Raw genomic sequence first — 144,179 nt, 5'->3', positions numbered from 1 at the left:
AGGGTTCCCTCTTAGCTACTTCCACCATTGAAAAAGATACAGTAATCCATCCATCACCAATGCTATACATTTATATATAGAGGTGCAGGTACCCTTTGACACAGAGTACATGTCTGCTTCTGAAAAGTGCTGGTATTCTCCATTAAATGTATTGAGGGAGTGTTAAGAAATGCAGGTCATTCTCCATTTCAAATTGAAGAAATAAAGGTACTCAGTACTGGACAGTACCTGGGTGTGAAACTCAGTAAGGATTAACAGACTTTGGGAGGTGGGTGGGGAACAGGGGAATGTCCATCTGTGAGGCGGGGGTGAGTAGGAAGAGGCAAAGGTGGTGTGGGTACAGCGTAAGAGGTCCATGGGTCCAACACCAGCCATTGGCGGGTCCTCAATATGAGGTTGTCAGAGAAGCACACAATTCCAGGCACTGCCTTGGAAGGGGTACCAAGGTATACTGACACAATGGTATCCGAGCCAGTGCTTAATTTGTAAAATAATAAGTGCCAGGGCTCTCATCAGGAAGCCACTGCAATTTCTACCACACATTGCCACTTCTATGCTGCCAATTACAGTCACAGAACACTTCTTACCATCACACTCTTACAAGTTTTGCAGTTCGAAGTATTTCAGGCCCCCAAAGCTATAAGAATGGTAGGTAATAGTCATTTTTACTGTTTATTAAATGAATAATTAACTGTTGTTGTGGCCATCTCCAAATTAACCAGACAGCGCCACCTTGTGCAGGGGCAGCTCCATAGGGTGCCCATATTCAGGTGAATGCCTCCAGACTGTCATTTACTTTACACACTACCCTTTCATAATGTGCAATGGGCAAGAATTTGTTTCCCATTCAACTTCAGAGGGGCCCGAAATCTGACACTGAGACTGTATTATGCAAATTCCAGGTCGAAGTTGAGAATGTGAACGTACTCTTTCTCCCAAAGCCAATCTTGCATCAATTCGTCATTGAAATTTACAGGGGTCAGGTACGTCAAAGAAAGTGAAAAAAAAAATGATGAAGTCCAAGCATTGGTTTCCTTCCTCCCGCCCCTCCTCCCATTTGGAGTCGTGCGGTCACCCGGGTACCGCCCTATTGTGGAATCGTTCCTTTGCTACAGAACGGATTACGTGTTTGCTCCTGATCAGTGTCGACCCCTTAAAATCGGCAACACCACATCTCAGTGAGCTCAGAGAGACATGGTTAAAATCTTTGGTGCACCTCCGGATCCCTCTGGAGCGTCTTCATGCCCAAAGGATCTGAGGTGACCGCCATTTGGGTTACCATCGCTGGATCTGAAGCAGACTGCACCACTCGACCTCGCCCTAAGGCTGGCACTTCTTTCGAACCAGATCCTGCCGACACCAGCCTCGGTGCAACGTCTGAAGCCACCCTTGGCGCCGTGACTGATACCATTGGAAAGGCGGGATTTTAACTCTAGAGTCTGCTGATCATTCTCCAGAATCCCGTCACAGGTCGACTAGACCTTTTTACCTGCCATAGAGTGAATTTGGCAATCTGTCATAACAAATGAACAATTTAGAAATCCCAATTGCTTCCCCCAAGAACCACTGACCAAACTAAGTTTGAAAAGTTTATTACATAACCAAAAATAACTGCAGGTACAAACACCTCAGCAAGAGGTTCAGAAGGTAAACAGGCACTAATACAAACATAATCCTACGGAAAAGTCTCAGACGACTGATGAACAACACCAAGATCAATTCCAGGACCATCAGACTAAACAAAATAGCTATAACCTGTGTTCTGGTACTCATCGGAATAAAAGACATAAATCCAGGTTAATCTGTCCCTACACTACTCTGAGTGACATCCCTACTCAACAATAGCCCAACCTAACCAAAGGTGTCAGCAGTGGTGACTTCAAAGAAGTTCACTCACTTCTCTCCAAGACTAGAGAATCTGTCATAGCTAAGCTATTTACCAAGACCAACCACTCTCTCTGACTCCTCAGCTCATCTGCTCTGCCTCCACCCTCGGGGTGCTGTCCCTAATACGAAACCACAAAATGCAAATGACACGCCTTTAGGTACGCCCTCTCCAAGGTGTCGATTACATGGAGTCTTCCACGTTGGCCTTCTTCCATCCTTGTCCGTTAAACGTCCTTGGGTCTCAGACTCTCTGTCGCTTCCAGTTGTATATTCAAATTCCTGGTCTACTCCTCCATGTCTGAGTCTAGCATTTCTAACTCTCATACACAATGGGCCCTTCTACTCTAAAATCTACTGGATGATGCACCTGCAAAAGAATATACGCACATAGGCTCACATTCTAATAATGTTGCAACATTTTCTAAAGCCTCTTTCATAAGCATTTCTACCATTTATATGTTTATGCAACATTTTCATACAGGCCTGCGCCATTTCCATAACTAGGCCTCAGTTAGACTTTAGACCTTACGTTCAAATGAGCAATTCTCTGTGTTCACTTAGGCCTTCAACCTTAACGACAAATGCATTTACTCTATATTTGACTAATTATTGAGTACATAAAGCATGATCACATTTCAATTAATCAATCTGAAGACATATTAGCAAATCAATTAAACACTCTTCTCAATAGTAAAAGATTTCATTTCAAAGCAGCTCTATATTGCAGCAAATATGAATTTTCACCTTGTCACGTTGGTTCTGCACATCTCTGATACCAATTTACTTAAGTACTTGTCATACATTGCGTCTAAACATGATTAAAAGTCCTTTATATATGCGGGTGCTAACTACTTGTACATATGCTGCACCCCTACAAATTTCACTGTAAATGGCGCTCTCTCAGTTCCCCCCTTTGATGACCCGTGTCATCACCACCCACACATCTTCCTTAGGGTAAGATCCGACTAAACTGAGCTTGTGGCCATTTTCCCTCGCTTGAACGATTCCAACGGTCTCAGGCTGCGTTATTGACTATCCTGCAGCCTTTCCATTCGCATCTCTTGCGCTCTCATTGATCTCGCCAACCTATTGGACCTGTACCACTTGTACAATCTTACCAAACCCCACAATCCAATCACACATGCCACTGCTATGATAAGGGGCTTCAGTACAAATCCAAGGAAACTGGCAAACCAGTTTCCAACCTTCCCAAATCCTTTGCCAACCGTCTCCCATGCATTCTCTTGCGTCAAGTCCTCAATTTCATAATGGATTGCAGTAATGTTGCTTATATATTTCTCCAGAACCTTAGAGTTGTCTGGTATATAAGTGCAACATTCTTGGACCTTCAAACGTTTACAGACCCCGCCCTCTTTTGCTAGGATGACGTCAAGGGCAAGACGGTTCTGTAAAACCATTGTCCTGATCGACAACATCTCACCCTCAACCAACACCAATGACTTGGCAGTATTCATTGACAATTCATCCACAACAGTTGCCAGCCGCCGTATCTTTGTCATTCAAAATGACACCCAACATAGGTATCGCTGCTCCAAACACATCTCCCACAATTGCTCCAGCACTTTCCCCTCGCTTTACCCTCCTTTGAGACCCTCCCTCTAAGAGTTCGAAATCTTCATGTATGGTAAATTTTGGGAAAGATAATTGCTAGATAACACGTTCCATACCACTTCTCTGACAATCTCACATACGCATTCTTTCCGCAGACAAAATACACAGTAGGAATCACTTGAACCACGCTCTTCAAGAAGTCCTTTGTGTAGTATTCTAATGTGAAGGTGTGGTCACACGTAGTCTGACCCACATACACATTTTCATAATACGTTTGTGGTCTGTGCAGACACAACTTCCCTTTCTGTACTTCATCCAGAGCTATTGGGCCATAACTCCCTCTTGACTTATGCTGCTTCTCTTCTTCGGTCCAATCTACCTTTCCTTGCCCTGAATCTCGCAACTTTTTCTGTTTCGTGTACCTATCTTCTACCTGTTCAATGAACTTCTTTTCTACGTCCGACAACGAACATGTCAGATTGTGTCGGTGTGCATACGGAGTGTCTAGCTCTCGAGTGGGAATGAAAAAATATCCGAGTCTGTCCTCTGACTTATAATAGTCCCACTTGTTCAAATGCTTATAGTTCGGAACTTCTGGCAACACAGCATCATAATTCGAAAAGAAATATTCAAAGTGATTTCGCCCATAAAGGATACTAATCAGCAAACTACAGGATATCCCATATGTCAATGGAAGGTGATGGTGTCTAATACCCTCATCTACTGAAGCTGGTAATTGCATGCACACATAACAGTCTTTTGCATCCATCGCCTCAATGTATTCATACAACAGCTTTGCATAAGCATTCTGCCCAAAATTTCCTTTAGACAGATCAGTATGTAGCCTACGGCTTTCTGCAGCTAGTATGGCCTTTTCTCTTTGCTCTCTCTCTTCTTTCTGGCTAGGGGTGGCAGGTGTCGGTGTCCCCACAGCCTTCTCTACTTGTTCGTGTGGTGCAAAATAAGAAACTAAAACTACTATAGCTATAAGGAGTATTACTCCTCCTAAAAGCGTGCCTACTATGCACTTGGCTCTAGGATTCGGGTTTCCAGACGCCATGGTCTCAGTACAAAGTAGTTCGTTCTCGGAAAGCACCCAAAGTCTCTTTCTATGCTATTTGAGTCTCTCGAACCACCTTGAAAAGCGGAAAGTCCCGTTTCAGTTCTTCTTTTGTTTCAACGACAGACAACCTTAACCCTTCTCCGTCCTCTGTGGAAAGGTCCTTAAATTTGTTCTTCTTCCACTCGGCTCTAGGTTAAGTTCAACAGTTATTTACAAAATCTTTTCAAAAGTCTTTCAAAGCAATTCAAAGTTCTCAATAGTCTATGATTATACTTGATCCGATTGCTTGCAACACATAATCTAAAAGTTCCATGCGGAGCACGACTTCATCATATACTGGCATGTCGGGTACAAATGTTGGAAAATTCAGTCTTTCCAGGAGTAAATCACGTATCTTGCTTAGGAGAGGGGGATTGGGAATGGTGAGTGTCAGTTTACCTTCGATTTCAAGTCCAGGAACCAACAGTATCACTTCCAGCTTAACATTTGGGATCGTACTGGTCACTGCTACTGACCTCACCCTCCCGGACCTCAGTACTCCCGGCATTGGTACTCCTAGCATAGGTAAAAGGGTAGGTCCACTCTTGGGCGGCGTATCTTTGGCAAGGTACTCTCACCCTCCTTGACCTTCTCGGACCCCCTTGTTCAGCTCCTTGTTCTCCCGCTTCAGGATCTGATTTTTCGGACACAGGAGCAAGATCTGTTTCGGAAGCCAATCTCACATTCATTCGCCTCCGTCTCTTGGGCCAATGATCCCCTGCACTTCTTGCCCTTCTTGTTCTCGTTCGCACCCCCTGTTCGTCTCCACTGTCGACCTCTTCTGCACTTAGATCGCCTTCTTCGCCACTTCCTCCCTCTGAGGCAGATTCTGTGTCACTTTCGTCTTGGCCGTTTCCTGCTTGAGCAGGGGAGTCCCCAAGTTCAACAGGCACCCCCACACCTTGACTTGCTCCCTCTAATGGATCTTCTTCTTCGTTATTATTTTCATCTACGAGAGGAGCTGCTCTCTCCTTGGGTGCTGGGACTCGTCGGGTGTGAGAAGCATGGACCCAATTTGGCAATCCACCGCACTTCACAGCAGTAGTAGTGACTAGGATCACTTGGAAAGGTCCCCTCCAATGTACGTCCAGGCAGCTCTTCCTGACATGCTTCCGCACCAAGACCCAGTCACCAGGGCACAGGTTGTGACAAAGGTCGCTAGAAGCCGGAATTTCAGCAGCCTGCACCTGAAGAGACACAGAACGCATGACATCAGAAAGTCCTCTGCAATAGTCAAGAATCACATCATCTGTGATATTCATCAAGGCAGTTGTAGGAATAGATGGCAGTCTCATAGCCCTCCCCATCAGTACTTCATGAGGCGAGAGCCCTGTCCTTCTGTCTGGGGTACTACGCATGCTCATTAGTACCAATGGCAAGGCATCGGGCCACTTCAGGGACGTGGATGAGCACACCTTTGCCATTCGGGCTTTCAAGGTCCCATTGATTTGCTCCACTGTGCCAGAAGCCTCTGGTCGATAGCTACAATGCAGTCTCTGATCAATGTTCAGGGCAGAGCAGAGCATCTTCACAACTTCGCTATTAAAATGTTTTCCTCTGTCCGATTCCAAAGAGGTCGGAACCCCGAATCGTGGCACTAGCTCCCTCAACAACAGTTTTGCTACTGTGAGTGTATCGCACCTACGAGTGGGATATGCCTCAACCCATCTAGAAAACACACACACAATCACCAAGACGTACCTGAGGCGATTGCACCTCGGCATCTCGATGAAAATTAACTGCATCCTATAGAAAGGTCCACCAGACCTCCCAATGTGACTCAATGTAACAGGTGTTCTTTTCCCAACATTCAGCTGTTGACAGGTTACACATCTCTGACATACTGCTTCTGCGGCCTGTCTAAATTTTGGGTTGTACCACGTTTGTCTGAACACCCGCACCATCGCATCCCTTCCCAGATGCACAGAACCATGTATCTGTCGTGCCATTGCACTCACCAACTCATTCGGTAACACAGCTCTTCCATCAGCCGAAACCCACATGTCCAAATCTCCCTTGACACAACCAGCCAATTCCCACACCCTTTTTTCATAATCAGATGTCTGTCCTTGCATGTCTCTCAGCTCTTCCCAAGTGTCTGCCACCTCAAGCATCATGCTTAGTTCGGTTCTTTACCTTGGTCCCTCAATGGTTTGTTCCGTAAAGGAATATCCCTGCTCTGCACAATAGCGTGCAACTTCATCAGCATAACGGTTCCCTTGTGTCACAAAATCCGTTCCCTTTGTGTGTGCTGTGCATTTTACCACAGCTATTTCTGCAGGTCTTTGCAAGGCCTCCAGCAATAACCTGATAAATTCACCATTTCTGATTGGGGAGCCCGATGATGTCATGTAACCCCTCTGAGACCACAACTGGCCAAAGTCATGAACCACCCCAAATCCGTACTGGCTGTCCGTGAATATGGTGATCTTAATGCCGTTGGCTGCTAAACAGGCGCGTGTCAATGCAATTATCTCAGCCACCTGAGCAGAGTGTACTCCTTCCAGGCAGGCTGCTTCAATTATTCCAGAAATAGTGCAGACAGCAAAGGCTGCTCTCAACTGACCAGTATTGTCTCTTACACATGAGCCATCCACAAAATAAATTTCATCAGGGTCCGTTAATGGCACATCAACAATATCCGGTCTAGGTTTGGTGCATAGTTCAGTTACATCAAGACAATCATGGTCTTCCCAATCATCTTCTATATCATTTGGTAATGGTAACAAAGTAGCAGGATTCAAGACAGAGCACCACCTGAGAGTCACATTCTCTGCAGCAAGTATAACCTGCTCGTAGCGTGTGAGCCTGTTGTTGGTCAAGTGCTGCGTCTTGGTCCTGGTCATCAACAATTCCACAGAATGAGGTACATGCACTGTCAGTGGATATCCCATCACAATACTCTCACACCTTTCAATGCTGACACCTGTTGCAGCAACGGATTTGAGACATCCGGGCAACGCTGCGGCTACTGGATCTAAGGTAGCCGAAAAGTATGCAACTGGTCTACGGACTCCTCCATGATCTTGCACTAAGACTGCCAATGCACACCCCTCCCTCTCGCAGCAGAACAATGCAAATGATTTGGTGTAATCGGGCATTCCCAGAGCTGGAGCGCGACACAGGTCCTCTCGCAGCTCGAGAAAGGCCATCATACAATCTGTGTCCCATGGTACCGGATCACTCACGTCCTTGTGCGTCAGTTTCTGCAGTGGTTTCGCCTTCAGAGAAAAGTTAGCAATCCACTGTCGGCAGTAGCCAACCATGCCTAAGAACATCCTGACCTCTCTTTGAGTCGAGGGCACACTCACTCTCATGATAGTTTCAATTCTGTCAGGTGACACCTTTCTCTTCCCCATCTCTATTCTGTGACCCAGATACTGCACTTCTTGCAGGCAGTTCTGTAATTTACTGGGAGATACCTTGTGTCCATTTTTCCCCAGATGGTTCAACAAGGCAATGGTATCAATCCTACAAGCATCTTCGGTGTCTGACGCAACAAGGAGGTCGTCTATGTACTGCACAAGAACGGAGTTCTGCGGCAGTACTAGACTCTCAAGATTCCTTTTCAGCAATTGATTAAAGATCGATGGACTCTCTGTATACCCTTGTGGGATACGACACCATGTTAAAACGCGACTCTCTATTTTAAATGCGAAAAGAAATTGGCTTTCTTCGTGCAATGGGATAGAAAAGAAAGCCTGACATAAATCAATCACAGAAAACCATTCAGCTTGGAACGGTATCTGAAAAAGTATCACTGATGGATTCGGTACCACTGGACAGCATGGAACAAAGATGTTGTTAATTTTTCGTAAATCCTGCACAATCCTGAACTTCCCACTTGGTTTCTGCAACCCCATTATCGGAGAGTTACAGGGACTTCCCATAACCTCCTTCAGAATTCCCTGTCTAACCATGGACTCAATCACAGGTTTTATACCTTCAAGTGTTTCTGGGGTCAGCTTGTACTGGGGAGTTCGAGGAAATTCAACATTCTGTCTTACCTGACTTCTGACTGGCTCTACCCCCTTAATCAATCCAATCTCCTCTCCTGTGAAGTCCCAGACTTCTGGGGAGACCGAGTCTCTCAAGTCCCAAGGGAGTTCCTCCACAGTTATAGCAGGGTACAACTCAATGCACGTATGCGTATTTGCAACCTTAAAGTCAGCATCATCATCGTTAGTCTGTAATTCCACTCCCTTTGGGGTACAATAGATGGTGCAATTAAGTTTGCACAAAAGATCTCTTCCTAACAGGCACACAGGACTTGAATCACACACCACGAACTGGTGCCGGTCACTAAAACTTCCAATCTTAACAGGGACTGGCTCAGTCAGGGGGTTAGTCATTCTTCTGTTTGCAACTCCTACAACTTGGATGGTCTGTCCTGAAAGGGGTAAATTGGGGACTACCGCAGACCTCACAGTGGACCGAGAGGCACCAGTGTCAACCAAAAATGTGGTGGGATGGCCATCTACATCTGCCTCTACAAAAGGTCCTCTCTGGTCTACCTCCAGTACAGCTCCTAGAGTACAGCCCTCCTCCCCATCCACATACCATCCTGTCACTGGATCAAATTGGTAACACTCGTCCCCTTCCACTATGAAAGGCATCTGCTTATATACCTTGCTACCTGTTGAAATCCTCGGTGCCTGGGGAACTGGAGCCCTAGGGGCTGACGTCCCCCCTTTTGTCGTCTGGGATTTGGTCACTGTCACCTTCCGTACCGGAGGGGCTTGTACTTCCTCCTCCTCCTCCTCCTCCTGTACCTGATTGTCAGGGTTATGGGGACACTCGCGTCTCCAATGCCCCACCTCGTGACATTGATGGCACTTGGTCATCTTTTTCAGGACCTCTATATCTATCCTAGGTCTCGGACCTTCCTCTCCGTCCCTCTTCTGCCCCCCTGTCCTCCTTCCCATGGTGCCATTGCCTGACTGACCCTGTCCTCCCGCTTGCATCTGTACTAACATCAGTTTGTCCTTAAGCTTCTTTGTCTTTGAGTCTATCTCGTCACTGCAGTACCTCGCATACCTCAAAATCTCATCTAGGGGTTTATTTTGCCAACAGATCAGATGTTGCTGTATCATAAGGCAAATATCAGGCCTTAGTCCTAGGACAAATTTGGATACGAACTGTCCCATATCCTTTGGGTCCATCACATCTAACCCACTGTACTGCTTAAAGATCAGCAATAACCTCTGGTAGTATTCATGCACTGTCTCTTTTGGTTCCTGTCTAGTCCGATCTATTTTCACCCAATCTATGTCCTGTGGTGGTACCTTAGTCTTCAGCCACGTGATCGCCTGCTCATACTTTGCCATCACCCTAGGTGACGGCCCATTTGTGGTGCTATCTCTCTCTGGCTCCGCCTTGGGCCATTCGACACTGACTTTGCATGCTATCCACAAATCACTTGGGACCACAATATCAAACAGAGTGTTCAAATCAATCCACAGTACCTTTGAGATTTTGACGAACCTCTCTACCTGCTTGTACCATTCCACTGGACTCTCTCTCAACTTTGGAAATGTGTTCGTAAAGGCAGCCAGATCTCCTCTACTCCAGGGTACGTGTACATAGCCTCCATGAGCCACCTCCCGCAAGGGGTATGCCTCTGCATACATCAACCCTCCTCCCGGAGATGTCTCAAGAACGCTCCTTCTAACACTCTTTCTCTTTGACCACCTTTCTTCCCATTTCTCCAGAGGGGACCACGTTCGTATTCCCACAATCAGCTCCCTGATGTGAGTTTTTAATCCGATCACCCTCTTTTCTTCTAGATCTTGATCTGAATACTGTAACCGGTGGCCACTCTGCAACGCTTTTGTTTTTGTCAAATCTACGCTGTATTTATTTGCCAATTCCGCGAGTTTCTCATGAGCAGCCCTAGCCCTCCGTGTAACATCCTTCGCTACAAACAGTAGCTCATCTGGTTCGTATAGTTCAATTCTCTCTAGTGGCAATGTACCTTCCACTATTTCCTCCACTTCTGTTTTCAGCCTCAGCACATCTATTCTTCTTGCCTTTATGGCAGCCCTCAATGTACCTTGACTAGTAGTTCCATTAGTGCCTCTCCCGCCACTGTCCTGAATTTCTCGTCTGTTTTCCTCAGGTGTGTTAGGGGGAACCCTTCGGTTCTCCCAGCCTTTCCGAACCCACTCCTGCCTACCATCGCTAGAGGTGTGATGGGACGCCCCCCTATTCCCCACCCCTTCTCGTTCCCACTCTTGCCTGCTTTCACTAGGCGCACAGTGGGATACCATCCTTTCTTCCTGGTTGTCAGACCCAAAGACATTCCTGGATCTATCACTCTGAGTGTCCACAACCGTTTCCGACGTTCTCAAGTCTGGCCTTAATTCTCTCATCGACCTCGGCCTCGGTCCCCTTAGATCCGTTGGTCCCCTCCAACCCGTCTGTCTTTCCGAGGAGTCTGCCGATGCCACCAAAGGTGTACTTCTGTCTACTGGCGTTGGCAACTGCCTCCACCCTTCTTATGTCCCATTGCTCCTGTCCTCACTGGTGCATCTCTCACTCCCCCTTTGCAACGGATTCTCGACTTGTTTCTGCTCAAGGTTGTATACTGATACTATGGGACCTATGGTAACAGGTACCGTAAGCGCATCTGGCAGTTTCTGTGAGTGGACGCCCTCTTCCACCCGAACCTTCTGCACTGTAAATCGCCCCACTACTCTCGTCACTGGGGAAGGTGGAGGTGCCTTTTCTCCCTTCACTGGATAAAATATATCCTCTGAGGCGCTCTTATCACTCACCATTTTGACCCCACCATCCCCATCTGAATGGTCCCCGCATTTGGCTGACATTGGCGTTCCCCCTAACTCGGGATTGTATGGAGGTGGTCTCTCTGCCAACATCCTCTCTATCAGGCCATCGTCTGTCGCTGTCCTCTTCCTCGTCTTCTGTATTTTGCCTCTGTGCATCTAGCAACGGGTACAATCTATCTCCTTCTATAGTCTGTACCCTCCATCTCTTTTCCATGGCATCCCATCTCGCATCTTGGACTGCCTTAACTGATCGTTTCACTCTTTCTTGTCGCCTATCTCTGCCCCTGTCATGGGCTGCCCTAATCCATGCATTTAACGCTTCAAATTGTGTTGGTCTGGGCGAAGGTCGCAACGCAGCCATAATCGCTTTCAGCTGATACAACACTTCTAGTCTAAACGTCCCGTATTTCGGGAAAGTTAATTCTTAATTTCCATCTGTCATCTTACACCAGGTATCAAGCCACAATATGGTATGCAACCCAACATTCGTAGCCATGTAATGAGCTGGAGTATCCTCGGGTGGAGCCTCCTCCCCACCCAGAGGTTCTATCTTGTTTTCGCCTTTGAAACATTTCCGCAACACCTTAAAACATTTCATGATGAAAACCCAAAACGTTTCCTTGTTCCACAGCGCTTGTTTACTTCCTGATGACAATCCACCAATCTCAGCGCGGCTTCTCACTAACCGCCCTATCTCAGCGCGGCTCCACACCAACCGACCAATCTCAGCGCGGCTCTGTCTGACGTCACTCGCCTCCGTTTCGCAGCAGTTCCCCTCCTTTCTCCGTACTTCTCGCGGTCTCACATGCGTCCCAATCATACACTGAAAATGATTACTTCCGACCAAGCAACCACTTCCCTGACTGTACAGCGACAGTCGAACTGTAATTGTCACCCGAACTGGCAATGGTCTGTCCGCGAACGACCGGACAATCGCCTCACTGATAGGTTACAAACTCACGGCAACTTCCGACCAGCGTCCGTTACCCACACACTCACACATTCGTCCCCCCTATCTCGGTCCTGCGGGCGATTAATGGTACCTCATAACCCCCTTAACAATGGTCGACAATTACTATGGGTGTTCGATACACCCGGACCACTTGGACTCTTCCCGAACCCAAGATTTTCACTGGTTGCGCGCGCTCACAACCTGTTCCTCTTTCACACTACAGGCATTCAACTCCGCAAGACAATACAACACACAATACAACATAACACCGCAATCTAGCAACGCATGACCCTTTTCATACTCACTCTCCTTCGACCTGCTGCTTTCTGCTGCACTGTCACTCTCCGTCGGTTTTCGTGGAACGCCGTCCTCCATCCGCGATTCTCTGGACACTCATCCTTGGTTCTATGGGCCTCGGGGAAATCTCAACCTACTTCTGGATTACCCTCACTCTAGAAGGTAAACCATCCTACTCTGCTACCAACTGGAAAGGCGGGATTTTAACTCTAGAGTCTGCTGATCATTCTCCAGAATCCCGTCACAAGTCGACTAGACCTTTTTACCTGCCATAGAGTGAATTGGGCAATCCTTCATAACAAATGAACAATTTAGAAATCCCAATTGCTTCCCCCAAGAACCACTGACCAAACTAAGTTTGAAAAGTTTATTACATAACCAAAAATAACTGCAGGTACAAACACCTCAGCAAGAGGTTCAGAAGGTAAACAGGCACTAATACAAACATAATCCTACGGAAAAGTCTCAGACGACTGATTAACAACACCAAGAACAATTCCAGGACCATCAGACTAAACAAAATAGCTATAACCTGTGTTCTGGTACTCATCGGAATAAAAGACATAAATCCAGGTTAATCTGTCCCTACACTACTCTGAGTGACATCCCTACTCAACAATAGCCCAACCTAACCAAAGGTGTCAGCAGTGGTGACTTCAAAGAAGTTCACTCACTTCTCTCCAAGACTAGAGAATCTGTCATAGCTAAGCTATTTACCAAGACCAACCACTCTCTCTGACTCCTCAGCTCATCTGCTCTGCCTCCACCCTCGGGGTGCTGTCCCTAATACGAAACCCCAAAATGCAAATGACACGCCTTTAGGTACGCCCTCTCCAAGGTGTCGATTACATGGAGTTTTCCACGTTGGCCTTCTTCCATCCTTGTCCGTTAAACGTCCTTGGGTCTCAGACTCTCTGTCGCTTCCAGTTGTATCTTCAAATTCCTGGTCTACTCCTCCATGTCTGAGTCTAGCATTTCTAACTCTCATACACAATGGGCCCTTCTACTCTACAATCTACTGGATGATGCACCTGCAAAAGAATATACGCACATAGGCTCACATTCTAATAATGTTGCAACATTTTCTAAAGCCTCTTTCATAAGCATTTCTACCATTTATATGTTTATGCAACATTTTCATACAGGCCTGCGCCATTTCCATAACTAGGCCTCAGCTAGACTTTAGGCCTTACGTTCAAATGAGCAATTCTCTGTGTTCACTTAGGCCTTCAACCTTAACGACAAATGCATTTACTCTATATTCGACTAATTATTGAGTACATAAAGCATGATCACATTTCAGTTAATCAATCTGAAGACATATTAGCAAATCAATTAAACACTCTTCTCAATAGTAAAAGATTTCATTTCAAAGCAGCTCTATATTGCAGCAAATATGAATTTGCACGTTGGTTCTGCACTTCTCTGATACCAATTTACTTAAGTACTCGTCATACATTGCGTCTAAACATGATTAAAAGTCCTTTATATATGCGGGTGCTAACTACTTGTACATATGCTGCACCCCTACAAATTTCACTGTAAATGGCGCTCTCTCACCACCAGCACTAGTCTCGACAAAGGAAATGGAGCCAAAACTGTTATCAGATTCTAAGACCCATCCTCCACTAATACCAAGGTCCCAAACATCACACCATTGCACCTTTAGGACCCGGAGACATATTCTCCATATGATGACGATGACACTGAAGATAACAGTGCCAATTAAGATGAAGGCAACATTTTAGATGACTTACAGGATGACAGTGGCCTGGACACCACTCAAGACATTGGCCTATCAGCAAACCCAGCTATGGCAACAGACAAATCTGTCTCCTTTGCCACGGTGATGAGGAGGGCGGCAGAGGTTTTGGACCGGACTTCCCACAGCAGAAGTTAATACCAATATCCTAACTGAAGTCCTCAACCCTTGACAAACCAACCAAGAACCACCTACTCTCATTCAACAAGGTCTTGACTGATTTACTGCTAGGCACCTGGGTGCAGCCAGGATCTTGCCTTCCAGTTAGTAGGCAAGTGGCAAGGTGGGATAGGCCTGCTCCCGAAGATTAACCCTAATGCCTTTCCTATAAACCCTCCAGCGGATAATTTGTAAAAAAAAGAAAAAGTGCTGGGGCTCTTGTCAGGAGGCAGCTTGCACCAGCCCATTTCTCCTGTTAGCGCCACTCAAATCAGAACCAACTACTAACCATGAAAGAGGGGAGAAGGTATGGCGTAATGGCCCGAGCATCCAACTTCGGAGCTGGGGAACCAGGTTAGAGTCTCGGAATCGGCTCAACATTCTGTGATTCTGAGAAAATCACTTAATCTCCTCTTAAATGAATTTGTCCTTAACTAGTGCTCATGGAAAGCACCGGTGTTAATGAGCACCGGAAACCACTGGCTCAAATTAAGCACTGGATCCCTCCCACAGAGTCAAAAGGAATGGAGACATTCATCAAACGTAAGTTTTCTTCTGCCAGCCTTGCCCTAAGATGTGTTAACATGGGCAGGTGCTTGTATGCATTGTGGGACATGGTGGCAGAAATCTTGTCAACTGTCCCAAATGACATGCGAACGACCCTGCAGCACCTTATCACGGATAGTCGCAGCAAAGTACTCAATTCGCCCTGGCTCGGGCACAACCCACTGTCTGGGTAGGTCAGTCAGGACCAGTGTGGTACTTCAGCGCCACATGTGGATTCACTCCATGGGCTTTTCTTCAGACCCTCAATAATCCTTGATGGATAACCCTTCTGACAGCTCTAGGCTGTTCAGATACAAGGCAGACTCGGCCCTGGACCAGTTTAAAGAGAGAGCGGCCGCTGCTTTTTCTCTAGAACTTGCTCTGCTGGGTTCAGAAATTCTACCCTCCCCACCCCCCAACGAGTTTCCCATTTCGAGTCTTGGGGAGGGTATACCAGTAGAGGCAGTGCAAATATGGGCGTCAGCAGCAACAGACCTCCAAGGCCTTACTGGGTAGAGGCCGGGGATCCAGCCAACAGCTTCTAAGCCCCCAAAGACAATGATGCTTCTACAGCAGCTGCTGCAAAAGCGCTTTAATTCACCTTCAGTATCTTATGATTGCCCAGTGGTCAGATGTTTCACCTTCTAACTTCCCAGGTGGAATAGCATCACAAACAACTAATGGTTGCTCCACATCGTGAATCATGGTAGCTTCCTACTCCTACTGTCATATTCCCTGGACATGCAATCCACACCACAACACCTCTCTGAGAACCACTTGTTCATACGAGGCAGTAGAGTTCAGTCTCTCTTGGCCATGGAAGCAATCAAGAGGGTGTCAGAATTCGAGTTTGGGACTGGCTGTTACTCTCATTATTTCTTGGTGCCAAAAAAGGAAAGAGTCCTTTATCCCATTCTAGATCCGCACCCTCTAACTTCTTCCTCCAAAAGGATAAGATGAAGTTATTGAAAGACTTTCATGATGGCCGTGATCCGGGGAGTAGTAATTGGCCTCAAAGAGTTTCGAGACCTGCCGTATTAGCCAAACTCCTAGATATTTAATTGAGGAACTGGCTCATCTAAATTGAAAGTGAGACAACTGTCCTGTGCAGCAAGAGTCAGGTTGAGGATTTCAGATTTGCAGTAGTTGAGTTTATAACCGAATGCTGTCTCAAAGACATCCAGGATATCTACAACTGCTGGGATTGAAGTGCATGGGGCTCCCAGCATCAAGAGTGCATCATCGGCATAAAGGGAGATTTTAATCCCCTTCACCACAATGGTGTGTCGAATTGGACACACTAGGGTGTTCTATGAATAACACTAAAATGAGTTGCAATAATTGGCAACCCCACCTCATCCCTCTATGATGGTAGTTCTGGTGCTAGGGCTAGTGTTATTTGAGTAGATTATCTGTAGAAACCTCTGTCCCAGGCCCATTTTCTGGAGTGTGATATGGAGGAAGTTCCATTCCACACTATCAAAGGCTTTCTCTGCACCCTTGGAGAGCAGGGCCACTCCAAGAATGGAGAGCCGGCGAAGGCCGGACCAGGCCCTGCGTAATGTCTCAACAGTGTCGACTTCCGACCGCTGGCGAACCGCCGGCACAAACAAGGTCGTAGAAAGAGGCCAAAGGGATGCTATATCCGTCTCAACAGCAACGTGAGGTTGATAAGGGGTAGGATCGATCCAAAAGTGCAGAAAGCTGGCCTGGCACACAGGGTATAAATCCTGAAATCAGGTGCACCCATACCTCCGACAGACATGGGGAAAATGAGGATGTCGTATGCGACTCTTGGCGGTTTACCCGCCCAGACGAGCGAAATAATTAGGGAACGTAATTTGCAAAAGAAATGAGAAGCGAGAGGGATAGGGACATTCAGATACAGGCAGAGAAATTTAGACAAAACCACCATCTTAGCGATTGCGATCCGGCCAGTCAGGAAGCTGGCACCAAGATGGGATCCTAGATTCCAGCCACTCAACTGCACAGCCGAAGTTAGATCTCCACAATTCGTCCATATCCCTACTCAACCAGATGCCCAAGTAGCACGTGGGGTCAGAGGCCCACACAAATGGGAAATCCGGCGTGAATGGCGTGGAGGCATCAGTCATGGGAAACAACACTGACTTGCTCCAGTTCACTTGAATGCCAGAGAGGCCACCAAAACGTATGATTTCCCTGACCAGGGGGCTGAGTTTTCCTGAGGGTGATGGACGTATAGGGTTACATCATCTGCATACATCTAGACGAGAAGGGAGTGGGCCGAAAAACCTATTCCCCGGTGGGTGTGATGCTGCTGGAGCCTGGCAGTCAAGGGCTCCATTGCAATGGCGAAGAGCATGGGCGATAAAGGGCACCCCTACCCCTGCCGGGTACCACGATCAATACTAATGGGGCAGAGACCTGGTCATTGATACGGAGACGTGCCGAGGGATTGGTATAGAGGAGCTTGATCTTACGCATGAACATCTCGCTGAAGCCCATGCGTGGCAAGAGGTAGAATAAAAAGGGCCACTCAAGCGTACCGAACGCCTTTGTAGCGTACAGCAGAGGAGCCACCGCCGGAAGGTTTGGATTAATTTGATGTAACACCGAGAAAATTGTGCAAAGGTTGTGCGAGGTAGCCCTACCAGGAATTAAACCAGATTGGTCCGGAAGGGCAATGAGGGGCATGAGTAACAAGAGATGGGAGGCGATCAGTTTGGTGAAAATGTTGTAATCAATGTTAATTAGGGACAGGGGACAGTAGGAATCGTGACGGTCAGCAGGTTTGTCGGGTTTGAGTAGCAAAGTTATCATTGTCTCACGGAGCGACAACGGGACAAGGGCAGTATCGAAGGATTCATTATACATGGCCACCAAATGCGGTTCTAGTAGATCAGCATATGTTTTGTAAAATGAGGCCGGTAAGCCATCCAGGCCCGGGCCTTATCCCCGGGTAAGCTACAAATGGCAGCGAGTATTTCCTTCCTAGAGAACGGTTCATCTAGAAATTTCCGGTGATAGTCCTCTAGCCAGACCAGCGCAATAGGCTCAAAATATTGATCAAAGGCCTCCCGTGATGGAGGGGCCCGGCAGAATATAACTGAGAATAAAAGTCCAAGAAGCAGGACTTGAATTCCTTCGGGGAGGTGGTCCTACACGAACCACCGTCACTAAGGGCCGTTATATAGGAAGCAGCCCGTGGTAGGAGATTGGGGAGAGTACGACCCGGACGGGTGCCCTCACCGAAACGACAAGCCCGACTCTCCCTACCCAAGAAGGATAGTTCGCGGTCGGCTTCTTCAGGGAATTCAGTGTGTTTTTGACATATTAATGCCAGCTTCTCAGGACCAGGTTGTGCAGCCTGAGCAGCATCCAGATCTTTGATTTCCGCTTTGAGTTTAGCCAGAGTAGTGCGGATGGAAAGGAGGACACGGCCTGTTTAGAAATACATTCACCCTGGATGATGGCCTTAAATCCCTCCCACAGTACCAAAGCAGATTCCACGGATCCCATGTTTAAGTCAAAATAATTAGTTATAGCTGTTTGAATGTCTGCACAAATGACAGTGTCCCGGAGGACGTTTGAGGGGAGACGCCAGGTAAATGCACGTTGCGGGGAGTTGGGAGGACGGAGGCGGATCTGAACCGGTGCATGATTAGAAAAGGTACGTGCCATGTGTGCTGCGTCAGTGAGCCAGGTCAAGGCATCTGGGGAGGTCAGCCAAAAATCTATGCTCAACCAACAGCCTCTCGCACTGGTAATACAGGTGCCCTCACAGGCATCAGGCCGAAGGTGGCGCCAAGCATCGTAAAGAGAGTTATCAGTTAAAATGGACGTGAGGGCTGCGGTGGCACGTGGGTGTGACGTATAGGAGCCAGACCGGTCAAGGGCCGTCGATAGGGTGACATTAAAATCCCCTCCCCAGATAAGAGCCGCAGGGCCACAAGTAGAAATGAGGTGCCAAATATGATTGAAGAAGGCTGGATCGTCCGAGTTGGGACCATAAACATCGGCAATCGTCACGGGCAGGGCCAATAGTGAACCGTGAAGGATAACATACCTGCCCTCAGGATCAGTAAGTGCCTGGGCGGTGTGCCAAGGGAGACCCCTGCGTATCATAATAAAAACCCCTCTAGCATATGAAGAGTAGATAGAGGATTGGGATTCCCCCCAGTAGCGCGCCTGGAGTCTGGAGAGGGAGCCGGACATCAGATGTGTCTCCTGTAAGATACATATATCTACCCTGTGTCGCTGTAAGTGTGAGTCGATCAGTCTGGCCTTACGGTGGTCATTCAGAACACGGACATTCCAGGTCTAGCAAACAATGTCAGTCATGAGAAGATGGTCCAGAGTGTAACGCCATGCAGCGAAGGTGGGGAGCGCCACATGCAGGCTCGGCAGTCATGAAAAGGTGATCCTAAATGCAGCGATGAGCAGCACAGGTGGGGGGCTTCGCAGGCAGGTGTTAGCAGCCCATCGGGGACGTCTGCTAACAGGGCATCATGGGGAGGGAACGCAGGCATCGAACTGGCAGATGTGGCACTGGGGTGCAGAACGCGCCGGCAAGTAGGTGTAGTGCCCCGTGCATCCAAACCCAGCGAGTACAACAGTGAGGGGAAAGAGAGACCTGAGGAGGAATGGGATCACCGACAGTGGATAACCATTGACTTGAGGCAAGGTGAAGCAGGAAGCACAGTACAGTGGCACAGACAAGACTTGAGAAAACAGTACTTAACAAAACAAACGGCGGCGAACTGAAACCATCTCCCCTTGTGTGTGTACACAGAAGTTAAACAACATTTGACTCGCAACAAGGAGAAGCAGTAAGCATAGTGCAGTGTCAAAATCGAGGCTAGGGAAAGCTATGCATAAGAGACAAACAGTGGACAAATAAAGACACATCCCCGATTAAGGAACAAAACAAACCCACCCCAACCCAACCCCCCAAGCGACCTCTAACAGACCCCGAAAAAACCTGTCGCCCCCACACCCACTCCAACCCCCCAATCAGCCTGAGAAACCACCCAATCCCACCCCAGGAACCCACAACTTGGAGGAGGGAAGATCATAGGAAAATGGAGAATCATCCCGGTAGGGCATGGCAGGGCTCGGCGGACACCCCTGCAGTTAAGCAGGGTGGCCAAGCAACAGTAGCATGCAGATACTAGGATTAACCTTTTAAAAAAGAACAGATGAAAAAACATGAACCACCCATGGAGACCTTCATAAATGGCAAATGTAAAGTCAGTCATTGTCACTGAGGTTCTCAGCAGTGGCCGCCTGGGAGTTTGTGGGCGAAGAGCGGTGGGATTTGTCAAGTTTCCTGGTGAACGCTAGTGCCTCTTTGGGATCCGGGAAAGTGAGAGTTTAAGCGCCCTGTTTAACTCATAGTTTGCCCAGATACGCCAGTGAGTAGGGGATCTTGTGCTTCTGCAGGATCCGTTTGGCCGGTAAAAACTCACGACGTGCTGCCTGAACTGTAACGGTCGGGTAGAATGAGAGGTTGTTTCCCTGATGGCGAATGTCCCCTTTTTCTCCAACTGCCCGGAGAATGGCGTCGCGGTCCCTGAAGCTTAAGATCTTGCCAATGATAGGACGTGCCGGCAACCAGGGGGCCGCCCTCGGGCTGAGGGAACAGTGGGCCCGCTCCACAGTAAAGACGGGTGAGAGCACGTCAGCGAAGAGCTCCCGGAGTAGCTGCTCAACAAAGTCCTCCATGCGGGAGATGTTGGCGGATTTGGGTACCCCCGTAATGCGGAGGTTACTGCGGCGGGAACGCGCCTCCAGGTCCTCATTCTTATCGCAAATAATGGCGAGTAACTTGTCCATTTTCAAAAGTTTTTGGCGGTCCTGGATGGCGGCATCCTCCACATCCGACACCCTGGTCTCGACATGTAGCAGTCGGGTGTCTTGTGAGTCAACCCGGGCCTTTACCGTGGCCAGGGGGGCTGACAGCTGGTCCAGCTGCGTCGCTATAGAGGGGAACATGGACTTGACCTCCAGCATAATGGCCTTCAGATCATCCTCTCGAGACTGCGCCATGTCCGTTGTAGCCGGGGGTCAACGCAGTCCATCCTGGCACCCTCCTGGCGCGTCTGGCGGCGTTGGTCAAACGCGATCTTATGCTGCTTGGGGTCGGTTCTGCCCATGACCAGTGATAGGGGGAGCCGGAGCGACCCACAGTAGGAGCTAGGGCTGAAAAGAGAGGGGCTTTCAGGTGTGAATAGTAGACAGCCAGCAAGTGGAGGCCCTGGTGGCCCGCCAGAAGAGAGAGAGATGACCGGTGGCCAGATGTATCAGAAGTGGGCGATTTCACATGCGGGCATCCCACCTCACGCCCGTGGAGTGTAGTAGACTCGTTGGGCCCCGGGTACACCAGCTAGCAGAGAGCCCCAGACAACAGGTGCTGCGATGGGAGGGGGCGCCAGGACCAGCGTGGAAACCAAGACCGCAGGGCCAGCAGAGACTGTGGCAGCACAGTGAAGCCCAAGACCAGGTACAAGCCGGGAATCCCACCCGGCGCAAACAGCAGGGGCAAATCTTAGGTCCGAAGGACGAAGCCCCCTGCTTACTACAAAGAGACTGCGCCTCAGACAGGCACCAGATGATGCACCCACCGGCCCCCGTGGGGCCAGGTGGCAGGCGAAGTAGGCCAGCAGAAGGGCTAGGCAGGAGGCGGGAGGCGCCGCAGGGCAGCACCAGAGCAGGTGTCAGTATCCTCCAGGGTAAAGCAGGAGCTGTCCGTCATCTCAACCAACAGGCCGACCAGACCCAGCAGTTAGCCCCAGAAAGTATGGTCCTCAACAGTGGGATGCACAGGAGCACGATCCACAGGCAAGCAGGGGAACGTTATTTATGTAGGCCGCAGAGGCGGGACACAGGCTTCAAGCAGGAATCGTCCTACCTGGCAAGGGGCGGCCGCGCCGCAGCCGGGCACTTAAGGAAACTTCTGTCGGCCCCCACAGGGCGAAGCGGGAGGCCGTCCAAGCTGGCAGGAGAGCATGGCAGGAGGAGGGAGACGTTGCACTGCCTACGCGGCAAGGACAGCAGTGACCAACTCGGGCCGAGTCAGGAGCCAACAGCCGCCGCCACAGTGAGGCCACAGGGCGCAGCAAGCTGGGGGTAGCGCGGCGGGGTGATCAAAGGAGGCGTGCCACCCACTTCACCAGGCCCAATAGCAGAGGCCCAGACACCGGAGCCGGCGGTTTGGCGCACGTGCCCATAGCCCCACCGCAAACAGCCCCCACAGCAGCGAGCCTACCGATGCAGTCCTCCAAGGGTGGCAGGTGTCACGTACTCTCCGGTCCCGACCTCAGGAATCAGATTTCTCCGCACGCACCTCAGGACACAGGCCTGGCCTAGCACAGTAGCGGATCTCAGCCCAGCAGTGGCCCCCTGAGGCGGCGAAGGCCTCAAATTGTGCCGCAGGAGCAGGTAAGTGGCGGCAATGCAGAATCTGGAGTCGATTGTTCAGGTATCTGCAGGATCGTGCAGGATATTGTGCTTGGCTGTCAGAGCCCACTTAGAGTGCGGCCATCCTGCAGCCGGCCAAGCCTGCCACCGCACAGTTGGGGTGCAATGTAACTAACACTTTTTTTTCTAGAGTTTTATATAGCACAAACTTAACCCAAAGGTATTGGGTATGAGATCGCTTTACATGAGCACCAGTTGCTTACAGAAGGACACATTTATTTTTGGTAGGCACAGGGAGACTAAGTGATTTGCCCAGAATCACAGGACGTTAAGCGCCATACCCAAGACTCTAACACGGTTCCCCAGATTTGAGCTCGGCCATCCTAGACGTTAGGCTATATCTTGGAATTTACTGTCCTGTACTTAGGGCACAAGTCGGGGAACACACGGGTGGACGGGGTCGACCCACTATTTTCACAGGGTGGACGCCGTCCACCCTGCCAAGAATTTGGGCCCCACTGAAAAATATGCTGAATTTGTCCCGGTGTAATTTGCAAACACTAGGGCACATTCAGCCACGCCTGCATTTTGTTGTCTGCTTTCGATCCGCAATGGGAGGGGGCTTTCTTAGTACAGACTCCTGCTGGGCACATATCAAAGGACGAATCGGTGGAGTCATCAGGCCTCCTTTTATGGGAGACTCCTGGTTGGGAGCTGTCAGGAGCCTCACACCTAGATGCAAATGCAGCAGAGGGGAAACAAAGGCTCAGACCTATTAACACTTCACGCATACTTAAGAGAGGCAGCTTTTCACTTTGTTCAGTCCCTGTTTACAAGATATGCATTCACTGTAAGAATGTCAGATGTGTTGGTCTTTCCCTGTACTTACACAAAATAAATGTAATTTATATAGTGCCTACTACCCCTGAGGAGGCGTTGAAATAATTTAAGTACCACTATTTTATTTTTTATAGCACTATGGGTGGAGGAAGTTTACGCTGACAAAAGGCAACACTGTTTTATATGTAGCTTACAAAAGTGTGAATCTTCGGTCTAAATCAGGAGGGTTTCCCTGTATACTCGAAATATGCTCCAATGTAATGATGATAGACATGTTTAACATATATGTGAGGGCTCAAGATCTGATTTCACTTCTTATGATGCCACTTCCTGTAATGTCACGTCCGTGATGTCATGCACCGTGATGTCACGCGCCCTGAAGTCAAGTGCCACGATGTCACACACCGTGATGTCACGCGCTGTGATCCCACTTGCATTCTCTCCCCCCACTTTTTTTTTTTAGGACTTGTGCCCTGCCTGTACTGCACCGGAGAGTGATCAGTTATCCCTCCTCTTTGTGATAGGCTGACACTTCTGAAAACAGACTGCCCTGTAGAAAGAAGTAACCAGTATGTGATGACCTACCATGGGGCAGGACAGGAGAGTGCATTTCTGCTCTGTCGGGTGACTTAGTCGCCAGACATCCAGCCGGTTGTGGTCTTCCAACAGGTCATGCAGTCTCAACCTCTCATTGATATTATGTACGTCTGGGTGGTCCGATTTTTCAAGGAAGAGGTCAGGGCCAGATTGCAATCCCCGCCCACCACCGCTAGTCTCAAGCCAAATTTAGTGAACAGTCTAGAAAAAAAAATACCTGACGTTTTTGACTGATTGGTGCCTACAGTGAAATTCTTGTCTGGTTTCTATAGCTTCACGAAGACTTATCACCCTTCCTAGTATATCCACGTATTGGGGTAGCGTGGGAGCAAGGGCTTTCATATGAGAATGACAACACCATATTTATTTGAGTAGCTGCTGGTGCAGTAGGCACACCTTGAAAGGAAGGCTACTGGATCCCAGACAGTTACTTTTCAGTTTCAGTTTCAGGGACTCAGTGATCAATCGTTGTGTCTCTTATAGGATATGTTTGTATGCTTCATGTTCAGAAAGTGCAAGACTGCCTGTGACTTAATGCAATGCATTTTTCTGTTAACGTTCAACAAAATTATATTTCATGTTTTGGGTATGGGTGCAGATAGCGTCGTAAAGTGAGCCATAGGTAGAGAAGGCTGAAAGGTGATGATACAATATATTGCAGTTGGAGTGGGTGCCCAAAGAGGTAAGGCAATTCAGAGAGAAGAGGGATATTGGCCAAACACATATGATCCCAACAAAGAGAGATGTTTAGGGTCATAAATGAGGAGGGGCAATACTCTGAAAGCAGCACGGAGGAGCAGGGAGCACTAGGTTTGTGATTGTGACAGGACCACCGGGAAATTGGGAAAACAATAGCTACAACAGGAGAGGCCAAACATGCCAAGGGAGAGGGGGTAAACCTTAGGAACCTTGAACTGTGGGACCTGAAGCCTAACATTACACAGGTCATCTTCCCTGAATGCCTCGATCATGTACAGATGGACAATCAAATGGTTGGGGAGTGCTACAACAATATTGTCAAATAATCAGGCATGGGGGAGTGAGACATACCATAAGACATACCGTGAGAGGCAGCAGGTCAGTATGTGGAAGCGAAGCAGCCAATATGCAGTGGGTCACAGCAGCAGCGCTGGCGGGCCATCTGCGACTCAAACTTACAGTCAATGGGATGTGCTGGGGGAAGAGAGGGGTGTCAACTGATTCCACCATCTGTCCTGAAGGAGTGTGCCCATCACAGCCCGCAGTGAGTGACTCACTTCAAGAGGGGGGAAGGACTAAATCTGCCCCATGTTATAGCATGTTAGGAACTTCCTCATCCAATACCCTGCTGTGGTCGCTAAGAGCTGAGATCAGGGGACAAAGCAGGAGAAAATGTTATAATCACTGGACACCTGTAGAGAGGGTACAGGAAAGCTGATTTCCACACTATACATTAGCCCTCTTAGCCACTTTTCAAGGGAGATATGGACTTGTCTCTGTCCCTAGTCAGTGATTCTATCTGATGTAAGCCAGCACTATAGGAAGCGCTGCATGAGGTGCTAGCATCGGCATCCTGGGTTAGTGGATGCTGGTGAGGTCTCAGGCATGCACCACTTGACCTCTCAAGGCATGACGTCTCATAAGCTGAGGTGGTTGTCTATGTAATTGTCATCTAACAAATCCAGGAAGTCCTCCAGAGCATCTGATTTAGGACATTTAGTTGTCTTCCCATCAATGGTAACCTCCATAGTTGCGGGTACCAACAGGCCATATTTGGTATCAAACACTTCAACCTAGGAGTCTGTGAAAGAAATCAGCAGAAATCTGAATTCAGTGCCCTTTTAGTGTTAATGGGCCACCCTTCTGCATGGCAGCTTGGAGAATGAGTCTGGTGTGCTGGTACCTAAAGAAAAAAAAATGATTGGACGAGGCTCGTCATTGCCTCTTGGTTTTCTCCGACATATTGAATGATCCTCTCATATTCCATTGGTTTGACAAAGCTGAGACTAAGCGAGTGTGAGTACATATATTTCAGGATGTGTACCATGTCATCATTTTCAAATTGCTGTGGGACACATAGATGTAATTACGTCCTGAGCGATCTTACATGTCTGTGACCTTGCACTAGAGGACCATATGTCGCTATTTGTACAGCGGTACTATCATGCCTCCAGATCATTCAGTCTGTTGTTGAGTCGAGGTGCTATTGAAAGGGTGTAAGGTCATTGTGCATGAACTTCACTTCAATACACATATTGGATATCTTGGAGTTCATCTTGGTCATCGTGGAAATATTCTTTGTGATCTCTCCCCCAATTGTGTGTAACACCACTTACAATATCGTATTAATTTCCTTGTCCTCCGGAAAGTGCCTCAGAGCAACTGGCGTGAGTTTCATTTTAATCAGTTGGGCTTTAGGAAGAACTTAAGTACGGAGACGGCCTTGCTAGAGGTGCCAAGGAAATCAAAGGCATGCTGTATGTCAAGGGCAAGGTGGTGCTGATCTTGGTAGATCTGTATGCCGCCTTTGACACAGTCCCCCATTCTTTTCTGCTAGACTGTTTCTCCAGGATCGGAGTGAAGAGTCTAGGCCTTAGTTGGATGACCTCCTTTTTAGACCAAACAGAACAGGAGTTCTGACTGTCTCCATTTGCCTCTAGTAACAGGGCAATGTAAGTCGGGCCTACGTTATTTAATGTCTGTCTCAACCTGCTTGCTTCAATCGCTGAGTCATTTGGTGCTCAGATCGTATCATATGCAGATGGTACACAGATCTCTTCTCCTTCCTTCAAAGACAGAGAGGATCTGGCTTTTGACTGCATAAAATCATGCCTTACTGCAGGGTTTGCCTGGTTACATCAGAAACAATTGATGTGTAACACCGACAAAACCAAACTTCTCTTTTTTGGACTACTGCACACACCAGTGGGTCAGCATGCTGGCCAGATGGTTCTGTTCCACCTGAATCTTGCATGGACACAGCTAGGAACTTGGGAGTTAATTTTGACCGGTGCCTGTCCTTCCAACGCCAGATCAGTGTGATGAGTGGCATGTGCTTTGGTATTTTAAGGGCTTGAAAATGTTTCTGTTTTTTCTGTTTATCTAGGCCAGGAAAACAATAATCCAGGCTTTGATGACATCTTGCCTGGATTATGCTAATGCCTTGTTGTTGCAAAGTCATCCTGTGCTCTAGGTACCCCCCAAGATTTTGCTGACTGATACTGGGCCATACTGACTCTGACTGACCCTGGGCTCTGCCTTACTAGGCCCAGGGCCAGTGCAATGCTGAAAGAGACACATTAGAATACAGTTAAAACACCTACATATACTAGGGTACACAATGGTATGGTGGGGTACCCCTTTGGTTGGCATGACCTACCCTATAAACCCCTAGTATATAATAGGACGGGGGATTGAAACTACCTAGCAGTCCCTAGTACCCTAGGGCATGGCGGTTTAGAGGCCACCAGCTCTTTTTGCACTTGCATATGTGCATTGCTGAAGCCTTAGGTCAGTTTAAAAGCAGCCCTGGGTGCCAGGACTGCTTTTAAAAAGTAAATTGTGCCCTAACTCGTCTTTGAGGCACTTAAAAATGGATAAACTAAAATGTTTGGGCATATTAGGAACCCCCAGGGTCTTCCCTAGGTTTCCTAGGGATGGGGGGTCAGTTATTTATAAGGTACACCCTTATAAAATGAGTTTTATATGCCCTGGGTTAAGTGAAATTTCACATTTCACTCCCCACATTGTGATAAAGTGCTGCCCAAATTCAACTTTGATGCCAGGAGCAGTGTGGAGGGAGGATCTGCAATATTTCTACAGATCAGAACCCCTAAAGTCTCCCCTAGTTGTCCCATTGGGTGCGGGTCCAGTAGATATAAGCAACGTAATTACAAAATATGTTTTTGTAAGTCCTGGTGCTGGAAAAATGGCCCAAGTCATTTTTCCCATTGCAAATCCCCTGCTACACAGGGTAACATGGTAGGAAGTTATTGATTAATAACTCTTGATAGGATAGGTTTAGAAGTACCATTCAAAGACTTCCCAGAATGGTATTAATACATTCAACAATATGATGTTGTCGAATTTCTCCTAAAGTATACATACAAGAAGTTATTAGACTTTCTTGCTTGTAAGTCCAGATTCAGCCTTCCAGTGGTCTGCCCTGATCGGCCAGAGTTAAGTGGTTAAGGCTACCTTGAAGAGGCGATAAAGAGCCCCTGGGGTCAACCAGCTCTGCTGGCAGGTCAGTGTGCTGTTCCATAGGAATGCCAGGCCAGGAGGAGAAGTCGTAAGCTATGTCCTTCAAAGAGGAGAGCAGAAAACAGTGTCATTTACAACTCTGAATTTTCCACCTTTGGCAGATGGTAGGATTAAGGAAGGTATGAGCAGATGCAGGGGGGAGAGTCTAAGTTAAATAGCCATCCTAGGGGTGTGTTTGGCCAGCTCTTACCTCCTTGCTGGAAAATTATCCATTATGGATTTAGAAGATTTGGTTCACTCTGCGACAAAATAATGCCTCACTCTACAGGATGTGGTCATATCTTTGAGGAATTACCCTGCTCCCATTGGTTAGGATTGACCTCTGGTCTCATCCTGAGAACTTGGAATAAGTATCTGAGAGGGGCAGAGCCCTCCAGATCTGCTGCTTGAAACTTACTAAAGCAATACAATGCCAAGCTGAGAAGATTGCTGTGCAAAGATGTTTAAGGCCTGACCTCTGAAAACTGCACCATCTGAAACTACAGGCCTGTGGATTATTTTGCTGAAAAAGAACTAAAGAATGGACTCCCTGAAAGCTACAGGTTTTAAAAGCTCATCTGGAACATCACCACCTAAATCCGCACCTTGGAGAATCACCAGTGGATTTGTTCGGGTTTTGTACCAGTGTATTGGGGGAACTGAAGTTGTCAACTTTCAAGGACCATCTTGGAGCTTCCAGACCATTGGAGGGAGTTTGAGACACTTTGTAACCCCTTGAGGAACTTCAGGAAGAAGGTCGAGAAGTTTAGAGAACTTTGGAGCAACTGTGGAAAAAAGCTCTATAGAGGGACCGACTCAACCTGGCCAGCCAGGCTGCCTGCCTTCACCGCGAGGCGGTCAAGCCATTCAGGTTCGTCCTGCTAAAAGCTCCATCGGGTCAACTTAGAGAGTTTGACTGGGACTAGAAGAAATCTGAAGCCGGCGACCCCTCACCGGATCCGGCTACATGAAGAGCATCGAGAGACCCAGCGAGAAAAAGCTCCAGAAATGTTTCTAAGTCCGCTCGTAGAAAAGGTGACCGGGAGCAACCGTGAACGCCGAGCCGCCTGCCTTTCATGACGTGTCGGCCTGGATCCTGGGTTGCCCAGTTGAAGCGCTAAATAAAAATTTTTGCAGTCAGCTCCAGGAAAGTTGACCGGGAGCTCTTCGAAGGGCAATCCGGCGAACCCTCACCGGATCCGGACTGGCTGGGAGCTTCGATGGAACTCGAGGAGAAAAGCTCCAGAAAAGTTACTAAGTGTGAAGGTAAAAACTGAGACCGGGACCTGCCGCGAGCTGTAGCTGCTCAGGGCTCCATCACGGTTGGCTGAAACTTTGACTTTGACTTGGTCTATCGCATTCAGGTATCCGAATATGGTGCTATAATCTGCTAAATTGTTTTAAATTCATATCTCCGGTTCCCGACATGGATTTTTGTCGTTTTGGTGTCATTTTGATGATACAAATATTTCCTGTTTTTATAAATTGGTATTGGATTTTAATTATATGTTGTGTCTTAATTATTTACTGAATTTGTGTTTTTAAAAGCTTTACAAACCTGTCTTTGAAGTTTAGTCTACCTGCTCGCAGCCAATCTACCAAGGGTTGAGCATAAGAATAATTATCTAAAACCTATGCTGAATCCTACCATGTGTTAGTGGGCTTATTGTCTGTGGCAGGCCTACATTTGCCCCTACCAATAACCCACTTTCACTTGTATTTTGGCCTTCCGGAATATATCATCCATAGGCTCCCAGTAAGGAAGGGAATCTTATTCAAAACCTTGGTGCTGGTTTATCAAGCTCTCCACAATATAGGTCCACGCTAACTGGCTTCTCGTATTCTTTGTTACAGTCCAGCGAGGAGCCTCTGGTCCCCACATTTGACCTTGGCTAAAGTGCCCAGAGTGAGATTGTCAAGGATTGGCGGGCGGTCCTTTTCCTTTCTGGGGCTGTCTGTATGGAATTCTCTTCCGGTGCCCCCGAGTCAGGAAATCTAGGCACCTGCTTTCAGGAAGGGCTTAAAAACTTGGCTATTCACTTTATAACTCAGCATGTTGCTGCTCTTAGGAGCTTCTTTGCACTTTGTAAATCCGTTTTCATCATTTCATTATCATCATGACATTCGATACATCCAGTGCTGTAACTGTGATTGCCCCCACATTTGAACGGTACAAAGGGATCCAGGAGTCGAAGAGTAGAGAAACAGCAGCACACACTCTGCAGAACCTCAGGCAGCTATAATGCAGAATAACTCAATGTGACACTCCTGTGCAAGCTCTGAAAATGTCCAATAAACTGTAGGAATCGCCAGTGTTTAGGGGTCAGGTCCCCCACTGATCAGAATTATTGCATTCAGATATACAGGAGGTGCTATTTCTAAGGCAGATCACCATGGTCCCTGTGTAGAGCAGAGTATGCACAGTATCAATGAGCCCAGTAGAAGCAGTATAGGTCAAAACAGAAGTCTATGTACTGTTGACCCAGTAAACTTACAATGATGGGAGGGGTGCTCATATGATTGGGTCTATGCCGAGGACGCCTTGACTAGGAAGGAGATCAACGTCGTTTAGAAGTTCCTGCAGCGCATCAGCGGTGCATCACTTGAGGAGCTATGTAGTGGGGAAGGCTAGGAGTATGTATAGTGTTTCAAAGCCGGAGTTTGCTCCAATATTGAAGCAGGCATGGAGCACTCCCAGCGGCCAACTGACATCTCCACCATGAATGGTGGCATGGACTCTCACCTGTTGTTGTCAGTGTGCACGTCTCAAGTCATCCTTTCTTCTTCCAGGCAACCTTCAAAATTCAGAGATGAGGGTGCACATTTCGGGTCCTTCTGCCTGTGTACTGGCCAGGGAGGTACAACAATTATTGGGAAGTGGCTTGTCCTTTTCGGACAATGATGTGACCAGGTTGCATGCTGTTTTGTCGATGTGTCAGTTGTGCAGAGCCAAGGGCAGTGCCACAATGCATGTTTTGAACCTTCCACGTCACCACTGTAAGATCTCTCACCTTCAGGCAGGTATGGCAGAGAGTCACCACATGTACTTATCAGGCAAACAAGCGAAGACAATGCTCAACAACTGGATTTATTGAGATTTGACCGTCTCTGTACGTATCAGTCACAATTCAGCACTGCAATTCCTGTCATGCAGATTGATATAAAGTCTGCAAGTGTCAGGCAAGGTTAGATAGGTAAGGCGAGCACTCAGGCAATGGGTGATGGGCCAGTATCTGAGTTACTGCTATTGCCTGCTTTTCACAGCAGCGTGGATGCTTATTTGGGCTGTGTCTGTGCTGTTCAGATGGTGCAGCGGCCCAACATGTTTTCTTAACTTCACTGAGACAATAAAAATGCAAATGTTGCCAGGACTCTTTGTGCACAGATTAGTTTACAGTGGTGAACCACACCTGTAGATATGTGACAGCACTTCTGCTCAGGCCCCCCACCCCTGCTCTATATGCATACATTAATGAACGGCCCAGCAAATGACATCTCTGCCCTGTTAGTAAAAGGAAGGTAATAGAAGCCCGTCTGCCTTTGGAATGGCCACTCAGTCCCCCACTGGGCTGCTGGCAGCACTTGAACTGTAGAGACACAGCCCAAATAAGCCACCACACTGGTCAAAAGAGCGGCCCACAAGTGCAACTCAGATACCGGCCCATCACCCATTGCCCCAGTAGCCCCGCCTTACCAATCCGACTATGTTAAGAAAGTATTGTAGAGTTAGGCCCCCTACATGCTCGCTAGTGGGGCAAATAGGAGGCAAAACAAAGGTGTGGTGCTTTAGCCTCACCGTTACCTCCCCTTGACTTTGCTTCCGGCATTAGGATTCGAGCCTGTGGGTGAGCGCTTTCGTCCATGTGGTACATGTTATATGAAAGGTATTTATTGAGCGCACAAACACAATATGGTTTCATGGCAGTAAGGTCCAGGTAGTGCTGCCGTAAAGTGGTTCATTCGTATGCCTGGCAAAAAAGTGAGGTCGTTAAGAACTTCCGGCATTGAGGACACAAAGTTGTTTGATCTAATGTCCGGAGGAAGAGAATTTCAGAATTTTGGGGCCAGGACCGCGAATCTTAGACCCCCCCCCCAGTTTCTTACGTTTGAAAGATGGAATAACTAAGAGCTTGAGGTGGGAAGACCTAAGATTCTGAGTAGGGGAGTATCTCTGTACCCGAGAAGAAACAAACACTGGGCATTTGCCATGGAGCGCTTTCAAGATGATGCAGCCCAACTTGAATGCACTGCGTTCAGCAACTGGGAGTCAGAGTGACATTTTCATAATTGAAGTGGCATGGTGCCATCTCGGCTGGTGATAAATTAATCTAGTGGCCTGATTTTGCACCAGTTGCAGTCTTTTGGATTGATATACCAAAGTTGATTGAATTGGCATAGTCAATATGAGAAATGACTAAGGCCAGTACGACTTGGGTCAGGGCTCTGGTAGTAAGACATCTGCTAATTTTCCTGATCCTCCGGAGCTGAAAGAAGCAGGTAGAAACCACTGTCCCAATCTGAGATTGCATCGACAGGTCGTTGTCAATAGTGATGCGAAGGCTTTTAATAGATCTTGACAGAAAGGGGGGTTTCCCAACTCTGGCTGCCAGTAGTTGGAGTTCCAGGGGTTTGAGGGCCCTCCAATTAGGATCAATTCAGTTTTATCTGGATTCAACGTCAAGTGATTACCGTTCATACAGTTACTAATATATCACACCGTTGTTTGAAAGTTAGAGATGGAGGTGGGAGAGTTGTCAATATCACAGATCTGTTGAAGATCATCAGCATAGCTGAAGGTGCACGCCTTCTTTTCACCCAGGGATTGAATAAGAGGATACAAATATAAATGTAAAAGGAACGGTGAAAGGGAGGAGCCCTGCGGCACCAAACATGTCAATTTGGCTTTAGAGAGGTGGAATTAAGCGATGCATACCGCTTGCGAGTGATCCTCAAGAAATGATGTGAGCCACTTGAGAGCCAGGCTTTGTATCCCTGCGTCGTTGACTTGATTGATCAGGAGTTTGTGGTCGACCGTGTCAAAAGCGGCAGAGAGATCGAGAAGCACCAGGGCCTGTGTATTGCCCTTGTCTTCTCCTTTCCTTAATTTGTTTAGGAGCATCAAGATAACAGCCTCAGTGGAGTGAGAAGGTCGGAAACCTGCCTGATGGGGGTCAAGAAAGTTGGATTGTTCAATAAAGGAGCAAAGAAAGTTTGCAACGTGAGCTTCCAGGATCTTGGCTAAGAAGGGAAGTAAGGAGAGGGGGCGGTAGTTTGTGAGGGCCCCTACATTCTTCAGGATAGGAACAATTCCCGCTACTTCAAATACCTTCGGGACTGTCCCCTGAATAAGGGAGTTGTTCAAGAGCGCAAGGGCAGGGTCGGGACATGAGAGTAAAACTTCCCTTTAGATGTACGGGGGGCAACAGTACGTTGCGTGTTACAGGTATTAACTCATGTAAATTGCATTTCAAACACTGTTTACACGTATTGTTCACTTATTTGCACATATGTAATTTGGGCGCAAGCAGCACCTGTCCCGGCAGTGATGTTATTTTTGATGTAGTGTTTGTGTATTTGCAATTTATGCTTAAGTGTAAATTAGCTCATTGGTGTCCTCTTGTGTTCCTGATGCTGAGGGTGATAGCCCACGGTACCTTCAGGATCGAAATATGAGGAGCTGAAAAAGGCATTTGAGATGTATTCCTTGCACCGCTTGCTGAGCACTGTCATAGGCTGAGAACTGTGCAAAATCAACCAGGCCGCTAGGGCTACAAAAGATTCAAACGCAATTCTTGTCCATTTTAGACGTAATGTCAACTGAAGGCGAGTAGTAATTGCGCTCACTTTTATGTATGCAAATTATCTTCCCAGCACGGTAGGAAACGAGTAGACCAGTTTTGCTATTTATTCTGCATGGTTTATCCATGGGCGCCGTAAATTGTTTTTCTAAAACCGCCTACAGCCAGGCGCAAAGCTTACTTTTCACTGGGGTTATTCGCACTACTTGGCTGGAAACTGGCCCTTCAGCCTACTGAGCGGACGCACTCACTATACTATTCCAAAGGTCTAACCAAGCAGAGACCTTTGACCAAAGCTGACTGTAGACTTTTCGAACAATCATTTCTAGTTTCAGCCTCTCCTTTTCTCTTAACTGGGTCCCGTCCACCATAACTGGTAGTATTTAGATACAAATATGTAGTTTACAGTTTCACATTGATAACTGAAGCGTCGAAATCTAGTCCCAAACACTTTCCCTCTCTCCCCCTCCCGTCTGACAAACTAGCTTTTCTTGCTCAATGGAAAGTAGAAGACATTTTTGGAAACACTTTGATTTAAGTGCTCTGTAATGAGCGCCGAGTGCTGTCTAAAAACACACAGGGCCACGTGAGGACCAGATGGATTCATTCCCCACAATTGCATCTCTCTCTGTTTATTTTCACGAAATGTTCATCCGCAGAGGAAATGAGTTGGAAGACGCTGCGGGCAGGATGTGAGTGTGTTCGCTGTCAAGATGCTGGGGGCGGGGGAGGGCGAAGCCGGAATAGAATCTAATCATAGTTGATATCGGGGTCTTCAATAAATGTAATTAGAAGGGGTTATAGACCAATGATAGTAGGCGGCCGTATCTGAGAGAGATTAGAAACAAATAAATGACATGATGTAGGATCAGGGCAAGGATGAGAAGACCGTCCTCAGGGTTTGGGTAAAAAACGTGCCGTAAATTTGTGGCTCAGTACCTTTCGTAATGTTAGTACCGGGAATATTTGTGGTGAAATATGTTGTAAGTTAAGACTTCTTGCACAGCTCGTCTTCCCCCCTAACCCTCTCAGCCTCCTTCAATTTTACTATATGTTTCCCTCGCCCTAATTCGTCTTTCTTTGTCGATCTCCTTCCCTCTGCATTCTCAACATACTCCGCTTTCTATCTCAAAACAACGTGTTCCCTTTCCTTTTGTGCAGTTTGTGTTCATCTCTTTTCGTCTCGTCCATCCTTTTCCTCCTTTTAGCGCTTTTCATCTCATTTCCTCTTATCCCGCAGTCCCCCAAGCTCTCAACCTTCTTTTTCTCTCCCAGCCCTTGCCTCCTCCCAGGCTCCTGCCTAGTTTTCTTTCACCAACAATTCCTCCCTCTCAAGCCTTCTCCCCATTTTCACTACTCACTCTTAATTGCACTTCTGGTTGTCAGAGGTATGCACCCTCTGAAAGCAGGAACCGCAATCCTAATCAGAGTAAGTCAGGTACACACCCTAAATTAACTTGTGCTCACCGTCTAATCACTTGGCACAGAGCAGGCAGGCTTAATGTGTAAAGTACTTTTGCAACAATTCAAACAGTAAAACAGTGAAAACACCGCGCAAAAAAATCACACCTAGCTAGAAACATAGAGCTTAATGTATTGAATAAAACAATACCAAAACAACAAAAATCCAATAAGCAGAACCTGAGTTGTCAATTTTTAAAGAATATCTTGAAATGTAGTACTTAAAGCATAAAGCACCAACCGGTTCTATCTGGTCGTGCTAGACCAGGTCAAATCCAACAGATCATGCCGATCTCGATGAAGTGTGGGTCGGATACAGGGACCAGCCTTGGCCTGCTGATAACAGTACCTTTTTTTCGCTGTTGCGCCGACGTTGAGGAAGAGATGTGAGGAGCAAAGGAGGCAATGAATCAGCATCCTTCCTAGGGATGTAGGCAATGCCCCAGCTCCGAGCCATGCAGAGTCGAAGATGCATCTGAAATGGACGCGATGTGCGGCGCTGTTGCAATGCACTCGATCGTTGCAGCAGTGGCGATGCCTCTGCGTAGTTCGAGATGTGCCGGTTCTGAGCGCCCCAACGCCATCAATGCGTGGATTTATGCTGAAACAACACTGTGTACCCACTTTCAAGGGTCCAGGACTGGGTTGGCACCACTTGGAAGGGTAAGACTCACAGTTGGCAGAGTCCAGGTGCTGTAACAGGGCTGTGGAGGTGTTGGAAGTATTTTGCAGCCCTGAGACTTCAAACAGGATGCAAGCTGACAAGCACTTGGAGTTCCTCCGGGTTCAAGTGGTGTAGGCGCAGTCCTTCACATCCAGGCAGAGTGGGGGGGTTAGTAGCCCCAGGAGTCTTACACTCTTTTTCCACTCCACCTCTTACCAGTAAAAGGGGGGTATCCTCCAATTGTTTCCTTAACCGAGAGTATGTGCCCTTAGGGTCAACAGGAGTCAGGGGTGAGTCCTATTTCTCCCTACTTCTCCATCTGTGCTTCTGTACACTCCGTTTGGGAGTGGTACCCCCAGAAAACGGTACTGTCAGGGCACCTGTGGCAGCCGCCCCACCCAGATCTCTTGATACCGGGGGCAACTGAATCCCCAGATTTTATGGGCACCTTGGGACTAACTTTGACCTACCTCTGGGTCACTTACCCACTCTTGGGACACCCAGGCCATAGGGCAGAAAAAGACCTGCCCCTGGGCCTGAGGCACCCCACACACCAGACCGGGGTACTGCTCTGGGGAGACCAGCCTTTCCATAATCATGGTCTGGCTAGCCTCAGTTTTCCTCAGAACAATGGCTGGGACCCCATTGACTTCCACCTAATGGAAGTGACGACCCCCACCCTCAGAGAAAACCAACTCACCCTCTGTAGTCTATCTCCCAGCTAAGGGAGATCATGGCATGGTCTATGACCTGCCCCTGGGGACTATTTATGCCTAAGGCCATATTGGCAACTCTTACCACTGGGTGGTTTCTTTGGCAGCGGCAGTTGGCAATAGATCAGAGGCGGGGGGAGGGGACGGGAGGGAGAGGAGGCGGCGTGGGAGCAGCTTTAAAAAAAAACATACTGATTTGCCGCTTCCTTGCCGCTTCTCTCGTTCGTAGTCCTCCCTTGCTCGGCCACAGGAAGCACACCGAGACTCCCAGTCAGCCAAGCACAATGCTGCCTTAGCTGCGTTGTGATTGGCCCGAGCGAAGTGTTTCAGTTCTCAGGTGCTGCCTGGAGGCCTGGGCATGTTCTCTACGTAGGCTGCGATGCAGCCTGCATTGAGAACATGCTGTAGTATATTCCCAATAGGCTCTGCGCATTGGAATAATATATCCTATAGATTTGATGTAGGTCTCTATAGAATATACTACACTTAATTGTGAGTGCCAGCTAGCTCAGAGGTCACTAGAAACTTTCTTGAATTCACAAGAAGGGATTAGTTTCTGACAACCGCATAAACATGACAACTTTGTTTCCCTATGACTGGAATAACTATCTTCAGAGTTGTGGAAACAATAGATAAGTATTTCACTCAGTCAATTGTGCATGCTTCGTTTCTACAGAGTTTGGAGAGAAATAGTGAGATGGGCATTTACAATAAAAGGTTTATTGAACAGTCTTCTTTCTCATGCAAGAGAGGTGAACTGCTACAATCGTTTGGCAGAATGCAAAGTATAATGCGTACAGCGAGAATAGTATTATAAAATAATACATTAATAGCATTGTATGGTTTCTAAGCCATATAAAAATACATACATAATATAACACAGGCTAAAATACTCAACTGATGCTTCTAAAATACGACTACCCCAATGTACCTAACCTAGGTCTAGTACGAGGGAAGAAGTAAGTATGGTCTTTAGCATAGGTTTAGTTTTTGCCAAGAATCGACCAAAGGTTTCTCTAGGTTCTAATCAGCTCCATACCTTAGAATGAAGGAAGTCTAATATCTCTGTCTAGGACTCAATTTCCCAACACCCCGCAAGGGGAGTCAGAAACACTGGAGCTGGATTCTCAGTAGAGGAGGGCAGCTTCCTGACCAGTGCGTCAGCTGGAGAGTCGGCATCCTTCAGCACTTGCTGTAGCGAGCTGCGTCGGGCAAGTAGGTCGTCGAACTGCTCCGAACCACTGTGCTTTGCCATAGCAGGTGAAGGTATATTTATACCTTGAAGGTGTTTAGGAATGCCATGTTTGACGTAAAGTCGGGCATATGAACGTCATGAATGAACCCCTAAGAAATAGATGTTCATTGTAAAACTAACTGAGTTCTTGGAGAAATCAATATTCAATCCAGGGGAAGTCCCTAACGGCTTAAGCTGGTTTTCCAAGAAATTGTTGTGACGTTTGGTGAACGGATGGAGGTAGCCATGCCTGTATTTGGGTTGCATGGGCTATGCCTAAATAAGGGCTTGATATCTATGCCTATATAAGGGCAACGTGAATTGGAGCTATATAAGGGCATGAATCGGGAAAATCCATTCGGAATCTAAAACGCCATACAACAACCACTCCAGTTTCTTATGTACGACAATACTAAGGTCTAATCATGTTAAACATATCTAAACCCACCCAAAACACATAAAAATGCAATGGTACTGGTTGTACTCAAAAGAGCATTGGTGCGGCATGCATTCAAAGCAATGTTTCATTCTAAGCATATAGTTGACATTTGAAAAATGTTATCTGAATGAATCATGAAAATACATTTATGAAATGGCTCGTTAATAATACAGAATAAAAAGGGCCGAAAGCATTTCATGTCATATTACATATAACTGTTGGTATAAGGAGGCACAGGGGAAGCCTTCCCCGGGCCTGCCGGACACCGTCCCGGGCACCTTGCCATGCAGCAGGACCCAGGACAGAGCCCCGGGTGGGGAGGCCACAGTCCCCGGGGCCCTCAGGGGCCCCGGACGGAGCTCCTGAACCCGGTCAAGCACGGGGAGGCTCCCCAGGCACCACGGAACCCCGTCCCGGGCCTTTGGCAGTGCGGCAGGCCGGGGGACAGGTCCCAGGGCCCTAGCACCCGACCCGGGGCCCGGCGGGGCCACTGGACCCAGCCGTGGCTCCCAGGGCCCGGAGGCATAGGGGAAGCCTTCCCCGGGTCCTCTGGACCCCGTCCCATGCACCCTGCCACGCGGTAGTCCCAGGGACGGACCCAGGTCTGGGGCGGCATCCTGGCCCGCCTAGCTGCCAGCTGATGACCGCTAGGCCGAGAGGGGTCCCAGAGGACCTTGTCCCTAGTAATCCGGAGGAAGGCTACCCCTCTTTCTGGGAACAAGTGCGCACTGCACGGCTCAGGGGACCCTAGGCGCGAACGTGCCCGACCTCCTGGAGCCCTGTCTGGGATCCAGGAGGCGAATGGCACCTCATCTGGACTTCCAGGGAAGCCCGGCCATCTGGTCGCCCCATAGGAAAGCATTGCGGGCGACCAGATGCCCGAGGGGAGAGGGGCGGCCAGATGGCCGGGACCGAAATGACGCCAATCTGCCTGCCCCGAGCCTCCGCGGGAGGGCTCCAGGGCTCCAGGGCTCCATGGCTCCATGGCTCCAGGGCTCCAGGGCTGCAGGGCTCTGGGGCTGCAGGGCTCCAGGGGCTGCAGGGCTCCGGGGTTGCAGGGCCCGGGACCCATGGAGCCCGTCCCGGGTACTTTGCATGCCACGGGCCGGAGGAGGGAGCCCCGGACGCCTGGGAGGTATTGCCCGGGAACACAGCCCATCTGGTCCCCGGCAGGGAACCGCCAGCCCGGGAGGGGTCCCAGAGTACCTTGTCCCTAGTAATCCGGAGGAAGGCTACCCCTCTTTCTGGGAACAAGTGCGCACCGCACGGCTCAGGGGACCCTAGGCGCGAACGTGCCCGATCTCCTGGAGCCTTGGCTGGGATCCAGGAGGCGAATGGCACTGCATCGGGACTTCCAGGGAAGCCCGGCCATCTAGTCGCCCCATAGGAAAGCATTGCGGGTGGCCAGATGCCCGAGGGGAGAGGGGCGACCAGATGGCCGGGACCGAAATGACGCCAATCTGCCTGCCCCGAGCCTCCGCGGGAGGGCTCCGGGGCTGCAGGGCTCTGAGGCTCCGGGGCTCTGGGGCTCCAGGGCTCCAGGGCTCCGGGGCTCTGGGGCTCCGGGGCTCCAGGGCTCCAGGGCTCCGGGGGCTGCAGGGCTCCGAGGTTGCAGGGCCCGGGACCCATGTTGCCCTTCCCGGGTACTTTCCCACGCCACGGGCCAGTGGAGGGAGCCCCGGACGCCTGGAAGGTGTTGCCCGGGAACACAGCCCATCTGGTCCCCGGCAGGGAACCGCCCTCCTGGGAGGGTGTCCGGGCATACCCTTGCCCCTAGTAATCCAGAGGAAAATTACCCCCCTTTCTTGTAATCCGTACACTCAAGGTGACAGAGGAGACCCAGGACGCTAACGTGCCCGACCTCCTGGAGCCCTGCCTGGGATCCATCAGGCGAATGGCACCTCATCGGGACTTCCAGGGAAGCCCGGCCATCTGGTCGCCCTATAGGAAAGCATTGGTCGCGACCAGATGGCCGAGGCGAGAGGGGCGACCAGATGGCCGGGACCGAAATGACTCCAATCTGACTGCCCCGAGCCTCTGCGGGAGGGCTCCAGCCTGCCCTTGCAGGGCTCCGGGCCTGCAGGGCTCGGGGGCTCTGGGGCTCCGGGGCTCGGGGACTGCAGGGCTCCGGGGCACGGGGACTGCAGGGCTACGTGGGCTGCAGGGCTCCGGGGACTGCAGGGCTCCGGGGACTGCAGGGCTCCGGGGACTGCAGGGCTCCGAGGCTGCAGGCCTCTGGGGCTCCAGGGCTCAGGAGCTGCAGGGCCCCGGGGGCTGCAGGGCTCCGGTGCTCCAACCAGGCCGGGGAGATCAGGGAGTCTGCCCAGGGACGAGGGACCCCTGTCCCGGGCACACGGACCCTCAGGACGCGCCCCCTTTTTCCAATTTTTTTTTCCAAAATTTTGCGTAGTGGCACTACGCAAACTACGCCCAGCCCTACTCTAAGGCAGGTACAAGTTTAAAGACCATAATGTGTTAACCCTGTGCGAGGGCTCTCTCTTTTGCTACTGCAGTTTGAACCGCTGTCAGAATTTTTTCTGTTGAAGTAAATTTCATTCCTGCTTGCGTGTACAAATGTGATTTGTAAGCTCTTGGTACTTTTTCACCTTTGATAAAAGTTAAGTATGTGAATCCCCATTGTCCTGGAATGATTCGGATCACTAAGTTGCGTACTTTTACGCGTGTTTACAAATGTTTTGTTGCTAACATGTCTGTTTGCAATGAAAGCAAAATTTCTGTGTGTTTTTGTGTCCTATTAACTTTTTTTGAAACCAGGTTTGAATAGTTCGTAGAGAGGTTTAACCCTTTCTGCGTAATTTAGAATGTATGTTCTTCCGAAATTTAGGAAGCCTAGAATCAAATACGTTTTTCAGCGTTTTTTGAGGTTGGAGCAGCGCACATTTCTCTAGAAAGTTTGCTGCCAGGCTTTTGCCTTCACTTGGAAAATTCATATCCTAGAAAGAGGACGTTTAAATGGGCAATTCTAGATTTTTTTAAATTGAATTTGTAGCCTTCAGAGGCGAATCCCAATATAATTGTATTCACCTTATTCAAGTTCCTATCCAAGTCATCATCTGTTAGATAGATGTCATCCACATATGATAATGCTTCATCATCATAAGTTTGTAGTAACTCTGTTACCCTTGCTGAGAATAACCCAGGACTATTCTTGAATCCCTGTGGGGGACGACAGAAGTGACGCTGTGTCCCCATAATTGAGAAAGCGGTCAAATACCTACTTTCTGGTGCAATGCTTTGACAGAAAAAAACGCTAGAAATATCTAATGTGGTTTTATACTATTTACGCACAATGTTATTCATTAATGCTGCACTGTGTGTATTTTGTACTGCAAAAGTTTTGCAACAAGAGTTTAGATGTCTGTAATCCAATACTAGACGATACGTATTGTCTGGTTTGGAGACAGGAAACAAAGGATTGTTCCTTGACGAGGTGCATATTTCAATCACCTCCTGGTATTCAAGTTGAGCTAAGATCTCCCTGACCTGTTTTTTAGCTTCTTGCTTAACTGGTTACTGACTTTGTGCAGTTGGTTGATTTTTCAACTGGATTTTATGGTGAGGAGAATCCTTATCCCATTCTACATGATTTTTTATATAATGCTGGAGCCTGGGCTACTGCCAATTTCCTGGCATAGGTATATTTTAAATGAATTGGAATGTGGTTGGAGAAGGCTGGCATAATGAGGTCTTCTCCATGTGGGCACTCCCTGACAAATTGTGGTTGCCAGTCTTGTTCAGCTAGAAGAATGTCATAACCCTTAGAGAAAGCGGTACAAAAGGGGGTGGTGATGGACGGAGCATCTGAAGCAATCAAACACTCACACCCAGTCAACAGATCTGGGTTTAATCCATCACCATTTAGCCCACTCTGCCACCCCAGTTCGGAAAATGGCCATATGCAAATCAGTCTGACCCTGTGCCTCATGGGAACAGTCCAGCCCGAACTGCCAAGCCATGCCTCTCTGGACCGGAAACAAGCTTTCTAGGACCGGTTTCTGGCATTTCAGCCTTCTTCAGCCAGGCTTGCTGGAATCCAGTGGCAAAGTGAGCAAGGGACTCACGTCTGAGCCTACCCTGCCAACTTATGGCGAACAAAGCGGTACAAAAGGGGGTGGTGATGGACGGAGCATCTGAACCAATCAAACACTCACACCCAGTCAACAGATCTGGGTTTTACCCCTTCGGTGATGATGACGGCTCCCGTCATCGTCAGTTACGGTGGGCGTGTGCTGATGATGGCAGCGAGCCGTCATGACGACGCCCACAATCAGAATGTGCCGCACAGGCGCAGAATTCCGGCCGCAGCCAGGTGGTTAATCCATCACCGTTCTTTAGCTCACTCTGCCACCCCAGTTGAGACATGGCCATATGTAAATTAGTCTGACCCTGTGCCTCATGGGAACAGTCCAGCCCGAACTGCCAAGCCATGCCTTCCCTGGACCAGAAACAAGCTTCCTAGGACCGGTTTCTGGCATTTCAGCCGTCTTCAGCCAGGCTTGCTTGAATCCAGTGGCAAACTGAGCAAGGGACTCACGTCTGAGCATATCCCGCCAATTTATGGCGAACAAAGCGGTACAAAAGGGGTTGGTGATGGACGGAGTATCTGAACCAATCAAACACTCACACACAGCCAACAGATCTGGGTTTAATCCATCACCGTTCTTTAGCCCACTCTGCCACCCCAGTTCAGACATGGCTATATGCAAATCAGTCTGACCCTGTGCCTCATGGGAACAGTCCAGCCCGAACTGCCAAGCCATGCCTTCCCTGGACCGGAAACAAGCTTGCTAGGACCGGTGTCTGACATTTCAGCCGTCTTTAGCCAGGCTTGCTTGAATCCAGTGGCAAAGTGAGCAAGGGACTCACGTCTGAGAATACCCTGCTAACTTATGGCGAACAAAGCAGTACAAAAGGGGGTGGTGACGGACGGAGCATCTGAACCAATCAAACACTCACACCCAGTCAACAGATCTGGGTTTAATCCATCACCGTTCTTTAGCCCACTTTGCCACCCCAGTTCAGACATGGCCATATGCAAATCAGTCTGAACCTGTGCCTCATGGGAACAGTCCAGCCCGAACTGCCAAGCCATGTCTTCCCTGGACAGGATTCAAGCTTCCTAGGACTGGTTTCTGGCATTCCAGCGGTCTTCAGCCAGGCTTGCTTGAATCCAGTGGCAAAGTGAGCAAGGGACTCACGTCTGAGCATACCCTGCCAACTTATGGCGAACAAAGCAGTACAAAAGGGGGTGGTGACGGACGGAGCATCTGAACCAATCAAACACTCACACCCAGTCAACAGATCTGGGTTTAATCCATCACCGTTCTTTAGCCCACTCTGCCACCCCAGTTCAGACATGGCCATATGCAAATCAGTCTGAACCTGTGCCTCATGGGAAAAGTCCAGCCCGAACTGCCAAGCCATGCCTTCCCTGGACCGGATTCAAGCTTCCTAGGACTGGTTTCTGGCATTCCAGCCGTCTTCAGCCGTCTTCAGCCAGGCTTGCTTGAATCCAGTGGCAAAGTGAGCAAGGGACTCATGTCTGAGCATACCCTGCCAACTTATGGCGAACAAAGCAAGCATGAAGATTTTAGCTAAACTTTTGGTCTTGCTCTGAAACATTTGTACCTGCCACCAAGAGTTAATTGGACTCCTCAAATGTACAAATGGCCAGTGCAACTGCAGGTTTGTCAAGTTTATGATAGCCAAAAACCCTATTTCCAGAACTCAGCCTTTTAGCCTGACTTCTAGCTCTCGCTAGAGTTTTTACCCTTTAACTTCTTTTATTGATTGCTCAACATATCGTGCATTTTATTTGTTTAATTTGCACATGCATGTGTCTCTTATTTATTTAAATGATATTACGTAATCACATAATAATATTATTCATTCGTTGATTGAACCAACATGTATGCATCTTCACCCTTGCCGCAGTCCCTGCTCTAGTGCTCCTGCGCACACTGATTTCTGGGGATGGTGTCTCCGTGGTCCCTGTTGACCACAAGGATGCTACTTCAGTGAGCTGTGCTGATCTCATGGACCACAAACTTTAGGGAATGTCTGTCCATCTTTGAGACAGCTTCCTTCAACACAGCCACAATCCTTTCTTTCTATTCCATAGGACAACAGGTTTTTAATGGGAAGTAGTCGAGTGTCTCTACCATTGTTTTCATAGTATGCTACTTATTAGCAACATTTAACACAAATAAACACTTACTACTCCTCAATAATTTTGTGCCCAATGCAGACCCTGTTTCGAATACTTTAGACAGGGGTAGTACATTGTGCTAGCCCTCTGTCAAATGCAGCAATATAGTTCTTTTGAATTGAACTAATTGATCAGGAGAGTTTACGGGATGGTTTTTATCAGTTTAGTATGGATTTCTGTATATTAATTTAAGTATGTTTTTTTCTTTTACAGTAAAAGAATTGAGTGGGTATTGATTTATTAACTGTTATTGTGCGCTTTGCTAAGTTCTGAGTTTCCAGCCCACTCCACCTGGTAGAGCAAGCCTTGGACTTCTCTGCTAGCTGTTATGAAAGTTAAATGCTCTAGAGGTGGCATTAAAGCTTTATTTGGGTCCAGTATGGAGAAGGTGCCATTTTATAAGATCATAGAGCTCACTAGATTTCTTCATATGATATTATTGCATGCCTCTTTTTGGATTCTTGAGTAGTTTTTTAGGTTTCGCCTGTCGAAAGCTGCGCAAGCAGTGTTTCGCGCAGGCGAAATCTAATGACTTACACTGTGTGGCTTTGTCCCGCCCTCTCTTTCCATTGGCTAGCTCCATAAATGGAGGCTAGCCATTGGAAGAGAGATCTGCTCGTCATTCTGCGAGCAGATTCGTGGGCGTTCCTGCGATTTGTAGGCTTTCCGCCACGTCATGCGGCGGTGGGCGGATGTAAATTTTTTTTTTCCAGGCCGGCATCCTTCGTCACACCAGCCTGCTCGCTCTCCCTGTGAGGACGCAGACCCGACCCGCTCCCTACTCCGAGCAGGGAAGGGCTGCGCCATTTCACTTTTCTTGCAGGTAAGCGGCATTTTTTAGTTTTTTTTCTTATCCCGTTCCAGCCCCCCCCTCCCGCTGTCCGTGTGCCCGTTAACCTGCCCCCCTCCCGCTGTCCGTATGCCCATTCCCGCCCCCTCCCCCCTCCTGCTGTCCGTGTGCCCATTCCCGCCCCCTCCCCCCGTCCGTGTGCCCGAACTTCTTGTTCTTATTTGGCCCCATTATGTTGCCCGAACATCTTTATATCTATCTGTCAGTATTTTCTAATCTGTATTCGTGTTTTCCTCTGTTTTTCCATTTTTCTCTTCCCATTTATGTTGTCTCGATCTTTCGCTCTTTGTGTGTTCTAATCTACATTTGCTATTTTCCTTGCTCCCCAGTTCCCAAATATATATGTCTGAAATCCTTGATGTGCTGTCTCTGTATTTCCTCTTGTCTCGTTTTATCTGTTTAGTGCCCCCCACCTCCTCCCATCCTTAGCGGTTCATCCGTGTTTTTAGTGTTAATGCAACTTCTCTCTGACGTTTCCCTGAGACGCTCTTTATGTTTCTGTCTTGTATTTGTCTCCGCTAAATATTCATTTCCCCCACTGTCCTTTCAATCACCAGTGAAGCGTTCTACCTGCTTTCAAATTTTATTTCATGCTCTGGCGACTGTCGCCAGTAACGACATGGGAATGAACATGATTGATAGATTATCAACAGTGTGCTAAGAAGCCGAGCCAGGGAAGTCCTCTGAACCTGAGCAAGCAGTATGTAACTAAGGCTTTCTGTGGTGTAAGCTCAGTGATGTAGGACACATTTTGCTTCATTTTGCCATGTGTATGATACTGAGTTTATTCTCGCCATACTTTCTGTTCTGTTGCACGTTTAATAATTTTCCCTATTCGGGTATTCCCTAAATTGAAGGTTTTAACTATTGTGTTTGGTAGTTTAAGCAGAACACCCCGGATAATGTTAACTAGTCAGTTTTTCGCCTTGCCTCTTCTGCAGCCGTAAGGTATACTAAGCACTGGGTAGACAACTACACAACCCCCTAACTTTTTTACTTGGTTGATGTGAGGTGCACAACTGCTGGTTTATAGCTGGTAGTGATTATCAATCTAATTTATTTGCTTTCCATTATAACTGTTCTTGTTATTTTATTTTAATGTAAAACTCCTATTGGGCTGGTTTGCACTTTATAAAACCGTAAATAAATACAATTGTAGCATTTGTGTCATTGCTTTTCGGCTAATCAACAGAAATGTATAAATGTACGTGCTATTTCACCTCTTTATCTGCAGAAGCACAGTCTGACTCCTAAAATGTATACAGTGTAATTGGAAATGTTTGCATTCAATATTTACAAATTAGATTTTCTGGTTGGTTAAATTTGTATTATGTGGCTGAAGCACTCCTCTGATAGTAGATTTAGCAGGACAGAGGCTCTCTATTACTTGAAGGACCACAGGGACGGCTAAGCTGGAAATGTTTGTCTCAGCTCAACAGGTCCCTTATCAATTCCCCAATACTAGATGATCTTGACTACCAAATAAGAATTGGGACCAAATAAAGCCAATCTCCATAACCAATGCATCTCGATCCATGTCTTGGAAAAGGCCCAGGCCTGTATGCAATTAGGGGCGAGTATCGTTTTGGGTGTACCTTCGGAAGGACTGTACATCATGAAAAAATAACTGAAACAAAGAAACTTAAAAACATCTTTCTTCCTTAAACAGTATTTCTGTGTTCTTATACAGATGTAAACAACCAGTCGATCTTTTTTGTATACATTAAATGCAAGCATTCCAATGACACAGTGTGCAATATTTACCTCTTAAGTGGTTACTATGCATGGGTACACTATCGAAATGTAAGTTGATAACCTTAATAACCAGGGCATTGAAAGTCTGTGGCTACGAGGGTCCCCTCTCTGTTTGACACCTTAACTGGTATTCAAGGAGCACCTTTCAAACTATCAGAAATAAAATTGGTATCTATGTGGAACTCAAAAGATAAAATGTCAGAAAGCTAGGGCTTCATTGATGCATATCTCGTGTTAAGTTATCAAGCTATGGTTCCGTTGGTTGATGCCTCACAATAAGCTACCAAACTGTGGCTTTGCTAGAGTACGCCTTGTATTAAGTAAGCAAGCTTACGCATCATTGGTGCATGCCTAACAGTAGGTTATCAAGGTAGGGCTTAATTGGTGCATGCCTGATGTTAATTAATCACCCTTTAAGAAGAATGCCACTTCATCCATAAAACAACTCAAGGCATTCTTAGGCTTAGACATCCCTGGGGCCAGAACTCAACAGAGGAAATAGTTCATGTGATTTGTCAACGATGCTCTGCACAAACACATTAAGGCTATAAAAGCACGGCAGCACTTCTGTAAGCCAGCCATTGTGTAATACCGTAGGCCTTAGCAGAATTTCCGTGACACATGCATAGTTACTTGTGTGCGTTGAGTACAGCACACAGTGTATTTATATTTAAGGTCGAGCCTAGAGCCAGCGTGCATGCGCTGCTCTGCAAGACTTATTGTAGAGGCGTACTGAATAGAAACCCCGCCGTGTGTGTGTGGCTGGCTCTGGGTGTGTGTGGCTGGCACAGGGTGTGTGTGGCTGGCTCTGGGTGTGTGTGGCTGGCTCTGGGTGTGTGTGTGTGTGGCTCTGGGTGTGTGTGTGTGGTAGTAATTGCTGTCTGCTGAGCTCGTCCGTAGGGTACAATAGGTCTCACATTTGCGAGAGATTAAGCTATTGGCAATGTAAATGACAATGCCATTTATTTATCTGTTTTCAAAACCAACACATAAATACAAATTTTGTCATTTACAATGCCAATAGCTCTAACTTTTCCAAAGGCGAAATCGTTGCATTGTAAATGCTTGTTTAAAACTGCTAGGCTTAGTATGAAAGGAAGGTACTCCAACAATGTCACTGTAAATACATCATAGAGAGGTTTATGGTGATAACATTAACCACTCTAAATTATACAGTGACGGGGTGCTGCACATTTAGATACAGTTAATGAATGGGCTTTCTAACACTTGGGTGAGCTGTCTGTCTCTTAGGATGGGCGGGAAGGAAGGGACATCAATTTCATTTGTATAAAGGAGTCTTGACCCCCCCCCCCCCCTCCCCACATGGATGTTGTAATAAAGGCATTGACAATAGCAGTTGCGCCATGGAATGGACGGGGAAAACAAGTAACTAAACTATATGGTGGGTCAGAAACCATTTAAAAGCATTTGTAAGTTTTGCCCGATTCCAGGGTGGGGAGAGGATAGGTAACACCTAGATGAGGGACATATGGCGATCTCATGCTATGTCATGCTTCTTTCAGTTTAGTGAAGAATACAAGATGCCGAGGGCATAATATTTCAGATATCTCTAATTACGTCATGCGTCATGTCAATATGTGAAAACAGTGTAAGATAATCAAGTACTCATCATTAAAACACTTTAATCCAATTTAATGAAAATCAAAGCAGTCTCATGGACTTATAAAAAGTTAATGAATAATGCCACTCACATACTTGACAAACTAAAAGCAAAGCAGGAAAGATATATATAGCATTAGAAGATGATCATTGGCAAGAGGCTATAATGATTCAGAGAGAAGTGGCCATTAAAGCAAATTCTAGACCCATACAGAACCTATTTTCGAAGCCGCAATTAAAATCTTTTGGATATGGAGTCACCGAAGAATGCTTGTGGGCAGACAAGCACAGTCTACCCTATACCGTGCCTATGCTCCAAAGTACAGCGTTTTTTAAATAATGTATTCTGGACAATACATAATATGATAGGTACCCCAAAGGAATTTACAACAAGATTGGCCCTTTTGGGAATATGATCTAGATGTCACAAACTGACTGTCAGCAGAATTAGCAGCTACCAGAAGAGATATAGGCCAGCCAGTGGGGTAATATGGGGGTTCCGACTCAGGAGCGATGTCATATCAATCTTGACTGGTGCAAGTTGGATCCTGCCGACACTGGCTGAAAGCATGACAGATGGAATCTTGATGTAAACACTTTGCACCTGGAGACGGGATGTTCGCCCCATGCTCCGTGCCCTCTTGCCGTATTCAGGAGAGTTGTCGCGTATACAATTGCAGTCTTAAAGAGACTACTTTCTGTTGAGAAACAAGTGTGGGCTATTATTTATATTATATTGCTGCAAGATTTACATGAATATATAAAAGACCTCTTTATTTTATTTAAAGCAATATCTCAATACAAAGTTGAAACAATGACTTTTAAAAGGATGTGTCCCCACGGTTGTCCCTTCTGGCAGTATGGAAGGATTTTGAGAATTTCAGACATCAGCAATGACATATTAATCTTAACTGGTGTATAGAGGCTGAAACGTTGATGTACCGAAGCTGAAGAAGTATGAAAAAGTATGGCAAAGTTCAAGGGGCTTGGAGAATGTACTATTGAACTGAACCATCACTATGCTTTGGATAACAAGTGTTGATATACCTGACGTATAACCGTTATAATCGCCAACAGAAGCAGATGTCATATTGTGTTGACCATGTAAGAATTACATATTTCAAGTATGGCTAAGATTTATAATAGCGCTGCAGCCCAAATGTTAAATTTTTTGGGTAATTATGTAAAAAAAACAATTTAAAATAATTGGATTCACTTGAAAGGTAGCCTCAGGACACCTGACGTAAAAAAGAGCACAGCAACACCTTATTGCCCAGGGTCCCCCAGAATCATTTCCCACATGGTGGCAGGGCAGGGACAGACCTTTTTAGGTCGAGCCTAGGCAGCACGCATGTGCTGTCTGCAAGACCTGGTGTAATCTGTACACAGAGTGTAGTCCTGCCTGCTGCTTGGCATTGGTTCATGTAGTACATAGAAGTAAGTTATCATTCTAGTTGTTATCAGATTACTCAATGTTAATGTTCTGTGTTCTGTATTCCTTTATGGATTTCTTGTAATTGGATTCTTCAGTGTGACAGTTGACTGTTGCTGCCGCACTGGATGGTCTGCTATATCTTATCTACTCGTTTGGAATAAAGGATCTTTAATACAATCTTCTATCCATGACTTATTTACTACAATATTTTGGCGACATAAGGGATTTCTACGAACCCAGCATCTAAAAACAACATCTGAAACCAGAGAACAACAAACGGAATACAGCAGACCTCCATTTGGGATGAAACTGACGTATACAACAGGCTGAAGGAACTCAACGGTGTGCGCAAGGCATCCACTACGCACGACACCCTTTTGAAAACGGCAAGTACAAATTATCTGTTGAATAATCCTGCCTAACGCTTACCTGTCTTAGACTCTTCGCGCTCTGGCTGCACCTTAACTCTACCGCTCCCTTCTTCATTGTGATGACGCAATCGAACGTTACGGGGAGTTAGCGATTGCTTCAGTGACACAGCCAGCCCGTGCGCTCCCTCTGAAAAGAGTCTTCGTGCCTATACGTCAGCACCACAAACTACGAATAAACGTCAAGCGTCAGCGCCTTAGACAAAGCGTGAACGTCAGACGTCCTCACGTCAAAGCGGCCATTTTGAGATTACCATAGAAACCAACTCATCCCCGGCAAAGCAACGACGATGCGCACGTCTTTTGCGCATTCAAAGCAAGTAAACAATTATTTTGAATAATCGTAAAGGTGGATAATTAAATACTGTTTGTCAGCAATAGCTTTTGACTAATTATAAAATATATGGACTGTATAAAACTCCGTTTTTAGATAATCTCACTAACATTTTGCAGTCATATAGCGATTATGTCAGAACAGATAGCTCCTCACAGTGGTGCTGTAGTTTTACCACCTAGCTTCTTATCTAATCCAGGCCAACCCAGTGTGTCATGGGAGGATTGGTTCCCCATGTTTGAGAACTACTTAGATGCTTTAGAAGCACAAGACTATTCGGCGAAGAGGAAGAAAGCCCTTCTACTAAGTTCACTGGGTAAAGAGGGCCAGCGAGTTTTTAGGTTCCTACCACAAGCACTACAAGCTGGTGCACAAGCTCCAGTTGACGAATATAAAGAAGCCATTTCTCGTCTAGAAGTAAGATATGCAAAAGAAGAGAATCTGGTAATGAACAGATATAAATTTTACACCAAGAACCAAAAAACAGGAGAAACCATAGACGATTTTGTTTCAAGATTGCGAGAAATGTCTGTGAAGTGCAAATTTGGTAACATGACAGACGAACTGATTAGAGACCAATTAATGGTACAGTGTAATAACAAAAAAATACAAGAGCGTCTATGGGCAGCAAAGAACCCTAATCTTCAGACAGCAATTGAACTAGCAAAAGTGGTAGAACAATCCGAGGGTTGTATGAGAGAATTAGAAAAGAGATCTAATTTAAGTGATATAAGTGAAGTATCTTGTCTTTCTCAAAATTATTCTCCACAGGAGGATGAAGAACAAGATGATATTGCAGTGGTCAAACAAAAAAGATTGTTTAACAAGAAGACAGTCAATGTCAAAAGTCAAAATAGTTTCAAACCTGTTACTTCAAGACAATGCATGAGATGTGGTAGTGTGGGTCACACGTCTGACTCCAAATTTTGTTTTGCAGCTAAACAGGAGTGCATGAAGTGTGGTAAGATTGGGCACTATGCTCGTGTGTGTAGGAGCAAAGCTCGTCCATCAGTTTCTTGTGTAAATGACTTTATTGATGATACCAATGAGGAGGATAACAAAATTTTGGTAGTAGGAAGTACAGAATGTATTCAACATGAAGACCAAAAGAGAAAAAATAGACCAAAAGCATTATTCATAATTAATGATAAAAGTGTACAGTTGATGGTAGACACCGGTTCAAAGTACACCATTGTGCCTAATTCTCTTTTCATGGAAACGTGGAGATTATCACTTCTTCCAAAAGATATTTCTCCTGGAGGGTATCAAGGAGAACCTTTGAACATTTTAGGCTATTTTGAAGCAAACATTAAGTTCCTCACTAGACAAATCGTAGGAAAAGTTTATGTTTCTGAATCAGGTCCAGCTATACTAGGTTGGGTACATCAATATGACCTCTATATAGTGGTTAATCCCAGGGCAAATCCCCAGGTCATGGTAGTGGAAGATATGGAGTTACTTCCCTTATTGTCAAATTTTAAAGAAGTCTTTGGAGAAAGTTTGGGTCGACTTAAAGGTTATTCTCACAAAATAATACTTAAACCTGACTCCATACCTGTCCAACACAAAGTGCGACGCATCCCCATTGTCATTAGGGATGAAGTCAAGTCCCTTCTGGATGAAATGTTAGTGTCAGGGGTTATTGAACCTGTAGAAGCATCCCCTTGGGTTTCGCCTATCGTCGTCACCAAGAAATCCGACGGCAAGCTTCGGTTCTGTGTGGACCTCAGGTCGCTTAACCATAGTGTTATAGCCGACACATTTCCCCTGCCAAACATATCTGAGCTAGTTACCACATTAAAAGGTGCCAAGTACTTCTCGAAGCTGGACTTGAGAAGTGCTTATCACCAAATCGATCTACACAAAGACTCCAAGAGTCTAACGGCATTCATCACACCTTGGGGTACTTATCAGTTTACTAGACTCCCATTTGGCTTAAAATCAGCAGCTAGTGTTTTCCAACGATTAGTATCAAATCTTTTTGAAGGAGTACCTAAAGTCGTATACTTCCAGGACGACATATTGATATATGGACTCACTGAAAATCAACATAATTTCACTCTTAAAGTAGTCTTGGAGAAACTATCCACTGCTGGTCTCACTCTACGCAAAGACAAATGTTTGTTTGGAGTGAGTGAAGTAGATTATTTGTGATACACAATCACATCTGATGGCATAAAACCAAAAAAGGATTTGTGTGAAGCTATTCGCTCTGCACCTGCCCCTTGTGATAAAGACCAATTACGCTCGTTCATGGGTTTAGTAGAATACTATTCAAAATTTGTTAAAAAAAAATTCTGACAAAACTGCATGCATAAGGTCATTGCTCAAACGTGGAGTTAGTTTTGTCTGGGGGACTGAACAACAAGATTGCTTTGTAAATATCAAAAATGAAATATGTGATGCTGCTATGTTGTCTCCTTTTGATGTACACAATAAATCAATACTCACAGTAGATGCCAGTGCACATGGTTTGGGTGCCATGTTGTCTCAGATGAGAGGAACATCAGAAGTCACAGTGGCTTTTGCTTCCAGAACACTCACTGACACAGAGAAAAATTATGCTGTCATAGAAAGGGAGGTGTTAGCTGCATCTTGGGCTGTAGAATACTTTCGCACATATCTGTGGGGCATGAAGTTTACACTAAGATCGGATCACAAACCACTCATCAAGGTTCTTTCACCTGGTGGAGCGGGAAAAGGTTCTGCTCGTTTGATGAGACTTGCAGCTAGGTTGCAAGAGTATCAATACACAATGGAGTACATCCCTGGTTGGAGAAATGTACAGGCAGACTGCCTTTCGAGATTGTCTTTAGATTGGCATTCTTCTGGGAGTATGGTGGAACCTGGAGGGTTAGAAGATGTTGCTGTGGCGTCTGTGGAAGATGCTGTTTTTGTAGGTGAAGGTGCTTTTACCTCTAGTGATTGGTCTAGAGAAATGGACTTAGATGTCACTCTTCAGGAGGTTATTAAGATGATTAAGTTAGGATCTAGACGTGAAAGCTCTGTTTCGGTTTCTGTCAGGCCCTACATCAAAGTTTTAGGTGAACTTTCTGTGGATGGAGGTATTCTTTTCAAAGGAGAAAAATTCATTCCACCATTTGGATTGAGAAATAAATTACTAAAGTTAGCACATGAAGGACATATGGGCCAAACTTTAACTCAGAGACGTATTAAAGAACGCTTTTGGTGGCCTGGTGTAGATGCTCAGGTAGTTAATTGGATTGAGAATGTATTCCTTTATGGATTTCTTGTAATTGGATTCTTCAGTGTGACAGTTGACTGTTGCTGCCGCACCGGATGGTCTGCTATATCTTATCTACTCGTTTGGAATAAAGGATCTTTAATACAATCTTCTATCCATGACTTATTTACTACAGTTCACTCTTATGTTGCTCCTGTTTCCTGGATCTTTATTTGGTTGTTGCTCCTGATGCATCACTTCTCTTTTTTTGGGAAGCAGCACCAACCAACTTCAGTTTACTTACGCTACTAGATGATTAGATGTTTGGTTTAGGGACTACTTTCTTTTGGTGTTAGGGATAGTGTATCACTATGGTGCCCAATACGGCACCCGCTTTCATGCTTGTGTTTGTTTCATCATGGCAACCGCTTCACAGGCTGCTGCTTTCATGTTTGTATTGGTTTCATCATCGCGGCTGCTTCACGGGTCACCATGCGCAAACATTTAACATGCACTGCGCTTAATGTTGTGGTGCAGCGGCCACTTAATTTACTATCCATTGGCGCCATGCTTTATGTTCTACCACGTCCCACGAGCCTGGCCGGAGTTAGCGGTCCAGTGCTCGGGTGGGACAGGACACAAAAGGGCCAGCTGGGCAGGGGGTCGCTGCGATCTTCGGGCTGTGGCAGAGCCTGAGGCCCGCTTGAGGTCTGCTGCAGGGGGAAATATTCCGAGAGCTGTGCCCTGAAACTGCTATTAATTACGCCGCTTGGCGATATTTTTGACTAATTTTAAAATTGTACTGTTGTGGTTCTGATGCACTAACCCCTCTTTTGTTGTGCAGGATCCCGGCGCTCTCACACTCCCTCACGGTCTTCCCTCGTTGGTTCCCACCGGCCTCGGTGCCGAGAGAGTAGAGGGCGGCCGCCATTTTGGGAAGGGGAGTCCCACGAGCCTGGCCGGAGTTAGCGGTCCAGTGCTCGGGTGGGACAGGACACAAAAAGGCAATGTGCTTCCGGGAGCGCAGCGGGCGCGCCAGCGGCGCGCCAAAGGAAAGCCCGTCTGTGCCCGTCCGTGACCACACGGGACCCGGGGCCTGTCACCATGCCGGACTTCCCCTGGAATACTCCCCCAGGTACCTGCTATCCTTATGTAAGAGCTACCCCATAGACCCTGCTACCGCCTCACACATCTCGGCCGTAGGCATTGCCCGACTACCACCCCCACTGGAGGTTGTCAATCCCTTGTCTACACCTTCCAGCAGCCCCCCGCACTCGGGCACTTCTATCACCTTATTAAATACTAGGTCGGCAGTCGCGCATCAGCAGGAGATTTTTAACCTCCTCGACAGCGACAGTCCCGACATACTGTGCCTAACCAAGACATGGTACCGCCCTGATTCCCAACCCAGTGTCTAGGCGGCCCTTCCTTCTTCTTATTCCATCTTACGAGCCGATCGACCTGATGGCAAAATTGGTGGTGGGGTTGCCTTAATCTTCCGTGACAACCTCCGGTTTCAAATACTGGCATCCCCCTCTTTGCCTGCAGCGGACTGCCTGGTTGCGCGCTCTGCTTTACCCAAATCCCCCGTAACTTGTGTGTTGGTCTACCGCCCTCCCCAACCCTCTTCCCAGTTTATTCTTGCTTTTCAGGAGCTACTGGCCCCTCTAGTGGTTAATAACGCTACTGTACTTGTGCTTGGTGATTTTAATTTTTGGCCCAGTGATCCCGCAGAAGACCTCACTTCTAAGGATTTTACCTCACTGTTATCAAGCTTAAATTTTATCCAACACGTCCGTGCCCCTACACACACCCGGGGCCATATCCTAGATCAAATATGGACCCTTAACTTACCCACCACTAATCTGTCCATTGCTCCTTGCGTATGGTCCGACCATCATTTACTGTAATTTTCTTTGGACCTTCGCTTGCGAAATGCCCCTCTTGGTTCCAAAACCCTCTGGGCTAGGAGCTGGAATCGTGTTGACATTCCTGCGTTCTGTGAATCTTTAACTGCCACCTGCCCTGATCTCACTAATATATCCCTTCAATCCCAGCTGGCCACTCTGGATAGTTGGCTAATCCATCTCCGTGATCAAAAGGCCCCTTTGAAGAAAGTCACCATCAACCACCATCACCATGCTAACAAGTGGTTTACCCCTGCTCTGAAAGCAATTAAATTAACGGTCCGCCAAGCAGAACGGACTTGGAGGTCGAAATACTGCCCCGCCAGTAAAACTAACTATACCACCTTGCTTTCAGAGTATAAAAAAGCCATCCAAGAGGCCAAGAAAGATTTCTCGCAACGTATATTGGCAGCAGAATGCCAGCCTCGTGAAATTTTTGCAACTGTTCACGAATTGGCTCTATCAGACAGGCCTTCACCTACGATTATGCCCTATCAGTCATTGTGTAACTCACTGAATGAGTTTTTTATCGACAAAGTTGCACAAATAAAAGCACACATTCCCCTCCCATGAAACCCTTCACTAGATTGCTCTTCACCACAGAACACCCAGTGCCTTATTCATATTCCGGAGCTAACTAGTGAGTCCCTCTTTCCGCTCCTTAAGCGTGTAAAATCAGGGTCTCCATCTGACACCTGTCCAGCCCGCATTTTGGCCCAGGTGTTCTTGGCTTGTCCTGCTCCTGCCCTCACTGTCTTAAATGACACTTTCTCCAATGGCCTAGTCCCCACTGCATTCAAATCTGCCACCATCATCCCCATTCTAAAGAAGCCCGGGGCTGACCCTTCTTCCTTGGTTAATTACCGTCCCATATCCCTGCTCCCCTACTTGGGAAAGGTGGCTGAGGCGCATGTTTCTCAGGTATTGAGCTCCTTTATAGAGGACAGCAATTACCTGGCCCCATGTCAAGCTGGTTTCCGCCCACGACATTCAACTGAGAAGGTGGTGATCTCGGTCATGGACCAACTTAGGGAGGGACTCGACGTCAACACCCCCAAGATCCTGGTCCTATTGGACTTATCCGCCGCCTTTGACACTGTGGATCATGACATCCTTTTGTCACGTGTCAGGGCGGCGGGGATAGGAGGATCGGCATTAGCTTGGGTCAAGTCCTTCCTGATGGACCGCACTCAGACAGTTCATCTAGGCACCTTCTCAGCTCCTTTGTGTAATGTTAACTGTGGTGTTCCTCAGGGGTCTGCTCTTTCCCCCTTATTATTTAACCTCTATATTTTTCCACTGGTGTTTGCTTTACAGAACATGGAGGTCACTGTATATAACTACGCAGATGACCTGCAACTTATCTTTGATCTATCCTCCCCTTCAGGAGTTGGCAGCTTCCAGTCCGTCATGCTATTTATCCGAGACTGGATGAATATCAATCAGTTAAAACTCAATCCGGATAAAACAGAACTTGTGGCGACGGGCGGTGCTGCCAACCCCTGGTCCCCCTCCTTCTGGCCCCTTTCACTTGGGCCCCCTCCTCTCCCTTCTTTTTCAGTTAAACTATCTTTATGTTTTATTTGAAAATGCAGCCTGTTGCATTTTTAAAAAATGAAAAGTTTTACAAATGTGTTTTAAGACTAGTCAGCGGTCCCTGGCCTGGTACTGTGGGCTGGACTGTTCCTATTGCAATAGGACTAAGTCACATTTGTATACAGCTGGCTTCTGTCAAAAGTGGCCCAGTGGGCAAACAACATTGAATAGAATGTATAATGTGTAATAGAATTTCCATTGGTTGTGCTTAATTTGTGTTTTTCAGTCATTAATTTGCTGTTTTTATAAGTTAAGCTTGCATATTGGGGGTGGGGGTGTGTGCAAGGTGTGAGCCCTGTTCCTCTCTTATTTTGCAATCGCATGCAAACTGCAATTTCAGCCACAAGCAATTGAAAGGTTACTAAAATCCAATTTGGAACAGCTCCTACTTTGTGAATGCTTGGACGGCTTCCATTTTGTGACTGCTCGTGGTTGGCCTCAGGGGAGCAAACAGTGGCTCAGGGAACCACTGCATGTCTCCAATATTAATAATTAGATCTGATTTTTTAAAAGCAGCCTCAGTCCCTTTATAGTAGAGAATGCTGACGCAAGAATGGAGGTCTACTTTCCTTTGCAATCCTCCATTCTTGCATTCAACTGGGTGCCAGAATACCTCATAAATATTGATTAGGCTGATGGTTTTGTGACTTCTGGTGAATGTACATTAATTACAGTGCAAAATGAAACACAGGTCGAAAACCGGTGGTGTGCAAAAAAAACTGCTGGTCACAGCCTGGGTTTTGTATATTTGGAGCCCTTGTGCCATAGTTGATATTGGTGGTTTTAAATATTGTAGTAGTGACTTCACTTCAAGTTGGTTTTTAATTTGGACAACCCATGTCAAGTTGGGTTTGGCGATGCAGTATTCCTGTCGCAGATGTCTTGTACTACAGGCTTTGCTCTTTAACTTCAAAGAGTCCACCCATGTATATAGCCATGCATATCACTTCATTTGCCTTTTTCATCTTTGGCAGCATATTTGTTAGAACTTATCGAAGTATCCAATAATGTTTTTTATAAAGGTAAGGAGCTGTTGCCTCCTCTTACCGTGCTTTCATTAATATCACAGTTACTTCTAGTTTCTCAGTGCAGGAAACCGAGCATCATGCGAGTGGAAGGTGCTTTGTATTTTGGCATTCTTTAGGGCTTGGTCATTTGAATAGTGCCGAAGTTACTTTGCTCTCATAGATTTTAACACATTACTTAGGGATTTGCCATGTGTAGAATACAACTAAGCATCTTAGTAGCTCTCTCTTTCTCATTGCCTGATTGCAATCATTTGTAAATTGGTGCACCCAATTGTCTGTACCACTAAATGTAATTGCACGTTTACAACTTTTCCCTGGCTCTAACTTGAAACTATTTCATTTTTTGGAAAACTTCACAGGGCCTAAATATCCTGCTACCTCACTCTCGCCGAAGTGCAACATTTTTACCTTGGGGCCTACCCTGGAGGGCAGGGGGTGGGAAGCAACGACCACAGACAAGATGATAAAGTGTGACAAAAGCCGCTTTATTGGAAGCAGGTGCATCCTAAATAAAACAAACCTGGGCTGTGCCGAACAACACTACCCCTCACTAAATAAGAACTGCCTGACCAACTCCCCACCCCCTCCCCTAAATGATTTTCCCCATTTCACATACACAACATCCACAACATACCGCCGCATACCACCTGAACCATGCCTCGTTACCAAATTTGACCTTCCTTGAACTCAGTGATCCTCCCCCTTTATCAAAACAAGCCCAGGCCTCCTACCCTTCATCCCCCTTTTAACTATAGGAAAAGCGCCAACATCCTGAATTGCACAGCAGCACCTGTTCCAGCGACACGATAACCACCAACATCTAAAAAAACTGATGCACCAACCCCCAAGAAAACTCCCCACGGAACAGAGACCTCCCCCAACCCTCCCCCCTATGCAGAAGGAAAGAGGGTACTGACAAGCCCAGTGACGGAATCCCCGGGGGCAAAAACCCCGGATCCAAGAAGGAAATCAGGGAGGACGGGTGGGAAACAACTCGCGACCAAGGGTCACCTCCGGCTGCAGGGTCACTGCCACTAAAATGGTGGTTAGTGACCCAAAATGGCTGTATATAAAGCCTATAGCCCAACCAGCCCAAAGCTAGCCCAATGAAGAGCCCAAACCGCCCAAGACAGCCCAACCAGCCCAACAGGCCCAGAATCCCCCGTGGTCCCCTGATCCCGTCTTCCCCCCTTCCCTCCAGGCCCCAAAGCCCCCCGGGGTTGGCAGGCCTCCTGATGGTCGGCTGCCCCCCCAAAACCCCATTGGGGCCTATCCTGGAGGGCAGGGGGGGAAACAACGACCACAGACAAGATGATAAAGTGTGACATAGGCCGCTTTATTGGAAGCAGGTGCATCCTAAATAAACAAACCTGGCCTGTGCCGAACAAAACTACCCCTCACTAAATAAGAACTGCCTGACCAACCCCCCACCCCCTCCCCTAAATGATTTTCCCCATTTCACATACACAACACCCTCACCATACCGCCGCATACCACCTGAACCATCCCTCGTTACCAAATTTGACCTTCCTTGAACTCAGGGATCCTCCCCGTTTATCAAAACAAGCCCAGGCCTCCTACCCTGCAACCCCCTTTTAACTATAGGAAAAGCGCCACTCGAAAGCCACTTAGTGACTTTCGACCCCCCCATAGGAAACCCCCCCCCCCTTTTGGATACCTACGCACCGCCAACGCCAAATCCAGGGCCTCTTTCATCTGAACTATATACAGCTCCATCCCGTAACGAGACAAGTGCACCCCGTCCTCTCTGAAAAAATACACCGCCCCGTACTTCAGCTCCGGGTGCTCCATACGCCCAATCCCTTCCTTCGTACAAAAGTCCTTCATGTCCCTGTTGATTTTTCTCTGTGCTCTATCTATAGCCCCTGGGCGCTCCGCCCCCCTCCGGACTCTTCTGGGGATGAACTCCGACCATATCACGTGACACCCCGCCCACCTCTGTTTAATCTCCTGGAGGTCCCTCTTCATTTGTTTCACTAAGGCCAATCCTTTGCTCACCACCAAATCATTCTCCCCCACGTGTACCAACACCACATCCGGGCACACCCCCCCTCGCACCACATTGTTCAAAACCGGCATCAATTCGTGCCAACGCATTCCCCCTTTGCCCCGCCAATGACACCTAAACAGTCCGTCGTCTAACTCCAAATTCAAATTCTGATGCCTGTCCCATTCAGCCCTTTCCGCTCTCTTAACAAATGAGTGCCCCACAATGTATATCTGCATCATCGCCGCCGCCGGTCCTGCCACAGCACCTGCGGAAACACATCCTTGTTACAGCGTCCCGCCTATCCCCCGTAACCGGACATACGTCTTGTAACAATCCGACTTCCATCTCCCCAGACGTTTGATGTCCTCTGCCCCCCCACCCCTGTCGCTCCGCGTCCGTCGCCGCCCCTATTCTAAAGGAATGCGTTCCGAACGCCTTGGGGTCCTCACCCATGAACCGTAGGGCGTGCCGCAGAACCCACAACGCCTGACCCGCCATCACCCTACCATCCGCCGCGCAACCAAAAACCTCCCCCCGACATCCTTCGCCTGACCGCCAAACGCTCCCCCCACTCCGCCGAGCACACCCCTTCCAGCCTCCCCGGGCCCATCACCACCCATGTCCCCACCCCTCTCTGATCCATCTTGGAACACCGCAAACGCACCGCGCCCTCCCTCGCCCGCACCTCAACATCCCCCCAGATCACCCCCTGTCCTCCCTTCAGGCCTACCAATTCCGAAATTCGAAAAGTCCCAAAGAACGGCCAGGACATGAGCGTAGCAAACAGCACCGTCTCACCCTCATCGCGACACACCGATGGCAATGCCCGCAGTAGTCCCCCCAGCATCTCCTCCGTAATGGGCCGTCTCTGACTCACCCGGGCACCTATCTCTCGTGCCCACCCCTCCAACAGTCGTGCCCCCAACTCTCCCGCCGACGGGGGGATACCCCCACCACATCTTCCCCATGAACGACACCGCCGACAACTTGCCCGCAATTGTCACCCGCGACAAGCCCTTATCCATCATGGCGAAAATGAAACGCACCACCTGCTCTTCCCGCCGCCATCGGTCCCCCTGCCTTACCGCTCCAGACTGCAGAAATTCCTCCCAGGCCTGAACATACGCCTTCCACGTGGACGCCGCCACCGACGCTCTCTCTAGTCGAACGACCCTGCATCTTCCACTGACCACAGCTCCCCCGGTACCGGCGTCTTGGTCTCCTCCGCCTCCGTGGCTAGCCCATGGAACCTCTGCCACTGTGAACGAGACAAAGCATCCGCAATGTCATTGTCCACCCCGCCACGTGTCGGGCCTGAAACAATATATCATGCTCCAGACAGCGCAGAACAAACATCCTCATCAGCTTCAGCACCTGCGCATCCCGTGCCGACTGCCTGTTGACCACCTGCACCACCGAAATGTTGTCCACTCGGAACAGGACACGCATATGGGCCAGTTCCCTTGCCCACACCGAAACCGCCACCACCAATGGGAACAATTCCAGAAAGGCGATGCTCCGGCCTCCCGCCTGCCACTGGGGCGGCCACTGTTCTGCACACCAGTTCCCCGCCCAGTACAAACCGAAACCACCGACCCCCGCAGCATCGGAATACATTGTGACGTCCCACTCCCAGTCCTCCGGAGGCGCCATGGGCACCCCATTGAACCGCCCCAGGAAGGCCAGCCATATCCGCAAGTCCTCCTTAGTCCCTGCCGACAACCGTACGTGATGATGAGGCAATGCGAGGCCGGAGAACGCCAAACCCAACCGCCGACAAAACGTCCGCCCCGCGCGCACCACCCGACACGCAAAATTCAGGTGACCCAGCAGCACCTGCACCTCCCGTACCGTCACCTTCCGCCTGTCCAACATGCCGCTCACCAACGCCAGCATTGCTGCCCTCTTGTCATCCGGCAGGCGTGCTTCCATGGCTGCGGAGTCAAGCTCTATGCCTAGAAATGACAGCACCGTACTCGGCCCTTGCGTCTTCTCTGGCACCAGGGGAACCCCCAGGTAACCCATTAAGTCCTGAAAATTGTGCAGCAGCCGCTGACAATCCGTCGACCTGGGCCGTCCCACCAAAAAGAAGTTATCCAAGTAGTGCATCCCCGTCTCAGAGCCTGTGCGCCAGGAAAAAGCCCACTGCAGAAAAGAGCTGAACCGTTCAAACAACGCACATTAAATCTAGCACCCCATCGGCAGCGCCTTGTCCACAAATATACCGCCGTCAAATTGGATTCCCAACAACTGGTAATCCTCGGGGTGCACCGGGAGCAACCTGAAAGCCGACTTGATGTCACACTTCGCCATCAACGCCCCCTGGCCTGCCGCCGCCACAATCCTCCGCGCCACGTACACCGACGAGTACGTGACCGACTCGAGATCCGCCGATATGAAGTCGTACACTGAGCCCCCTCTGGCCACGACAAGTGCTGTATCAGCCGGCTCCTTCTTGGGGACCACCCCAATCGGGGAGATGATCAGATTCGGCTTCGGCGGCTCAGCGAAGGGGCCTGCCATCCGGCCTTCTTTCACCTCCTTGAACAGCTTCTCCCGCACCACACCTGTGTGTGCGCGCACCGACATCAAATTCTCCGCCCAGCGCGCAATCCGTGGTCCCTCGTATCCCAACCGGAAACCCTCCCCGAAACCCCGACGCAGCACGGCTGCATCGTCCGCCCACGGGTATGCCGCCAGCAACGGCTCCAGTCTGTCCAGTCTAACCGGCGTATGAGCCTTTTCCCACCGCTCCTGCCCCCCCAGCTTCTCCCCCATCCCCCTGCTTAGTTGCCTGCCGTTGCGTGTTGCTGTCCCGCCGCCGCATGCTGCTGTCCCGAGGCGCCTCCAACTCCCCAGCAATGCACCACTGGGTGTCGACGCCCGCACTTAGAGCACTCGTGCCGAAAACAGCACACTTGCTGGCCACAGGCCCCCTTGTTGAAATTCCAACAAGCTCCGACCGAGCTCTGCCCGGAGCTCTCCCCCTGCCCCATCCCTCCCCGGGTGGGGCAAGCCAAAAAGGTGGTCGGCACCAGAGGCAGCCCGCTCGCCGTATACACCGTGCGACCAAACTTCGCCCCTCCCATCATCTGCTGATACAAGTCGGAGTCCAGCTCTCCCCACTTCGCCTCCGGGTCCGCCGCCATTCGCACTCGGAACTCCTCGTCATAGTGTGACCAAGCGTAACCGCCATATGTCACCTGCGCCCTCCGGACCACGTCCATATATTTGAATAATGCCACGGACCTGTCCGGGTACTTTTCGCAGTATACGCTAGCGTAAATCAGGAACGCCGCTAACCAAATGTCAATCGTCAGCAGCACCTTAGGGCGCCTGGCCAACTCCTGTTCCTCCTCCTTGGACCCCTCCTTGGCCATTAGCTCCCTGTGAAGGAGCTTCAACAACTCCACGTACTCTCCCTTCCAAAACTTTTCCTTCATCGCCAAGGAGAGATGCGCCCCCAGCGGCTTCGTCACCCCCATGTATGGGAGCTTACGCACCGGCACCACGCAACTCTCCCTCCCCACGGTGCCCGTGCCCGCCGCCGCGCTCTCCGCTGGTGCGCTGCCCTGTCCACTCCCTCCGGCGGCCTCCGCCTCCACCAACGGTGGCGCGCCCTCCGTGCCTACCCCCGCATCCATCACATAGTGCCCTTTTACCAACTGTACCGGGTCCTCCCCCCGAGCCACCGTCCCCACCGAGATCTGCGCGCTGCGCTTCCTGCCCAAACCACTCCCCGCTCCATCTCCCATCTTACCTGGCGTCAAGGTCGGCGTCCTCACCGGATCCCGCCGCCTAACCAGTGGAGCTGAGGGGGCCGTCACCTGGGCGCGTCCAGCCGCGGTCGCACCTGTAACACACTGTCAACAACATTACAACCCCCACGTCCCTGATCTCCCCCTCCTCCTCTGAATCTCCCCCTCCGTCACCACACCATTCGTGTTCACTCACCGGGATCTCCACTCGACTCAACCCCGCCTTCTCCCTACATGCGTCCATCAATGCACCCAGATCTCCACCCACTCTCTTTCTGGCAGCCAAACATGACCCTCTCTCAGCGTTCACAATCTCGCCACGTGCACCCCGCCCCCCAGCGGCCGTTGCGACCCTTCGGGGGTGGGCGGGCAGGGACCTCTCGCCCTGGCTCCTGCTGCATTCTCCTGCCAGGTCCCACTTTGGGGCACAACTGCCCGTAAAAGGCTGAGCCGACCCATCCTCTCGGTGGACCGGAGCCGCAAGCTGCTCACCCGAGCGCCTCTCCCACTGCTCCTGCCAAGGAAAGAACGTGGAGTCCAGCATGCCGGGAAAACAACGCCCCCCCTGCCCGCAAACTGCGCCCCCTTCGCCCCATCCCCCTCGCGGCCCCCGCCCCAAGCCCGCCGAATGCCCTCCTTGGGTCGCCGGCTGGTGCTGCCTCACCCCCCGGCCCCCCATCCCCCACCCACCGACTCCTCCCAAGGCGCCTGCCGCGGATCCCCCCTGGCCCCTGTCCCGGCCCCCCAGGTTGGCCCCCCACCCCAGGCACCCCACCCCCACCCATTGCGCTCCGTCCACTCTAACCCCCGCCTCCTCCCTGCCCCACCCCCAGGCTACCACCCACGCCCTCCCACATCACTCCTGGCCTCCCCTCGGTGCCCCTCCCCCCGGGCCCCTCCCCCTATCCCCTCGCCCCCCACCAGGGACGGCAGCCTGCTTGGGCCCACCATGTCCCCGTCCTCACCGGATGAAGACCCCCAGTCCAAAGCCGTATCCCCGCCCCCATGCCCCCCTCCCCCTCCTCCTCTGATTCCTCAATTAATAAGGATGAAAGCCCGCCTCCCTCCCCCCCCTGGCCCCCCACTCCCCTCCCCCACCCACCCACTACCCCTCCTCCTTCACCTCCAAGCTCCTCTCCCTGCCCTCGCTGTACCGCTTCCCCCGCCGCCTCACTCGTTTAGGGCATTATCGCCACAGCCTCTCCCCCGGTCCCCCCCCAGCCCCCTAGCCCCCTCCACAAACTCCAGGGCCGCCTTCCCCTTCTTTCCCGCCTGCCCCTTCACCGCCGGCGCACTCCCCGCCCCCTTCCCGCTCTCTGCCGCTCCCGGCCTTGCCGCCCGCCCTCCACAACGCTCCCGCCCCTCCCACCGGCCCCGCGAGCCCTCCGCGGCCGAGACCGCGGGGGTCGCATGCCACCACAGCTGCCGCGGCACCGTTGGCAGCGCGCCGCTGCGGCCTTACCTGGACTTCTGGGCGCAGGAGGTCCAGCCGCCCTGCATCGCTGAGCAGCCTCACTGCCTCCAGAATGCGCAGATCTTGCAAACGCGCCATCGCAAAGACACCAGGAAACCGACGCTCCACTGCTCCACACAACGCAACGCCCAACCATAGTGCTAACTCCCTCAAACACCTAAGAACAACACGAAACAACTCGCGACCAAGGGTCCCCTCCGGCTGCTGGGTCACTGCCACTAAAATGGTGGTTAGTGACCCAAAATGGCTGTACATAAAGCCTATAGCCCAACCAGCCCAAAGCTAGCCCAATGAAGGGCCAAACCGCCCAAGGCAGCCCAACCAGCCCAACAGGCCCCGAATCCCCCGTGGTCTCCTGATCCCTTACCCCCCTCCCCCTTCCCTCCAGGCCCCAGGGCACCCCAGGGGTGGCAGGCCGCCCGATGGTCGGCCGCCCCCCCCCCCAAAACCCCATTGTCAAGATGCAACCTCTGAGCTTATTTTGTTTCTTTATTTTGTAGTTGTTAGTATGAGCATGGCCCAGATGCTTTTGAGCGCTTTACAAGATAGCATGGAAACAGTACAGGGCAACAATTATCAAGGATAAACAGTTTACTAATCAGGACAGAAGGATCCGTTCAATAAGACGTTAGGCAGTGGATCCTAGAGAGGAAAGGAGATGATGTGATCAGTGCCATAGTCAGATTGTCTTTCAAATAGCTGCCACTTCTACGGATTAACCAAAGCTTTTTTTATATCGCAGGATTTTGAGTTCCTTTTTTATTCAGGGGTGGCATCAGAAGTGGGTCGTATGCAGGGATGGTCGGAAAGAGTTCCAAATCCTTTGTGCACTTTCTGAGAAACCTTATTTCATATCAAGTTCATTGAGGAATATAGGAGACTCCGAAGAAGGGATTTCTTGTTCCTCAGTCTGCTGTGGGTGCCAGAGACATTTGTTTTTTTCGGTCAGGTAAGAATGGAAGGACTCATGAAGGGCTCTATGAGTGATACAGATGGTGTTCAGTTGAGCAATCGAGCTCTAGCTTCAATGGAAAGCCATTGGAGAGTTGGAAGGGTAATGCCAGTTTGTATGACCTGTGACACATCGTGCCGCTGCATGCAGTACCGCAAGTACAATGGAGCTACCCAATAATCACCCAGGAGACTGAGTACAGACTAAAATAGTAACTTGCATACCGTTTCAAATCAATATATGTGGTTGGTATCAAATGAATCCATTAATTAATTATAGAATTCCAATAGAAGCCCAGGTTAGATGTCCTGCACATCTAACCTGGGCTTCTATTGGAATTCTATAACGCCTATTAGCAAGCCCATTATCGCAGTTTTAGCAGCAGTGACCTGCCTCTAAAACTGCGATAATTTTAACAAGGTTCTTGCTAATATGCCCCTAAGTTCTAAAGAAATTAGTAAATAAAAGAGAAATCTGTTGGGCCTAAAAGAAGGCGCTTACTCAAGGGTCACAGTCTTACTCAGACCAACACTTGTAACACGGTACCAATCTATGTAGAAAATAACAACCACGCTATTCTTGTGAGTACCACATGAATAATGACTAAAATAATGGAGCTGAAATAAAAAAGCAGGAGCAAACGTTTACCACCATAGCTAAGGCTCAGTAAATTAGACAATAAGTAGTCCTTGGGAGCAGGAATGAATATGAACTAACCATAGGCCCTCGACACTTAAGAACGCATTTGCCAGTCACCATATTGGCAGATGACATGAGAAACCGTGAAAACAGAGCGGACATATTTAAAAAAATATAGAAAGGTACAGAATGCATATCACAGAAAACCAAGAAAAAGTACTGCTGCAAGCAAGAAGCATAACTATGGTAGAATGCGGAGACAATAAAACATCAGAATGTCCAAATATTAGACGTACTACCTAAAAAAATACTAAACGGAGTGGGGACACTTCAAAACGGCCATCATATATAACAGCTGGAACTGGGTAAATACTGCAGCCATATTGGAATGGATTTGATAGACCTGGCATGCTTGGCGTGGTTTCCCTCAAACATTTTGCCTTCAGACCTCCTGTTTTTGCTGACTTTGTTTTTGCTAGCCTTAGGACTCTGCACACTATACCACTGCTAACCAGTGGTAATGTGCTCTTTCCCTAAAACATGGTAACATTGGCTTATACTCAATAGGCATATTTCTTTGACTTATAAGTCCCTAGTAAAGTGGCACTACAGGTGCCCAGGGCCTGTTAATTAAATGCTACTAGTGGGCTTGAGACTGTGGCTGGGCCACCCACTTACATAAACCTTTAAAAATGTCTTAGGCCTGCCATTGCAGAGCCTGTGTGTACAATTTAATCTGCCATTTCGACCTGGCAAAATAAACCTTTGGCCAGGTCCAAACCTTCCTTTTTAATACATCTAAGTAGGTAGGCCTTAGACAGCCCCAAGAAGCTTCTCTCCATATTAAAGGTGCAACTGTGTACAAAAGAAGGGCATTCGACACCGTGTTTCAATACACGTTTGGATCTGTGGATACTCTGCCAGGAAGAAAGACTGTGCTGCTGAAGGACTGCCACTCTGCTGAACTGCCGTCTGCTGAACTCCTGCTATGCTGGGCTTATCTGCTGCCTGCTGCCCTCTTGCGTGGGCAAGAGGGACTAGACCTGCATCTCTTGAACCCAGAACCCAGAGTGACTCCAAGTGCTAATCGGCTGGCCTCTTGATCTAAAGCCTTAGGGGCATATTAGGCTTCCAACAACCTTACACCTGCACCTGGATTCTGCCATGTGTGAATCTACCCTGCCAAGTGGTGCCACTCCTGTCCTGGACCCTTGGAATTGGGCCTACGGTGCTTGCCAGTGGAATCGACACACCTTCTCTACGAAGTGGCACACCCCCAAGCACGCCAATGGAGCTCCTCGGCTGAGTGGCGCAGACCCGACGCATCGCTGCATAGATTGGGACCATCGCAAAGGCCCTCACCACCCCTGCAATCTTTGCAACTGATGCAACGGATGTATGATGTTATAACGCATACTTTTACCACGCATACCTTTACAACGCGGTTTTTACCACGCATACCATAGATACCATAATGCCTGCGTTGTAATGGTAGTGCGTTGTAAAAAATTCGTTGTAAACGTTACATACCGATGCAACTGATGCATAACTGACGGCAAAGTGCTTCTCCTGCCCAGATCCTTGCATCCTTTGTCGACGACGCCAGACTTCGCATCACAACCTCGCAGCTCCGCAGAACTGACGCATCACCACCTGTGTGCAGCATACCTGATTCCAGGACATCGCGTCACAAGCCCCATCAACGGGATACTTGATGGCAACAGGACCTCCTACCACAGCCTCACCACATCTCGGAACAGATGCATCCCTTTGGCTGTGTAGCGCATCTTGACAGGGATCCATGCAACACTCCGTTTATGGTACTTTGTTCAGCAGGCTTAGCTGGCTCCATATAGCTGACCCGCACTTTATCGCAGTCAGCCTTAACTTGTGACTTTGTCCCTGTTCAGCGTGACCAGATATCCCTTGTTGGCACTTTGTGCTTTTTGGCACTATTTTGACTTAACACTTTAAAATTGAATTTCTCCGGTTTTACAGATTGGATTTCTGCTGTATCAGTCATGTTTTATTTATTCAGAATCCATCTATTTTTCTAAACCTGTTGGGGGATCTTTTTCTGTGCTATTTTCACTGTTTAACTGTATGAAGTGTTGCACAAATACCTTACACATTGCCTCTAAGTTAAGCATGACTGCTCTGTGCCAAGCCACCAGAGGGTTGAGCACAAGTTAATTTGGGATTGGTTCTGCCTTACCCGCACTAGGATTATGGTTGCTGCTTGACCAGGGCTCATAGCTCATTTAACCAGTTACTCAATTTCTAACACGTTTCAAACCCTGCATTATATTATCACAAGCCAAAGGAAATGGCCCATCAATTAACGAACAATAAAGAAAGAAGAAAAGGGAAACTGTTATACAATTCCTGAATTAGTCCAAGAAAATCTAACATTACGGGAACCAGATTAAGGTACTATTAGTGGGGGACCCAATTAACATTAATATCACAACTTAAAGTACAAACCTTAAGATGTCCTTTTATATGCCAAAAGCATATAGGATGTGAAATAAAGAAACTACCATAGCTGTAGTAGTAGCAGCTAAAGTATGGCTAATGTACACCATTCAATTTGCTGTTTAAGACCCTTTTTGACCTTGTCTCCTTGACAAATCCATCTGTTTTCTTTCATTGTCAACAACCGATCCACATCATGCTTTCTTGTAGAATTGGTGATAACTTTAAGTACAGACCATTTAATCTCATTAGCAGGATAACTACAGGTATTATAATGATCAACCAGGGATCATTTTGTACATTACAACAAACCTAAATTGGTCCTATAGGATGCACTGGTGAACTTCTAGGGTTGTTTTTCCAATATATTTGAGTTTTCATGGAAATTCAGAACAATACAGTACATTTTTGGAAGTCCATTTAAAAAAAAACGTTTAAGTTGCCATGCTTTTCCATTCAGGGTTAGACAGTACTGGTGGTATTTTCACAAGGATAGTGTTCAGTTGTGAAACTGAGTCCCCATAGCTGAATCAATGCAGTTCTGCTCTGAGGGGGACCAGATGGATATTTGGTATTCCAGAGTATGGTGAGGTCCTATAGTTCAGTCTGGAGAGGACAAATGCCTAGACTACAGGTTTCAAGTCTTGATCTGGAATGAATTGCCTGATGGCCCAAAAAGGTCTCAGTTTCTGGTGGGTGCTCTTGGCCATGGCAGGGATTTGCCTCTGATGGTGAAGCATGGTATCAAGCATTCAACCAGGGATTTGGCATGTTCCACAATATTTGGTTTACAGCTCTAGGGTAAAAAAATCCTTCCAACCTTGTAAGGCAAAGCAGGAATTTTGGGGTGAGATTAGCAGGAATTCAGTTTCAAATCGGTTGAGTTTTTTATGGTAGTCTGACATCCACTTTTTATTTTGGTCAGCATGAGAGAAACAGGAATATGTTGTTTGGAGACAGATCTGGGTATCACCTGCATGCTGTTAAAGTGGTGTTTAACTACCTGAGAGCAGTTCGACAGATAGGAGGTGGACCAGTCTAGGACTATGCCATCGGTGCCCAACATTCTTTCAGAATGTTGATCAAAGAGAGGTAACTGACTGTCTCAAATGCAGCTAAGGGGGCAGGAGCATATGGAGGCAGAAGTTGTTGGAATCTAGGTTGCAGAGAGCTTTGTTAACAATTTTCAGAAGAACAATTTCTGTGCTCTTCCCTTACCTGAATCCTGATTAGAAAGTATCAGTATTAAGAATTAGAGCATCCATTTTTATGGTAAGGAGAGAGGTTTTCAACATGCCTATCCTGTGCAGGCTTTAAATACACTGCAGCAATTAAAACTACTTTTTCCGCAATGCCTTGCAAAGAGTTTTAATCAATGATAACATTGTCGTAAACACCAATTGTCAGTCAACAGAGCCCATATAAAACCTGTCAGTGTGTAGCTTAACATATTTTATTGCCACGTTTTGTATGTAGCCATCACTGTTAAGGAGACTATGGCCTCCGTAACGGTATCAGCCTTTAAAAGAAGCAGTGACGGGGAGGAGGGATGGGGCAAGCAGCGATGCGGGGGGAGTTAGGATGGGCAAGCAGCGACCTAGAAGGGTTGGTGTGGGTGGGCAAGCAGTGTTATGGGAGGTTGTTGTGGAGAAGGGGAGATGGAAGAAACAATGGAGGGGTTTAGGGTGGGGAAAAAGGTCAACCCAGTGATGTAAATGTAGGCTGGGGCAAACAGTACATGACATCACTCAATCAACACCTGGTATTTAGGTGAACTGGAGCACATGATTACAAATTAATGAATAACTAGAAATGAGGAGCATTCAGGCTCGCAATATGTTTATCCTGTTCAGGTATTAAATACACTCCAGCAATAAAACTACACTTCCTGCGCTACTGTGGGAAAAGTTTTAACCAATGATAAGATTGTGGCAAACACCAATTGTCTGTCAACGTAGCCCATATGAACCCTGTTGGCATGAGACATATTTTATTGCTGCATTCTGTATGTATACCTTGCTGTTAGGAGACTATGACCTCCATAAGAATATCGGCCTTTAAAAACGGGCAGCGACAGGGGTTGGGGTAGAGGGGCGGAGCAAACAGCGGTGCTGGGGTAGTTGTGATGGGCATGCAGCAACCTGGGAGAGGTGTGAGGGGCGGGCGGATTCCAAAGGAAAAACAGCAATGGGTGGTAGGGGGACGGCACCACGAGCCGAGTCAAAAGAAAAAATAGTGTGCCAAACATACCTAAATGGTCAAACATTAACTGATCCATGTAGCAATTATAATAAAAACGAATATAGATTGGTGGGCGGAGTTTTTTTCTAATATGTTCCAAGAGATCCTAAATACAGGCAAGTTCCCAGATAATTGGAAAGGGGCAGTTGTCAGGCCAATACATAAGAAAGGTGATGTAAACTCACCAAAAAACTATCGCCTAATAAACCTATTGGATATAGGCGAAAAGGTCTTTTCTAAAGTAATTTTGGGTATACTAAAGGACTGGGTGGATAACAATCAGATAGTTCCACCAGAACAGGGAGGGTTCAAAGAAGGCCACTCAACTGTTGACCACTGTTTCGCTCTTTGGTCCATTGCACGGAAGTCGATCGATCAGGGGGGAAAATTATTCGCCTGTTTCGTGGACTTCCGTGCAGCTTTCGATCTGGTGGACCGGGAGCAGCTGTGGTCATCACTGGTTGGCTATGAAATACAGGGTGACCTGCTAGCTTTAATCCAAGAACTGCATACAGAAAATTGGGCACAGATAATCCTGTATAAGGAGGGAGGATTGACGAAGAGAATCCCAATTGGGAACGGTTTAAGGCAGGGTTGTGTACTTGCCCCCCTACTATTTTCTCTGTTCTTAGCTGACTTGCCTCAAAAGTTGAGAGAGGTTAGAGGGGCAAACCCAAAATTGGGAGGAAACCAGATATCATGCCTCCTCTATGCCGATGATCTGGTAATCATGGATCAAACGGAGATTGAGCTCCAAAGAAAATTAAATCGATTCAAAGAATACTGTACTACCAAAAAACTAGTAGTAAATATGGAGAAAACAAAAATTGTTTGTTTTGGTAGGAGAAAAACAAACTTCTCTTGGTACCTGGGCACAGTATTGCTTGAGAGGGTATAGATATCTGGGAATGTGGTTTTCTGGTACCCTGAAATGGCATACTCATTTACAAGCACTAAAAATGAGGGCATTGGCTTATGTGAAAGGTTTAAAAAGATTTAACAATACTTACGGAGAAATGTCGGACAGACCGGTCCTGAAAGCCTATCAAGCAATGGTGCCCCCTCAATTCCTGTATGGCGCTGAAGTTATGTACTTAAGCAGTAAGACCTCCTGGGATAGAGAGGAGGGAAATATATTAAAAAGCCTATTTGCACTGCCCAAATCTTCTATGGTACAGGTGGCCAGACTTGAGTTGGGAATTACCTCGTGGGCGATAACCGCCTGTATGGCCCTTGTACGATTCTGGCAGCGATTGGGAACAGATGAGCTCCTCAAAATCTCTCAGTGGGCCAAAGAGGAAATTACAAAGAGCGACTTACCCTGGGCAAAAGAGGCTAGAGCATCAATAAGGAATGCATACAGGGTGCTCAATCTGAAGGTTTGCCCGCTACAAGATCATATAATAATAGGTAAGAGAGAACTAAGGCTCCAAGGTACCGAGATGACCCGCACTTATGACCGGGAGTACCTTTCACAAAAAAGCTCGGTAGCCCACATGACATCTGCCTGGGAGCTCGACCAACACTTTCCGTATGTGGACCGGCTACCAAGTCATAATTTAAGGCGGGAAGTCCTAAAAATGAGAATCGGAATAAACCCATGTTATGCTAATAATGGAGCCCGAAATCAAATAAGTTGTAACGGGACCTCGACTTGCACTTTAGGCACTACCTGTAATATTATACACATTTTATTAGATTGTATGTGGTTTTAAGATTTACGAAAGGAGATTTTATGTCCGATTTTTAAAAATTATAATATTACAAATAGAATGCAAACCGCCAAATTGTTGATGGAAATGGAGAACTTAGATATAGCATGTGCGTTGGGGAAATATATGAAAAAAGTTAAGTTATTCTTCAGCTGTACAGAGTAAGATCTAATAATATAAGTACCTGACACCAAATAAATGCGAAACAATTAGTGTTTAAAATAGTGCTGCATGATTAAGAAGATGTTGTATAGATATGAATTAAGTGTTTTATTTAAATTAATTGTTATAACAGTCCGATTTTAAAAATGATAGTTAAAGTATATGTATATTAAGATGTAATATGTCTATCGATACTGCCGTGCTATGTATTTGCTGCTGTTTTTAATTTTCTCTGTTTTAGTAAGATAAGAGGTAAATTGTACTTTTATGGTTGTAACAAACCAAATAAAGTTTGTTTTGACTGACTGACAACTGATCCATGTAACAGGGCCTGTCTCCAGAGCAGGAACAAAACAGCCAAAAGGTGGGACAAATGTAAAGCATTTACCAATGAAACCAAAGGAATTTTGAAACACAGGCCAAGGAATGAATGAAAGAGATGGGCATGTGATGAGCGTGGTGAAAGACCACTGAATTGAATACAGCATGTCGAGAGACAGTACATGCGCACTGCATAGGTTCGACCTAAAAAACTCGGGATTATGAAATCTTTTGACCTGAACCTCCATGGCTTGGACGATAGCCGCCTGATCCTGTCGCTCTGTCGAGTGCGGAACATCATCGTTGGATCCCCCCTGAAGATGGGACCATGTAGGCTTGAAAAGGATGGCATTTCACATCGGAATGGTTGCTGCATCTAATGATATCCTTAACTGAATGGGATATCAGCAATTAAGGACTTTTCACTGTCTCGATCTTCCCCGGCGAACCAAAATGGCGAACTGAGTTTTTCTTTTTTCTCCTGGAGGCTACGGTGGACAGATGTAGTTCTCCGCATCCTGCTCATGGTCGAATCCTCGTGTCCATATCGTCATCTGAGGTCCGGTGAGGAAAAAAAATATATTATATTCAGACTTGCGCCCAAATGAGCGCCACCGCACTACGAGATATCTCTCCTGACTCTAAGATGGCAGCTTAGCGCACCCGAAGGGAGATTTCTTTGTCTCCTGGGGTGATTCATCGTGTCTCTACCTTGTACGCCGACCGCAGTCACCAAATCTGAGTGGCAGTTTCAGCGAGTACAGGACCGGTGGAGCGCAGTTGGTATCTGATGAGGTTAGGGTTCTGAATTATCTCTCCTCCATTAGCGCTTCGATTAGGGAGGAAACCCACAAAGGTATGTTTGGAGCTTCTGCATAGGCTTCTACTCTGCACCCTGCTTCCTGGTGGCTGTGGCCTACTGGAATCATTATCATGCCACGTCACGTTCCACCCACACTTACCACGTCTTGTGCCACTTTAACTTCATTCTGAACGTCCTGGAGAACCTATGCCTGCTTCCTCTGACATATATGTCATCTACAGGGGTTTATGATCTTTTCCCTCAGCCTCATGATTCTGAACTATCTCCCCTGGATGATGACTGGGTTAAACACTGTTAGTTCTGAGCATCATCCTCAGAGGATCCAGTATGTAGACCTTGGATTCTCCGAGACCCCTCTGAGAGAGTCCACTGCGTATAGGGATCCTCTCGCAACAGAGATGGGGTAATGATACCACTTCCCCTGGGATCCTAGCTTACTGGACTTTGGACGCAGCTTTGACTTGTCTACCGGATTGTGTCCCCGTCACCCTCCCCCTCCTCTTTCCCTCCTTCATTCTCTGTCTACTTCCCCTGCTCCTATCCCCATTCCCTGAATCTCTCCCCTTGCCTGCTTTTTCCCTTACGTATATGTCCTTTTTGTTTGTGTCGACCTTACATGTAACTATGTTGCCATGCTCTAATAACTGTGTAACCTTTGTAACGATGTAACCTGCCACTATGGTCTGATACTCATGTAAAGCTCTCTGATACCTCCAGGTCTACCCAGCGCTGTATAAAACCTTTATTTCCAGTTAGCTTTTCATAGTTTTCATAACCAGTTTAAACTTTATTCATTGTTCCATTTTTGCACTTTATAGATGGGTCAGGACCCCAGACCGAGTTTTAGCGGTGATTAGCTCTGGTCATGGTTTATCGAGTGAAAGAATGCAAGTGAAAGGAGCACAAATGTATACGAAACTAGATTTGAGAGGGGCTTATCATTTAGTTCGGATGCGCGAGGGCGACAAATAGAAGACGGCTTTTAGAACAAGATTTGGATTGTTCGAATACCAGGTTATGCCGTACAGATTATGCAATGCCCCAGCTGCCTTTTAGGACTTTATTAATGATATCCTTAATGAATTCATAGATCAGTGCGTAATTGTGTACATTGATGATATCTTGGTCTATTCTTCAGACAAGAACAAACATCAAGGACAAGTCAGAGGGGTCTTACAGAAACTAAGAGAGAACAAGTTATTTGTGAAGTTGGAAAAGTGTGCATTCAATATTTCCCAAGTGGAATTCTTAGGATTTGTTCTTTCCCAAATGGAATTCACACGGATGAGCGGAAGATTAAGGCAGTAGTCGACTGGAAATCCCCTGCAAGTGTGAAGGAAGTCCAAAGTTTCATTGGATTCGCCAATTTTTATTGAAGATTTATTGGTGAATTCTCACGGAAAATACTCCCTCTCAGTCGCTTACTCAAAAAAGGAGTTCGATTTGAATGGACAGAAGAATCTGAAGAACCCTTTAAGTCCCTAAAGAAAGATTTCACCATTCAGAACCATTCTATGTAGAAACTGATGCCTCTGATCAAGCAGTTGGGGGGGTGTTATCTCAACGGCATAAGGTAATTGGTCAGTTACATCCAGTCGCTTACAGATCAAGGAAGCTAACTCCTGCTGCAGTCAATTACACAATTACCGAAAAAGAATTGTTGGCCATCAAGGATGCTTTAAAAGAGTGGCGATACCATCTTATGGGAGCACAGCATCAAGTAACAGTCAAAATATCGAGTTTTAAATTTCGACCTACCAAAATATCGTGTTTGAAATTTCGAAGGTACAGAATATCGATGTCAAGAATATCGTAGGACAGAATATCGACCCTAAGGTAAGTAATATTGAATTTATTTATATCGATGTAAGTAATATCGAAGTTAGTAATATCGATAGCATATATATCGATGTAACTAATTTTGATGTCACTAATATCGATATTTGTAGTATTTTTATGTGTTTTATTATGTATGTGTTATATGTTTCTGTTAAATATTTAAAATAATGTATATTATATGCGTATTATTTTTATATATTAATACATTTATTTTTAAGTAAATTATATGTTTTAGTACCGGAGCGGGTTGTGGGTTTATAGGGGAATAGGGCGGGAAGTAATTTAATTGTACATAATTAATGATTTTTTTATGTATAAATCATTTTTTATTTAATTAATAATTGGCAATTAATTTTAATTGATGTATTAATTATTTAATTAGTAAATTAATTATTTAATTGGTAATTAATGTTAATTTTTATTAAATGGTATGTTTTAGTACCAGAGCGGGTTGTGGGTTTATAGGGGAATAGGGTGGGAAGTAATTTAATTGTAATTAAATATTTTTTTTATGTATGAATTATTTTGTAATTACTTATTAATTGGCAAATAATTTTTTTAATTGATAAATTAATTATTTAATTGGTAATTAATGTTAATTTAAATTAAATGTTATGTTTTAGTACCGGAGCGTGTTGTGGATTTATAGGGGCATTGGGTGGGAAGTAATTTAATTGTAAATATTTAATTATTTATACATTTTTTGTTATGGATAATTAATGTATTAATTATTTATTAATTGGCAATTAATTATTTGAATACATAATTTATTTAATTGGCAAATAATATTTGTAATTTGTAATTATATTTTAATCAGTAGAAAAATTAATTAAATAATTGGTAAACATTTTTTAATTTTTTTTAATTTTGTATATTGTTTCTTTATTATTTTTTAATTGTGATTTAAATTTAAAAAATATATTATTTTTATGATAAACAGTTTATTTTTTTATATTTATTATTTGGTGAGTAATATTTAATAATTATTATTTATTGGTGTTTGTTGTTAATTTATTGTCAAATAATTCTTCAAATGTTATTAGTTTTATTATTATTAGTTTTTTATTTATGTTGATGTATTAAAAAAATTAATTATATATTATTGCAAATATAAACATTAATTATAAGTATGTTAAAATAAAATTCTACGCTATTAAACGCTTTCCCTACTGTTGCACCCTTTGGAGTTGGAATAGTAATTTTTCCCCCTACGCTATCCAAAGCTTTCCCTACTGTTGCACTCTCTGGAGTTGGAATAGTTATTTTTCACTATCCAACACTTTCCCTACTGTTGCACTCTTTGGAGTTGGAATAGTAATTTTACCCCGACGCTATCCAACGATTTCCCTACTGTTGCACCCTCTGGAGTTGGAGTAGTAATTTGTACCCGTACGCTATCCAACTTTTTCCCTACTGTTGTACCCTCTGGAGTTGGAATATTATTTTTTACCCGTACGCTATCCAACGCTTTCCCTACTGTTGCACTCACTTGAGTGGGAATAGTAATTTTTCCCCCTACTCTATCCAACGTTTTCCCTACTGTTGCACCGTCTGGAGTTAGAATAGTAATTTTTCCACCTATGCTATCCAACGCTTTCCCTACTGTTGCACCCTTTGGAGTTAAAATAGTAAATTTTCCCCCTACGCTATCCAACGCTTTCCTTACTGTTGCACCCTCTGGAGTTGGAATAGTAATTTTTACCCGCACGCTATTCAACGCTTTCCCTACTGTTTCACTCACTGGAGTGGGAATAGTAATTTTTACCCACCCGCTATCCAACGCTTTCCCTACTGTTGCACTCTCTGGAGTGGGAATAGTAATTGTTCCCCCTATGCTATCCAACTCTTTCCCTACTGTTGCACTCTTTGGAGTTGGAATAGTAATTTTACCCCTACGCTATCCAATGATTTCCCTACTGTTGCACCCTCTGGAGTTGGAATAGTAATTTTTACCCGTATGCTATCCAATGATTTCCCTACTGTTGCACTCACTGGAGTGGGAATAGTAATTTTTACCCACCCGCTTTCCAACGCTTTCCCTACTGTTGCACTCTCTGGTATGGGAATAGTAATTTTTCCCCCTACGCTATCCAACGTTTTCCCTACTGTTGCACCCTCTGGAGTTGGAATAGTAATTTTTCCACCTAGTTCTGAGCGTCATCCTCAGAGGATCCAGTATGTAGACCTTGGATTCTCCGAGACCCCTCTGAGAGAGTCCACTGCGTATAGGGATCCTCTCGCAACAGAGATGGGGAAATGATACCACTTCCCCTGGGATCCTAGCTTACTGGACTTTGGACGCAGCTTTGACTTGTCTGCCGGATTGTGTCCCCGTCACCCTCCCCCTCCTCTTTCCATGCTGTGTCTCTCACCCTCCCCTCCTCTTTCCCTCCTTCATTCTCTGTCTACTTCCCCTGCTCCTATCCCCATTCCCTGAATCTCTCCCCTTGCCTGCTTTTTCCCTTACGTATATGTCCTTTTTGTTTGTGTCGACCTTACATGTAACTATGTTGCCATGCTCTAATAACTGTGTAACCTTTGTAACGATGTAACCTGCCACTATGGTCTGATACTCATGTAAAGCTCTCTGATACCTCCAGGTCTACCCAGCGCTGTATAAAACCTTTATTTCCAGTTAGCTTTTCATAGTTTTCATAACCAGTTTAAACTTTATTCATTGTTCCATTTTTGCACTTTATAGATGGGTCAGGACCCCAGACCGAGTTTTAGCGGTGATAAGCTCTGGTCATGGTTTATCGAGTGAAAGAATGCAAGTGAAAGGAGCACAAATGTATACGAAACTAGATTTGAGAGGGGCTTATCATTTAGTTTGGATGCGCGAGGGCGACAAATAGAAGACGGCTTTTAGAACAAGATTTGGATTGTTCGAATACCAGGTTATGCCGTACAGATTATGCAATGCCCCAGCTGCCTTTTAGGACTTTATTAATGATATCCTTAATGAATTCATAGATCAGTGCGTAATTGTGTACATTGATGATATCTTGGTCTATTCTTCAGACAAGAACAAACATCAAGGACAAGTCAGAGGGGTCTTACAGAAACTAAGAGAGAACAAGTTATTTGTGAAGTTGGAAAAGTGTGCATTCAATATTTCCCAAGTGGAATTCTTAGGATTTGTTCTTTCCCAAATGGAATTCACACGGATGAGCGGAAGATTAAGGCAGCAGTCGACTGGAAATCCCCTGCAAGTGTGAAGGAAGTCCAAAGTTTCATTGGATTCGCCAATTTTTATCGAAGATTTATTGGTGAATTCTCACGGAAAATACTCCCTCTCAGTCGCTTACTCAAAAAAGGAGTTCGATTTGAATGGACAGAAGAATCTGAAGAACCCTTTAAGTCCCTAAAGAAAGATTTCACAATTCAGAACCATTCTATGTAGAAACTGATGCCTCTGATCAAGCAGTTGGGGGGGTGTTATCTCAACGGCATAAGGTAATTGGTCAGTTACATCCAGTCGCTTACAGATCAAGGAAGCTAACTCCTGCTGCAGTCAATTACACAATTACCGAAAAAGAATTGTTGGCCATCAAGGATGCTTTAAAAGAGTGGCGATACCATCTTATGGGAGCACAGCATCAAGTAACAGTCAAAATATCGAGTTTTAAATTTCGACCTACCAAAATATCGTGTTTGAAATTTCGAAGGTACAGAATATCGATGTCAAGAATATCGTAGGACAGAATATCGACCCTAAGGTAAGTAATATTGAATTTATTTATATCGATGTAAGTAATATCGAAGTTAGTAATATCGATAGCATATATATCGATGTAACTAATTTCGATGTCACTAATATCGATATTTGTAGTATTTTTATGTGTTTTATTATGTATGTGTTATATGTTTCTGTTAAATATTTAAAATAATGTATATTATATGCGTATTATTTTTATATATTAATACATTTATTTTTAAGTAAATTATATGTTTTAGTACCGGAGCGGGTTGTGGGTTTATAGGGGAATAGGGCGGGAAGTAATTTAATTGTACATAATTAATGATTTTTTTATGTATAAATCATTTTTTATTTAATTAATAATTGGCAATTAATTATTTTAATTGATGTATTAATTATTTAATTAGTAAATTAATTATTTAATTGGTAATTAATGTTAATTTTTATTAAATGGTATGTTTTAGTACCAGAGCGGGTTGTGGGTTTATAGGGGAATAGGGTGGGAAGTAATTTAATTGTAATTAAATATTTTTTTTATGTAAGAATTATTTTGTAATTACTTATTAATTGGCAAATAATTATTTTAATTGATAAATTAATTATTTAATTGGTAATTAATGTTAATTTAAATTAAATGTTATGTTTTAGTACCGGAGCGTGTTGTGGATTTATAGGGGCATTGGGTGGGAAGTAATTTAATTGTAAATATTTAATTATTTATAAATTTTTTGTTATGGATAATTAATGTATTAATTATTTATTAATTGGCAATTAATTATTTGAATACATAATTAATTTATTTAATTGGCAAATAATATTTGTAATTTGTAATTATATTTTAATCAGTAGAAAAATTCATTAAATAATTGGTAAACATTTTTTAATTTTTTTTAATTTTGTATATTGTTTCTTTATTATTTTTTAATTGTGATTTAAATTTAAAAAATATATTATTTTTATGATAAACAGTTTATTTTTTTATATTTATTATTTGGTGAGTAATATTTAATAATTATTATTTATTGGTGTTTGTTGTTAATTTATTGTCAAATAATTCTTCAAATGTTATTAGTTTTATTATTATTAGTTTTTTATTTATGTTGATGTATTAAAAAAATTAATTATATATTATTGCAAATATAAACATTAATTATAAGTATGTTAAAATAAAATTCTACGCTATTAAACGCTTACCCTACTGTTGCACCCTTTGGAGTTGGAATAGTAATTTTTCCCCCTACGCTATCCAAAGCTTTCCCTACTGTTGCACTCTCTGGAGTTGGAATAGTTATTTTTCACTATCCAACACTTTCCCTACTGTTGCACTCTTTGGAGTTGGAATAGTAATTTTACCCCGACGCTATCCAACGATTTCCCTACTGTTGCACCCTCTGGAGTTGGAGTAGTAATTTTTACCCGTACGCTATCCAACTTTTTCCCTACTCTTGTACCCTCTGGAGTTGGAATATTATTTTTTACCCGTACGCTATCCAACGCTTTCCCTACTGTTGCACTCACTTGAGTGGGAATAGTAATTTTTCCCCCTACTCTATCCAACGTTTTCCCTACTGTTGCACCGTCTGGAGTTGGAATAGTAATTTTTCCACCTACGCTATCCAACGCTTTCCCTACTGTTGCACCCTTTGGAGTTAAAATAGTAAATTTTCCCCCTACGCTATCCAACGCTTTCCTTACTGTTGCACCCTCTGGAGTTGGAAAAGTAATTTTTACCCGTACGCTATTCAACGCTTTCCCTACTGTTTCACTCACTGGAGTGGGAATAGTAATTTTTACCCACCCGCTATCCAACGCTTTCCCTACTGTTGCACTCTCTGGAGTGGGAATAGTAATTGTTCCCCCTATGCTATCCAACTCTTTCCCTACTGTTGCACTCTTTGGAGTTGGAATAGTAATTTTACCCCTACGCTATCCAATGATTTCCCTACTGTTGCACCCTCTGGAGTTGGAATAGTAATTTTTACCCGTATGCTATCCAATGATTTCCCTACTGTTGCACTCACTGGAGTGGGAATAGTAATTTTTACCCACCCGCTTTCCAACGCTTTCCCTACTGTTGCACTCTCTGGTATGGGAATAGTAATTTTTCCCCCTACGCTATCCAACGTTTTCCCTACTGTTGCACCCTCTGGAGTTGGAATAGTAATTTTTCCACCTACGCTATCCAACGCTTTCCCTACTGTTGCACCCTTTGGAGTTAGAATAGTAAATTTTCCCCCTACGCTATCCAACGCTTTCCTTACTGTTGTACCCTCTGGAGTTGGAATAGTAATTTTTACCCGTACGCTATTCAACGCTTTCCCTACTGTTGCACTCACTGGAGTGGGAATAGTAATTTTTACCCACCCGCTATCCAACGCTTTCCCCACTGTTGCACTCTCTGGAGTGGGAATAGTAATTTTTCCCCCTACGCTATCCAATGATTTCCCAACTGTTGCACTCTCTGGAGTTGGAATAGTAATTTTACCCCTACGCTATCCAATGATTTCCCTATTGTTGCACCCTCTGGAGTTGGAATAGAAATTTTTACCCGTATGCTATCCAATGATTTCCCTACTGTTGCACTCACTGGAGTGGGAATAGTAATTTTTACCCACCCGCTATCCAACGCTTTCCCTACTGTTGCACTCTTTGGTATGGGAATAGTAATTTTTCCCCCTACGCTATCCAACTCTTTCCCTACTGTTGCACCCTTTGGAGTTGGAATAGTAATTTTTACCCTTACGCTATCCAACCTTTTCACTAATGTTGCACTCATTGGAGTGGGAATAGTCATTTTTCTCCCTACGCTATCCGACGCTTTCCCTACTGTTGTACTCTCTGGAGTGGGAATAGTAATTTTCCCCCCTACGCTATCCAACGTTTTCCCTACTGTTTCACCCTCTGGAGTTGGAATAGTAATTTTTACTCTTACGCTATCCAACGCTTTACCTAATGTTGCATCCTCTGGAGTTTGATTAGTAATTTTTACCCTTACACTATCCAATAATATTTATATTTATTTATGTATTTAATACGTTACATAATGTTGTATTTAATTAATTGTTATAATATTGAAAGTATATTCAATTGTTTTTATTTATTACATATAATTATTTAATATTATTTATGTTATTATTTTATGAGTGTTGATGTATTTGTAATTTATAGTATTCGTTAATATTTTTTAATTAAATAAAAAATATTTATATGTTAATATTAATTAAGTATATAATAAATAGTGTATGTTTAATTTTAATTAAATGTTTAATATTAAATATGTATTATTTAATCATTTTAAACATTATAACATATATTTAAATAAGTTTAAATTATACATAAGTATTATTAACTTATTTTACCTTTTTTATTTTTACAACAAAAAAACGATATTTTTAATTACGATATTTTTAACATCGATATTTTAGTTTCGATATTTTTGTACTTACCATGTTGTAGATAGGGTGTCGATATACTTGCCTTCGATATTCCAGCGTCGATATTTTGTCTGTCGATATTCTGACCCTCGATATTCTGTCATAGATTCGTTCACAGACCATCGCAACTTAAAAATTTTTAAATCAGCCAGAACACTTACACCAAGACAGTTGCGAGGGTCATTGTACTTTGCTGATTACGATTTCGTGATCACATATCGACCAGAATCTCAAAATGGCAAGGCCAATGCCTTATCCAGGATCGGTACAGAAAATCAGAAGAGTTATGTGGAGAATCAGACCATTATTCTGAATACAAAGATTATTGGTGTTACAACTTCAATAGACCTAGAAAAACACATTTCTGAAGCAATGAGTCCAGAAGTCATGCAAAATTGGGTCAAGGAAGAAGCAGGAAGAAAGATCCTACATCAACTACCTTATCATAAAGACACCTTGTATTTGCCCACCAAAGAATTACAACAACAAATAATGCATGAGTGCCATGATGGTATGCTGGCTGGACACAAGGGAGTAGCCAAAACTGAAGAATTGATCAAAATACATTACTGGTGACCACACATGACTAAAGATATTGAGAAGTATGTAAAGTCATGTGAAATCTGCGCTCAGGGAAAATCTGAACGGCAAGCTCCAAAGGGATTGCTACAACCTTTACCTATCCCACCTTATCCTTGGCACACAGTCACCCTTGACCTCATTGTAGATTTACCCCTGAGTCAGGGATATAACACTATTCTTGTGGTAGTGGACACATTTTCAAAGATGGCACATATCATGGCTTTAAAAGGGGTTCCCACCGCTAAACAACTAGCTACCCATTTCAGCACACAAATAGTAAAGATACATGGAATACCCAAGATTGTTATTTCGGACCGGGGTTCGCAATTCGTATCCCATTTCTGGAGGGCCTTTACGGAAGGTTTAGGAATAGAAACCCGACTTTCCACCAGTTATCATCCAGAAACAGATGGGCAGAAAGAGAGGGTTATTCAGGATTTGGAACAATACTTGAGGTTATTTCTCCTGAAGCAAGAAGGAAACAGGTCAGAAAATTTGTGGGCAGTAGAGTTTGCCCACAACAATGCAAAAAATGTCTCCATAGGTTATTCACCTTTTTATATGAACTATGGTCGACATCCAAATTCGACCATTAAACAAACCGACCTTTCCGTCCCAGCAGTCAAGGATATAGTTTCACATTTAAAACAGGTCTAGCACAAGAAATTTAGAACAGGCTAAAAGAAGATATAAAGGTTATGCAGATAAAAAGAGACGGGAGGGTCCTCTTTTAGAAAAAGGAGATAATGTCTGGGTAAGTACAAAGAACCTTAGGTTAAAAGGTAACAGAAAATTCCAACCAAGGTTTATAGGCCCATATCAGATAGAAAAAAAGATAACTTCAGTGATTTATCGATTGAAACTGCCTCCCAAATTGAACATTCATCCAATCTTTCACGTCTCATTGTTAAAGAAGACGTCCTCAGAATTGCGAAGAAACCTGCCCCTGAGACCTATCCATTTGGAGACGGGTACTGAATTTGAGGTTAAAGAAATTTTAGATTAAAAAAGAATGAAGGGAAAACTTTATTACTTGATAGACTGGAAAGGATATGGACCTGAGGAACGATCTTGGTAATTGGACACTGATGTTCATGCTCCAAGGTTGGTTAGAACTTTATCAACGATTTCCTGCGAAACCAAGACTGAGAGGACCTCCTTTGTTGGGGGGTACTGTCAGGACCCCAGACTAAGTTTTAGCGGTGATTAGCTCTGGTCATGGTTTAGCGAGTGAAAGAATGCCCAAAACCAACAATTGGATGAAGTTGGTTAGGAATTGGAACTCTAAGATGGCTACCGATTTCAAGGAACAGAGTTGCGATCTAGTTGTCTGCCCACAGGTGCTGGAAGCTTAGGTGGTGCGCGAGCTCCAGCGGAAATGCGCACTTCACTAACGTTTACCTGAGTGAAGCACCCTTCTGAAGATTCTCCATCGTAGAAAATATAATAAAGCATTTCCGCCGGTTATTTCTCATGTTTTAAAGTCCGCAATTAGACTACCATTGCTAGCTCCGTGTTCAGACAAGTGATGGCAGGAGTGGTGATTTAAGATCTTCACACGTCGAATTGCCCTGAAAAAACAAGAAGCAGGAATCAGAGCTAAGTGACAGTGGATGAATTGTCGCATATTTTGTGTAATGTAAAAAACGTATTACAGAAATTAGAAGTTGTTAAATATTTACCACAAAGACTTTGAAAGCACAGCGTTCGTAGGAAATCTAAAAGGGAAGAAGAAAGAAAACAATTAATATTGCAATTAGTAAATAGATGTACAGATAGAAACTACAAGAGGATATTCCAAGTAGAAAAGGTGAAGAATAAAACAGTTCACATTGATAATATAAGTAAGTAAGATATATATATAAAAGATAGAATTTAATAGTTAAAAGAAGATAAGATAAAATAATAAAAGGTGTTTGTGTTTTAGGAAACAAAGTATTAGAAAGTAAGAGCATTAAATATTCAGAAGAAGATAAACATTATAACCAATAGAAAGAAAACGATAGAGAAGTAAGTAGACAATCTTATTAGGCATAATATTAGAAGAGTATACAAGGAAAGATAAACAGGGGTAATTGAAAATTTTGTGTTTTAGAGTTCGGCAAAAAGCATTGAAAAAACAGAGAAAAGACAACTGGAGGAATAGGAGAGAAGCACCGTTCTTGGAAGATTAGGGTAGGTACAATTAGAGTAAGTTAGAATAGAATTAGGTAGAATTGGTTAGAAGTTAATCATATGTTTACCCTTTAAGGTTCTCAGAGAAAAGTCTGCTGGCTGGGTTAGAAAATAGAAGAAAGAACGAGAGAACCAGTTCCAGGACCAGTCTCTTCTTTGTTTATTATTTTATCCACTCCCACTTCCCCCTTGTGGGTAGTTTGGAGGCTAGGTATATCCTGACCTCCGGAGTATCTTCGGGATGGATTCGGGAACTAGCGTCTCTTTTCCTGAGCAAGTTCATGGTAAGGAAAAATTATATCGTTGTTTGACATAATTATATTGACTTGTGACAAGATGTTGTGTTTGTTTATCAGTTCCTGAATAATGTGGTCTACAAATAAAATTAACAAAACGCATGTTATACAACTTTTCAATGAAGTAGAATTCACCCGAAAAACTCATCATGTGTGTCATTGCCCAAATTCAAATGGAAGTCTAAATTTAAATGCAGGTGTCTGCAAATCTCTTGCCACACATGCCACACTATAACCCCACACTTTACCAACCAAACACAACAGTGGTGTGTATAGCATAAGTGACCTGATCTCTCCTTAATACTACACTCTACTCTTAAGTGCAGTCACATGTGTCACAATAAGACCTCAGCTCTAGAAATCAAACACAACACCAATCCTTTTCCCCTGTGAACCACACTAAACCAAAGCACAATCAAAGTCGACATTTAAATATTCTATGGGGTCTCGTCAGAGATATAAGCGCTATATGAAAGCAACTACTGTTTAATACAGTACATACACAGGGAGGGGCTTTAGTCTACCCCCTTCTGCCATGTGCTCATGTGGGCCTGCCCTCTCTAGCCATTGCTTAAAGAAAGTAGCATCCACATTTTGAATACTCTCACTGTTACCTGCGTTCTATTAGGTGTGTTGGTCTGCCCGCCTACAGACGATTCCCTCTGCAGTGCATGGTCGGTGTAGCTGTGTATCCATGCGCACCAGTGTGGTTGCATTTGTGCTTCTAAAAGTGTGCCAAGCGTTTTCTTGATGGCACTTTAACAACTCAATGTACTGTTAGGAACATATGATGTAATATTGATGCGCATCATCTCTCTGCATTTGCTGATTACGTTGGGGCCCGACGGGGAGGGGAAGAACCGACCGGACACAGATGTAAGGTGTGATAAAGGCCGCTTTTATTGGAAAACAGGTGCATCCTGAAAACATACCCCAACCTTGGCCTTTGCCGTACAAAACTAGTCCTAACTAATTATACATATACCTGAACAATCCCCCCACCCCCACACCTAAACAGTTCCCCGACAACATCATACACATCCTTATCAATTACCCAAACGCCTGCCTCAACTGTTTTACATCTGCCAAATGTACACTCCCTCCCCTTCAACCAGTAAAGCTCCTTCCTCCTATCCTACCCCCCCCATTATAACTAGGGAAAAGCGCCACTCGAAAGCCCCATACCGCTTTCGACCCCCTCCTTAGGACCCCTGCACCTTCGGATACCTTTGCACCCCTATTGCCCGGTCCAATGCCTCCTTCAACTGCACAATATACAGCTCCATCCCATATCTAAACAAATGTACCCCATCCTCCATGAAAAAATAAACCGCCCCATACCTCAGTTCCGGGTGCTCCATTCTACCCACCCCTTCCTTCTCACAAAAGGCCCTCAGCTCCCTGTTAATCTTCCTCCTAGTCCTGTCAATAGCCCCTGGTCTCTCCGCCCCCCTCCAACATCTCCTGGGTATAAATTCCGACCATATAATGTAACACCCCGCCCACTGCCTCTTGATCTCCATTAAATCCCTCCTCATCTGTTTCACCAGTGCCAGCCCCTTACACTGAACCAGGTCGTTTTCCCCCAGGTGAACCACCAAAACATCCGGGCACACCCCTCCCCACACAACGTTATTCAAAACCGGCACCAACTCGTGCCAACGCATGCCCCCTTTTCCCCTCCAATGACACCTAAACAACTTCTCATCTAATTCAAGGTTAAGGTTCCTGTATTTTTCCCACTCCGCCTTCTCTGCTCTTTTTACAAAAGAATGTCCCACCACGTATATAGACACTGCTGCCGCTGTAGGCCCCGCCACCGCACCTGTAAAGAGACATATGTCAGCAGCAAATCCAAATTCCAGCTTATTCCACCTCTACCCCCGCAACCTGACATATGTCTTATAACAGTCCGATTTCCAGCGCCCCAGCTGTTTAATTTCGTCCTTCCCCCAACCCTTTCGCGCCGCCTCCGTCGCCGCCCGATGCGAAATGAATGCGTCCCGAATTCTTTTGGATCCTCACCCATAGACCGCAGGGCGTGCCGCAGGACCCATAACAACTGTGCAGCCGTCACCCGCCCCGCCTCTCGCCTGCCGAACACTTCTGCCCCCACCTGCGCCCCTCTGTCCGCCAGCCGTCTCCCACACGCCACCGGACACACCGCCTTCGATCCCCCAGGACCCAGCAACACCCAAGTACCCCTCCCTCGCTGATCAGTCTTGGAACGCACTGCGACCCCCTGCCTCGGAACTCCACATCCCCCCACGTCAGACCCGTACGCCCCTTCAAACCCACCAACTCTGACACCCGAAAGGCCCCGATCCCTGCACACAGTCGGTAAACAACCCACCAGTCCCAGCAACATCGCCTCTGTAATCGGTCGCCTCCTCCGCGCCCGAGCCCCCCTCTCTCTCTCCCAACCCTCCAAAAGACGTCCTCCCAATTCTCCCGCCGAAGGGGCATAACCCCACCACAGCTTGCCCATTAACGCCAAACCAGCCAGTTTGCCCGTAATAGTCACCCTCGCCAGACCTTTGTCCATTAACCCCAGCATAAATTGCACCACCTGCTCTTCCCGACGCCACTTGCCCCGCTGCCTTACCGCTCCAAAACGCAGAAACTCCAGCCAGGCCTGTTCGTAACTCCTCCACGTGGACGCTGCCAGAGACGACCTCACCAACTGAACGACCCGCGCTCTCCCACCAACCACAGCTCGTCCGGCACCGTCGTCTTGGCCGCCGCCGCCTCCGTGGCTAGCCCATGGAACCTCTGCCACTGTGAACGAGACAAAGCGTCCGCAATGTCATTGTCCACACCCGTCACATGCTGAGCCCGAAACAAGATATCGTGTTCCAGGCACTTGAACACGCGCATCAGCTTCAGCACTTGGGGCTCCCTCGCACCACCTGTACCACCGACATATTGTCCACCTTGAACAACACACGCCTGTGCACCAACTCACGCGCCCACACTGTCACAGCCACCACCAACGGGAACAACTCCAAGAAGGCAATGCTCCTACCCCCCGCCTGCCACTGCTCTGGCCATCGTTCCGCGCACCACCTGCCCGCCCAGTCCAAAACCTCCGACTCCCGCCGCGTCCGATGACATCGTCACATCCCACTCCCAGTCCTCCGGTGGCGCCATGGGAACACCGTTGAAACGCTCTAAAAAAGCCAACCACATGCTCAGATCTTCTCTCGCGCCGCCGGATAGTCTCACATGATGATGCGGCAGCGACAAACCGGACAAAGCCAATCCCAACCGCCGACAAAAGGTCCGCCCCGCCCGCACAACGCGACACGCGAAATTCAAATGCCCCAGCAACACCTGAACATCTCGCACCAACACCTTCGGCTTAGCCAACATGCCCCTCACCAACTCCACCATCGCCGCCCGCTTGTCCTCCGGTAGGCGTGCTTCCATGGCCGCTGAATCGAGCTCAATCCCGAGGAACGACAGCACCGTGCTGGGCCCCTTCGTCTTTTCTGGCGCCAAAGGCACCCCCAGGTAACCCATCAGGTCCGTAAAACTGCGCAGCTGTTGCTGGCAGTCCGTCGAACCGGGTCGACCCACCAGGAAGAAGTCGTCCAGGTAATGCGTTATCGCCTCAGAGCCTGTGCGCCAGGAAAAAGCCCACTGCAAAAAAGAGCTGAAACGCTCGAACAAAGCACATGACACGGAGCACCCCATTGGAAGTGCTCTATCGACAAAATTGAGCCCATCAATCTGAATCCCCAGCAACTGATGATCAGCTGGGTGAACCGGCAGCAACCGAAATGCCGACTTTACATCGCATTTTGCCATGAGCGCCCCCCGACCTGCCGTCGTCACCAACTTCCTCGCGACGTCCACGGACGAGTATGACACCGACGCCAAATCCGCCGAGATAAAGTCGTTTACCGACGCGCCCTCCGGCCATGAGAGATGTTGAATCAGGCGGAATTGACCCTGCTCTTTCTTCGGGACCACTCCAATAGGTGAAATGATCAAATCTGCCAACGGCGCTACCTCGAAAGGTCCCACCATCCTCCCCTCCTTCACTTCCTTGAAAAGCTTCTCCCGGACGGTACCCTTGTGAGCGTTCACGGACTTCAAGTTCTCCGCCCATCGAGCGATCCGCGGTCCCTCGTACCCCAAACGGAAACCCTCCCTGAAACCCCGACGCAGCACCGTCGCATCATCCGCCTGCGGATACGCTTCCAAGAAGGGCTCCAGCCGATCCAGCCTAACCGGTGTATGAGCCTTTCCCCAGGGTACTCGCTCCCCCCCTACCCCCTCCCCTCCCCCTGCCGGGCACGGGAGCCGGGAATTGACCCTGTGAAGGGCCTCCCCAAAGCCCCCAGCATCGCGCCTCTGGGTGGCGTTTTCCACAGGCGGAGCACTCATGCCTAAAGCGGCACGTCTGCCGGAGACAGGAACCCCTGTTAAAATCCCAGCAGGTCCCAACGCCGGGACTGCTCCCGGCTCCCCCCGTCCCCACCCCCCCACGGGTGGGGCGGGCCGAAAAGGGGGGGGGGGAGCCAGCGGCAAGCCACTGGCCGTGTAGATAGTGCGGCCAAATTTTGCCCCACTCATCGTCTGCTGGTACAGGTCCGCGTCCAACTCCCCCCACTTAGCCTCCGGTTCGGAGCCATGCGCGCCCGGAACTCTTCATCGTAATGCGACCAAGCATTGCCCCCGTAAGTCACTTGCGCCCGCCGCACCACATCCATGTATTTAAACAGCGCAACCGCCCTGTCAGGGTACTTCTCACAGTACACGCTCGCATAAATCAAGAAAGCCGCCGACCAATTCTCGATAGTAACCGGCACTTTTGGCCGCCTCGCCAATTCCTGCTCCTCCTCTTTCGACCCCTCCTTGGCCATCAATTCCCGGTGAAGCAACTTCAAAATCTCCACGTACTCCCGCTTCCATATCTTCTCCCTAGTTGCCATCGACAAATGCGCCCCCAATGGTTTCGCTACCCCCATGTACGGCAGCTTCTTGACCGGAACCTCGCAGCTCTCCTTCGCCCCGGTGCCCGCCGCCGTCGACCCGCCGACCCGTCGACCCGCCAGCCGCCACGCCCGTCCCCGAACTCCGCGCCATCTGCCTCCGTACACACCCCGGCATCTATCACATACCTACCCTTCACCAGTCTCACATCATCCCCACCCACAGCATCCATCCCCACCGACACTTGGCAACTGCCAGCCCTACCTCCACCCGCCTTGCCTCCATGAGGCGCGCCCAAGACCCCGTACTGGTCTTACCTGGCGTCAAGGCTGGCGTCCGCACCGGATCCCGCCGCCTAACCATTTCTGCTGGGGGGGCCGTCACTCGCGGCACCACTTGCCGGGTGCATTCCTGCAAAACACTGCCAACAACATTACTGACCTCCCCCCCGTCCTCCCGCAGCTCCCCCTCTTCCTCTGACTCCATCTCCGCACTCCCCTCTCCGACATCAAAAACCCTTCCTGTGGACACTCTGCTTAGACCTGCCTTGTCCCTACACTCCGTCATCAAAGTACCTAGGTCCACACTCACTCTCCTCCTACTCTCCTGGTGGTAAGCCGAGTAACCCGCTACCTCGTTGCTTCTACCCCGTCCCCCGGATCTACCCATCGGGAGGGGGGCGTCGGAGAGCTATGGCGCAGCCATCCCTCGTCTGTCCACACCAGGTTCCTCGTTGGAGCGCGACCGCCCGTACTAGGCAGAGCCAGCCCATCCACTCGGCGGGGTGGAGCCGCATGCTGCTCACCCGAGCCCCTACCCCACTGCTCCTGCCAAGAGAAAAACGGGAAGTCCAGCATGCCGGGGCAAAACCCACTCCGCTACCTCCCCAGCCACCACTCCCCCCCGCCGCAGAATGCCCTCCTCGCCGCGCTGGACGCCCCCCCACCCACTCTCTCCCCACCCCCAGCTCCCTGCCCCGCCCTGACCCTCCCACGCGCCTCCCCCCGAACCCCCACAACCACCCCATCCCAGCGTCTCCCCCCCGCTACCCCCTGCCGCTACACCTGCCCCGTATCCCCCCCCGCCCCCTCCCCCATCCACCGTCCGCCCCCAACCCTTGATGCACCCCCGGACCCCCGCTCGGCCCCCCTCTGCCACCCCTCGCACCCCCTCCGTGCCACGCACCCGCCCCCTGCCCCGTGGGGAGCCCCCCTTACTGGGAGGAACTATGTCGTCATCTGCGGAGTCCTCCCCCCCCAGCTCGCTCTCACCTCCATCTCCCTCCTCCTCCCCCCCCCTCCGAATCCTCAATCATGAGCGGCGATTTCCACCCTGTCCCTCCCTGCCCCCCTGGCTCCCCCTCCCCCATTGCCCCACCGGCCCCACCCCCAGGAACCGCTCCCTCCTCCCCCTCCGTCCCCCTCCCGGCCCCCTCCACCTCCTCCTCTTGACCATGCACCCCTCCCTCTCCTTCCCTCATCGCCTGTCCCCTTCCCCCCCCTCCCTTGGAGCTGCGCTTCGCCCCCCGCGCTGCCACTTCACCACCTGTACCCCCTTCAACTCCCTCAACCTCGACCTCGTCCACCTGCGCTCCCCCCTGCACCCCCCCGCCTCCCCCCGCCCCCCCCCCCAGGCCACCCACGCCTTCCACGAACTTCAAAGGCGCCTTCTTCCGGCCGCCCCGTTGCTGTCTCGGCTCCCCTCTTAGCCGCCCCAGCCGCTCTCTGGCCGCCACCGCGCGCCGCTCTCGTCGGCGCTCCCGCCCCCTCCCCCTTCCTAGCACGTGACCGAGGCGGCTCGCAAGCCGCCACTGCCGCCGCGGCACCATCTGCAGCGCGCCGCGGTGGCCTTACCCTCAGATCGCCTCTTAGAAGGTTCGTCCTGCCCGCCTCGCCGAGGAGGCGAAGCGCTTCCCGCACGCGGGGATCGGACAACGCATAATCCGCCATCGCCAGGTACCGCGCTGTCAGCCCGCCGCCTCCTTCACTTCAGCAACGTCTCCTCGCGCACCACGCCGCAACCTGCCCACCGACCACGTGATCCCGCCCCTTATCTCTACCGCTAACTTCACCAGATCAACCAAACACAGTTCCCCTACAAACACTGCTCTAAAACTATATTCACCACAAAACTGACAAGAGCCCCCGGCTGCTGGGTCACTGTCCCATGAAAGGGTGCACAGTGACCCAAAATGGCCGCTTATCAACCCTCCCAGCCCAAAAGGACCCAAAAACCGCCGACCAGCCCAACCAGCCCAAAACTCCCTTCCTGTGTCCTCACACAATCCTCCCCTCTCCTTCCTCCCGGTGCCCCAAAATCCCTCCGGTCGGCCACCCCCCCGCAAAGCCCCATTGTGAGATTGAATTTGCACCACTGTGTTCTTACCCAAGTGTATTGTCCTATTGAAGTACGCCTTTTACACCTTGTCTGTAATCTTACTGCTGTGTTTTCTTTCCATTGCGCTTCATACCAGACAGCTGAAAGTTATGGCTGTCCAATGCAGAATCTGTTCATTCAAAAAGCAGTGTTCACTTTTTATGTGTGATCTTATGATTACTAGTAAACCTCAAACAAAGAGAGCCTCAAGTTAGATCAGACTCTAGCACCCCTTTGCCTATTTAAAACTACTCTTAGATACCATGAACATAAAGGCATGGAACACGACCGGAGCTTGTGACACAGACCATATTCTCAGGCTTGGCTACATAAAAACTGACCCAGTCCGACAGAGAGTGAAACGCGAGAACGGGGATAGTCTGGCCTTGACCCAAGGAGGCTGTTTCTGCAATGAAGCTGCCATCCATGGCCCCACTCTCGGCTTTGCTCCCTGTCCCCGAGGCCTGGTGACCACCCGGAGGCAGTGCCTGTCTGTCAGACAGCCTGTTCTATCATGGCTCGGAGTTTCGAAGCTCTCATCTCAGAGACACCTGCCCCATGGACAGAGTTCTTCTTTTTGTGCTGCCGGAGGCGGGGGGGGGGGGGCCTGCGCTTTCCCATTGAGAAGGGAATGGATCCGCAGGTAGCATTTGTGATCGTAACGGGGTGAGGAGACTGAAGCTGGGAAATGGAATGTATGACTGAATGAAGAAATAAACAGCCACATGCATCATTGTTGGTATTTGCGATTCCTAAATTGCGAAAATTAGGAATCGCAATTTAGAAATCGCAAATACCTACGCATTAAAAATTTGAAATTTTTTTGCGATTTCTTATTTTTCCTTATTTGCGATTCCCAATTTTGCGAATCGCAAATAAGGAATCCCTTACATTGATTCCTATGGGCCTAGAGGCCCATAGGAATCAATGGGAAGGCATTCTCATTTTGCGATTCGCAATTAAGGAATCGCAAAATGAGAATGCAATTTCTAGGGTGCAGGGGGGGGTCCAAAGGACCCCCCCCTGCACACCCGAAATGTAACTTACAGTCCATTTTTCACACATACATGCCCAAGGGCATGTGTGAGTGTAAAATGAAAGTGTCAAAAATGCACTTTTGTGCATTTTTGAAACTTTTCTTAAATTACCATGAAGGTTGACTTCATGCTAATTTAACACTTCTAATTTGCGAATTCGCAAACTTTTTCAGATGATGCATTGCATTTAAGAAATCGCAAAATTGCGATTTCTTAAATGCAATCGCAATTTAAGAAATCGCAAATAATTTGCGATTTCTTAAATTGCGAAAAAACAAAAAAGGTTAATGCATCCCAAAACAAAAAATTGCATTCGCAAACGGCCGAATTTTGCGATTCGCACCGTTTGCGAATGCAATTCTGTTTGATGCATGTGGGCCAAAGTGTGTGGAGCTCTACTACTACCCAAGAATTGGACTTCCATGCGCTAACATGACATAGGAGTAAGGGCTTGGACCGGATTAGTAGTATTAGCTCAAGAAGAACTATGTTTTCATTTAACTAATTTAATCATGGAAGAATGACACAGAAGAGGCTTCCCTGAGTCCTAGTGGTACTTCATTCCTATATTTGGCTGCAAGGGCAGCATAAGAGCATCCATCCACCCCTGCTGGCTCGAAGGAGCTATGCAAAAAACGATGGAGAATCTGAGGGTGTGAGCTCGGCTATAAGGTGTGATGAGGTTTTGGGGTCGAAGGCTTTGAATCGATTCTGTTGGCAACTAACAGCCAGTGGAGATCTTTAAGGTGCAAAGAAATGGTGCTGCATCGAGTGAGGTTCAGACTCAGTCTCCCCACAGTATTCCAAACCAGTTGGAGCCTCTGAATAAGGTGTTTAGAAAGGACGGTTTACAAGACTTTGGGGCAGTCAAGTCTCAAACTTAAGGGTATTTACTACCGCCTTGTATGCTGAGGAAGGCATGACTGCTAGAGTTTTTCCAAGTGCTTTGAGAAGAACGAAGAAGCAGGCTGCCACTGATGTTATTTGGGTGCTGAAAGAGAGGTCATTGTCAAACTTGACGTGAAGGTTTCTGTCCATTTTGACTGGGTTGGGCAGTATGCCGAGCTCTGGTGGCTACCAAGAATGGGACTAAATGGAAGTGGTGTTTCCTATGATGAGAATATCTGTTTTGCCTGAACTGGCAATTGCTTGGGGAAGCAGTCCAGCTCCTTGTTCTATTGCCCACCATGCCACATATCGCTCAGTCTAATCTGAGGTGGTATGGTGGCCAAAAGAAACATGAGTTGGAATGCTACACTGAGCGATTGTCAGTGGTTAGGCAAATTGCAAGTATTCCTCCCTTCACCTTTTGTCTGTTTGATGTAACACCTTAAGTGGCCATGGGTATGCCCAGACATCGGTACCTTACTCACTGTCCCACTGGAACCCTGTTGCACCTGACTGAAGTGGTCCGACCAGGCGGAAACCAGTCTTGGTTGCTTGCATGTTCCAGTTCAGAGACAACCTGACTTTCCAGTTGAGGCTGGATTGTTCCTGTTGGATAAGGACCAAGACTGATTTGCATATTGCTGGGTCCAATGTAAGGAGGCATGGTGGGCAAAAGAAAAGAACAATGGTTTTGCATGCTACTCCCAGTAATTGCCTGTGGCTAGGCAAATTGCAAGCATTTCTCCCATCAACTTTTTTCTCTTTGGTACTATGGGCTTGACCATCCCCTCTCAGGTCTCCAGCTTTTACACTGGACCGCTTCCATTAACAAGGCTTTCTTGGTGGTGCTTTAGCAGGAGGTTTTTCACTTTCCTCATGGTCACTGAGCCATTTCATGCAATCATCAACAGTTTGTGGTGTTGATGACACTGCATTGAGCAGGTCAATGGGAGAGGTGTGGCGCCGCGGCCAGGGCGACTGACGCTGGAATCTGGGGATCAGGGTTCGATCCCCGGCTCCGGCGGCAGGTTAGCCCAGCACCATGTGACTCTGGGTAATAGCTCACTTAATCTTCCCGACGGCCCCCAGCGCCTAGAGACCCTTACGGGTGATTGTGCGCTTTACAAATGTGGATTATTATTATTATTATTATTATCATTGACTGTCTGGCACAACTCCTGACACTTCTTGCCACTCTTCTTCGCGGTGACATGGTTCATCAGGCTTAGCTCCTCCCTAATGTCCTCCTCAGCCAAGGACCTGCAGTTCCTTCCTGGAGAACTTGATCTTCCCTGGACTCTCAGATGCCACGGTGTACGATGTTCTGGCTCTGGTGGCCCGATTGAGGGGAGGATGCAGTGGATTCACTTTCACCCCAAAAAGTGTTGACAATCTTGCAAACATAGGTTGCAAGGTCTGTAGGGTGAAAGCCTGTGAGAAGTTGTTGTAAATGTCCCCAAATGACATATCCGGAAGTGTGTATTAAAGCCATATCTTTTGGTGTGTTTCCTGTTTGTTGCACTGTTAACACACATGTATCGTCATCCCAGTATTCACTATTACCTGGTAAGTTAAAACACACATATCCCACTATACATCCAACAAATATAATCTCTGACTCCATAGCCTCATTGATTTTGGGGGTGGTTAGACAGTAGACCAAAGCAACTGCATTTGCTTGACAGGCACACAGACACACACATGCACACACTCTGACCCCCCATGACGCTTCAAAGTCTATCCATATTCTTTTTCAAACGAGCACTCCAGCTAGAATAACTCCTTCATAGCTAATCAGATGGTCACCGGGATTCTGGGTGCCAATTATTTTGGCTTCATTGTTTCCTGTTTCAAATGTCATATCTGTGTATGAGCGTTTGCTATTTAAAATCGACTTGGTTTAAATTTTGGGTTCTCCTTTGAGAGTCAAAAAGTCATTGGCACTCCCTGCCCTCATTGATTTTGGTTATTTTTGTTATGTCCATTAGTTGTAAAAAAGAATTTCACTTTTATGTTCCCAGTGATCAAAAAATGCATCTCACCGGTGATGTTTCAGGGTCCACATCAAGCCCGTGGGCAAGTGGGCTTTGCTTTTCCCAGTATGTTTAATAATGTCATACTATTGCTGCTGCAGACGTTTGTGTAGAATAGTACACCTTTTTTCGATTCTATTAAATAGTCAGTTGTAAGATTTTGCAGGTGCTCTTCTGACATTTAGTAAAAACGTGCCAAAGACATGTCCTGGATTTTGATTTGGGTAATGGTGAAACGATGTGTGAATGTAATGTATGCATGTTTAAAGGTATGGCACAATGTAAATCTTTACCTATCTCATCTTTGACTTAACCTATCGATAAAAGTGCTAAAGGTTCACCGAGTATTTTCTCTGTGTGTGATATTTTGAGTTTGTAGCATTCACGTCATTCTGTGATCATTCTAGTTTGCATGAGAACTGGTACAGATGGAATGCATCTAAATGGAGATGTAATTGCATTACAATGGAAGAAGGAGAATAATGTATTTTAAAAGCAGAGTTCACAGATATCTTCAATTTGGGGACTGCCTGCTTGCAGATGCTCTCGAAAGTCGAAAGACTTGCCTCCAACTTCTTTTCCAAAATGTAAAGTCATTAACACCTCAGTGATGAGTAAACAGCAACAGCGTACTAATAGTTCAACCACAGCACTACTTCACCCCGAAACAAAAATTGGAAATCTCTTCACCAAAACATAGATCAATCTGTTTTCTTTCTTTCTTTGACCGGCTTCCCTGGGTAAGCCTAACAATATACTAAATAACAAAGCAGCCAAGGAAGCAAAACCTCAACTAATGAACACCTACTGAAAACCTATAAATAAAAGTAACCCTCGAACCCTCACTAAACGTAGGGAGAATGACTAAATGCACCACCAGTAGCTGCTATGATCTCAGAATATGAACCAGACATCTTTTTCTGAGCCATGGTTATCTCACTCGCCTGTGGGTACCTTAGGTTACACTATTGTGCTAAAAAACATAATTTTATCTAATGCTCTCTTCATCAACACTAGTCTAATTTACTGCCACCCTCGAAATGAAAAAATCTTCTTGGAGGCTTTAGTTGAATATTTAACCAACCTACTCCAGCTATCTAAAGAAACCCAAACCTAAAACTGGGTGACTTCGACATTTATTAAAATGAAAAAAGACACACCAATAAAAGCTTTAGCCTCCTTCCTAACAGAGAATAATTCTAGGACTTTTATTACAAAAGCAAACGCATAACAAAATAGCTGTTTATTATAGCAACACGTGACCTTCCTTTTAAGACTACTCTATTCAAATTGGTAAGTTTGATTATGTTATCATATCTTTTGCCATTACTGTTAATAAAAACATATTCGAACTCAACCGAGATCACTAAACACGCAGGCCAGGAATACAAAACGTGTCCGTTTGGATTCCATGAATACCATGAATGCTGATCCCATTACCAGTGAAGACGACACTCAAAAAAGTCTACTCTCAAGTAGAACATTACAATACCTCTATTTGAAACATTGCGGACAAATAGAATCTCAGATCTATGAAAGAACTAAAACAGGAGTAAGAAACCTTTTAAAAAGAGAGACAGCTCATTGGAAAATGAAAGAAATACTTTCCTATCTTGGCATAAAAGCCTAAAAGCTAAAGGAAAAAAAAGACAAAACTAATCTTCTACAGTTCAAAGCTCTGTTTTTCAAAGAGCCCAATGAAAGCAGCTAGCATCCTTTTCTGTAAATTGTTTGCCCTATAATCACAAACAGCTTCTGCCACTTGTGTGCTTCTTTTGAGTGATAATCCCTCCAAGTCCTGATGATGATCCCTTTATGTATCTGGATGGAAACTCTGTAGACTAACTGAGCAGACCTGTTTTGATAATTATATTGAATATACAGGCCGCTTGCGGATTGTGTAAATTGTGATACGCTCATTGTGTTTTTGCATCACTTTCGCACCAAGCACATTTTCTTCACTCCACTATCACTTATTTGCTTGAAAATTGTTTCTTCAATTTCCTTTATTAAAACAATGTGTTTGGAATACACGTTGTATCCATGAGCTGTTGTTTATTTATTATATATGAATGACAACTGTCTCTTAAAACATTCCTAATTTACCAAGATCCCCATGGACCCAAGGGTTAACATTGTGCTATGAAACATGACATCAACCACATTAATGTTTGTCTACCACAAATAAATAGGTGGTTGCTGGCAAATAATAGATTGGCAAGCTAAACCAGAATAAATTCAAATTATATACTTTATGGTCCCTTTATTTCATCGTAGACAACAAACTCAATCTATATTCTCATATTAAATCCTTTGTTAAAGGGGCCCTCCACCAGCTAAAACTACTCAGATCAGTCAACAGAATCATCCGTAAAGAAAATCTAATGAAAGTTATTCAGATAAGGTCATCGCTCGCTGGAGATTACCAGTTCTACACTGTCAGCCAAAGATGGTCACAGGATTGAAAAAAAAAAATATCACTCCTGTGCTAACTGATCTTAAATGTCTCTTTTCACAAAACCTACTGCATTTTGAAATATGCATACAATATTTTCGGACTGTTGGAACTTACGTGTTCCTCAACTGGAAAAGAAAACTTGAACTTCCAGGCAAAAAGAAAATTCTAAACCACTAACAATCTACCAGAAGTTGCTGGGAGCCGCTCTATTAAAAAATATCTCTAAGTCATCCGATCATTCTATGGTTCTGCATCTTGGATTTGTAACAATATACTCTTCGAGAGCAAGCAATAACTTTATTTTCTTCAAAGACTGTATGAAGACGCACTTATTTCTGAAGCATCTAGGAAACCCTAAGGCCTCATCTTGCATCTACAGGTTGCAAGAGGATTGGGCTTCCATGTCTTGTAACTTTTACTCCTAGGCTCACCTGATCCTTCACGGCCTCATTATGCAAACTTTTATGTTTAACAAATATACCACCATATAAATAGTTGATCTATCCCTCTTACTCTTTCCACACTCCTTCTCCACCCTTTGGTCTTGCTATCACCTCTTCAATTAGAGAATACACTTCTAAATTTGAAATGGTGCTTGACAAGCTACTCTTGTCCAACTTGTCCCTGTGCTATTATCTATTCTATATTTCTGCCTAGTGCTATTTTTTGCACTGCATTCCTGCTTCATCGAAATGATTATAGCTCCGAAGTATTCTACGCCTCACTCTGTAGTTGTACAGGTTGATGAAGATTATTCTATTAAGTATCTATTAAGTATCATTATAATACAATACAAGACTGTACTCCATTGGCATGACAAGTCAGACCAGTGTGGCCAACATAAACATGTAAAACATAACAAACACAATACTCTATCCAGTTGTGGTTGGTTCACTTTCCTGGATGTTTTGAAGCCCATGTTTTATTCAGAATTTGTTTTATTGGTGTTATGTTTAGACGGATTTGTCAAGAACCACTAATCTTTGAAATCCATATTGCGTAGTAAGTGACTTGTCTTTCCAATCTTCTACTCGGTCTACTCCACTGTAGAATCTTTTATCCATGGGTATTGGTGATGGTGGCAGAAGGGAAAGAGAAAGTAGGGAAGAGTGATGTTTAGCATGTGGAATGAAAACGAAGGATCCATTATATTCAGTTACACTTAAATCTGCAAGTTCAGATTTACCTTTGTACCTTTATCAGTTTTGAGACATCCAGGTGTTTTTTATAGCTTTACAGGAAGTTTCTTTTGATAATCTAATTTTCCATTCATGCTGTTCATTCACGGACCTGCAGGTATAGAGGAATGTTTTCAAATCTTTGACTTTCTTTTTCAGAATATAACTCGGAATTAGGCAGGAAGATCTCTAGGACATGATACGTAGTAAGGCTGCTTGGGATGGGACTGTAAGATCTCCAGGATCCAATGGATGTTGAAGGAGGAAGAGAACACATGGCATCAAGGCAACAGGTGAATCTTCTTCTGGAATCCAGAAAGTCAAGCGACTTGGTACCTATTTGGTGAGGTTTAATATGGGCCAGTCCCAAGGTGGCTGCCAAATATCGCAGGAGTTCAGAAGACTAATCATAGTTCTTAGCAAACAGCACACTGAGATGGTGGGTCCGCATAACCAGAAGTGGAAATGTTTTACAAAGGAAGGAAGTTTACAGACTGTACTCAACTAGTCTGGCAAAACTGTCCCACTTAGGGACAGAGTATTTACTTTGTTGTGTCTGCCTGAGAGTGTACTTCGGTCTCCTACTCAAGCTTGGGAAGCATAGGGAATCTGGTAGTGGGAAATGGCAACTACAATGACCGTCGAAGAACACATTGCCTTTTCAACACGGGTGGTATAACAAATGCGTCTGAACCATGCATTACATTTACAACGCAAGTCATTAAAACGACATGCGTTTGGTCAAGTGGTGTTGGACTTTAAAGTCCAGCGCTTTCCCTACTGTTACAGTGACTGGAGTTGGAATGGTAAATTATACTATTCCAAAGTCCAGCACCCCTCTAAGGCAAGTCGTCGTAACGACTTGCCTTGTAAATGGAATGCGTGGTTCTGACGCATTCGTAGTTCCACCCGCGTTTTTAAGGAAACGCATGACAAAAGAATGCATGACTGTGCCAACGTCTGGTAGTGGATGGTATCTGGGTTCACTTCTCTTAATGTGGCACCCACATTTAAAGATGAATAGTTTCTGTTAATCATTTGTCCCATTCTGTACACTTTAGCTAAAGTAAGGTTGGATAGATGATGCTTTCAATTTTACGTTTAATCATTCTTGATGGTGGAGAAAACATGCACATCCTTTTTCATTTTAAGTTTCCTCCCGAGGCCCATTTTCTGCAGTGGTTGGCCAAGAGATTATGAAAGTGTGGGAGTCCTTCCTGATTATGTGGCTGCTAGAATGACTCTTCATCTGCCTTATCACTAACATGTTATTTCTGGGCCACTCAACATGAGATTTGAAGCATGTGTGGCTCCAGCAATTCTACCAATTCACTAATGCAAACATTGAGCAAGGTTGGCTGTGGGTATTCCCTTACCTGACTGTTTCTGTTTCAGTACCCATTTTGCATGTTGTTTACCTTCACCTACAGCTGATTGTGGCATACATACAGTTTTCTGACAAATGTTTCCCCATGTTTCTGCTTGAAGTAACTTGGACCCTGTTTACAAAAGATGTAGTAAGTCTGCACTCGTACTACTACTTTTACAAATGGGTGCAGATGTACTCATCTTTGCAATTCAGAAACTTTAACAGTATTTTGCCAAAAAAGCGGCAGCAGTCGCAGGTTTCCATACACACTACTAGCAGTATAATGTGGCATTTATTTCATGTTATAATTACCTCGGTGCGGAATTCTGAATTGTACACACAGCATGCAGGGGTGCCAGTGGTAAAGGCTTTATAGATGATGCAGATGGTTTTGAAGGTGGTATAGGGAGGTCTGTGAAGGTCCGTTAGTTGGTTTGATGTGGTCATAATTGTTCGGGCCCTAATGAGTCTTGCTACAGCATGTAGGATGCACTTAGAAGGGGCGAGTATGGATTAAAATGCCACTATAGTTTTGCAGACACCCATTGCAAGATACGGCGTGTGGTACAGAACATTCTAGAGCAAGAAAGATATGAAAACAAACAAAACAGTTGAAATTAGTTTGACTTTTGTTAAGAGCATCACTCACTGTAAAATGGCAGCAATTACAGAACACAGTGTGTGGGCTAAAAGGGATAAATGGTGTGTGCCCAAAGTCATGGCTACAACAAGACCACTATCAATGCCATCTACAGCCTTTAACATTTCTAATAGTAATTAGTGTATACTTAGATGGTTCCAGACCGCATTTCCTTTTGCATATTACCAAGATGCTTATTCAATTAAGAGGTGTAAAATACATCTCTTTTCACCTGCATTTAATGATTTTTCCCAGTTTTGCAGTACACCTGAAACGCATGCGGTCAATTGCTATTTAATTATTCTTCAATATTTTCTTGCTACCCTGCCAATTTCCTTGGGCCTCACAGTGCTGGATTATGGCTGTAAGGCTCAAGGGAGGAAAGCCAAACATCTAGGGTTGCCAACTGACCAGTATTTTACTGGCATGACCAGTATATTTATGTCTATACCAGAAGAAAAATTGGATAAAGAAGACAAGCTGCTATATATTTTTCTGTTTTCCTCGGGCGGACCAAGACTGATTTCTATATGGTTGGTACTTGTCTGCAACACACTATGTAAAGCAGTGATGGCCTGGGATGCTTACTGCAATAATTTAAAGGGTGAAATTAATTGAACCGTTCTACTCTTCACCTTTTTCTTCTTAATGAAATTCATTAAGTACAATGGGGATACCCAGAAATGGACTCTGTAGCTCACTGTGCCATAGGACGCTATTTAAAAAAAGAATTAAAACATAGTTTTATTGATTTTTCGCAACAGTACACATCTCATAGTCCACCGTGTTTGTCTTATAAATTGCATTGTAAATCTAATGACAAAATAAAGAAAGTATAAAATCACACAACCTCCCCCCCCACCCCACCACACCCCAGACTCAGTTTTACATCATACGCTTGCTTATTGGTCGTCAGTACATTAGACTATCAAACAGTTATTTACTATGGCATGTCAACATTTTGTACCATAAATACTACATATAGATTATACCTTCCCATACCACACAACTCGTTAGGATCATAATTACCCTGTATACATATGTATTCCATTTCTATGTCTGCAAATCTATGCCCGCAAATTCTTCCAACATTTATTGCATTCCATTCTAGCGAAATGGGTATCTTTCGCATCCCCCTTTGTTCCTCTCGTTTAAGCTCAACTCCCTCCGCTCTACCCCATCGGACCACCTCTTTATGCCAATCTATTGTGGAGGCGATCTCGCGTCCTTCCATCTCATAGTAATGTTTCTTTTAGCCAAAAGCATCGCCAGGTGAGCAAATTTGCGGCCAGGGCTACCTTTTTTTCCCTTTGACCCTAAACCTAGTAGACAATATTCTAGCATCCTAATATTCCGTGTTGGGGCTACACCATTCACTATTTCTTGCACAGACGACCAATAGAGGGTTAGTCTTGGGCAGTTCCATATCATGTGCTGCAATCCGTCATTTGAGGAGTGACATCGGGGGCAGCTGTCTGGCACATCCGGAAACATCAAGCTTAATTTGTGTGGAGTCAGATACGCTCTGTGAACAATCATAAGCTGGATAAACTTAAATTTTGGATTCCTTGAGACCTTTTGTGGGTGCTCCAGCAATGTCTCCCATTCCCTGTCCGTGAGCGCCCGGCCAATATCCTTGTCCCATTTGTTTCGGGTTGCCTGGAGTGACACTTAGGTATTTTCTCAAATTCCTCGGTATAACCACTTTGGCAAATGGTTACCATTGCCCATCAGATATTGCATGTGTGTTAAAGCGTGTGTTGTCGGCTCCTTTCTTTCAGGGGCCCATACTTTTTGTATATAGCAATATATATGTGCGTGGAGCAGGATTAGCCTAGCTGGCACTCCTGTTTCCCTTACAAATGCCTCATGATCCATTAAAATACCGCTGTTAAAAAATGTGCCTAGTGTGTACAACCCAACCTCATCCCATGTCGCAATATGTCTAACTGTTACTGTCCCCAATGGGATTGGGATTCCTAGTAGAGGAATGTTTGGAGGGTATGGCGCCACTGTATTAGTGTACCGTGTTGACCTATTCCAATATAACAATGCCGTCAGTAGGAGTGGTGGTGCCGTCAAAGGAATTTTGCTGCATGGAAACAGCAGTGCGTGTAGTTTCCCACGTTCACACTCCTGGGAGGTCAAAGTGATTTCTCCGAGGTTACGGCCAACAATCCAGTACGCTAACCACTGCAGCTGGCCCGCGCAGCAGTAGGCTTTCATATCCGCGACTCCTTGTCCCCCTTGTTAGAAGTCAGTTGTAATTTGGGAAGACCTATGCGTCTATGTCCCGAACCCCATATCAATTCAATGAGAAGAGTGTCAAGTAATTTAAACGTCTGAAGAGGGAATGCAATAGGCAGGGTTACAAAGTAATATAACAGGCTCAGCAACATTACCATTTTAGCAATGGCCACACGTCCCGGCACCTATATCGGCAATGATGTCCAGAACCGGATAAGCTTTCTAACCGTTGTTATAGCCCGTGTCAAATTGCCATCCCATATATCCTCCATATCTCAATATATTTGGACACCCAGATATTTAAAGGTGACGGATGCAGTCTGAAGTGTTCAGCTACCAAATCGAATTGATTTGGTCCTGGTCATGTCATTAAAAAAGTATACATCCGATTTGTTTTCATGGAGAGAAAGTCCTGAAAGCTTCTGCAACACGGTAAAAATAAATAGGGATTGGTTTGTAGTCGTCATCCAGATTATTAAAATATAAAATGAGATCGTCCGCATACGCCGACACAAAATACTTCTCACCGTTAATTCGTATTCCTCTATGAGCCGCCAAGTCACGTGTCTTTTGTAATAGAGGCTCCAACGCTAAAATAAAGAATTGTGGCGAGAGTGGGCATCCCTGTCTGGCGCCCCGCGCTATCTGATATTGCTGGAAGATGTGAGACCCCGTATGTGCCGTTGGGTTCGCATATAACAGACGCACTCATTGCATGAATTCCAACGGAATTCCGAACCTGTATAGTGTAGTCAGCATATATCCCCATTGCAGGGAATCAAATGCTTGACGTAGGTCGAGGGAAATGCAGCCCCATGGCTGAGCATCTGTGGGAGTATGAGACATTACCTGGTAAAGCCAATATTGAGAGCTGTACTTCAACCCAGTACGAAGCCACACTGATCGGCATGTATCAGTCTAGGAATATATTGCAAAAGTCTGTGTGCCAGTAACTTACTTAATATCTTGTATTCAGTGTTAAGAAGTGAGAGGGGACGGTAACTTGCCATGTCTTTACTGTCCCTGCCTGGTTTTGGGAGTGAGACCACCGTGGCTTGTAGGGTGGTGAGCGGGAGGAATCCCCCATCAAAGGCTGCTCAATACAGTTCCTGCAGACGAGGGGCCAGCAATTCAGAATACACAGCATAGAATTCTATGGGTAATCCATCGTTAACCGGCGATTTATTACGGGGTAAGTCTTTGATTGCTGCTTTAATTTCCATAGTGGTCATAGACCTTTTTAGATTGGATGCATGTACCCTAAGAAGCTGTGGAAGCTTCAGTCCCTCAAAGAATGTCTCGTATTCGTCATTCCCAGCCACCTCCGAAGGAGCATACAGCTGTTCATAATATCTACGAAAGGCAGTATTTATTCCCAACTGAGTGCACACCATCTCATCATCTAGAGTGTTTATTTCAAGAATGGGAGACACCAGTGGTGCATCTTTAATGATCCTAGCGAGTAATGGGCCTGCCCTACCTGCAGTCACATGCTGTTTCTAGTAGTTCAGCGTATGTTATATGCATCTCTTGCAGCTCATCCTTGCTTGTAGCACTTGTTACTGCCTCCTTTTCCAAAGTACCCAACCTATCTTCCACTTCCTTAAGCTGGTCAAGTATAACTATACGCGCCCCTATGTTTGTACTGATCGCCTCTCCCCGTATCACAGTTTTAAAAGCATCCCATTCGATTTGACGTGTGTTGCCAGTGTCTGCGTTTTGAGTGAAACAGTAAAGTATGGCCATAGAGTGAGCATCGCGAAACACCAAGTCTTCTACTAGTGTGGGGGTGTAATCTCCAAGTTGGTATGGGTGTCGGAACCTTCCCGCAATTTAGTGTGACTTCCAGTGGATTATGATCTGAGTATGTTTTGTCCAGGTATGTAGTGTCTATAGCATTCACCAATAAATGTAGGGAGCAAAATATCCTATCTATTCGGGTATGAAGCCCATGCCGCACCGAATAAAAGGAATACTCTTTATCGGTGGGTTCCATCCTGCGCCATACATCTCCTACATTCCAGCCCCCAGCCCACATCTGAAGGGAATCTGCCTGCTTCTTACAGCCCGTGCCCTGAAGGGGAGGGAGTGAATGATCCAGGTCGATGTCCAGCGCTGTATTAAAATCTCCACCTAATATGGATGGGTACCACTCTTAACCCACTAGTGCGTTGCTAAGTAGTTCAAGATATTTATCCTGCTCAGTGTTTTGAGCATAGATACTTCCTATTACTATGTGTTCCCCATCTAATAGACCATGTAGCAGCACATATCTTCCATTTGTATCAATCCGTTGCTCTAAGGGCGCAAAGTGGGTGCCATTTCTAAACCATATTCATGCCCATAGGGCGAATGCAGAGTAGGAAGTGTAGTATAATTGACCCCGCCATTTATTTTGAAGCTTAGAGGCCTCCGCATGTAGTAGATGTGTTTCCTGGAGGAATACTATGTGTGCCTTCATGCAATTTAATTGCACTAACATTCTATGCCTTTTATGAATGGAGCCCAGTCCTTGTCTATTCTAGAATCTGCTAGGGAAATAAATCCCCATGTACTGACCTCCTAAGACTTTACAGAAAGTTGAGTCCATATAAACCTTTAAACATCCCAATACTAGGTTCCCCCTTACAACTTTAGAGGACCAAACCATAAAGAAGAATACAACCAAAACTTCATAATTACTGTAACCAAGAGCAATCGTCTGAGGGGGAGAGGCCACCGCCCTCCTCATGTCAGACTGCACACTATGCTTAATGTTTGCAACCCATTGAGCTCCAGCTTGAGCCCCATCATAGCACTGTGTTTCAAGCAGCCAGACCATCCAGTAAGAAAATATGCAAAGCCACCTACACATCTGACATATTTGGGATATTAGGCATCAATTCATACTCATCTGACAATACGACACACCAAATCAAACAGTACTTTGTAGTTCGCCCAAATAGTCATTCGCAGTCTGCGGAGTGATCAAAGGAAACAGCGCCACACTGCTTTCTGAGTCAGAGTGGGCATTAGTGTCTTCAGAAGAGTCCACAGTTTCTGCCACCGAGTGCGCATTGTGTGCTGCCAGCGCCACCGCCGTCAGTGTAGCGTCTCTTTGACTGTCCGAAATCTGCTCCTGCAATGGGTTTCGTTCTCTCCCAGGTCCTGTCAGATTCTTTTTGCCCTTTCGGTCGCGTCGGACACGCTAAGTTCCTGGTTGTTGGCTTCTGCTGGATTGGGGAGAGCGCTGTGGTGTCGGTGGTGACACAGTGATATCAACCCAGTACCCCCCCCCCCCTCTTCTAGGCTGTCAAAGAACAATGATTTTTGATCATACAGGACTTTCAGACGAGCTGGGAATAACAGCCCATATTTCAGGTTATGAAGCCGGAGTTTCTTTTTGACATCTTGGAATGTTGCTCTCGCCTTTTCCACCTCCAGAGTAAAGTTTGGGTAGAGAGAAATTGTTTTGTTTTCGAATGTTATTGGCGCGTTATCGTATCACGGTCTTTATAATTCAGAATCCGCGCTATAAGTGACCTGGGCGGTGCCCCAGGATGGAGGGGCCTAGGTGGAACTCTGTGTGCGTGTTCTACACTAGAATGTTCTGTAAGGCCACAGTAGCTACCTTTTCAGGATTAGATCTTTTGCTCCGTACCGATGCTCCCAGTATGCTGAAGTTGTTGCGTCGGATCTTCATTCTGCATCATCTACCCTATCTTGTAGTCCCTTCAGTAGATGCTGTAGTTGTTCGATCTGAGAGGTGTGCATTGTCTGTTGGGGTATACTATCCTCTAGGGCTAGTCTATTAGATTTGACCTTGTCCGCTAATTTCATGTGGTCCGCTTTCAGCAGGGTAAGGCTGGTAGTCAGTGTATCATTTTGAGTTTCAAGTGCGGCACAGGAGTCTCTATTTCTTAAGATCAAATCTACTTTGTCTTCCTGTCGAGTGAGCTCCGTAGGTGGGACCACATCCAGGTCAGGGCTATGCATCTGGGAGTCCTGGTCCATGCCATGTGTATCGTCCATGGATGGGGGGTCCGGTTGTTTGGTCCTAGGACGCCCAATGCTGCCAAGGATCCGAGGCACTCGTGCCACCTCACATACGCCGCAACACCACCTGATGGACACTTTTTGGCAGATCACCAGTGCTCCCAGACTGAGTCACTGCGTGTGGTATGTCTTCCAGTCTCAAGACTGTCATAGCGCTCCCCTCCCACGCTAGTCCGCACACAACTGCAGAGCCGCTCCAACCACAGAAAGCAGCTAGTATCCGTGCCTCCACATCAACAATGCATAGACTTCATTCCTATGGTAATCATAGACTGTGACGGTGCATAGGCAGCCCTTCCAGCAATTCTCAATAGCTTCCATTGGCTAGCAGTGGCACCAGCTACTCAGAGCGCTGCTTCCAGGAATTCACCAGATGTGTGTCGTGGTATACCCACATCCGATGACCATCCTCCGCTCTACAGCCCTGGCTATAGTGACTACCATGGCCGTTCCCCTGCATGCGTTCCGTTGCGCTTTGCTCTGTTGACCTACTCCGTTTGGCCGTGTGCACCACTATGTTCATTGTACTGAAGGAAGGCAGTTATAGATCCATCCAGCCCCAGCCATCTGCAGCTCACTGCAGTATTTCCCCATATACAGTTGTTTCTGCTGGGGCACGGCACTCGGTATGCCACTCCTTCCGCTTGTGTTGTCAGTGCGCCCCTCTACATCTGCATTCATCTGGGCACCTCGTACACCAAGTAATCTGCTCACCTCAGCTCATCTCCGTATCATTTATCAGCAGCTCCGTGGAGACTCATGAGGCCGGGCGTGACGCAGCAACGAATCCACTCTGCAGTACTCCGCTCCCCCTTCCTCGCAGAATATCTGGCAGCACAGTATCTCGTAGCAACTCTAGAGATCGTGCATGCGGTCAGGGATAGGGGGTCTTCAAAGCACAGTTGCATCTCCCCTACCAACCGCTCCATGGTCAGGTCTTCATTCTTACTTCGTCCGCCATCTTGGTCTGCACCGGGCCAGTCATATTCCACCGGGTGCAGCCGCTTCCCAGAGATGGATGCCCCACTCTGTTAGCAACCGTTACAAGGGCTGGTAGATTTTTACATCACCGCAAGGCATGTTCCCCCAGTGCCGGAAACACACCACACTATGTGCACTCCAGCGCCCTTTTATTATGCCGGTGTCGTTCCAGTCTCGGCATCATGCTGCAACTTGCCATACACTGCATAATCTGGCATCGAACGGCTCATTCTCAGGGTCCTCTTGCTCCATAAACACTCTGGTGCTCAGAACGCCGTTAGTACAGCGAGGTTAGTCTATAGCTGGCAGGATAATTGCCACAGTATCAGGACTCGGCATGGAGCTGTTCTAGCACACGTCCTCCATGCCTGGCAGTTGGCCACACCCACGTGCCATAGGATGCTATATGTACTTCAGTGAGGAGGCACAAATAGGCTGAGAAGAGACTGAGTTGATTGCATTTCTACTGAGAGGGGACATTACATGGCATGTATGGACTGTTCCTATGTGAGCAGAACTAGGACTGTTTTGCAGGCTGTCCCCATTACCATAGTAACATTATTTCAAGAAAGCCATCAATACCCAACTCGATGACTACCTAGAAATGCATCAACTCTTAGACAGGGATCAATCAGGCTTTTGCATTAACCACAGTGCAGAGACAGCTCTCAATGCGGCTACCGATTACATCTGAAGCATAATCAACCAAGGAGCAATGGCAGCACTCAACCCCCTCAAGCGCATTGTAGCTTTCCAGACGGTCTCCCACAAGTCACTCATCAGAAAACGTCAGCACTTGGGTATCTGTGGACTAGCACTCAAGTCGATATCCTCCTTCCTCACGGACAAAATTCAATGAGTTGAACTTCCTCTCTACACCTCAGAACCCAAGAAGGTTATCTACAGGTCCCTCAAGGATCGTAAAATGTAAATTCAAGTTACTCATCTATGCCTACAAAGCTCTCCACAACACCGGTCCAACTTACCTCAACCTCTGCTTCAACTTCTACCAACACACCGGACACCTTTGATCTGCGTCCCAGGGTAGAGTACACCTCCTTTGCATCAAGAAGACCATGAGCGGAGGTTGCTTATTCTCATACCTTGCAGCCAAGACCTGAAATGACCTCCAAAAACACGTCAGAACCCCCCCCCCCTTCAACTTACATCTTTTCTGGATTGAGAGCCAGTGGAGTTTGTTGAGGTGTGGAGAGATGTGGTTATTTTGCTGGATGTTCAGGATGTCTGGTGGCGTTGTTCTGGGTGGTTTGAAGTCGACGTAGGGCATGGCTGAAATTCTCAGGAGAGGGCGTTTCTCAATCAAGTCTACTTGTGAGAACAGTCTTTGTCCAAATTCCCTTCTACCATTTCTTGACAAACTTTAGGGAAAATTGGTTTCTAAACAGCTCTAACAATCTGCCAAAGACAATGATCATTTAAATGGGAAACAGCCTTTACAATGCTGCTTTTTACCATGCCTGGTAAGTGTGTATGTAGTAGAACAGAATGGAATCTAATAGAATAGAATATTCTTTCACACTTTTTTCGTTTATCCATGTCTTCAATCACATTTATAAATAATTAGATATATGTCCTTTTACTACAGCATTTTTTGTAATTGCCTACATGCATGTAATCGAATTGCTGTTAACCAACATACTTCTGATCATGCCCAAGGGGGGGGTTGTCTAGTAAATTGCATTGAGGGTGCCCTTTTCTTGGAGATAGCTCTCTGGTCATTGTACGTTCTTAAATCTCTAGAAACAATTACAGACTTGTGAAAGAAATGATATAAAGCCAACAATATATAGCTAAAATCATTAATAAGCACATTGGTAAAAATGCAACCCAAATGGTCTGACTCCGGTTGTACAGCTAAGATCTGTTAAAGTGCATAATTTGATAAAAGATACATAACGTAAAAATCGGCCCAAGTGGGCTATTGCACATATTGACTTCCCAAAGTCCTATTTTCCACTTAAATAGCTATATGGCATGAGCAATTTTTCAAAACATATTCTCATTATTGTAACGCTTACTAAAGTGCTAAAATAATGTGCATACTTGAAGTGCTATTCCAAAGTGACTTGTGCGGTTAAAATCCATTTCAAACACAATTTCATTTGTTTTCCCCAACTTTGCTGACTTACATTGACAGGTAAATCGACGGCATTATCATAAGTGTGTGTGCAAGCCTTCTTCTGCATTTAGTCTTGTCATTACTTTTGTATTAAGTTCTTTAATGTATCTCCATACTAAACATCTCAGCGCCAGCCGCGGCCGGTAGTGGGAGTACCGGCCGGGCGGTGACGTCGGGAGGGGCAGGGTGGGGAATAGTAATGTATGGATTACGGACTTCAACAGGTAAGTAAATATAAAACGAAATAAAACGAATTTCGTTGCATGCACTGCATCGCATTTTGTGATCCAGTGCAAGCAACGAAATTCGTTTTATTTATTTTTATGTTTACTTACCTGTTAAAGTCCGTAATCCATACATTACTACCCCCCTCCCTGCCCGCCCCCTCTCCACATCACCGCCCAGCTGGTACTCCCACTATCAATGACGTAGGAATCCTGTTAGCATTGCTTGCATAATAATCCTCAGCGTGCCTTGCTACAGAGTAATTCTTGTCCTTGTCCGTAATTGCCCTAACATGCTGCAAGATTCGCTTATGTACTTGCAATGTTGTGATATTCACATAAAGCAGGTTACACGGGCAGGATAGTACATATACTGCATGATCTGTTTTGCATGTATATTGTCCCTTAATCTTCCTTCTTCTTTTCTGGAGTGGTTTCTTTTACTCTTCAGTGTTTTTACCGTGGAGGCAAGCTTTGCAGTTACTGCATTTTCTAAGTCCCACATTTTGATTTAATCAGGTTGTTTTTCTTTACATCTTCCAGATTACTCTTAACAATGTAGTCTCTTATCGATTTTGCTCACCTAAAAGTCAACCCATACTTCCTAGGTCCCAATTTCTTTATCACTGGGTCATGTCCAATAATGTACAAGTTTCTCTATAAGATCTTAAGTATTGCACCTTCTTGCTTCTTATAAGTTTCAATCATCCTAAAACTAGGACCCATTTTAGTCTTTTGAGGCTTGTAAAGGAGATGGTCCCTGGTATGTTGACTAGCTTTTCCTATAGCATTCTCTACAGTATTTTTGGAGTATCCTCTTTCTTCAACTCTTCATAGAGCTGTGTTAGTGTTTTATCAGATTTATATTTGTCACTACAGTTCCTTCTCATTCATAAGCTCTTGCCATAGGGAATGGTTGCCACTAAAGTCTGAGAGTGGAAACTACTTGTACGAAGAAGTGTGTTAGCAGCCATTGGTTTCCCGAGTATCCTTGTTTCTGATTGACTTAGACTGTGGGGTCCAGGAATTTAACCTGCCGTTTACTTAAACTTTAAATTTAGAGTGTTCTAATTGATTATTTCAACAAAGGTCTTAGCACTCTTAATCACCCCCTCCAAATTACAAACAGGTCATCAATAAACCTACATCATAAGACAACCTTGTTTTGCCCCTCATCTGGGTATTGTACTTGGAGCACCTGCTCCTTCCACCAGCCCATAAGCAGATTCGCATAGCTGGTGGTGAAGGAGGGGCCAATAACAATACAGCTTACTTGTCTAAAGAGCTCACCATTGAATAGAAAGCAGTTATTTTTTAGACAGGTACTTATCATCTGAATTAGCATGTGTGTGTGTTTCTAAAGACTCTGCTGTCTTGTACTCAAAACGTGCTGTACTACCTTCAATCCATCAGGGTGGTCTATACTTGTATATAAAGATGTAACATCTACCTTTAACGGGGTATATTCTTCCTCCCATGGACCATCAAAAATCTTTTTCAAAAACTCAATAGTATCTTCTATGTACAATGGTAAACTTTGTACAAAATCTCTGGAGAAATAATCCACATATCTGGATGTATTCTCAAACATACCTCCTATGGCTGAAATGATAGGTCAGCCAAGAGGATTCTCCTCTTTTTTGTGAATTTTAGGAATTAGGTATGATACTTGTGTTCTGTTGTGGTCTATTCATGAATATTGATATTCTTCAAGGCTTAGCAAACCCACATTGTGCCATTCCCTGAGTTGTTCATTGTTCTCAATATTTATTGCAAATAAAATACTACTAGGTATGCCCACATAGCATGAAATATCATCCAGTTGCTGATATGCTTCAGTCGTGTAGATTTGCATTGGCCACAAAACAATGTTACCCTCTCTATATGAATTGCAAACCACACAATTGGTTCTTGTGTTTAATGTCATCATCAGATCATGGAAGTCCTTTGATTTTCGTTTACCGCATCCTGCTTTCCTTTTGTTGGAGATACCCACATGCTTTTTTTCAATTCCTGGGTTACTAAATCACTGAAAATATCTATTGACTCTCTTGGCATCATGGGTATGAATTTGGAACTGGTTTTAAAGTCCTCATACACTTCCACATTGAAGCTTTCAACGATTTCTACTTCAGTAATTTTCTCTGCAATTCACATGACCTCATTCTCCAACTTCTGGAGCTCTTTCATTAGACCAACATCAGCTACTAATAGTTGGTTTGGTTGTTCCACATTTTTTGTCAATCGCTTGTTCTTAAATTGTGGTTGCATTTCAAAATGCTTTCTAATTTTCATTGATCTGAGGAATTTGAGTAAATCGTTTTTTTGTTTGTGTGTAGTCCATATCAATTCCAGACAATATGAGAGTCCCAATGATAAAATATTATTTCTTTATCTGTTAGTGTTATGTCTGTTAAATTTAGTATGGTATTGGTTTTTGGGTTTTTTATTTCTTTTTCCACTTCTGCTGTTTGGTAAATGGTTGATTTTTCTTTCCTCTTCCTGCCCCATCTGTGTTTCCCATTCCTTCTTGCGGCTTTTGTTTCTGCCGTCTTGGGCGGAGCTTTAACCGTCTCTCCTACTTTAAAAAACGGAGTTCATCCAAAACATTTGGAACTCCTCTTTGACCTCCACTCATACCTCTTCTGCATCAATCAATCAATTAATCTATCAATACATTTGTAGAGCGCACTACTCGCCCGAGAGGGTCTCAGGCGCTGGGGGGGAGGGGAGGGGCTTGCCGCATCTGTATCAAGTTCAGAAATTAGCTAACTACTCATATCTGCATTCGCTGATTCTTGGCTTATCCTGTTTACTCCCGTCATTCTCCACTTTTGCAGGTTGTCAGATTTGTGGGCAAAAATGTATATCTGCCACCTCCCATAGTCTGCTCTTCTGTGCTTTTCTAGGTTTTATGGTTTCTTGCAGTTTTTTCAACCTGATTTTCATGTCACTTAAGATTTTGGTCACCCGCTCTTGATTTTTCAGTTTACTGAATTCCTCTTGAAATTTGTCTATGTCATTAAGTATTTGTTTCCTGTCTATCTCCACATATTTAACAAGGATTTCCAAATTATGTTTTGTTGACTCGCCATTATTGATAGCCCACTCCTTCACCATGTTTGGACTGGGATTTCCATAGCTTGTGGCTGTTAGAATCCTTAAGCCTTATGGGACTCGTCCCAACTCTAGGTCTCATTGGAAGGACTTGCTTTCCCACCTCTTGGAAAGCTCCAATTTTTTCAGCCTATCAAATCATCTCCTTAATTTCACAAATTCATCCTATTCACTCACAAAGGATAAATCATTCCAGTAATTCGATCTATATCCTTTACCACTTGCGTCCTCAAAGGCGCTTCTTGCCAACTCCTCCTTCTTGCAGCGCGGTAGCAGATATCATTACAGTTGTTTGCTGATACCCGGTTCACCAGCTGTGACGCTCAGGAAAACAAATGCCTGGCTTTCTATCAGCAGCGATCCACTCTCCCACACTTATTATAATAGCACGCCGCTTCCCTTTGGTTTTGTCTGCAGCGCAAGTGTCCTCCGTCTCACTGTCCTCTTGAGTTTCCCGCTAGTTCACTTAGTGCGATTTTCTTTCTTCTGGTTGCAGGAGGCAGGTCAGCACAATCTCTATTATGAGAGACCGGCAGCTTGTAGTGGAAGCAGCTTGTCTGTTACGACATCCAAACCATCCTTCAAGAAACTGCAGAGAAGAGAGCCGTGCCACCAGGGTATTTGTCAATCAGATTTTATGCTGTTCTGCAGCTTAATTATATGTATGCCCATTTACTACAGCCTTTTTGTAATTACAACCATTAATGTTATTGAATCGCTGTTAACCGACATTTTGTTATGCGAATCTGCATATGAGCTGGTCAGAGGAGTGGGTGCTCCCAGTACAATGCCCAGATGAGTGGCTGTAGTAAATGGGCTTACATCTAATTAATTAGAAATATGATTGAAAACATGAATAAGCAAAAAAGTGTGTAAGAAAAAAATTGAAAATTATTAATAGAAAATGACCAATGCACACAGAAATGCTAGTATGTTTTCTATGTTTATCACGTAAACACATCTGCTCTTTAAAAAAGTCGATGAAAATGGCGCACATTCATGTGATCAAAGCTGTAGGCGGCCAAAACGCATCAGGCGGTAGCACAGATTAAATTCTGATTGACCATTACCCTGGTGGTGTAGCTCCCTTTTGTGCAGTTGCTAGTAGGTAGTTATAGTTAGGACCAGGACCTAGCTTCCATTGGAAAATCGTTTTTTTGACTTTATTATAACTTTGGCACCGTTTGACGAACCTTTACGAACTTTTCTAAAAAAGTGCCCCACTTTGTCTTGCTGTGCATGGAAAGATTTGGGTGATCCGGCGAACTGAAGCTGAGAAAAAGGGGGGAGGGGGGTCAAACAAAGTGCGTTTCCTATGTTAATGCCCATAGAGATTTTAGACACGACCACAGCCCAAACCACTGAACAGAATTACACCAAATTTGGCAGAAAGCTAGATCTTGGTCCAGAAATCATGCTTTTTGAGAAGTGGTGTAAATCCATTCAGTAGTTTTTGAGCGATTAACGGAAAAAGAAATATAGATATCTTGGGATGTGAATCCTTTGCAGCACTTCATAAATCCATGTGCCAAATGCATTGCAGTGATTGGCTGGCCGCAAACTGAGTAGAACCATTGTTGGTCATCATTTTAGACATTGGGGACCGGCCTCCGGTTGTAAAAATTCCGATGTAATGAAGTAGAAGGGGTCAGGGTAGAGCTACCCTGACACCCGGGTGCAATATAGCGGTCTATGGGGGTCCCCCTGATGAGTTAGAAAATACCCCCACATTTGTTTTCCAATGTGCAGGTGTTCCTAAATCTGCTGCAACACTGAGCAAGCCCTCGAGTAAAATCATGGCAGATTCGCAAATTCTACCAGAAAAAAATTAGAATAACTCACACATTCACACACCCACTCACAGACTCATTCAGACTCTCTCACACCCACTCATAGACCCACTCAGACACTATCACACCCACACACAGACCTACTCAGCAACCCACTCACAGACCCACTCAGACACCATCACACCAAGTCACAGACCCACTCAGACACTGTCACACCCACTCAAAGACCCACACAGACACTCATACACCCACTCACAGACCCAGTCAGATAACTTTTATACCCATCCACAGACCCACTCAGGCACTGTCACACCCATTCATAGAGCCACTCAGACAATGACATACCCACTTGCACACCCACTCACATACCCACTCATACAATTGTATACGCACCTACAGACCCACTCAGACACTCTTACACCCCCAACCAACCAAGACACTCACACACTCACCTAGACTGTCTCACTGAGACACTCTTATACCCATTCACAGACCCAGTCACACACATGACCACCCACTCACAGATACACTCACACACTTGCACACCCATCACAGACCGACTCAGACATTATCACACACTTACTGACCCATTCAGACACTCACACACCCACTCAGAAACCGACTTAGACACCCACTCACACACTCACTCAGACTCTGTCACAGCCACTGACAGACCCACTCAGAAACACTCACATCCTTTCACCAGCCCACCTAGACACTCTCATATCTACCTACCAAACCACTCAGACACTCACATACCCACTTACAGACCCATTCAGACACTCACACACCCACTCACAGACTGGTATGCACCCACTAACAGACCCACTCAGACACTCTTACACCTACTCACAGATCAACTCAGACAGTCTCACAACCACTCACTGACCTAATCAAACACTCTCACACCTACTCCTAGACTCACTTAGACTTCCTAAGTGAGTCTGAGTGGTAGAGAATTGCTGTTTTGAGTAGTTTGTCTTTCCCCTGATTCTTCTCTACCTTATCCGCCTCAGGGGCCCCCTCTGTTTGAGTGAGTATTGCTGGCGGCATCTGAGCTGTTCTTCTTGCTTTGTAGCACCAACCACACAATTCTCAGGGCTCAGCAACTGGAATTGGCACCCTTTTGAATGCAGGGGTCCGCAAATGAGTCCAGGTGCTGGTTAGTAGGTTGCAAGGGATGTCTTTGTGTCCTTGAGACTTCAGAACAGGAGTCTGGCACACAAAATCCCTTGGAGATTCTTCTTCAAGCAGGTTCGCAGCAAAGTTCCAGTTGTTGTCCTCTCCTTGGCAGAAGCAGCCACTGCAGGCCAACCCATCAAAGCACACACAGCAAAGGGGCAGTCCTCCTTACAGCTCTCCAGCCCTTCTCCTTGGCAGAGGTTCCTCTTGAGTTCAGAAGTGATCTAATTCTCTGGGGTTTAAGGTCCAGTCCTTATACTCCATTTCCCTTTGTTCTCTTTCTGCCAAGGGTCTCTGCGCCCAGTCCAAACCAGTTCTGTTCTCTCTGGTGCAACATGATCACAGGAGGTGGATACAGTATTGTGCAAAGGAGCCACAACCTATTCAGGTGCAATTGTAACTCCTCCCACCACCCTAAATATAGCCAAGGTCTATTCAGCCAACCCATGAGTCAGTCAGGAAAGGCAGGGAACACCTCAACCCCCCTTGTGACTGTCTACAGTGCATGCATATCCCTTACTCCTGTCACACTAAAACCATACAGTCAATACACAACCCAGCAGAGGCACACAGAATGGTTAAACAAGAAAATGCCTACTTTCAAAAGTGGCATTTTCAAATACACACTTCAAAAACCATTATCTAAAAAGATGTGCTTTTAAATTATGAGTTCAGTGAGCCTCAACTCCATTTCTCTATCTTCTCCCAATGGAAAGTTTTACTTGCAAGATGTTACAAGCAACTCTCATGTTAGCCTATGGAACAGAAAGCCCTTCAATAGTGAAAACTGAACTGGCAGTATTTTACTATCAGGACGTATGAAACACACCAGCACATGTTCTACATTTTAAATAAACTGCACCCTGCCCATGGGGGTAGTTTTTGACTACCTGAGGGGTGCCTTACATGTAAGAAAATGGAAGGTTGGAGGGCCTGGCAAATGGGTGCACTTGCCAGGTCTACATTGCAGCATAAAACTGCGTGGGAAGACACTGCAGGTGTAGGTCTGAGACACATTCACACGACTACTCATGTGGGTGGCACAATCAGTGCTGCAGGCCCACGAGTAGCATTTGATTTACAGGCCCTGGGCACACTCAATGCACTTTACTAGAGTCTTACCAGTAAATCAAATATGACAATCATGGATAACAAATCAGAATAACAATTTCCTTAGGGATGACTTGCACTTTGACACCAAACATTAATGGCAAAGTGCCCAAACCATCTAAGCCAGCAAAAACGAAATCTAGCATACCATCAAAAATACGGGAGGTAGAGGCAAAAAGTCAGGGGAAACTATGTCAAGGATGCCAAGTCTAACAAATACTGATACAATCTCTACACCCATTTGAAGCGATAGTATGGAACCAAAGACTGGAAATCTGACATATTGAGCAATAAAACAGCCTCCAAGGTATAGTGGTTTTCTTACCTTTAGCTTTTTAATATAATATTTACACTCAATCAATCAATAAAGGTTTTGTTGAGTGTGCTAATCACCCATTAGGGTGTCAAGGCGCTGGGGAGGGGAGGGGCACCTCCGTTGGGGTCCGGGTCTTGAGGTCCTTCCTGAATTGGTGCAGTGTCTGGCTTCGTCGGAGGTGATGGGGTTGTTCGCTCCAGGTCTTGGTTATAAGGCAGGAGAAGGATCTCCCACTTGCTCTGGTCCTGTAGAAACAAGGGACAGTGGCTAGGGTGAGGTCAGCTGAGCAGAGGTTTCTCTTGGGGGTGTGAAAGGAGATTTGGTCATTGAGATATGTTTATGTTTGTTTAAGGATTTCTAGAGCGCATGGCTGCCCATGAGCGTCCCAGCGCTGATGATGAGAACAGGCGAGGACAAATGAGGAGAGTTAAGGGAACAGCCAAGTCTTTAGGAGTTTACGGAAGGAGGCTAGATTGGGTTGAGCACGTATGTCCAGAGGGAGTGCATTCCACAATTTGAAAGCATTATATGAAAAAAGACGGCCTCCGGCTCGAGCTCTCTTAATCCTAGGTGTCAAGGCCAGGTGGAGGTATTGGGGTCCGGTGTTGTGGAGAGCTTTGTAGACGTGTGTGAGCAGCTTGAAGGTTATCCTTCTTTCGATGGGAAGCCAGTGGAGCTGGCAGAGGTGTTGGATAATGTGGTTGTGTTGTGGGTGTAGAGAGAGTTATAGATGAACAGTGTATTATTGTAGTGAATGGTGTGCCCACAAAAAATTAAAAATTCTGGCAAGAACTTGTGGATGTCAATAAGGTGAAGAATACTACATTTTACCTGAAACAAAATAATGTGTATTACAAAGATGTAGATGTTCTTACAGATGAAAATTGCTTGGAGGAAGAAATGTCACCTTCAAGTGGACAGTTTGAACACTGAAGAGATATATGAGCACTACAACATCTATCCACTTCATTTGAAAAAAGTTATGGCAGATGCCTTTGAACTATACCAGATGAAAGAAGCTAAATGAATTCCAATGAGTGCCTAGGAGAAACGTTTGGAGGCTCGCTGTTTTCCATAACTATTTCCAACTGAAATAGGCAGACACTATGATGACCGCCCAGTGCAAATACCAGTATAGATCAACCAAATTATATTCTGAGGACCCTAGATTTCGTCAAAGTATTCAATACATATTCCATCTGCTATTTGAAAGTGATTTGTCTGGACTATCGTACGCTGTCAACAATATTCTTAAAACAGGAGTTAATAGTTAGGAGTGCAATATCATGGAATGTTCATGGTTTGACGCATTATATTAAGAGGAAAAAAGTTCTCTCGTATCTTCAATCCAAAAAAGTAGATGTGGCTCTTCTTCAAGAGACACATCTTGATGAACTTGAATCAAAGAAATTGTGTAGGGACTGGGTAGGAAAGGTTTTCCAAAGCAGTATCCATGGCGACAGCTCCTCAGACACAGGTCCTACTCGAAAATGTGGTGTGGCAATTCTCATTCGAAAAACCCTACCAGTTATGGTATCCAAAACATGGATAGATCCAGACGGCCGTTATGTCTTTGCTAAATTGCGTATTGGTGATACTCATATTTGTGTGGGATCAGTCTATGCCCCGACAGGTTCCAAAAAATCCTTTGTCTTACATCTGAATCGTTTGCTGTCAGAGATTGATGCTTCACAATACCTTATAGGGGGCGATTGGAATTTGGTGAGAGATCCGATTCTTGACAGGACAGGCCCTCTTGATAAACATAATGCTGCAGACAGGGCCCTCATGAATGATATCATTGAAGATAACGGCCTTGTTGATCACTGGCGTCTTGCACACCCAGATGACACTGAATACACCTTCACGTCCCCCACTCATGGAACTCTTTCTCGGTTGGACTACTTTTTAATTTCCCAAGGTATAGTCCAATCAGTTCAGGAATCCCACATTTTGGAAGCATCAATATCTGATCACTCTCCAGTCTTATTACAGTTACAAACAGGGATGACCAGACCAGGTTGCAAACCTTGGAGGATGAACATTCAACGTCACAGAACGCCTATAGGTAAAACACAAATACAGGATCATCTTCACACCTATCTTTCCTTAAATCAAGGTTCTGTGGCTTCTGGTAGTACTATGTGGGCTGCTGCTAAAGCTACTATCCGGGGGCAACTTATGCGGGATGCAGCCCAGGCCAATAGGAAAAATGCTACTCGACAGAAAGAATTAGAACAAGACATTGAGCACTTCACCCGTTTATACACTAAAAAACCCAATTTACAAAACCGTAAATCATTAGAACAAGCCCGTATGGCACTGAACAGTCTCTTCACCTCCAAGGCAGAATATGCTCTACAAAAAATTAAAGGGAGACATTATGAGCAGGGAGAAAAGGCAGGTAGACTTTTAGCAGCACAATTGAGACAAAGAGAAGTTGCTATGGCTATCCCAGCCTTAAAATAAATCATCTACAGGTAACATGCTGATTCGTCCTCAGGATATAGTTAATGAATTTGCCTCTTACTATAAATCTCTTTATACCCCAGGTACCCAAATAGACCATGATAAATTGACATCCTTTCTTGCAGAAATTGATTTACCTCTCCTTTCTGCAGAAGACAGAGCACTTTTAAATACAGAAATCAGTAAAGAGGAAATATCACAAGCCATAGCCAAACTTCCATATCATAAAGCCCCGGGGGAAGATGGATTTCCTGCGGAATTTTATCGTTGGTCAGGCGACACTGTAGTAGATTGTTTACATGCTGCATTCCAAGAAGCGGAACACACGTCTTCCCTAGGAAGTCTTTCTAATAAAGCTATAATTGCAGTCCTACCTAAACCGGGGAAAGATCCATTACTCTGTAGCAGTTATCGACCTATATCACTTCTCAATTGTGACATAAAAATCCTAGCCAGTATACTTGCCTCTCGCCTCCGTAAAGTAATTCCCTCCCTAATTCATCATACCCAAGTGGGATTTATACCTGGACGCTCCTCTCGAAATCATTTGCGTTCTTTAACTCACACCCTTCACACTGCTAAAGTTCTTCAAGACGATGCCATAGCATTATCGCTTGATGCCGAAAAGGCATTCGATCGAGTAGAATGGACGTACCTATTTCAAATTTTAAAACAATTTGGATTGGGAGACCAGTTTATAAATAAGGTACAATTGCTATATGAACAACCCACTGCATCAGTTAACTGTGGAGGTTTCGTTTCTGATCCATTCACAATCCGTAGAGGAACTCGCCAGGGTTGCCCCTTATCGCCTCTTTTGTTCTTATTGGCTATTGAACCTTTGGCAGCTGCAATACGCCAATCACCCATGATCGTTGGTATTCCTCTTCCGCTGGGAGAATCAAAACTTTATCTCTATGCAGATGGCATTCTACTCACCATTACTGATCTATCAAGATCATTACCATCACTACTTCAAATCATAGAGAATTTTTCTTCTTTTTCTGGGTATAAAATTAACTGGGATAAGTGTGAAGCACTTCCTATATCTGATGGCACCTCAAAACATGTGATACAAGGTTACCCCTTCCATTGGCAGTCTTCTCGTTTAAAATATTTAGGTATTCTTGTGAATAAGGGAACGGAAGCCATGGTTACGGATAATATAAACCCCTTACTTACCCAACTACAACGTGAATTCGATAAGTGGAAAATCTTGGGTTTATCTTTGTGGGGTAGAGTACAAGCAGTGAAAATGGTCACTCTCCCACGTTTTCTTTACACACTAGGAATGCTTCCTCTCCATATTCCGTTATCCACATTACGTCTCATAGATTCTAAGATTAAATCCTTTATATGGGGCCCCATCAAACCCCGTTTAGCTATCAATAAATTGATTGCCCATCATTCCAATGGCGGTTTGAGTCTCCCCTCGATTGAACACTATTCAATTGCATTACAATTATCCCAACTTACATACATGCTTCACGATAACTCTAACACGCCACAATGGGTACATATTGAAAGATTTATCTTATCCTCCGAATCAGGTCTTTCTGCCTTATATGGGTCAGGTATCAGCCGTCTTGATCCCCGTAATCCTATGTTATCTGCAATGCGTAAAACTTGGCAAAGGTCACACCGTATTTTAGGCTTTAATCCACGTCTACATGTAAAAGCCCCAATATGGAATAACTCTGAAATACGTATTAAAGGGAAAACTCTCTTCTGGCCTACATGGAAATCAGCGGGTATCTTTACCTTAGATCAGATTCTTCATAATGGAGACCTCAAATCCTTTTCACAATTGGCGGAGGAGTTTAATCTTCCCCTATTACAAAAGGATAATTATCTACAGCTATATAACTCTCTTCTTAAGACTTTAGGCTCAAAACCCTGGACACTGCAAATTTCACCAATAATATTTTATCTTCACACTTGGGGAAGACACAAAGGGGTTATCTCTGGTCTGTACAAAACACTCACAACACAATTATTTTCCCATCCTTTATCGCAAGACCTTCGTTCCAGGTGGCAATCACGCCTAGGACTTTCCTATGAAAATGAACAATGGACAACTTTACTGGAAAACTTAGTTAAAGGTGCCTGAGAGGCTCGTTTAAAATGTTGTATATTTAAAATACTTCATGACTGGCACTGGTCTCCGGTGAAATTACATAAAGCAGGCCTACTATCGCATACTAATTGTTGGAGATTTAATGCCTCTGGTTGTGACATTGTACATATCATATGTAAATGTCCCATGGTGAAAGTTTACTTGTTATATATAGGTCGATTTCTGTGTAACACCGTCCCCTTACATTTACCACTCTCACCAGCAACAATTTTACTGCATGATTTACAAGATTCCCCTACCCTTTCCAAACCGCAATGTCGTCTAGTCCACACTGCATTAGCTACTGCTAAAAATTGTATATTAAGACAATGGAAATCCTCATCTCCGCCATCACAGGAGACTTGGCTAGCATCAATGATCCAATCTGCCTCACATGAGAGAGTCATTTATAACATTCAAGATCAAACTGAATTGTTTTTACAAGTATGGGACCCTTTCCTACAGGTAAAAGATATCTGTTGCTCACCTTACTTCTTAGATTACTCCGTTCATTACACTGAATTGATCTTTGGGTACTGATAGTTTAATGACTTATGACTATGCTGCATTCTATTCAATTAGTCAACTTTTTAATATTATATTTATACCTACTACCGGTGTGATTCTGTATTCTTTATAACGCATTCCCTTTTAATATTTCAAATCAATTCTTTTAATGAAATATATAACTTATGTTTTACTAGCTTATTATTCTATCTTTTTAAGTTTGTAATGATTTGTTGTCAAATTTATGGTTTCATGCTTTAATATTTTATATTCACTATTTAACATTTAATGATATCTGTATTTATTTTATATAATATTTTTGCCCCTAATTTCCTCCATTTTTCGCTATTCAATGGATTTTGATACATTTGCTTTTATATTTATAATTGTATTCATTATTCTTTCTCTACTATTACGTATTTTAAGATATGCAATGTTATCATATATTTCTTGTACCGTATTTATGAAATGCTAATAAAAAATTATAACACAAAAAAAAACAGGAGTTAATCTACAGAGCATGCCCGCAAGAGATTTGTCGACAAAATTCATGGAAAGGATGAGAAGTTGGAATACAATTTGATAAATGTATTGGTATTGTTGTCATGGTAAACTGAAATATATGTTACGAAATCTAGGTGTACCATCTTGGTTTGTAACCCTCAGTTGTGCAGAGTACGCATGGGAACCCTTACATGACTTTTTTGAGAGAAGCTAACTATAATGTTAAGGACATCAATCGGAAGATACCAGGAGAAATTTTCTCTTTGGATCCTGCAAATGTTTGTAGGTAGTTTAACCATTGATTTCAAGCCACGCTTGCCATCATATCCCCCCAAAAATTCACCTTTTGGACAAGTCACTGATTTCTTTTGGCGTATAGAGTACCAAGAAAGAGGTGCACCAAATGCTTGGAACAGACACAGATGAGTCTGTACTTTCTTTTATAGAGCAGTCTGTTACTTGTTCCATCCCAACAATACAGTGATGAAAAAGACCTAAAACAGCAAGCTCTGTATTTTCAAACACATAGATGTGGGAAGTATTGTCGTAGGAAGTACAGAGCAAAAGGACATTTTACACTAAATGTCATTTTGGATTTCCAAGTCTTGTTATTTCCAAAGGAAGAGTCAACAGTTCTTTGTCTACAGTCAGACATATGATTACTTGAAAATCACCCAAAAACTCCAACAGCCTGAAGAGAACGACCACAATCCTGCCGTTCTGAAAATGTGGAACGCCTATATAGATCTTCAGTTTATGGCAGACAACTCCATAGCTGTTGATCGTTATGTTATTTCTTACATAACGAAATCTGAAAAGATGGAGATGAAGGAGATGTGAGAAGAGATATCGGCTGAAAAGTCTTTAACCAAGAAACTGTACAACTTTAGTTTGAAGATCCTTTGACATAGGGAAATTGCATCCTATAAATAATGTGACCAGTTAAGTTTACCTAGTTTATACTCTAAGGTGAGAGGATTTGTTCGGGTGACTCTTGGCCTGGCATGCATGTGAAATAGAGTGTTGAAGTATTTTCCTGAAATTCAGTACCTTGCAGAATTTGACCAAGAAAGTACAGATTTTGTCAACACAAACATGTTGGACACCAACTATCCAAAAACGAGTCCACATCTTGAAGATGTATGCCTTTACAAAATACTTCCCACCTCAGATATAGAAGTAACATGACAGAAAATGTAGCTGAAGGTAAATTTGCATTAATTGGCAGTTCTGTTTTTTTTTGGTATGACACACTAAAGGCAGTTTAATTAATCCTAAATTAGGGTTGTCAACCTCCTGATAAAAGACCGTTCTTCTATTTGGCACTTGTAAAAATGTTTAAGCCTTGGTGTTCTGAATCAGACTTACTCGTTGACTTTGCCTCCTACGAAGATTGTTTCAATGCTGTGAAGGATACAATTGAATGTTCGTCATCTCCTTTCTATTTGAAAATGTTAAATGATGAGATTGAAGAGAAAGAAACAATTCCTGAGATAGCTAAAGACAGTTCACAAAGCAGCCACATTTCAGATCTGTAAGTCAAGATCATATTGGACACCCAATATTGAAATTGAAGCTGTCATTGCTATGAATGAGGTGGAGACTACAATGCAACAAGCAAGGGAACTATTGTTTTGAAAGAGTTAGTTGCACAACTAAATGATGAGCAAAAATAAATATATATGGAGGTAAAAGACAGAGTTCAGCATGGATTCCTACATGACAAGAGAGAGTGTACATGCATATCATGTAAGCCAATACTGTTGCGTGTCAGTGGTCAAGCTGGCCCCGGCAAAAGCTTTTTAATACAAGTTCTCACTGCTTTCTTATAGAAGACTACAGAGTGTCATTTGTTGTATGTAGTAACAGCACCCACTGGACTAGCTGCACACAACAATTAAAGGAATTAATTTACATCGAATTCTCGTGCTGCATGTGGAACATGACAACAAACTGCAGTACTAAAAGTTATCCAGTGAAGCTTATCATGAAGTCTCAAGAGTAATGAAGATGCTAAAACTCATAATCATTAATGAGAGGTGAGCATGGTCTAAAACATAATGCTTGCCTTTGATGAGCTACTTAGAGGAAAACACTTGTATATAATACTATTGTATTTGGTGATCTACTACAACTTACACCAGCCAAAGGACAGCCGGTGTTCCTAGCAATTACATTTGATCAGATTGATCAAGTAAAACAGGTTGGAAGGAACACTGTACGTTTTTGCTTGTGAAAGACTTGTATGTGCGATGGAAACAGTTTCCAGTTTCTCTGGCATACGTTGTAAGTATTTACGAATCTCAAGGTTTAAGTGTAGATTTAGCTTCGGTTAATGTTTGGAGTAAAGTCTTCAAGGAAGGAATGTCATATGTAGCTGTATCTCAAGTAAGAACATTGTCTGGTTTGTATTTGCTTGAATTTGATGATAGCAAAGGGATGTTGATCCAAGTTGTGTTAAAGAGTACAATCAATTAAGAAGTGTTTATGCCCCTCATTTAAGACAGTATCCCATTTGTGAAAAAAACACTATCTCTCCAAAGCAAACATTTACAAAGGACGGTAGAGAAGTTCATGAAAAGAAAAGGATGGAGGACAAAGAAGAACCAAACAAACTGACAATGAGGGAGATATTGCTGTTTACCAGTTGTCAAACACCTCTATTGTCAAATGCTATGCAAATGTTGTTTTGAACATACTCTTTCTTTTGTCTCATCTTTTACATGCAATTGAACAGAAACCAGAAAAGAGATTATGATCTACATTGTGCGCTTCGTTACAACTTTTACTAATTGATAAGACTATATCACACTCTACTTCACACATTCTAAACCTTGTAAATATATGTAGTGGATCTGTGCAGTTTACACCAAACACTCAACAGGATGCACAGGACTTTTTAATTGTGATTTTTGGAGTTTTAGAACAAGAAAAAATGCAAATGGATGACTTATTTGGACTCACTTACTCACAGAATCATGAGTGTGAAGATTGTTCATTTACTTCATGTACAGAAAACAATTCAGAACAATTCCTTTATTTAACTCTACCAAATTTCAAGACTGTGTCTTTTGAGAGATTATTGAAACAAGCTTAAAAAAAATACCTGCCCAAATTATTGATCAGATCTAATGTCAACATTAAGTCTATGAAGATGTGGCAAATATCTTATTTTAATGCTACCACGATGTAGAGCAGATGGATATAAAATGGAAACAGAGATTACAGATTTCTAAGCAGGACAAATATCTGTTTCTAGAAGAACATATACTACCATGGCTATTATATTTCATGAAGGACTTACTTTCTAATCTGGTCTATATAAAAAGCAAAAGTGGATGGTCAAAATTTAATCATAGCAATCTCAAATTCAAATAAAGACTGACTTATAAGCTATTCAAATTATTTTTCCCTTTTGTTTTAGGAACCTACGTCCTGAGTAGGAATATAGTTCTAAAAGTAAAATAGTCTAGTTGTAGTAGATAAATCATTGGGATTTATGATATCATATGGCCTACAAGGAATGATGTCTTTATAATGCTTTCCATAAGCTAATATGCCTTATATATCTAGAACTTGTTCTAATGATAAAGTTCTCATTTACAGGTTCAATTTCTTTACATTAGTAGAAAAAGTGTAGGTAAAATTGTTGCTTACAAAATTGCATTGAGTGCAATGCACAGTGTTGCCTACTTGCAGTGACATAGTGTGAATTTTTTTCTGCAATCTTTATGATTGTTTTTTTCCCACTGTTCAATGATGATTCTTTCAACTGTGCATCATTTATGATGTATGAGTATAGAAACTGAGAACCATAAAAAGTGGAAAATGAAATGCCTATGTATATTATAAGCTACCTTTACAGCATGCCAAATGACTAGTGATGTTTAGCAATTATGTTCTTATGCATTATTCAAATTGTAAGTTACTTTTGTAGTTCTATAAATTGTAATTAGGGAGCCTTGTTTTCCATTTTTACAGATTTTTACAGATAGATACAGACAGAAAACACTGTCTTTCCTGTCTGTATTTAGACAGAGAATTTGGCTTCTTTCGAGTGACTCACCATGCTGAGATTAATGACTTTCAGGCCAATAGCTGTACACAATGGCAGCATGGGGAGATTCAAAGCTGGGGAGATACAAAGCTGAATGAGATGTGCTTAAATTACTGCATATCTCAACATGTATATGTCTGTTACACTATTTTTTGTGGGTGTATTATTTTATTATTTTTGACTGTGTAATGTGCTAAAACTAGGGCTGGGCGTAGTTTGCGAAGTAGCGCTATGCTTAGCTACGCAAAGTGCACTTCGCACTACGCGAGCTGAACGAGAAAAAAGTCTCGCCGGGATGTCATTTTGTTTGCTCGCGGTCGTCAACTTCGCGTTGAGGACCGCTAGCAAGCAAAAAAATGACCGCTGCACTACGCTACTCGTGTTTACACTGTGCTACATGCAGTTCGCGTAGTGCGAAGTAGCGCAAACTTCGCAAACTACACAAGCGTAGCGTAGTGCCCTGCCTAGACCTGACAGGCATCAAAATATGATCGCTTGTTTATCAGTTAAATAAATGTAGAAATATACGAGATATCAACTCCTCAGTTCACAAAATACAAAATAAATATGGAAAAATACCAATAAAATGGGCAAAAAATAAATATGGATAAATACATATGGAAAAGTTAAAAAAATAAATGCCATAAAACCGGGAGACCTAATTGTAATACTAATTAATATTTGCCTTTTTTTTTTATTATACAGATCAATAACACTGTCTATTGGATTAATGTACTTTACTAATTAGTTCTTGCTTCTAATAACTTCACATGTTTAGGGACACACCCATACACACAATCATAAAGCTACTGACACACCCAGGCATATACCAGTACGGCCACTCACACATACTCGCACACACAAGTACACACAGATACAGGCACTCACACACACAGGCTCACGGTGATACAGCCACTAACATACTCATCCATACAGCAACTGACACAGCGAACTACACATCAATACATCCACTGACACAGACAGTCAAACACTGATACAGCCACTTGCATATTTGGTAGTAGAAACCCTACCTTACTAGTGCAGTGAAACCATGAAAATGTCACTCCAATCTGGAAACGTTATAGCTATGTAGCCGCTCACATACCCATTTACACTCACCAATTAAGACACTTGCGCACCCACTCACACAGCCACAAAAACACACATAGACCCATTGAGCCAATCACACAGCCACTCACATATTCATACAACCACTTACAGCCACTCTACATCCATTCACATCGGCCGCGGCCGGTAGTGGGAGTACCGGCCGGGCGGTGACGTGGGGAAATAAATAAAACAAATTTTGTTGCAGACACTGCATCACCAAATGCGATGCTGTGTGTGCAACAAAATTCATTTTATTTATTTTTATGTTTACTTACCTTTTAAAGTCCGTAATCCATACATTACTACCCCCCACCCTGCCACTCCCCCTCCCCACGTCACCGCCCGGCCGGTACTCCCACTACAGGCCACGGCTGATCGACATACACATTGTCTAAGGTTACAGGTTGCAAAAATAACATACACATTGTCTAAGGTTACAGGTTGCAAAATAAAAAGAAACTTAGAAATGTACCCAAAAACAACCTGATTACCAAGACGTTATAGTTAGCAAATAACATTAAGAAACAATAGAAATGTACTGATGAAAACAAAGGGTACATGGACGTTAATGTTAGGAAATAAAATTAAAAATACTTAGAAATTAACTTACAAAACCAAAGGTCACAAGGACATTATAATTAGGAAATAAAATATAAAAAAAGGTAGAAAATACACTGAAAAAACAAAGGTTACAGGAACATTATAGTTAGGCTCAGATTATACATGCACAAAACCATAAAAATACAGAAGTTATATTTACCAGAGCTAACTATATGTTATGACCCTGCAGTGCACTGCTTATGACCTTATATGTTACATCAATAATGACATTGTCAGTGACATCACTATAAACATTACTGATGACATCTTGAAATTGCATGTATAATCTGAGATTATTTGAGCTTAACTATAACTATAATGTCCCTGTAACCTTTGCTTTATTCAGTGAATATATATATATATATATATATTTAGTAGATGCTGTCCCCAACCACAAAAAAGGAGGCAATAGAGAACAAAACTCAGGAGATTGGAAACACTCTTCATTATTGAATTGGGTGCCAAAACTCCGGGGGGTCTGAACAGCAGCAAAGATCTATGTATCTGCTTACACGTTTACTTGATTATTGGAAATGAATTAGGCTGTATATAAAATCTTAATATCCAATAGTTTTTTGTTAGTAATGGCTTTTATCAATATTTGTGATAGTCTTAGATAGATATTTAATCTAGAAATTGTATTATCACTTGATGAAATATCATTGATGTATTTATACTATTGTTGTGAGATCCTGCTAAGAGAATATATATTTGGAGTTTTAGATGATTTTCTTCTGCTGCTCAAAGAAGGTTAAAAATCACATTACACCTAGGCACTTTATAGTAATCTTATTGATTACGTGGGTGAAGACGCACATTGACATTTTATAACTTAGGCACTTACATTGGAATACTGCAGACAGAACAAGTTTATAGGGTATTTAACCATGACTTCTATTCAAATTGAATTGACTGCAATATGAACTCATACATCTATGTATTTATTTGCTTCAAAAACCCGTGATAGCCGAGATATATATATATATATATATTCACTGAAAAAACCATAGGTTATAGACCATATATAGTTAGGAATTAGCATTTAAAAAACCTTATTTTACTCACACAAAACCATTGAAATTCCATATATAGTTAGTTGCACTAACTATATATCGCGCACCTGCAATCCACTGCTGATGATGTCACATATTACATCATTCATGACATGGTCAGTGACATCACTGATGACATCACTGATGACATCTCAAATGACATCACTGATGACATCACTGATGACAACATCCAGTGACTGTATGTTTCTGTAAAGTTAAAATATATCTTACATATTGAAGAATGAGTGGATGTATAAGTGTCTGGATGAAGGATTTAGTAGGTGCGTGACTGACTGTATGAGTGAGTGATTAAATGTGTCTCACTGAATGCATGGGTTAGTGACTAAACTGTCTTAATTTGTGCATCATTATGTCTGTTGTTCTGTAAACTGCTGCATGTGTTGATCATTAGCTATACGAGAGGCTATATGTGTTATTAATTGCTTGCCCAAGTATTTCTATGGGAGATTGAGTTTGTGTGGGGGTGGCTGAAAGGTGTGTGACTCTATGCATAGATGTGTGAACAGTTTATTCACTAGGTGTATGAGTTCAAGAGTGCATGTGGAAACAGCTACATGGGCAGTTGACTGTGTGCATGAGTGTATTGATGAGTAAATGGATATCTCAATGCTACATGTCATAGTAAGTACATATGTAAAACACAGTACATGTGAGAGTTGGCATATATAAATAACTGTGCATGAGAGCCACCGAATGAGTGAGTGGTTGTATCGATCATTGTGAACTTGTATCAGGGATTGTATAAGAGAGTAAATATGTGTTAGTATATGTTTCAATAAGTAAGGTGTGTTTAACTGTATAGTTGAAGAAATGGAGATGAGATTGTTTCTTTGCATGACTGACTGGGTGTGTGAGTAACTCCATGGATGAGTGGAAGTGTGTGAGTGTCTGTATACACTGAGTGTATCTAAGATTATATTAGAGTCTGAAGAGGTTTATCGTATTAGCACAAGAATGATGTCAAATGAGATGTCATTAGTGATATCATCAGTGATGTCATTTGAGATGTCATCAGTGATGTCATCAGTGATGTCACTGACCATGTCATGAATGATGTAATATGTGACATCATCAGCAGTGGATTGCAGGTGCGCGATATATAGTTAGTGCAACTAACTATATATGGAATTTCAATGGTTTTGTGTGAGTAAAATAAGGTTTTTTAAATGCTAATTCCTAACTATATATGGTCTATAACCTATGGTTTTTTCAGTGAATTTTCAAGGTTTTGTAAATGCTAATTCCTAACTATATATGGTCTATAACCTATGGTTTTTTCAGTGAATTTCAATGGTTTTTTAATAGCAAATATCATAAGCTGTCGAATGTCAAGTACGTGGTAAGTGAAAACATTTTCGTGTTTATGCACACTGATCTGCTTTGAATGGTGCCCCCCCCCCCTCATTTCGATTAGGAGTACTCTCTCTTTGCAGATAGTGAAAGGTAGTTAACGCAGGTCTTTGCCCCCATTGTAATCCGTCGTGCCTGCTTCTCTCTCCATTTGATTCATTGTTATCCAAGTATTTACTGTTTTAGAATTAGTTCTCTTTGGTTCATTCTCTATTTACAAACAAACACAGAGTCGCAATACTCTGTTTAGTCTTTGCAGATAACGAAAAATCGTGTAAAAAAAAAAGAAAAGGAATCGAGCAAAATCAGTAGGCCACTAATGGGATCTCTTTTTGACCTCGCTAAAATAGAAACATTAGGAACAACCCCTCATGACAAATACAAAACTAGTGAGATGAACTGAACTCCACACAATGATGGCTGCAAAACAGCTCGGCTCCGCCACCCACCCCGCCCAAAATAACGATAAAGAACGGCTGCCATGATTGGTTGCGGAATGACCACGACGGAGCTACGAAATGGTGCTGCTCTCATGCTAACCCCAGCTTCAGTCTGAAACATCCAGAAACACTGTAGACTACCAATTCGATCAGTTCCGGTAGCGCCCCAATGTAACCCGGTAGAGAAGAACTAGCCCTCCCCTCTTTGACTGATGGTTCTTGTTGCCTGTCCCTTCTGTTGTCATTTAACAGAACTATTTAGCCTGCTGAAAGGGGTTGTGTTCCGACCGCTGGTTGGTGGAGACATTTTGACTATATTCTGTACCTGCGTTGTCGCGTAATGCGTCATATGACGCGCCGCGTTAGCGCATCCGGAAGTCATCCGGGGCGCGCAGCGCGTAACGTAAGCATAACAAGTCATGTGACTTGTTAATAAAACTTTTCATTGGTTCATTTTACTTTTCTTATTGTAATGATGAAAGGCTTGGTCATATGACCTAAAAATTACGCTTTTCATTACTTCCGAACATTATTTTTTCTTAAATATATGTTATAATGTTCCAGGCTAATGTACTTTCCCGGAAATTTTACAACTGTCCTGCAAGTAAAATATATTCTTTTTTCGAGAAAAAGAGCGTTTCTTCGTCCCATGACGGAGCCGTTGAGCAAAAGAGGGTCGACCTGCTGTCTTAGTCGCCGATACGCCTGAATATGAGATTCTTATCGATCACTTTATGTTGCAGGAATAGAAAACACAACAGCCCTTGACCATTTATCTTTACTGCGTTCCTTCGTATTATACCTTTTACCCTTCATGTAATTGGTCTGCTTTATTTCACTTGCCTTTTAATGATTCTAAAACAGTGACTATTATTAAAAACTTTACCAATGTATATACTACTACCATGTTTTCTTTTAAAAACCTTTATTGTGAAAATTTCATTATACAAATACGAGCCTATAACCACGTGGGCCGGCCACGGAGCAAACTGTAATCGTATATGATGAATAGACATTTACACTGTAGAGGAACGTAACGGGCGGGCCATTAGGTTGCAAGAACTAAGGTGTCTAACAGTTACGGAATCGGTGGACGTACATTTTATAATTAAAATACGACAGGGCCAGTTACAATAAAATTATCTAGATATACATTTGCGGGCAAGTACCATGGGTGACGTTAATTCGAACTTTCAACAGTACAGTAATCAATAACACATCAGAACTTAATATCAATAGGGATGTCGAAATATTCAATCAATTCTCGTCCCCGCCCGCCATGTGCTTCAAAACTGCATACGTATCTCGTGATTTCAAGGTTCTGCAACCAGTACACAACAAGGAGTTACGAGTCCCATTTATTCTGGCGCCATTTTGGGCGAGGACGGGCAGGTCCAGGATATAGTCAAAATGTCTCTACCAACCATCGACTATGATGATGTTCATATGCTGTATTTATTAGAGTAACACTCATCTGTCCACATGAAATTAATTTGCCACAATCTAAACATGTCATTTTAATCTTTCCAAAGTTCTTCTAAATATTTGGGACCGTTTCCCTTGCCTCTGAAGCTCTCAGTGCCACTTCTTTGATGAATGTACTAGCAGGTCAGGGGTTCTCCTCCAAATCTCTCTTTTATGCAGCACTATAATTAATTGGTGCCACCTCTCCATATGACGATGCATGGTATAGTTACCACAACTATATTTTTTTTCGGTTCCTCTGGAGAGTTCATCGTGGCAGATGAAGCGTGTAACGTACCGGGCATTTACCTTTTTTTGCATGTACAGGAAAGGAAAAAAAAATCGAGCGTCCGAGTTCTAAGGTGTCCCAGGGCCATTTTGGTGGACCAGGCCCAAATCCAAAGAACAGCTATCTCACAGGCTAATGGGGCGACCCACGCCGAGTTTCAGCATTGTAGGATGACCACACAAGTACAGCAACTTGCTAGACATCACCTCGGTGCCATCCGGATCTCGGCGCCCCACTGCAGATGAAGTGCCTCTCAACTATGAAACCACCACGGTGACATCCGGATCTTGGCGCGTTGTGCTGCCTTCGGCCTATTCGCACATCGGTCCGCTACTGACGCCATCTCACAGGCTAATGGGGCGACCCACGCCGAGTTTCAGCATTGTAGGATGACCACACCAGTACAGCAACTTACTAGACATCACCTCGGTGCCATCCGGATCTCGGCGCCCCACTGCAGATGAAGTGCCTCTCAACTATGAAACCACCACGGTGACATCCGGATCTTGGCGCGTTGTGCTGCCTTCGGCCTATTCGCACATCGGTCCGCTACTGACGCCATCTCACAGGCTAATGGGGCGACCCACGCCGAGTTTCAGCATTGTAGGATGACCACACCAACTTGCTAGACATCACCTCAGTGCCATCCGAATCTTGGCATCTCAACGCCTAGTGGTATCTTCCATACAAAAAATATTGTTACGCTGCCTTTGGCCCCATTCGCACATCAGTCCGCAACTTAGACATCACCTCGGTGCCATCCGGATCTTGGCATCTCAGCGCCTTGTGGTGTCAGTCAGAAAATATTGTTGTGCTGCCTTCGGCCTATTCGCACATCGGTCCGCTACTGACGCCATCTCACAGGCCAACGGGGCGCCCCACGCCGACTTTCAGCATTGTAGGATGGCCACACCAGTGCGGCAACTTGCTACACACCACCTCAGTGCCATCCGGATCTTGGCATCTCAGCGCCTTGTGGTGTCTTCTACTCCGGAAATATAGTAGAAAATATTGTTGCGCTGCCTTTGGCCCCATTCACACATCAGTCCGCTACTGACACCATCTCACAGGCCAACGGGGCGCCCCACGCCGACTTTCAACATTGTAGGATGGCCACAGAAGTGCGACAACTTACTAGACACCACCTCGGTGCCATCCGGATCTTGGCGCGTTGTGCTGCCTTCGGCCTATTCGCACATCGGTCCGCTACTGACGCAAACTCACAGGCCAACGGGGCGCCCCACGCCGACTTTCAGCATTGTAGGATGGCCACACCAGTGCGGCAACTTCCTACACACCACCTCGGTGCCATCCGGATCTTGGCGCGTAGTGAAGCTGCAGCAGCTGCAAATAAGCTTCAGACAGTGTTACAACCGCTGCTCAGAACTCTCAACTATGACACCACCTCGGTGCCATCCGGATCTTAGCGCGTTGTATTGCCTTCGGCCTATTCGCACATCGGTCCGCTACTGACGCCGCCTCACGTGCCAACGTATTTTCTCCGCATTTTATACCCTATGCCGCATAACAGGTCATGTGACTTGTTTATAAAACTTTTCATTGGTTCATTTTACTTTTGGTTTCCTAATGATGGAAGGCTTGATCATATGACCTAAAAACAACACTTTTCATTGGATGAAAACTTTTTTTTTCCCCCAAACGATGAAAGCCCCACCTTGTTTCTGGATGTTTCAGACTAAACTGGCGTCACCATGAGAGCACCACCATCTCGTAGCTCCGTCGTGGTCATTCCGCGAGCAATCATGGCAGCCGCTCCCCACCAGAAGCCTGCAGGACTCGGGGCCCCCAAAACTTTTGATGAATTCTCAAGGCGGAGGGGACGCTTTCGAGAATGGGGTCCAAGACCTAGCAGACAAGCGTCCGATTTCCAAGGTGTCCCAGGGCCATTTCAGTGGACCAGGCCCAAAAAGGAAACAGCCTGCCGCCATTTTGAGAGTCCTGTGACAGCCGCCTATCGCTGCACCGCAAGAGTGGGCGCAACTCAGCTGAATGGCGGATTTTGACACAGTGGACCAAAAGCGGACGGAATGGCAACTGAAACGGTAAAGGGGCGCCCCACTAAAACAGATGAGACTCCACCTGGAGAGGCCCGTTCACGCCGCCTCCCCCGGGGCGCTCCACGCCGTTATTCGGAGCAGCATTGTAGGATACCAAAACCAGTGCGGCAACTTACTGGACATCACCTTGGTGCCATCGTTCTGCTGCCTTGGAACTATTCGCACAACAGTTTGCTACTGATGACCCACCCCCCGCGACGCCCCACGCCGTTATTTGCTGGGTGGCAACTTACTAGACATCACTTTCGTGTCATCTAGATTTCGGCGCGTTCTGCTGCCTTGGAACTATTCGCACAACAGTTTGCTACTGATGACCCACCCCCCGCGACGCCCCACGCCGGAAATCTGGACGTTGTGCTGCGTTGGGACTATTCGCACAGCCGACCGCTACTTCGTTGTTTTTCTCTAAAAATGTTTATATGTTATTACTATTTTTGTTTTCTTGTATATATTTATAAATTATTAAAGTTTTATAATCTTACTACTTTGTCGGAGTGCTATATATTTTTAATGTGACACATAATTGTAAAAACTTTGATGTACAAAGAGTCATCCCTGGAATCTTCCGCTTCACGCTCGGTCCCCTCCCCAATCACAATACAGGATGGTTTTCAGATAATAGCAACGCTTCTGCTGTGACGGATCTCATCGAGTGTGGGCCTTGATCTACTATAACTCCTTTGAAGACGGGTGATTCTTTACAGCTGTGGCCATAAACTACATCTGCAGGGCTAGCTGATAGCCTAGGACCGGCCTGGACAATCGGACACAGAGGAAAAGGAGTGTCAGAGGGTGCGGTAGTGAATAGGGCGAAAGGGAGGTGTCGGGCGGGCACAGGGTGTGATTCTCAGGGAAGAACAGCGCAGATGGGGGGAGGTTTATTACCCATGCATAAAACAGAGAGCGGGGGTGACCACTGCCTGGGGGAGATGCTTGCGAGGGTGGGGAGCCATGCTAAGGATCGACAGCGTGCACAGAGTGGATCTGGTCAAGGCATCTAAAATGGCTGCCGTGCACGACAAAAGTGTGGCATTTGAAAAAAGACAAGATGGCGCACACAATGTTTTTCAACAATTCCTGATTTCCTTCAAATCGAACGTTAACAGACGTTGGGGCATATTACCAAAGTTAAGCGATATTTATCCCTAACGATGCATTGCAAAGATTTTTTTACCGTCAGAAATTATCGCAGATAAACCTTGCTATTATCAAGGTTTATCGCAAATACGATAAAAAACGAGCGCAATGCATTAATATCGCTGAAAACTCCGCGATATTCATGCATTACCGAGCTAATGCTCTTAGCCATGTTATCCACCTCCCATTGGATAACATGGCTAAGAACTGCTCAGGGCAGCTGTTACTTTTTGGAGATATTCGCGCTTATCTCGAATATTTCCAAAAGTTGATAATAGGAGATAGCGATGTTAGCGACTGTTTCCAGTCGCTAACATCTTGGCATGCCCACTTTGCATGTCATTAGTGATAAATATCACTCACATGCAAAGTGGGACCCAAGATGGTCGCTATCTCCTACTAGCCGTCGCTAACTGGTGTTAGCAACAGCTAGGTAATACAGATATAATTTTATCTCCGCGAAGCGGAGCGCTGTTACAGATATATATCTTGTTTTTGAACGTTAATTTCTCAAAATGCACTGAAGCACATATATTGAGACATAGCAAAGGCACATCGGGCTACCAGTCCCTAATATTTTACCAAGTTTCGTGCAAATCCATTCAGCCGTTCGATTATTATTATTATTATTTTTTTTTGCCCCGCGGGGCCCTTTTAAAACCTCCACATCAAACCTAGGGGGTCAGCTAGGATCTACTATGCCCCCTTATGGTCATCAGCCGTTCGATTATTATTATTATTTTTTTTTTTTGCCCCGCGGGGCCCTTTTAAAACCTCCACATCAAACCTAGGGGGTCAGCGAGGATCTACTATGCCCCCTTATGGTCATTTGCCCCTTCGCTTTGGCCTCCTCTTGTCTCTCGATCCTACCGAGAGACAAGATGGCGGCCGCTACGTACTGTTTGGAATGTTTACAGGCACCGGAGAGCCAATCAGCTTCGCTTCGCAAAGCTCCGTAACGCGAAAAGTACGCGAAGCGGTGCGCTGTTACAGATATATATCTTTTTTTGAACGTTAATTTCACAAAATCCACTGAAGCACATATATTGAGACCTAGCAAAGGCACATCGGGCTACCAGTCCCTACAATTTTGCCAAGTTTCGTGCAAATCCATTCAGCCGTTCGATTATTATTATTATTATTATTTTTTGCCCCGCGGGGCCCTTTTAAAACCTCCACATCAAACCTAGGGGGTCAGCGAGGATCTACTATGCCCCCTTATAGTTATTTCCCCCTTTGTTTTGACCTCCTCTTGTCTCTCGATCCTACCGAGAGACAAGATGGCGGCCGCTACGGACTGTTTGGAATGTTGACAGACGCCGGAGAACCAATCAGCTTCGCTTCACAAAGCTCCGTTGCGCGAAAAGTCCGCGAACCAGAGCGCTAACCGGTCCGCTGTTACAGATATATATCTTTTTTTAAACGTTAATTTCTCAAAATCCACTGGAGCACATATATTGAGACCTACAAAAGGCACATCGGGCTACCAGTCCCTACAATTTTGCCAAGTTTCGTGCAAATCCATTCAGCCGTTCGGGCTAAAAGTGAGGCCAACCGCCCTATGGAAAACTCAATGTTAAAAACACGTTTTGGGACCCCCCTTTTTTCTCGGCCCCCACTGGACGAACCCCCCCCAAATTTTCAAGGGCTGCTCAGAAACAAAATGTGCCATTTTCCTGAAAATTTCAGCCGATTCCGTCCACAAACGCCAAAGTTATTAGACATAGAATTTTCAAAAAACCCATAGAGAAAAAATCCTAACTATATATACCTACTGGCGACCGCCAGTAGGTAATATATATATATATATATATATATTCACTGAAAAAACCATAGGTTATAGACCATATATAGTTAGGAATTAGCATTTACAAAACCTTGAAAATTCACTGAAAAAACCATAGGTTATAGACCATATATAGTTAGGAATTAGCATTTAAAAAACCTTATTTTACTCACACAAAACCATTGAAATTCCATATATAGTTAGTTGCACTAACTATATATCGCGCACCCGCAAACCACTGCTGATGATGTCACATATTACATCATTCATGACATGGTCAGTGACATCACTGATGACATCACTGATGACATCTCAAATGACATCACTGATGACATCACTGATGACATCATCCAGTGACTGTGTGTTTCTGTAAAGTTTAAATATGTTTTACATATTGAAGAATGAGTAGATGTAGAAGTGTCTGGATGAAGGATTTAGTAGGTGCGTGACTGACTGTATGAGTGAGTGATTAAATGTGTCTCACTGAGTGCATGGGTTAGTGACTAAACTGTCTTAATTTGTGCATCATTATGTCTGTTGTTCTGTAAACTGCTGCATGTGTTGATCAGTAGCTATATGAGTAACTATATGGGTTATTGATTGATTGCCCAAATATTTGTATGGGAGACTGAGTGTGTGTGTGGCTGGCTGGGAGGTGTGTGACTCTGTGCAGATCAATGTGTACTTGTATCAATGATTGTATAAGAGAGTAATTATGTGTTAGTATATGTTTCAAAATGTAAGGTGCTCTATGTTTAACTGTATAGATTAGAAAATGGAAGTGTGATTGATTCTTTACAGGACTGACTAGGTGTGTGAGTAACTCCATGGATGAGTGACAGAGTGTGAGAGTCTGTATAGGTGTATGAGTGCATATGATAGTGTTGTAAAGATGAGTGATTGTATGTATGAATGATTGTATGGGTAAATGAGTGAATGTGTGTGTAAACATAGGAATCACTGAGTGCGTATGTAGTAACTAGTATTGGTGTGTCAATGGTTTCAAAAATTATACTCTGTATTTAACACTGGGTGTAACAGAGGTTATATTAAAGTGTGAAGAGATGCATTGTATTGTCACATGAATGATATCATCAGTGATGTGGTCATTGATGTCAAATGAGATGTCATCAGTGATGTCATCAGTGATGTCATTTGAGATGTCATCAGTGATGTCATCAGTGATGTCACTGACCATGTCATGAATGATGTAATATGTGACATCATCAGCAGTGGATTGCGGGTGCGCGATATATAGTTAGTGCAACTAACTATATATGGAATTTCAATGGTTTTGTGTGAGTAAAATAAGGTTTTTTAAATGCTAATTCCTAACTATATATGGTCTATAACCTATGGTTTTTTCAGTGAATTTTCAAGGTTTTGTAAATGCTAATTCCTAACTATATATGGTCTATAACCTATGGTTTTTTCAGTGAATTTTCAAGGTTTTGTAAATGCTAATTCCTAACTATATATGGTCTATAACCTATGGTTTTTTCAGTGAATTTCAATGGTTTTTTAATAGCAAATATCATAAGCTGTCGAATGTCAAGTACGTGGTAAGAATTTTTTTTTTCGTGTTTATGCACACTGATCTGCTTTGATTGCTGCCCCCCACCCCTCATTTCTATTAGGAGTACTCTCTCTTTGCAGATAGTGAAGGGTAGTTAACGCAGCCCTTTCCCCCTTTGTAATCCGTCGTGCCTGCTTCTCTCTCCATTTGATTGATTGTTCTCTTTGG

This window comes from Lissotriton helveticus, chromosome 5_1 (assembly GCF_964261635.1).
Source record: "Lissotriton helveticus chromosome 5_1, aLisHel1.1, whole genome shotgun sequence".
Lineage (NCBI taxonomy): Eukaryota > Metazoa > Chordata > Amphibia > Caudata > Salamandridae > Lissotriton > Lissotriton helveticus.
Note: the sequence above shows the minus strand (reverse complement) of the source record.